This window comes from Dreissena polymorpha, chromosome 4 (genome assembly GCF_020536995.1).
Source record: "Dreissena polymorpha isolate Duluth1 chromosome 4, UMN_Dpol_1.0, whole genome shotgun sequence".
NCBI classification, from domain to species: Eukaryota; Metazoa; Mollusca; class Bivalvia; order Myida; family Dreissenidae; genus Dreissena; species Dreissena polymorpha.
Window position 1 is genome coordinate 86,988,062 of NC_068358.1, and position 108,808 is coordinate 87,096,869.

Here is a 108,808-nt window from a genome sequence, read left to right on the forward strand (position 1 = left end):
GGCCACAAGGTAAACTTTTAGAACTCATTGGTTGTTTATTTGATTTTAAAGTGACTTTGTTCATTTGCCTTGTCAGCGAGATTACTTTGAAGTTATTATCACTTTTTTTTAAATAATTACTAAAAAACATAATCTACGCTTCATTTTTGGAAACAGGGCTTAATGCACATGCATTAAGTCTCTTAAAAGACTGTAAGAGAGTCTCTTTATACGAAAAACACCATAACATCAGAAAGTGTCGTCCGTGATTAGCTTGTAAGCATTGCACAGGCTTATTAGTGTTCACAGGCTAATCTTATTTGACATGCATTAAGCCCCGTTTTCCCTGAAAGTAGCCAATATATATAGATTTCAATGATAAACTGGCCAATGTCGTCGCACAAGATGTTAAACACTAGACTGGCCAATGTATGTATTTCTTTTGACCTTGCAGTCATGGATAACCCATGAAAGTGCAAGCACTTATTTCCAATGGGGTCCTTTAGTTTTGATGAAGAGACAGCAAGCAGAAGAGACAGTATTGGGATACAAGGAATCCGGGTGCGATACCCTAGCTGTTTGCGAATAGATCCCTTGGTTCTTTTACGTGCTCGGTGTTTAGCACCGATACACGCGAGAATTACCTTGGTTTCATACCAGTACATCTCTAGTTTGGTGGGAAACACTTGAAGCATTTCTGAAATTTCCAGTGCCCCGGTCGGGAATTGAACCGGGACCTCTGGAATGGTAGACCAGAGTGTTACCACTTGACCACCGCACCACCCATAAACAGGCAGATGCGGTGGTTATCGTTCCTAGCGTAGTTAACAGCAGACGGACTTGCACATATCCATCTACATTAGTCGCCCGCTAGCGCGACCAACTAAAAACGACGAGAACATTAGCTCATGTAAAATTTATTAGATGAAAAAAACATCATTTTTAAATAGAATTATATGACCCGCGTCTGTCGAAAATGCGTTCATGACGTATGAGGCTAGCGTAGCTCCAGATCAGCCTGCGCAATAGCGCACTATGATTATATGCCACACTCTCGGCTGTAAAGTCACGCGAGGTCTCCTGACCAAACTTTGCGGCTGCAGGACTTCTCCAGCTGGTATGGATCTATCATTTCTGAAAATCACATAAGACCCATTTTTGCATTACATGGCTCGTTTGTGGGGTGGTAATAGAACGCTTCCATAATTTGATACACTTTGACAGAACTGAGATGTAGCAAGTTTCCTCCATGCATTATCTTTGTATTGACAAAATGTGCTTCGGTGTTTATCTTATATTAGTGAATATGTGTCCACGCCGAAAGTTTGGTTTGTATCATTCTGCATGCTTGTTGTTTACTGTTTAGTTGACATTTTTGCAGAAAATTCAAGAATGAGGGAATGCGTTTTGCAGAAATGAGCAACAAAAGTTTGTCCCCCCTCCAAAAAAAATTAAATTAATAAATAACAATAACAAAAAACACACACAGACAAAACACCATTAAAAAAAAACATTAATACCAAACAACATAACACACCAGCGCACAAAATAAACACGACCAAACAAACAAACATAACAAACAATCAATAAACAAAAACCTAAAATATTACTGCTCATTCAATTCTTGAGCGCTTTTTATGCAACAGTTGGCACGTTTTGTCCTTCTAATCAGTTTCACGAGTGGCACTAAACCAGATGTTATCTACGTCTCTGACTAAACATATCGAGCTTAGTGTTTATTTTTTTAATTTTCATAAAAAAAGTCTACAAGAATTTTACTACATGACTATCATTTTTAGTAGGGCTATTTTCGATAATATTAAGCTACTATTGATATAATTGTAATATTTCTCACGAATTTTAATAACATTAAAAGTATCGCATCATTTATAAGACTTAAAAATCTCCAGCTTAACCGTACCGATGAGCAAAAAGTACTGATTGTCGTTATCTGTCATAAAGACATGCAACACGTGCTGATTTTCGTGTCTATTTAATAGGTTTGAGATCTTTTATCACGACAGACACTCGTGGCCCTGTCTGTTAACGATAAGGGGTTGATGGGTCACGTCTCTGCTGGTGTGTTGAAGCCCTTCAAGATGGCTTCGAAAGGAGCATGGTTATTCATAATACTGTCTACAGTGGCCTGTACAGTTGCTGGAGCATTCGATAAAGCAAAAGTCGACAGTTTTATGAAAAGCGTATGTAAGCTTCTTTATTAACACCTATATTCGCATCTGTTCAATTCTTAATTGACAATAATTAGGTAATGATGCCTCCGAGAGGTGACAATATATGACATAGACAAAATTTATAGGTTAATCATTGCGCGAAAGGCACCGCAGTTGTTAAGTATTGTGTAAACTGGGGGCACTGTACAGCCCCACTATGGTGAAAACTTAACTCTGGTAAGCAAACCCCAAAAAGCGACCACAGTGCATAAATGCAGTAAATATATATATATATATATATATATATATATATATATATATATATATATATATATATACATATATATATATACACACGTATACAAAGTAGAAAATATAGCAGATCAACGCCAATTATATCAGTTATTCACGTTGTTTTAATTCACCGTTAAAGGACAGTAAAAAGCGAAAACACTTTTAAGTATTATTCTTTGCGTGTTTTATAGTTTCTAGGATGTCACACGAATAAGAACCCCGGTCTTGCGGCGTCGGCGGTTAAGGACGGTCATGTGGTGTTTGCCGACGGCTATGGGGTGTCGGACACGACGACCAGACGACCGGTGACCAATCAGACGCTGTTCGGAATAGCCTCCATGTCCAAGGCGTTCGCAGCCGCGCTCATGGTCAAGCAGCTGCATGAGCGAAAGTACGCATTATGGTTTGCTTTCCATGGCGCTCGTATAGGTTACATCTCCTCACAAAACGCTTAAGAAGTCAGGAAACTCCGTACGAATTATCCGTTTTGTGCCTTAAACATTGCTGAACGTTTACATGTTTGCCATGACATATTTTTTACTCGTCTTCTACTAAGAATTTTCCATATTTTGCTAATTATAATTATAATCATCGCAAGCTGACTAAATATTCTTCCTCATTGAAACTGCTTGGCCCACCTCGGGTTGCAAATTCCATTCGAGCTTCAACGTAAGACCTTGAGTCTTTGGAGAACGTCCCCAGTCCTGACTTAGGTTAAAACAAATGGCATTTTTTGTAAACATGTATAGTTTTTTTGTCTCTCTACTCCAGCAACTGGTTAATGAAAACTCAAAACTTCTTGCTACTACTTAGTTAAAACTATTGCAGTTGTTTTACATTTACAGATACTATTCTTTGTCTACGTAGCAACTCACCTTCATGCACCAGCAACTTACAATAATTATGTACGTAATCGATTCGTCGTGTTCATGAACATTACAGCATGTCCATATACACCAAGCCAGGTGACATTATAAAAAAAGGTTTTGCGTACAACACGAGTGAATTCACGCAATACGCAACTGTCCGTGACCTCATGACCCACTGTCTCGGCGTGCCGTCCAATCAGATGATGCGCCTGGATAAGAACATAACGCGAAAAGAGGCGGCGAGGTTTGCTATCTTTCATTTGTATTTAAAAGTTTTGGCACATGATATCGAATTGACCAGACAATGAATCTCAAAACTCACATGAACAATGGTTGTTGTAAATGCAATCCTGTCTAATACCTTTATCGAGTGCCCCGATAATATTCTTCACATATATCTTGCATATCTTTAAAGATGTATCGAATGGTGACGAGATTCATGGACCTTGCTTTTATAATCCCGTCAATATATTCGTCAACATTTTCAGACGCATCCGGTACTTTAAGCCGATCTACAAGTTCCGGACGCACTTCCTTTACAGCAACTTGCATTATGGGATTTTGTCTTACTTAAGCGAGATACTCGGCGGGAAACCCTGGGAGGATCTCATCCAAGAGAACTTCTACGACCCTCTTGGTAAAACAGCGACTGTATACTTAAAACTTTCGTGTTTCGGTCTCTGATAAATGCCATGGGAAGGTAAGATTTTAGCTTAGCAATGCAAGCCAGACTTTATAATAAAAAAAATGTTTTTCTCTCATATCGAGTTTCACCTAATGATGATAATTTAATGATTGTCTCTGAGAGTAAGTATACATGAGGTCGATTACAGTTTTGAACAACGTTGCCAATTGAAGTTTATCGTGGTTTTGGTGCTCGAAATCATCATCTTTAATCATCGTTTATGTGCTATTCAGGTATGAGCCATTCGGACTTCCTGGCGCGCGCCGACAGAAAGGCCAAGGACGTTGCCCAGGGTTACGCCGATGACGAAATTCACGGTGGACTGGTTCCTGTACCGGAAGAGGTTAACAAGTACGGTGCATTCTAGCGCCAGTAATCGGATTATTGTAAATAGTATATGATAAAACACATTAACGTCAATCACAATAACAAGTAAATATTTTTGGTTTACATAGCGGGAATATCAATACGCGACAGTATGTGTTTAATGAATCGTTACTAGTCGGCCTATTTCAAAATACCGAGTTATACTTTCCGGAAGAGGTCTATGTAATCCGATTTGTTTGAAACCAAATATTAGCGTTGGTTTTCTTACCCGAAGCTTGCAGCTCGTTTAGTATATTTTACCACAACTAAATATTTTAAAAGGAAGACATTTATGACCCACGCGCCCACCTGAGTAATAGCTATGCATGTTAACCCTTTGCATGCTGGGATAATTGTCGTCTGCTAAATTGGTGTCTGCTGATTTTCTAAAATCATCATTTTCTTCACCTTTTTTCAAAGACCACTATCAGAATAGCAAACAGTTTGGATCCTGATCAGACGCCACGTTTTGTGGCGTCTGATCAGGATCCAAACTGTTTGCAAAGGCCTTTAAAATTCGGTTCCAGCGCTAAAAGGGTTAAGTTCAAAGTGATATATCATATACGTTCAGACAATTTGCCATCTATGCCGGCTCTACCGGAGTAATGAGCTGTTCGGAAGACCTCACCAAGTGGATGCTCATGCAGCTAGGGGACGGGCGCAGTCAGAGCGGGGCGGAAGTGCTGCGCGCCAGCGACCTCCATCAGACGCACACCCCGCAGACGGTCATCGCGAGTTCCACTGTAGAAAAGAATTTCCACCAGCCGCTGGCTCCATTCACTGTCACAGAGACGGGATACGCGTTTGGGTGGAAAACTGGACATTACAAAGGTAAACGGAAACAACCTGATCTGTAAATTGTTTTGCTTTATCAATATATACCGCTGGTTACTCTGTTATCAGAATCATCTTAAAAATCACCTTCGTAGAAAAATTAAAAATTCAAATTCTCTCCTGCATTTCATTCAAAGCATACTTTGAATATTAATGCCACTCCAAATTGATTTGTTGGTCTAAGGATTTTTTTTTTTAAAGTCGAAGAGGCGAGCGAAAAATTTTTTTTTGGAAAACATGAAAATTCACGAGCGAGCGAAGAGCGAAGAATAAAAAAAATTCACATTTTGATAGAAAAATATTGCATTAACAAGAGATACAGGTTTAAACAGCTATAGTTTACATTCAAATCAATGTTTACACAAAGAAAAGAATCTATGTACAAACAAGCAATGCTATATATATGAGTTACATACTTTTCAAATAAAAATACACTAAAATTAGGTCTCAGCACTTAAACTTTTAAATGTAGAGCACGAGTCTAAAGCTAGTGTTTCATAACTGGAATAGCATTACTTGTAAGTTTTAATTAAACATCTTCTAATGCAATTAGTAAAATAATGTTTATATTTTTATATTGAATAACTCTTCTATGAAGATTCTGCGCTGTTATATGAATTTGCAGCCGTTAAAGCTTCCGATATGATTTAATCGGAACGATGCTAAAGCAAAATGACGTTAAACGATTTGAGGTCGATGTATATCGACCTCATATTTATAGGAGTAAGTTGCATTTGACCATTGGCCACGAAATATAACCATATCATTGATGTGAGGGACGCATGTCTACCTACTGCTGCTTATATTTGTTTGAAGTTTTAAATAGTGAAAGCTGTGAAAAGGTATACCATGTTGCAAGCTGTGAAAAGATATACCATGTTGCAATAGCACTTGAAGAGGGGCAATCATCAAAATGATAACGACAGACAGTCGGACAAAGGCCATGCATATAATCCATTGTCGCTACCATATTTTAAGGGGCATATCGATGGCTAGTACGGTATTGTATTTTTCTGAAATAAATGTATACATTACAAAGAACGTTTTTGATGTTTCTGGAATATAAGGACCTAGCTGTAAAGCATTTTCCGTCAACCATGAATTTTAATACTTATAAAACATTGTCGCTGTGACACTTTTAGAACCAGCCTTTAATGATTTTATGTTCACTTAAAATTGTGTTATAGGAAAAAAATTGCCTTCATATATAAAAATACCGTCCATATGCTCATTTAATGAAGAAAATGCATAAAAAATCTTATGTCATGTTTCCCGATGTTGTTTCAAATTGAAATGCTTCAACCGTATCTGCTGATAGTTGCAACGTGAACAAACACATTCAAATAGGTCACAGAACGAAGCAGATGTGTTTATATTTATAAGGGTTGGCTGCAGCAACGTTTCAACGCAATTTGTTAAAACGGTAACGACAGCGAAACATGTGCTGCTCACGCAGGGAGCCATTTTTTCTGGTCGTCTCGATCGAATTTTTGAGCGTCTGCAGTTAGCGATTAGAAAGATTATGAAACACTATATTTGGCATTTGTATTCAGCGTCAAAATCGTTTCTGCGAGATTGCTTTTTTTCACAAATTAAAAAAAAACACATGCGCTTTGGTTACAGGACACAAAAATCAGTGCGAGCGGTAACACTATTTTTTATTCCATTTTGAAAAAATAGGTGCGGCAAATCCGACGACCAACAAATCAATTTGGAGTGGCCATAAATATAAAAACTCAAAATTCGAAAACGTCGGCAGATTTAGTACAAATGTCCATACGATTGACTCAATGGGAAACCCTGTATACAGGATATAGCATGCTACGTCACACCGGGACAACGTTCGGTTATTCATCGCTTGTAACGTTGCTGCCTGACGTCAATATCGGCGTGTTCACCACCATGACGGGAGAGGACGAGAGCTACGTCGCGAGAACCTTGCTGCACAGGCAAATTTAGCTTATACATTGCTTCAATTTCTCGTCCGATGGTATTGTAGAAACAAATGTATTAATATTCTTCTGTTGAAAAATTCCTTCGCAATATATCGAAAGGTTTGGAAATGTCAGAGTGTTTACAACGTAGGTCTGCTAGTATTTATTTACGGTAAAAAAATCCATTATATTCATGCGTGGTTGGTCAAAATTACTGTATTAGAATGCAGCGCTATGAAGTGATCACACGTGTTTACAGTAACATAAATTTGGGAAGTATTGTAAAGAATTGTATTCTGATTATTTGTGTGCGTAAAATGTCGTCCCAGATTAGCCTGTGCAGTGCGCACATGCAGGGATGTCACTTTTCGCAAAGACTGGGTTTTCGTTTTAAAAGACCTCCTTCAAACGAAAAAACGAAAAATTATATAACAGCGGAAAGTGTCTTTGCTGATTAGCCTGTGCGGTCTTCAAATGCTAATCTGTGATGACATTTTACGCATATGCATTAAGTTCAGTATTCCCCTAATTTGGCTCATTTCATGATCGCCATGGTAAACGTTTCAATCCAGTTATCTCCTGGACACTCTGCTGGGTGAGGAGCCATCCATCAACGAGACGACCGTGTGCACGTATCCGGAGCCCTGGTACCCAGCCAAGAACTCAACGACCAGACCGATCGATAAGACGATAGCGCCGGGTCGGGCACTGTCCCAGTACACGGGCGTGTACCATCACGTGGCGTACGGAGATCTGGTGGTGTCTATTAATCAGACAGTCAACCAGCTGCAGGTACTGGGTATATTGCTTGTGTGTCATTTTGCTTTAAAAAATAAATAAATTTGATTGCGAAGATTATATTCCGATAATAATAATAATTATTATTATTATTAGTAGTAGTAGTAGTATTATTATAATTACTATTATCTGGTCGTCAGTAACAACGAAAATGTTATATCCATCCAATCATGTTTAAAATGAACAATATAATTGTGTTATGCTATCGTATATAATGAAAATAATATGAAAGAACGATGGCGACAGCCCGATAATAAGATGATGTAAACGCGAAATAAAAACGCGTTTTCAAATAGTGTTTTCGCAATTTGCTCGTCGTCTTTCACGATTTCGGCATCGAACGTTCTCAAATTAGTATTGTTGCGTTTCATAATTTTAGACAGTTCAAATATTTCAATGTCCCTATTTTAAGTTCGTACTCTATCTGACAGCTGGATTACGGTATAGGCCAGTGGATTCTCTACCCGACCCACGGACACGACACGTTCGTTGGAGAGGCATTCGGGCTCATGTACCGTCTCACCGATCTGCGGACGGAACTGCGCTTCCACATGCACACCCAGTCCCCGGTCACTCTTGTGATACCGGGCTTCGAGTCTGATGACCCGCCGGTTTTTGTGAAGACGTCTAGCCATGTGCCCGCCAACCCGGGCATCGTAGGATAGCCGACCCACCGCATTATCGGAACCTTTGTGTCATCGAATATATGATTCGTTTTACAAAAAATGTTGTTGTTTTTTACAATCATGTATTTGGTTCCGTATAATGAATTCATTATGCTTGCAAGACTTATCAATCAAATTGTTGTTTTTTGCTATGGTATAGCCGCACTTTAAACTCGACCAAACAGTTCTAAATTAACTATGCAAATACAATTGTCTCCGGACAAAGGTCATATACATACCTATTGTCTCCATCGTTTCTTTCCGATTTCTTATGTTTAATGATGATATTTAGTGTAACATAGGTCCCTTAAACACATATTTTAGTGTCATTTCATCTCAGCAATCGAAACATCACATATAAGATGAACCATATCCGCGACACATCTGCCGATCGTACTCTTTGTATCTAATGTGTTAACAAAACTACGTGTCTACTGACATTGAAGACAATTTTCCATAAATTGATGCCTCCGACAATTTTTTTAGAGAAGACAATTGCACACATTCTATGGCATGTATTGTCCATACAACATCTGTTTTGCAACTAAAACTAATACATGTAAAATAACTCCGACTTGTCAAACTGGACTTATTAGGCTACACGACAAGGATCACACGCATTACTTATTCGATAAGCACATTGTAGAAATAAGCAAGTTCGACCGTCGATTTCTGGAATAAATTAAAAAGATGTACTTATTAGCCTTTGAAAATATATAAACAAAGTATTCATGTTAATGATGTAAATGAAGATCAATTAATTATACAAACCATAAACGTTAAGATTTTATGACACTCAACAATTTAAATAACATTATAACTAATAGCCCCGTCACAACGGACTGGCGTCCTTACGGCGACCTAAGACTGTGTTTCTGGAAATTTCTGATTGGCGTAATAAGGACGCCAATTACTTTTTCGGTAAAAATGCTGTTTTTCGCCTTCCTGTCACACCAGCGTCCTGGTTTATGGCGTTCTGCGCGTCCTCACGGCGTCCTTAATACGTCCCTGGCGACCTTACCGCGTTCGGACTTCGTCCTTACGGCGACCAAAGCCGACCATACGGCGTCTGAGCGACATCCTTGGCGTTCTTACTGCGTTCTTATTGAGACCATAGTCGTTCTGAGGACGCAATAGACGTACAAAGGACGTGCTAATGTCGCAATAAGGTCGCCGTACGGTCGCCTTGCAGTCAATTATCATTTTCTGTGGGTTTGAGCGGCGACCACACGACGTCCATGGCGACCTTACAGCGACCCTACCACGTCCCTACTACGACTACTGCGTATCTACGTAACAGAACGCCCTAAACCGCCGGACTTCGGCGACTACTTTGAACATGTTCAAAGTGGTCGCCGTGGGCTCGCGTCCTGAGCAATTTTCGGCGTTCTCACTGCGTCCTCTTGCGTCCTTCCGGCGTCCTCACTGCGACCTGGGTCGCCGTAAGGACGCAGTAAGGACGCCAGTCCGGTGTGACGGGGGTATTAACAAACACGTGTTACAAATAACTCTAAGCATTCTAATATATAAACCCGTACTATCACCAAGTGTACATAGTAGATTTATTGATACCGATGTGTTTGAAACCGATAAAATAATGAATTTGCAAGGCAAAACCTTTTTTCAAATCGGAAGAGTCACGTTAGAGAAGGGTAGGAGACTATGCAAAGGTAGATTTGCTTGTCTACTTCTTGAAATTGACTAAAAATCTGTAATACAAGCAGTTGTCTATCTATGGAATGAATTTGATGCAAGCGGACGTAGCTATCTATGGAATTTATTTGATGCAATCACACGCAATCCCCATCACTTAAGTGACCTTTAACCTAACCTAAATTAAACATATTAGAAACAATTGATGCCGACACATTTTTACACCTAATCCGGTTGTACAGACTAGAATCGGGAACAAAAGTAGTGATCCAAAATATCCAAAATAATATCTTATTTAAATTACTTAATTGACTCACCTTAATGTAATTGTGGGTTCAATATTGACGATGCAGATCGTTATTTCTTTTGGTATCCCAACTATCACGATGAGCGATGACATATCTTTAGAAATACCCTTACGTCTACCCCCGCCCCCCAATCAATGATACATGAAACTCTTCTTCAAGTATACCAACACTTGATAAAAGGTGGGTTCCCATTGCCGATCCGATCAACTCGATCATCCCGATCACCGACATTTCCCGACCGAACCCGACCAAGCTCGACTAGAAAGGGTATACACGACTCCTTCTCGACCTCTTGTCGATAACGCACGACCCCCACACGACTCATTCACGACGTCCACTCAACCATCTTTCCGATTACCGCTCGATCATCTCGACCTATACGCGAGCCCTATACGATCTCAGCTCGACCAAGTGGACCTCAGCTCGATCGCCACCAGATCTTCACACGACCAGATCGTAATGGTCGTAATACAGTCGTACAAAGCGATCTAAAATAACTCGGGTAGAGGTCGAGCGGATCGGCTACAGAGATCGTGTATGTTCGAATAGCGATCGGGAAGTGATCGTGTACGGTCGATTAGCCGTCGGGTAGCAGTCTAGTAAATCTGTACATCAAATCGAATCGAGGTCGAGTGGATCGTGTTGCGATCTAAAATAACTCGGGTAGAGGTCGAGCGGATCGGGTACAGATCGTGTAAAAGATCGCCACACGATTGCTCCACGATCAACTCGATCTTCTACTCGACTAATACACGACCACTTCCCGAGTGCTTCTCGATCCATTTCCTACTCGACCGCTACTCGAAATTTTTTGACATGTCAAAAATATCGGGTAGGAAGCCCGACCAATGCCGACCTACCCGACCGCCCCCGACCACTCATGCCGACCGAACCAGACCAGTACCCGACCGCTTGATCGGGCTTGATCGAGTTGATCTGATCGGCAGTGGGAACCCAGCTTAATGAAAACAACGTTTAGCACTTGGTCGAACTCCAGCACCCGATTGTATAAACAGTTAAACAGTTAACATTTGTATAAAATTAGTTATACCGATCGGTTAAAACCCAGTTAAAACATACCCTGCTTCTCAAGGTGGGTAAGTACAAGTAACCGAGAGGTAACTTACACAAAATGGCCGAGTCGCGCGACATTATAAAAGCTAGCCATCGACGACCTTGACAATTTCGACGAGTAAACAGACAATTGCAGCGACTGACACTTTATTTGACTTAATATACAGGGCAATACGTTTTCCGACTTCGGACGACGAATTTAAGGACGCACAGAACGTGTTTTTTATATTATATTATGGGTATGCCGTGTGTGATTCGATGCATCAATGGCGCCCATGTTAAAATCATTTCTCCGAGAACAGGGAACGAAAAAAGTACAAACAAAAACCTAAAGGCCAACCACGTTCGAACTAGTATCTTACCTTGAATAATCCTTTAAAATCCATAAATAATCCATTTAACTCAATAATTGACGATTTTGCATCTATGGTCTTTAATAATTATTTTAGCATAGTTTAATAAAGACCCTTATGCCCACAGGTACTTGAAAAAAAAGTAGAACGATGAATTTCGAAGGAAAAGTTAGTAAACGAAAAACGTACGTGGAGTTTATCGCAAAGTTCTTGTTTAATTGTGAAAAATCGACCGAAAATCGCCTTCATTCATTACTGACAGCTGGACGTCCGGAATTACACACTTCAATTTTGGGGTTATATTTGTGAAACTTTTAGCTGTTTTGGACATACTTGGTGGATTTCAATCAAATAAAAGGTGTTTAAATATCATAGATGGACGCTTCCTGCTGGCAACCACAACGACATATGTGTGCATTGTTTGATCTTTCATGCTGTTGGATTGTGTTATTCAATACACCTGTGAAAATCATCGTTGGATACCTTTACTCTTATTATATATATATAAGGACCCAATTTTTTTCAAGTACCTGTGCGTATTCCATCCTATCACTATCACACTATTACATTTGCAGATGTCCATACTTTCGGGAGAATTCCGGAGTTCAAGGATTTCCGAAAAAGGAGTGTTATTATTTGAGAAATTTATGAACTTAATTCTTTTAGAACAAGATGTTTGATGTTGTCGGGAGCTGCTGCCTTGTCTAGTTTAAGATTGGATAGCAACTTCTGCACCCCATTGACACTGATTGTGATCTTTGGCATTGTTGGAAATTTTCTGAAAGATGAAGATGAAATTTCATTAAGATTTCTGAAAAAAAGAAAGACATGATTGAGAAAGAGTAAGGGGGGACATAGGTGTGAACACGGATTGGAACTGTTGGTTCAAAACATTGGCCTTTTCTTAATTCACAGAAGTTGATTTTCCTGAAACATTGTTTAAAAGAGTAGAAATACCTTGAGCGTCTTGTTTTAAGTGGCTATACAGTTTCTTCGGATTAAAGTTGGATCTGTTGAGCGTCAGGGTCTTCAATGCCAAAAATGGACTCGACATATATATTATAAGCAATTTTGGTATTTCGTTTGATAAGGTTTTTAATATTTAGAAACACTTTTTCTGGTCTTATGAGCTCCATTGTTTTTTAGTCTGAAATAAAGTATATATTTTTTTCTCATTAGTCGTTTTATCGGTTGGGTAGTCCATGGTCATGATCTTCTTGTACCTATAGTTTTTGAGGGAATAAATTGTTTAATACCAGTTGATATCTTATCTGAACAAATTGGCCAAAGTTCTTCTACCGAGGTACTTTCACCTTTTTCAAGAACCCTGTCACTCACTCCTTGCATGTGGGTTTTAAAGGAATCCCAGTTTGCCTTTCTATACAGCGGTACAAGATCTTTAGATCTGAAATAAAAAATACAATATCATGGTCTGAAATACCTGGAAGAGTCTTTACAAAGTTAACTAAAGTATGATTTGCGGTCAGGAAAAGGTCCAAGATGTTGTTTCTTCTTGTGTTTTCAGTCACCATTTGAGTAAAATTAAAATCTGCAAGAAGTTAATAAAGTCATCATAAAGTTTTACATTAATACACCCAGGTTTTATTGTGGGTCTGTGTTCTGTATCCCAGGAGAACTTGGGGTAATTAAAATCTCCGAGTATCCAAAAATTTCCTTTCAGGTTGGCGGTTAGCTCTAGGGATTTCCTAAATTCTTCCGAACTTTGCACATCAGCTTCCTTTGGTCGATAGTATGCCGCAATATATAAAGGTTTACAAGAGGTTAAATGAATTTTAATCCAGAGTATTTCACAGTTAGTTTTTAGCTGTTTCTGTTCAGTTGCCAATATTGTGTCTTTCACCAAAATAAAAACTCCTCCGCCTTTGCTGCTTCGGTCTTCTCTGAAGGGGGTGTAACCTAAAGACTTTGGGGAAATTTCACAATCTTTATGATCTTCGGTCAGCCAGGATTCCGTACCTACAACAATATCCGGTTTATGATTATCTAATAAGGCATAGAATTCAGCTTTTTTATTTGCTATGGACTGAAAATTTACACATGTAACTTTCAATTTAGGGTACTGTTTAAAGGGTGTTTTCAGAGACCCAGGCTTGGTGGCCGTCTGCGTTTTAGTCAATCTGGTCTGTGCAACATCATTTAGTGGTTCAAAGCTGTTATGGGAAGAAAGAGAGGACAACGAGTGCAAATATTAAATATTTTTAATGTGGTTTGATTGAGAATTTAATACAATGCTCGTTGATACCAAAACATTTATATTGTACATTTATTATCAAAATTATGTTGTGGTTCATTCTTTGTTAGACTCACTGACTTTTTTTAGCGCAAACTTAGATATACGTTGATTTTTTTCATCTTTGTAATCATAAATGGAGTTTGTGTGAATCATGTATAAAAATTATGAGAGATTGTTAATAAATGGCATTTTCCTCCTTGATGTTTTTTTCAAAATCTCACCACTGTAAACAATTGATGGTAAATTACATTGGTGCTTGCAGTTTTCGTGACCGGCCTTTGTTCAAAAGTCGACCTTAGTGTCATGTGGCTTAAGTAATATTAAATACGTTCAAAGAGCGAACAACTGAAGTACCTTCATCGCTTTTATTTCATTAACGTTTGTTTCCACAAAATCTAGTCAGGCCGATTAGATTGGTTCGTAAAGAGATTGACTACAATTCGGTTGATCATGGGCTCTATTCCCAGCCTTGCAAATAACTTCTCAGGAGATTGGTCATTAAATTGTTTCTATGTCATTCTCCCACTACCACTGATTCATTCAGTTGGTTATCCATTTATCCCATAAAAATTGGGTAAACTGACTGCTGTGATATGGATGAACTTCTGTTGAAAACAGAGAAAAATCCAATTCACAAACAAACACTAGTTTTACCATTAGTAAGAATATGCAATGACATTCTTCATATCTAAAAAAAAAATTTTAATAAATATATAAATTAAAAAAATTTTTTTTTAAATGATTTCATACTTGAAGAACTCAGGAAGCAACACAAGATTTTTTGCTGAAACAGGTTTCTGTAAACATTCTTAAATTCTAATCGCTTTAACGCCTATTACTCTTATCCGTAGCACAATCTGCCAAATAACAATTTAGTGCCTGATGTTCAGATGACTGGTGTTTTATCTTATTTGAATGTTTAACGGGTTATTACAGTTTGTTAAACGACTATTGATGTACCTATTTAATGTCATTTTTAAAGTCAATATCTAATGACATTTAGCTACGTAAGGCTTTAAGGCGCTTTCAGTGTTTGTTAAATATTAGAGATCCATAAACGCTCAAAATCAACGAATACTTCGTAAAATAAAGTTTTCACATTAAAACATCACTGTCCGTTATAGCGAAAGCCAAAATTTCAACGCCAGATGTAGTCTGTTCGTTTTTATTTTTTGTGGGACGATATAATCAAATATAATTTCCCGCGACGATATCCGAGCATTTAGGAGCGAACTCGAGATTGGCTTTGGGCAGCGTCTGAAGCACCACGTAGTTCTCATGAATAATCATTATGTTATTTATTAGCGGAGCTCAAGTGAGGAAGTCCTGCTCTTCGCGATTCGGTAAGAAAAAGGGCTCCGTCAGGCCAACATAACAGTTTTGGGAAGTTCAAAACTGATGTGTTGATCCGTGACGATCCGGGACGCTTGCAGCATCCGAGATGATCCGGGATGGTCCGTGTAGCTGCCGGAACGGGTCCGGTATATCGTGCAAAGCGTATGAATTTTATTTGGTGAGGCAAACTCGATAAACTTTCCCCATCCCAAACTCTAATCATCTATTTCTTCTTTTAATGACGTCATACACTAAACTTCTTTCTGTACATGAACGGTTTTTATCAGAGATAAAAATATACTTGTAATAGATAAGTTGAATTCGAACTGAAATGCAAATAGTGCTGAAGATGTATTTGAAAAAATAACCCCGTTAAATATCAAGTCAATCATTCGTATTCTATATACTTTTAATAACATGTTTTATATGCTCTCAAAGGCGTTTCTATTTACTGGAATGTCAGCTGCATAAAGACAGATCCTTTGAATATCACAGTTAAAAAATGTAAAGGGTGTGATGTATAATCCCAGACAATGCTATCGAACTTACCGAAGCTTTCACTTTTCTGTTAGGTTTTTTACCTTGACAAAATAAATCCATGTATACACCGACTGTACTTCCATCGGCAATGGTTTACGAATGACAAACTAGTCTATCGAATGAGTATTTTGCTATGCTTAACTTCAACATCTCCGAATTTACGACAATAGCCGCAAAGTAAACCCCTGCTGTTTTAGCTTTACTTTTTTGGAAGCCTTCAGGTTGAATACCATTATCTCCACCACAACCACCCCCACCATCGGTACATGTATTATCCGAACAATGTACATGTACGAGACAGCGCAAGTGGCAGCAGAGATGAGGGAGTTCAACCTCACCGTACGAGGAATCAGCGTACAAAGATGAACTAGTTCTGGACAGAAGCGACTCGGTAACTGCTGTTTTCTAGGCATGAGCAGGAGGATGCAGAACACACACAGGTTGTAGCCCGGGTGCTTTCCAGGTCGGCATATAGATCGCTCATTGTCTGGAAGCGCACGGACGACGGATCATGACATTCTTTTGTCAAACAAGAAAGAGGAGCAACATAAGTAATTGTTCTGCGCCAACGAACGACACTGAAGATGACGAGGAGGAAAACTCATTTATCGACATGTGCCCCAAAAGTAACATGTTCATCGAATGAAGTGTTTTCCACCACAGAAGGACACACAAGGCAACTTGGATGTCACCAGACCAGTCAACCACACAACCAGCTGTTAATCGTAATGAAGTTTCGTCGCACTCATCGGAATGTTAAGTTAGACAGGAGGTCCAGCGTTAGCATTACAACACCATTACGCTGAAAGACACATGAAAGCAAGAAGAGAAGCTGCTTAAAGTAGAGACGATGGAACAGAGGTTGCGGAAAGTAAAAGTTGAATTGACCCCAACATGCCAAGAAGTAATGCGCCCCAAGTCGTTCACCCACATGAAGTGGATATCAGCGGAGACGCTATAGAAAGTTGAGGAAATAAAAGAAAATAAAGGAAGTGTCAACAACAGCAGAACAAGATCAGAAAGAGCAAAAGAACAAAACGAGTTAACAGAAGCAAATAGGAAAGTCAATAGGAGTATAAGTGGAACTACATAGAGACGCTGGCAACAGAAGCAAAAGAGGCAGCAGACCAGAAAAGATCCAATGACCTGTACTCCATCACCAGGATATTAGCCGGAAAATATGCCAATTCAGAGAGGCCATTTTGGGACAAGAACGGAGGGATCATTGCAGAATGTAGTTTTATCCATTTAGTTGGAACCATATATAGGTGTATTATCTAAAACTTGATAAACTGACCTTATTTTTTTAAAGAAAACATTTACGGCAACATGAGTTGGTGGTACATAAAACAAAACTACTCATAAGGAGAATCCATCTTGCGTAAAATATTATATATCGCGCTGTTTCATTTTTGTAATCGACTTTTTTCAGCCATGGTGTGGTTATATTTACACTGATTATTATTTCTATGTTGTTTTCTTCGTAAAAATTCCTGTTTTGTGTATTGTTTTGTCATACTATATATTTTTTTTATTATATTTGTATCGATAATTGTGCAATGGATGTTGCACTGATGAAATACTGTTATGTTTGTGACGTTTAAACAATTTTTGATTAGGTTTCATACAACCTCATTTCAGTTCGCTTTTAGCCTGATCTACAGTTGCTCTGCCGGTGAAACCGACAATATTTTTTTTACAAAAATTCAATCTATTTTTGTAGATAAGTTAACGTTTGAAGTGAAGTGTAGGATACACTGACGAAGTTGTAAATGAGGCTTCACATAAGTCGTCATGTATTAAGTGAAAAGCGATACCTTAAAATATATATATCTGGTAAAAACTTATTTTTTGTAGGTATATTATCATTACAAACGTGATAGCGATAACAGATCGTTCTATTACTTTCCCCTCAATTATTCCGCATAAACTATCAAATTATTTCGGAAAATCTTCCCATCGAATAAAGAACTCAAGTTTACCCATAGCTTGCCTCTTTTGTTTTATTTATACCAAAAACTTTCTTCATCAGTGAAATCTGCTCCTTAACTTTTTTGTTTTGCTCGTTCTTCAAGTCCGTAATTTTATGCAATACTATATTGTGTTTGAACAGTACTTCTTTTTTTTTAAACTTCTATAGTATTCAATTGTTGATACACTCGTCTGAAGGGAATATTTATATAAGTCAATCGAACAACTGTATCAGATTTATATTTGAAGTTATGGGATACTTTTGCACAAGTGTACACTTCACTCAGTATTTGAGTTTGGCTAGATTGCACTTAACCGGTACCTTCTGAAAATAAATAAAGAGTTGTTTACCACTATCGAAAAACGGGGATTTGGGCACGGTAGACCCCGATACTAAGGAAATATATAGGATAAAAAGGATTATTAGGTGTTGCGTTAGGTGTTAGGTGTTGCGGGTTAGGGTAAGCGTTAGGGTACGTTTTTCCGTTCTTTTTTTACGTACCTGTAAAGTGCAATTGCCCCTTTGAGTTTGAAGCTCAAATGCCGATTTTATTACGAAAAATGCTATTTTATAAATATGTATATTCTTAAACGATTGGAATCATCAAGAGGAATGGCAAAACATATTATGATACTAAAAACGATGATCTTGTTTTCCGTAAACCGCTTGGGTATTTCCGCCACCTATCTTGGTGGTGAAGTCATTTTTACACAACGCGCATGATAGTGAAACTCGTCCAATATTATTACGGATTGGGGCTTGAATACTTCCCGCTTAACGTCAAAGTTGACATTCAATATCATGTTATTTTGTTAATTTTTCGTTGCGTTTTTTTCCTTGAAATTTTACTGGGTGGACCATGAAAACCACAATGAGGGCTATTATTGTAATTGTAAACGATAAAAGTACTAAATATATATGTATATTTTTCAACAATCTAACAACCATGCTTCGAATAGTGCGTTTGACTCGTTCTGCATAATAAGCTGTACAATTGCTTAGAGTATTAAATAAATATATCCCTTTTTCATGAATCTTTTCAAGTCATGATAAATGAAGTATGCACCCTAATGAAGTATGCACCCTTACCTGTTCGCTTTTATAAATTTGAGTAACACTAAGAACAACTAGAATTGCGTATTCTTCTGTTTGTGTTTTTTAATTTAAAAAGCAGCGGAACTAATGGAACTCGTGAAAATATGCCTTTTATAATTAATAAAATATTGTTTAAGCATTCATGGCATTAATTACTGATAAATAATGCGACAATTTATGTTTATGTAAGGTACCAACATTTACTTTTTGATTTCCTGTGTACCTTAATTTGCGGTAAATTGTAGCTACCAAAGAGGGTTCAATGTGAAGGTTACCAAGCGGCCAGACGGTGTATGTGTATGATTAAACTTTATGGTTTTAATGCGAAATTCACTATAATTAAGGTTTTCATGCCGCAATGTACTATTATGACAAAAGAGTTGAAAATAAGTTCTGAATGAAAGTTAATAATGAACATTACTTAATTTCGTAATATGCCTGTTGTCTTGAGGTACGACACAAGCATTGACCTATAGAGAGTACGTGACAGAATGTGGATTCCCCTATTAGCCTAATCACTTAGACATTAAATGTTAAAATGAATACTATTTAAAGAAATATTGCTGAACTGATAATGAATTTTGCCATCCGTAAGCCCCAAAACCTCACTGGATTATTTTGTAAATAAAATTGTATCTGAAATTTTAAGTACAACTTGAGTTTGATATCCCTTCGGAGCTTTGTTGAAAGCGGCAGCATGATATTCGGAATTTAAAAAAACACAGCAAACGCGTAGGATTTTCACGTTTTAATATAAGGAGCAACACTCTACTTTCTAAAGCACTATAGCAGTACCGAGATTGTACATGAGAACTCAATGGCATGAACACTAATCAGCAAGTACATGAACATACATAATATGTCATGAATGTAATAACGTCAACACTACACATTAATTGAATGAACTATCATTTGGTTCCGTATTATGACTGTTTCAATTCACATTCCGAAAGTTTTACGCGACTAATTTCTTATATTAACTGCTTATAAAAACCGACTTGTAATATTCAACGACTGTTGTCATGTCACAGCTGAAGTATATCTGGTTGATGCAAACACCGATTCTTTTTACAGAAACATGTTGATGCCTTAGCTGCACTGAAGAATAGTTGATACAAAATGTGCGGTTTATTTCACATCAACACAAAATATTGTTTATGCACTTTTTCGATGAGTTCAAATAATTTAATTTGAACTTGTATATATACTTAAATCAGATCAGATACGGACGTCATTAAGCAAATAACAATTGTTGGACAATTGGAATTAATCTGTTCGTCAACACGTCTTAACTCATGAAGTTTCCCACTACAAACGTCTAAAGCCATGAGTACTTCGACGAGGGATTCCATCAGTTTACAACACTACGTAACCATGGCTACTTGGAATAGAGCATTTCCTTCGGAAGTGGGCGGGGCTTCATAAGTTTGGTGAGGCGTGCGCGCTGGTCGGCCGACAGGGTTGGCAGCTTGGCCGACGACGCGGAAGACAGCGACGATCGTGAGTTGGGTCTCCTCTGCGGGAAATAAAAGCACAAAACATGTTGGATCATTATATAAAACAATAAAAAAAACATCAACAACAATAACTGTCTTTAAAAAATATATTCGGCGTATACTTTTACTTTGAAATAAATGTAGAAAATTTACGTTTCTAGGTTATTAACCTAAAAACAAAGGCTTAAGTATTATTGTGTCCTTTTGTCAGTTAATAGTAGCATAATCCAACAAATGTTTGTTATGAAGTGCAAGTATAGTAAACCACAGAATAGTGTTTGTAGATAAACATTTTACAACGTGAGATCACATCATTTGTGTCCCCACATGGCTTATTATGAATTTATGTCTTCGTCATAGAAAAAATGGTATGTTTATATTTGATTAAGACACAGTTTTGTGCACATATTCAAATAACACTATTACACCCGCGTCATGCGAACTTGGTTTTCTGGCAATTGCGGCCAGCGTAACTTAAGCACAGACCGCGCACGTGCGCAGTCTGGTCAGGGGCAGTGCTTTCCGCTATAAAAAAGCACACAAGGTTGCGTGGTATCTGCTGAGTATCCTCCTCAGTATGCATATCCTGACAAGACTGCGGATGCGCAGACGGGGGTGGAGCTACGATGGCAGCATATTGCATAAGACCCATTTTCACATGACGCGGGTCTTTAAAAATATCATCGCATCTTGTAAACGGAATATTTAACCACGATACTTTACGATAGAAAATTGAAGTCACACTGCGTTATTCATAGACAAATGGAAAACGTCTAGCCTATTCTGACTTGCAGGAAAGATTTTCAAAAATACTGACCGTGCACGTCACATATGTGTGTCTAGATATTTAAACGATTTTTCTTCTATTATGGACACCATACTATGTCGGTAGTTTTTTTCTCACAATACATGACAAATTACATTTACGGATAGGTTTTCATTTATATATTTCCTTTAAATTCATGTTGTTTGATACATTGAAAGCAACACTGTGATATCAACATACGGCGTTTATTGATAGTAAATTGCGTCTTCCCCAGACGATTTACTAAGCCTGAAAGACTTGGGCATGGAATTTACCGCTAATGCGTAATTGTAATTAATCCAAACTGTGTGTCTATGTATCGTTTGCACATGCAGAAAGTATTCCGCATTTCCCTTCACTGAACAGTGTTACATCCTATACTAAAAAGACGCCAATATCACGGGGAATAATGCTAAAATCAGCCCATGACATATTCGATTGTATTCATTCGGGTTTGCTGGCGTTATGTTAAGGTCATTTAAGGTGAAAAGCTGGATAAAACAGCTACGCCGAAAAAGCTAGTCTTATGAAGCAGCAACTCAATTTTGAAAACCGACCAGAAGTTTGTTAGTTATTCGTTTTGTGTTTTTGCCTTTGTCCAACAGTACTTGTTTTTCAGACAAATAACAGAAGTTGGTAAACCTACTCACACATTCAAAGGAAAGATTTTCGAATCTAAGCTGCCTTGAAACCAGCACAATGTGCTCATTCGGCATTCGGCAGACACTGGCAACTGTCCTACTTGAATCAGAGGTTAGGGAAAGGGATGGGCGTATAAATCATTCTTCACATTTCTTACGTTCTACCAAGTGAGCTAGATTGTCCGAAAATGCTTTTGCTGAATTCCTAATAAGCTGTTTTCCGATTTATGGTGTTAAGTTCGCTATTGTTATCTCTCCGACATCCGTAAACGAAATAATAGAGTCGCGTTCTGAGAAAACTGGGCTTAATGCATGTGCGTAAAGTGTTGTCCCAGATTAGCCTGTGCAGTTCGCACAGGCTAATCAGGGACGACACTTTCCGCTGTTATGGTATTTTTCGTTTAAATGAAGTCTCTTCTTAGCAAAAATCCAATTTAGGCGGAAAGTATCGTCCCTGATTAGCCTGTGCGGACTGCACAGGCTAATCTGGGACGACACTTTACGTACAGGTATTAAGCCCAGTTTTCTCAGAACGCGGCTCAATTAACCATTTGTTAACAACATCGGCAAAATAACCTCCACAGACTCGTTAGAGCTGACGTCATGAACTATGAGCTATGCTCGGAACTTTAGTAACATTACTGTGAGAGCGTCCATTACATGTAGCTTACCCGAAAATGCACTCGAATTTTGAAAGACTTTTATCCCCCTAGGAATCTGTTAAAACATTTTAAGCACCAATGGTAATTTCATTCAATTAATAACAGTTTGTTTTGTATATATTTTTCAAAGATTTTAAAAAGGTCAGCCTTGTTCCGCCGGAATAGTGAGTTTTCCAAATAAGTAAATTATTTCGGACTCACGGTTTCCTCGAATCCTTGGACGATGTCGTAGGAGAAGGACCTCTCGCGGCCCTGCACCGCCAGGGGGGACACCGTGGTGTGGCTCGTCGGCCGGCTACTCAAAACCTGCCAAACACGCATACAGGTGCTATAGATTTCTCCAATAACAGTTGGGTCTATTTTACTAAATTGTATTGTTCGCGTGGTTTGAACGTGATCAACAAAAATTCATGTAGTCATTAGGGTGACAGAGTGATACATAATTTATGCATGTTATTAGTGTTTACGTTATGCGATATGCAAAACCAATAATACAAACAATAATGCTATGTGCCTAGCCTCTTTTGTAAGAAAAAGTTAAACATAAATAATAAATTAGAGTTTCAAAATCAGAACCCCGAATAATAAAACAACAATACCAAAATGTACGCAAGCCCGGTCAGATGCAGGGTTGTGGTCATCGTATATATTCTTGTAACCCATGGTCAATCATTTGCAAGTACCGGTAGGTACATTTACATTTACTTGATTCATGTATTGAATTTGATTACAATATATGATTATCAAAATGCAAGTTATTTATTTACTTATTAACCGTGCAACCCTTGTCTCCAAATATGAATACATTGACCAAATTACAGAATGACTTAATTCCAACGGGGTTAAATATCGGACTTAATACAAATTCATATTAAATTCATTTCGTGAAGCCAATACGACACAGTCATCTACGTCCAAATGCGTGCATCGCATAACACAATATATTATAAACGTATGAGCCTTGTTCTGAGAAAACTTGGTTTTATGCATGTGCGTAAAGTGTCGTCCGCAGTCCGCACAGGCTAATCAGGGACGACATTTTCCGCATAAACTTGATTTTCGGTAAGAAGGGACTTTCTTGAAACTAAAAATACCATAACAGCGGAAAGTGTCGTCCATGATTAGCCTGAGCGGACTGCACAGGCTAATCTGGGACGACACTTTACGAACATTCATTATGCTCAGTTTTCTCAGAACGCGACTCATATCATAAACATATGAGATGCGCTCTATGAAAACATGGCTAAATGCATGTGCTTAAAAGTCGTTCCAGATTTGCCTATGCTAATCAGGGACTACACTTTCCTCCTTGCAGGGGTTTCCATTTAAGAGATACTTTCGTTTAAACGAAAAAGTCCATAAAAGAGGAAAGTGTCTGTCTTGATTAGCTTGTGCGAACTGCTTAGCCTAATCTTGTACGTAACTTTACGCACAGGCATTATCATCAACACGCACCTGACTAGAGTGCACGCCGATCAAGCCGGCCCGGGGGTCCACGATGAGAGGGTTCTGATCCGTGAACACTCGGTTGAAGTTGGCGTCCCGGTTCTGTAGCTCCAGTCGGTAACGCCGCACTTCCGCTCTGAGGCGCTCCAGCTCGTCGTTGTACGTCTGAAACGGAAACAGTGTTTTTAAAGCAACTAGTTCACATATTGTTGGGGGGGGGGGGGGGGTTATTTACATGATTTAAGAGTTCGCAAGAAATGTTTTATTAACTTATTCACAGAGTTTTTATAGAACAAAGACATGTTTGAAGTGACATATTCGTAGATTGGTGAATGGATATATGGATTATGTACTGAACATGGTAAATATATGAAAAACAATTGAACGTTTTCAAAGACAGATGGTGAAAATGTTTTTGCATGTTTTGGGAAAAAGTGAGGAATGTTTCTAACAACTTATATACAAAAAGTCACTTACTTTAATAGAAAAAAATCAGAAAAGGGGCTTCTCTAAAATTAGCAATCTGGTCTGGATCTGTTTTGAACGCATTCTTTACAAAGCCTAAGAAGACGCCACAAGATTATCACATGAAAGGTAGCGTCACATGATCACAGAGAGTAAAACGGGTAAATATATATCTGCTGGAAATCATAAGATGTAGTCGTACGATGCGTTAACAAAGTGTTCATAAAAAACATCAAAAATGTACTTCAATTTCTCTAACATGATATATTTTCCAACACGTATTCAAAATATACCATTCACGACAAAATTATACAGCCAATAAAATACAAATTAGTCGCATAAATTATCATTTAGATTGGATCATCTATGAGTAGATAAGTTTATTAATATCTACAAACAAAAATACATCCACGCAGTAATGATATAACCTACATTGTATGTTTGTTGAACCGGTGTGTTGCGAGGGACCTTCACAATGTTATTATGATGAACAACATCGGACACCTTTTTCTGAAAATCCTTTTTCAACGCTTTCAATTCACTGTCCAATTGTTTCACCCGCGCCAACAAGGCCTCTTTCTCTCTATAAGTCTCGTCTAACAACATTTGCATTTCAACACATTCCTGTTCCAGCTTTTCATTTCGCTTCTCTAACTGTTTAATTGCATCGTTTTCTTGCAAAGTTTTTTGTTTCAGCGTCCGTTCAAGGTCCGCGTTTTGTTTCCTGAGATTAGGCTAATTCTACTTCACGCCACTGAATTTCGTCAGCTTTAGAATGTAAATGTTCTTCGATTTTTTGTCTCAACTTCTCAATATCTTTTTGAGCATTTATCAACAAATCTCTCAAATGCTGCGTCTCAAGTTTCTCATCATTCAGAGCTTTCTCAGCTGCCACGAGTCGTCGTCTCCACTCGTCCTCCTTTTCCGAACTCTCTTGCGCAACAACTTCCTTAACAACCTCTTTCTGTTTGTTCTTCTCGCGTTCCAATTTTCTATCGAGCTCTGTAACCCTATCTTCGAGTTTTCGAATTCGCTCTCGCGCGTCATCTATTACTAGCGTTATTTCGTGTTCGTAGCAGTCTTTCAGTGCGTCTATTTCCACTTCTTTTTCGTGATTTCTCGTGAACAGCATGTGGACAACTTGCGTCAACTCTGCCACCTTCTTCGACATGCGAAACTCCAGCGTCCGCTTAACTTTGTCCGCCATATTATGTTCAGTTGATGAACAGGAGAATACGGATGTTTTTATTTGACAATTAATTACTGTGAAATGCTCGATGTCTTATAAACGGATCACATTTTAATGGTAAAAAGGTGCAGAGGTCATAGCCGCATTACTCCTATTCAATTGAGAATCTGAAAAATAAATCGTATTTTAAAGAGACCCGTACACAGTCTTGCAAAATTGTAATTTAACAATCCAATGCATGTATATTTACACAAGCTAAATAATGCTTCGTAACAAGAAAAATGTTTTAAATATCTATTCCTTGATCGAAAATTACGAATCGAAATCGGAAATCGATAAAGCGTGTGAATCGCTGTTCATCAAACACTATCACACAAATCACACAAATACATGCAAAAACATGTATCACCAATTTAGGGCTTAGAGAACCTCCATTTACTAAAGAGCTTGTGTGGTTTAGTGGTCGAGCGTTATATTTTTATTCGAGAGGCCCGGGGTTCGAGCCGCAGGGAAGGCACTTTATTTTATTTTATATTTTCTTCTTGTAACTATAATTATATCAATCTGTTCCAAACATTACATCGCTATTTTGTCAGCGTATTCTGACAATACAATTTCTCAAAAAATACGAAAACCTGTGAACAATTTAAGATTTCTTCAAATTCTAACAAAATTGCAAATAATATCACATTTTGATTAGGAAGGTGGATAGCCGCATACATGAACGCTCTTTTTAAAATTGACAGAAAATAAGCCTAACAATCGCAATAAATGCGTTTCGAAGTGTTCTCGGAATTTCTTCACTAACTTACTGTAATAGCCAACACCTTCATGTGTAAGGTCGTTAAATATTTTCTTTTTTTCCGCTAGCAACATTTTACATTAAAGCTGCCAAAAACACTTAAATGGAAGCCTTTTTGGTTCTGAAATAATAGATTTGCTATTTTTTTAACTCGTGAGCTTTAACATGGGAAGTTAAGCGAACAACTCATAGTTGAAAACCTGGTTGAATGACGCCAACTAAATCCATTTTTGCAATTATTTTACACGCAAGAGTATTACACAAGCGTTTGAGATATAATTGCTCTCGTATATAAACATAACCTGTATACATGGAGACATATTAAGAAGGAAACATAAATTGCCCCCTTTTAAACCATTTTCTTTTATTGTAGAACGTATTGATACCCTCTGGGTTTAGGATAAATACAAGTTTCGAAATGTATTTGGACATGCAATTATCAGTTTCTAATGCTTCGATTGATTTTGATAAATAAATTCCCTTATAATGGGAATCAATAAGATCGGTACTCCAAATTCAATAGATCTATCCCCAATTACCTTACCTATTTAAAGGCCTGCAATTATCCAGACAAGTTTATAAGCCGACTTAAGGCTTTTTGAAGACTATAGCTCTCGATGTTAAATGTAATATCAATAACTTATTCAATCACAAAAGAGATCGCACTTAACATGGTAAACACAATTTTGTTATTTTACTTTCACTGCGTGCTTGCGCAAGCTTCTGTTATAATGTTTGAACGCAATAATAATAAGGTATGGTACAGATATAATAAATACGAGAGCGTTTCAATACAAGCATGACAGGCATGTTGGGTTATTACACTTTTGCATGTCTTGCATTTGAAAAGCAAATTAAATGCACGACAATATGTATATGGCGCTATTGGGTTTAACTAGTTGGATGCACGTATCATATTGCAATCAGACGAAAAACACAACAGGTGTATGTTCCATTAACATTTCCATAAAACAAGAGTATGGTTATATTAGCGTTACTTGTTTTTCCGTTAACTTTCCGTTTTGTATTCCATAAACGAGTTAGTTTCCTCTTTAATAAGGATATATGATAATGAAATAACCTCTTCCAGATCTGTTATCAATATCTTTCTGTATATACATCAAACTTGATTTTGCGAATATAATCCAATGCATAAAAGCTAAAAGAAATTTCAACATGGAATACAACAAATTTAATGGTCTACCAAAAAAGGAGCCGTCGGAAACGTGGTTGCCCCCAGTATTAAATCTTAAAGGGGCCTTTTCACGTTTTGATAACTTCACAAAATAAAAAATACACGTTTCAGAATTCGCAAATTTTCGTTGTAGTTATGATATTTGTGAGAAAATAGTTATACTGAACATTTACCATGCTCTAAAATATTCATTATATGCATATTTTGACGATTTAAAAACCTGAAAATGATAAAGCGCAGCAACACGAAACGATTTAATAATTTGGAGAGTTCTGTTGTTGTCTTTATATTTTGTGATACTATGAGGATTGCTTAGATAAAGTATAAAAATACACCTCGCATTGTAAGAGCACGGCTGGCCAAGTGATCTAAGCGATAGACTTTTACTCCAGGGGTCAGTCTTTCGAGCCCAGTTGAGGGTTACTTTTTTCTTTTTTTAAATTTTATTCTACTTTTTTTACTGGAGCTTTTTATATTCAATGCTTACGTTTATCAATATAAAGCATTTAAAGACAAACTTCAATACATGACAAAATCTGTGAAAAGGTCCCTTTAACATAGTGTACAGGCTGAGATAAGCAAAGAATATGAACAATAATTACAACATTACCAGCCATATCGGTACATCATAATCCGATCAAAATCAAAATCAATGATATTAAATCCAAGTATTTAACGTATGGTGCATTTTCACAACCAAACATCGTCGTTATTTATTTAAACGAGTCGAAACGTCTGTCGTTGGGTTAAACTATAATGTATTTACACTTCGAACGTAACAATCCGAGTATGTCTCAACTATTTTCAAGTTATCTGTGTTAAATCGATACCTTATAACCCGGTGCTAGGCCGATATGTTTATATTTAAAATATCTTTCAACGCCATATACAACTATACTATGCACTGCAAAGTCAACCCGCGTTATGTTTCGACACTCTGACTGGAGTTAGTTTTAATGTCTGCGAGTACACTGAGGTATTGTTTCAGATTAAAATATAGATTTGTGATTAAAGGAAATGAACAATAAAACAAACAGATCTGTGATTAAAGAGAAGTGAACAATGCAAAACATGACACTGCTAGAAACTTGAATAATATCAAGTACACCCTTATGGTTTACAAATATTGAATCCATTTGTATCCTGGACAGACAGATAAACGTTGTTATCAAAAGAGCTGTTTACAGTAGTCATCAAATATATTTCAGTCCGATTTCAATTCTTATAGCGCCTTGCCAATGAGTAATTGACATCCTGATAATTATTTATTTGACATTTCCTCTTTGTTTGACACTTCTTCATTATTATAGCTTAAAGTATAGAAAGTAATGTTACTAGTTATTAAACTCTGAAACATTAGATACTGCACCCGCTCGTATACTTTTGCGCTCACTTTGAATGGAACTCACGATGTTGTATACATTTATTAAAGTTATAGTGGTTAATACTTCTTTATATATGTATCACCGACCTTCAATTTGGTCAGCGTTGGTATGGGGCAGCAAGTTGTCGTGTAATCAGAACTTTTCCGTTTATTACTGTAAACGTGTATCATTATTGATAATTACTATTACATGCTATTAAGTTAACGAAAAGTTTGAATAAATAGATCTAATAAAACATACTGTATATAAATGTATTTCACATGGAAAAAAAACCCAGTAATAATGTTTTGTTAGATCTTACTAGATGAACTCAACTTCAAACATTTAAACAACAGAACAAATATAGTATTGCAAAGGCAAAACGTACTTCTCATAGTTACCATTATAAAAGATACACAATCAATTCCGCTAGCTAAATTTCCATTACACTATATATCGGTGCTATCCGAAAATACTAATATAACTCTGCTCTTGCTTGTAAAACCGATTATTTATCGAAGCAATTACATGGCGAAAAGATATCTATTTCCTGTCAAGTCGCGTTTTTACAGATTAAAATCCCACCGTTGGTAGTGTTTGTGTTCAATTGATTTATCAATAAAAACTGGCGGGTGTTCGGTCAAGTCGGGATTAGTTAAGGCTGTCAACATTAATCAGTCTCAAACAGAACAAAAACTATCACTTTGATTAGTTAAGTGGGGCTGGTGCTTTTTCACTTTGAGCGTAATGACTATACGTCTACATGGGTATTTTCACAGATATTTAAAGGGGCCTTTTCACGTTTTGGTAAATTGACAAAATTTAACAAAGTTGTTTCAGATTCGCAAATTTTCGATTTAGTTATGATATTTGTGAGGAAACAGTAATACTGAACATTGACCATGCTCGAATATAGCCATTATATGCATCTTTTGACGATTTAAACGCCTGAAAATTATAAAGCGTTGCAACGCGAAACGATTGAATTATTTGGAGAGTTCTGTTGTTGTCGTTATATTTTGTGAAACTACGAGGATTGCTTATTTATAGTATAAAATACATCCTGAATTGCATGCGGAAGGATGGTCGAGGGTCTAAATAGTAGATTTTTTACTCCAGGGCTCCTGGGGTCAGTGGTTCGAGCCCTATTGAGGGTATTTTTTATTTATTTATTTATTTTTTTTTCTTGATTTTTTTACTAGAGCTTTTTAGAGCAAATGTTTACATTTATCAATGGAAAGCATTTATTGACAAACATGAAAACATGCCAAAATCTGTGAAAAGTCCTCTTTAATGAATACTTGGATAAATGCATTAGGGTAATATAATGAAAAACATATGTACTTGAAAAATAGACCAATATGCATATCTAATAGCATCGAGAAATGGTTTAATAAAATAATAACAACGATAACAATAAAACTTAGACATACTAACAAGAAACACTTTCTTAATATATTGACAAACATATGTATTTGTGATATGTTGTAAAAGGTGAATTATCACAAACACCGAAGAGAAAATGGACCATTTTTTCTAACAGCAGCCGAGTAATGTTCAAGCGTTGCAACATCTACAAATACAGTAGGTCACTGTATCGGTCCTTAAATAAGACCGTGTGAGTCCAAAGTCGAGAAGGTGGACAGAAACTAGTGCAATACACCTTAAACATGGGGCAAGACTAGAAAGAACTAACCTCTCCTAAACTTAAGTCGCTAATCCGCTAATCTGTCATTACATACTTTAATAAAAGATATTATATACAGTAATGAACACCATGGAATATGTTTGTTGCATGTGCAATATGTCATTTTTGTATAAAACAATGCTTACACAGTGATTATCGTCGTTGAAATAAATATTGAACGTGCCAATCATACCATGGACATTTTACACGATGGTCAACATGACCATGTTGTATCAATAGTGTCAATTGTATGGTGATCATATTGGACGAAGAACCACGTCATGCTTCAAACGGTGGAAACCGTGACAGTTAGAACGTCATCCTTTGATACGTTTTGCCTAATACGGTAATGCATGCAGGCGAAACTTAGAGAAAAAACAACAACAATAAAAACGAATAAGCAAAATGATGTCAATAACAAATGAACACATCTATAATGATATTCTATCTAATGTAAGGTTCAAACTTTGGAAGTGGGGGGAGGGGGGCCTTTCAGCATTTTATTTGTACAAATGAATAATCAGTGCTATGAATATATGAAAGTATACTTTATCTTATACGATGAAAAATATATTGTGCAAATTTTATCAAAATAATACATAGCTATCAAAAGATATTATAATAATTGAAAACGGTTAAAGTTATCACTTCGATATTTCATACTTCTTTGACGTTACAGGTCGTTCAAAACTGTATCCACACAAAAGCATTGTAATTTTTCACCCTTAACGCTCTGTCTGTTCCGGTAGTAGTCTAGCCCGTGTGCGGTTTGTGTTGCACGTGCAGATGGAATTACGCAAATAAAATCTTTAACTTTAACAAGCCCGTATTTTGGAACGAATGACCATTCCACAAATATTCACCAGGGACTATGTGCCTTCAATTATACACGATGCTAAATCAGAATGTGAAACCAAAGATCTATAGGTCTTTGGTGAAACATTCAATTTTGTGGTGAACACACATAAATATTCATTTTTATTTAACACTGCTATGCATGGATTAACATCGTGTCTTTACCTTACAGTGATGTTGCTTACTTGTTTTGATGTCTTCGTACAGAAGATAAATTGGAAAAAAATCTGGGAGATAACCAACAATTAATAATTTTTTTTAGATCGAAATTCCAAATTCAATTTGTCGAAATCGATTGAAACAAACGAATAAAAGATGTGTTGCGAGTTAAGTGTGTTAACGTGTATAACAATTACAATACAATGGGATATGAATCAAACGTTTTTTCACTTAAACGCATACTTAAGCCAATTTCAACGAATAGGAACGATCAAGACGAACAATGTGCTCACGTGCAATGAATACAGGAACGGTAACTCAGCGCACAATGTACGTTGAGTAAAGTCCGGGTTGTCCTACTAAACTATTGGGAAGAAAGTTGATGGAAATAAGGACAATATACCGGTGCGTTACGTATTATTTGCAAGACTACCAAAATGACTTCATTATACGATATCCCTCCACTACAACATAGAAAATTATACTGTGTCTGATAATTAAATCGCTTATGTTATGAAACCGGTGGAGCCGTTATCACCTGTAAAATCTACCGCGTTGAATCAAATACCATTCCCATAATGCATTGCGGACAGGTGAGAATTATCTACCTTTACGCAGCATGAAAACAAATAGAGAAAACATTGACAGATTATTTAGTATCGATATGCATTTTATTTACACACGTTAGGTGTTGTTAGATCAAAGAATGCCGCTTTGTTGCTGCTGGACAGGTGTTAATTGGCGGGAATATATGACTAAGAGGAGCAATCAGTGATCTATTATAAAACAATTTAAGCAATATATTGTGATGAAGTCAAAATTGAAGCCTTTGGCTTAGAGTTTACGTTATAAAAGTTCAGTGTATGTGAAGGAATAACAGAGTTCATGTGTTCTTTGGGTGACAAATGTTGTTTTGCCATTAAAAGCGCATAGTGTGTCAGATTTACTGGTGGTGTAATATAAACTGAACCTTATATGTTATTGTGCATAGCTGACATGTGTGTTCAGCTCTTTGTTTACAGATGTTCAGACGCTAAACAAAATGTCAAGACTTTCAAGATTTTTGCCAAAGTTCCTTCGAGGTGGAAACAAGGATATTAAACAGACTGGAGACAAGTCGCAGTGTAAAATAATATTTTTGGACGAGTCTGAATACTTCATTCCTTACAAGGTAATACATGTATTTCTATTTAAGTGCATGTAAAATGTAAAATATGTAAGCATACACAAAATGACACAGGAGGCTTGGGAATCATACGAATGTTTCAAGTTGAATTGAATTACATTACTTATTATTAGAATATCAGGGTTTTTTACCCTTTCTTTGTGAATTGGCCTCAATTTTTAGAAAAATTACTTGCAAACTTTTTTGAAAATTTAAGTTTCAAAGTTCTCAAAAGTGTGTAAAAAAATGAGTAACAGACTTTAAAAAATTGTGACCTATTTTGATTCGCAAACTTCGGAAAATTGTGAAAATAGCCATTTTTTAAGATGGACCCCCCCAATATATTACGGAGACTTCTTACCACTAATACTTGGTGCCAGAAGACCATTACCATTTTCCTGGAGACATTGTACCACATATGACTGCCCATAGCATGTACATTTGTATTTTGATGATGTTATTCTCCTTCATTTTAGGGATGGGGCATGGGCCCTTGCATTGATAAAACACGTGTCATTTTGACAATAACTGACAGTATAATTTTGTGTCATTTATTTTTGCCTTATATTTACAAAGGTCCAACTAATGGATCCAGTTGGCTAGGGAGATGAAGAGAATGTTGCAATTTGACCATAAATTGTGTAAATCACTAAATGGTTATAAACAATATTGTAAATTAGGTATGCCTCATTGCCTCCCACGTGACGATAATGTATGCATGCAAATTTGAATCTTTGTCAAAATTGCATGAATAAAATGTCATTTTGTTGAATTTCAGCAGATTTACATGATAACTGATTGACTGAAATCTCCATGTATATGACGCTATCAACAACATCCTTTGTTAACAAACAACAATGTTGTTAAGACCTCATTCATAATAAATAAGTGTGAACATGTGCAAATGCCTATATGCATTCAAATGTAGACATAGTCTCCAAAAATGGTCCGACTTTGTTCATGCCAAGTGGCAGTGGTCAGGCCTTTTGCTAGCGTATCTACAGACTCATTCCCAAAGTAATAAATTCCCAATTGGAAAAAAAAAAATTACTGAAACAACTAGTTTTTTGAGAAGTGTCTTGTGAATATAATATCTGAATTTTATTTCAATTACATCTTGCTCTTATTATTTAAATTATTATGAAGAATTAAAGAATTATTGTTTCCCAAATCAGTGGACTAATAATTTTTATGCAAACAATTTGCAGTTCACACAATTGCATTTTCCCAAAATGGCCAGGAAAAGGCCTGGTGGTACATATACGAAGTCTCCATTCATGACAATTCTTTATTCTATTAAGTAAAATAAAGTATTATTATAAATAAATATAATATTTTTTAACTTTTGTGGAATAATTTTTATCATCAGGTAAATGCTGCCACAAATATTTGCCTTTTTGTGCAGACAATATTTTAACCCATTCAAATACAAATAGCATATATTGTTGTTGCTCAGTCTCTGCCAACAAATCAGTACGTGTTTTTTTCACCATTTTGGGAATTGGGCCGGGGCCCTTTTGATTGGGGAAAAAACTTTTTTAGGTAGTGTAATTGATAACTACTAGTACTGCATTGCATTCAATATTAATGTATTATTTACATTTTATACATAATTTATAGTTCAACTGTAACTTGGAAACTATGACCAGCATTCTGTGCTTTGTGTATTCACTTACAGTCAATATTTGCTTTTGCACCAACTAGAAGAATTTTGCCACCAAAGCGACAAAGGTAATCATAAATTGAGTGAAATGATTTAATTTTTGAAAGTCAATATTTCATAGGTATTTATATAGAAGCACTTTTGGTATAAGTCCTTTGGAATGTCAATATTTGTAAACTATTTATTCTGAATTCCAACTTATTAAGATTAAAAACTGACCAACCAGTATGGTTGATTTCACTGGAATTAGAAATATTCCTTTATAACTATTACTTATTTTTCTGTGTATTTTAAAGTTCATTTATTCAGATAAAGGTATCAGCAACAAAATTACCAATTTACATGGTATATGGAAGATTTTTTTTCTAATTGGAAAAACTCTTATTTGTGATTTAAAACTCAAACACTTATGCTTTTGTTACTTCAATAGCCCTTTAAGATAACAAAAGGAGGAATGAGACTTAAACAGTATCAATTTCTAATAAGAAATCCTCATTCAGATATGCGATAGGTTTAAATTTGTAAGCATCAATAAATTTGAGAGTTTAATTGAAGGAGTTTATTTAGAGAGGTAATATAATCTGAAATGATTCAGAACGATTTAAACTAAGTTTTCCTTTATTTGCTCTGCAATAATTTGAAAAGTATCAAATGAGAGTAGCACTGAACTTTAACTGTTAACAATAAATTGATATGATGATTTCCATGTTGAAAGGCATATTGAATAGTATGTTTTTTTGCCCAACTGGGAAAAGTATCGATACCAGTCCATTGACCAATAGGGCAAAATGGGCACAAAAAACCCTGAAAAAGGGAAAATTCACGTCATGATGGCTTCGCATTGGGAAATTATATAGCGTATTTAAGTTTTTGCTCATAAATACTTTTAAATTGATAACTTGGTGTTGTCAAGTTGTCAATATTATATATATTTAGTTTTTGTATTTTTTTTCCTATTGGGAAAGTGCTGTTTTCTGGTACTTTAAAAAGAAGGAAAAAAGCACTGTTTTGGTGTTATAATCTAAAGAGTTCCCTTTTCGAACAATGTATGAAAGAAACATTCAAATGAATAAAAACTTGTTGGATATGTATTTTGATATTTTGAGTTTTACTTTGCAGATGTTATATCAGCATATGTATGCGTTAATTGTTAAATTCTTATAGTGTATTTTGTGTTTTTAATTGTATAAAAGTCATGTAAATTGTTTGTATACAGAAGTTGCTCATTCAGATTGTTTAAGATATGTTATTTAAATGTATAGTTAATTCAATATGCACTATAACAACTGAATCATTACACATAATGTTTAACATCAAATTTTACTAACACTAACAATGTCATTCTTTCACCAATACAATTTCATACACAACCATTGTAAAGGTTTACACAGATACATGTATATATATTGGTACAACTGTTCATCTGTCTATATTTAAATTTTTTAAATCTTTAGTTTATTTCTTATAATTTTTTTTTATGGAGTATCAACATTTGGCTTTTGTATATAGACAGTAGGGACATTTTGTGATTATTGGGGAGAATATAAACTTTTAATAAACAAGACTATTGCCAAGCAATATATGTCCCCTACCGGCTCCACCATTGTCAGAATTTTTTTATTAATTTAATTTTATTTGTTGCCATTGCCACCAGCATTCTTGACGTAGGAACAAAACGAAAAGACATGCATAAATCTCCATATTGCCATCTGACCATGTTTCAAGTTTCATGAAAAAATATGAAGAACTTTTAAAGTTATCGCAGGATCCAGAAAAGTGTGACAGACAGACCCACAGACAGACCCACAGAGCGCAAACAATAAGGTGGGGAATTAGGCCAAAGATCAAAGAGTATTTTGGCGAAAAAAAGGCTCTAACGTACCATTTAAAATTAAAGCTCAGTCAGTGTCCGACAAATTTCTTATTTCTCAGGTAGCCCACTGGGCTACAAATAAAAATATTTGGTAGCCCATACAATTTTCCTACAAAATGATAAGAGGCAGGTTTTCATCTTTATTTTATTTCTTCATTTACATATACATAATATGTATACATACATATACATTATACAGCAAGTAGTCTGATGTACACTGTCAATTCCGTAAATCAATGTTACAGTACAGGAACCTTGTTCTTAAATGTAAATGTACCAAAGAAAATCATATACTACATGTAGATATTACATGTATGTGCACATATATGTGTACTTAAAGTCGAAAACGTAAATAAAGCGTTTAGATGATCAATACGATTGACTCGTATGGTGTTAATCAATGAAATTGCCCTTTTTAACAACAAATACCGAGTTTCAAGAAATCAAGAGTATTAAATCATTTTTTTTACTTGTGTCCGACTTTAAGTACTGTCCGAATTTACGTATTGCATCCGTATGTTACGACACTTGTGTGCAGTCAGTATACAATACAATAATTGTTTCAATAATGAAGGAACTGATACAGCGTAACGGTAACGATACAGCGTGTTTACATTATATTTTATTAAGAGGAAATGTCAATGCCAAATAATTCGCGAGATAACCCGGTACTTTAGTTGAAATTCACAACGATACTTTTAATGGAAATTAAATGATCTCAATGTTGTACCAGCTACGAAATTTATATTTATAAATAAATACACTAACGCAAATTTTCACGTGCTTTTATCTGGACAAAGAAATTCATTTATTAAATGTAGAATTTTGTAACCTAAAATAGCTGTACACAACGCGTGCAATCCGTGGCTAGTGATTTACACATGTTGCAATACAACGGTCCTGATTGGGAGCTTATTTCATCATATCTTTAAATAGATCCATATGCTGAAATTCATTTGACACTTTAGAAAATTTCAAACGTTTTTGTTTATGACTCTTATCGTCTATATTACCCACCCATAATTTGGTTTTAAAAATATAAATCGGGCATATATGGGATTATTGATTAACAGTCGATTAATCCAATTATTAATTGACAATGCAAACTAATTAGCAGGTGTTAACCGCGTTCCCACCATTGTTAATAATATTCATTTTCGGTTTCGTTTAATACCGTTTTGAAGAATCCGCTATTGTTTTGATTTATTTAATGTTCGGCGTCCTTGGATATTTAACGACATCAAAAACTTTGTCGCTCTTACTCATTGTTGCGGTTAACAAAGAATTCCATACTGCGAACTGATGTTGCATCATATGCGCCAACTATCCAACCAGCTCTAATTATATTATTAGCAGACAACAAATGTTGATTCTGATCGGATGATTAAAATACACTGTTACTGTGCCGCAAGTGATTGGTGACTGATTAGAAAATTGATTGCACTTTGTTATCGGATTATAAGCAATACACAGTGTACAAACACATGGTCAGCGTGTTTATTCTACGTATGTCTGTCAATAAACCGGGCTACCGCTCTTATAGATTTATAGTAGCCCGGCGGGCGTCAGCTGGAAAATTTCAATAGCCCGATGAAAAATTTCGGTAGCCCACGGGCTCCGGGCAATGGATTTGTCGGACACTGGCTCAGTATTGTCTTCATTCATAGACTGTTTGACGTACTTACTTGTCTGTTATTGTTTTTATTATATTTTTCATGTTGTAACATGATTGAACAAAGAGAAGACATTATATACAGAAAGGTTGTTCCCAACCAATTGACCAGTCACCAGCTGTCAATCAAATAAAACTATCAGCCAATCAGATAGCGAGTTTTCACACACCCCTCAGCAACGCTTATCTAGCCGCCATTTTGTCCGACAAAGTTCAAACACAGCATGTCGTACATATGGAATGGACGTAATTTTTAAGAGTTTACACAGATTTGATATCAAATGCCTGATCATAACTGTTTGATCATTATTCAAAATTGTAGGTGCTATACCCGTACATACTTTATAAAAGGTATTTATTTTACCTTTATTTCTTGAACATCTGAACGAGTAATGAGAAAACAAACACAATAAATAGTTTGACCACAACAGTTGTGTTTTCTATCAAACGTGTTAAACCGTTTGATGCACAATATTATTAAGCAGTTTGGGCAACATAATAATTGCCACACATGCTTATTAATAATCTCAGCGTAATTGTCGATATCATAATTAATAAATGACAGTATGTTGCGCGGATCTCAGAATGAAGGAACATTAAGGCATTGTTAGGTACTGTACACAAGAAAAGAAAACTATTTAATTACTTGAATAATTTCCAAGTATACATTTATTTTCTGTGGATCATTAACAAGGAAATCATTATAAATTGTAAACTTATAAAGTGTTTTAACTAAAGTAAAAACAACAAAAAGGTGATTTCAACGCGGCTTAGCCAGCTTTAGCGACTTCAGGTATAAAATGTACGGCATATAATACAACAACGACAACATTTCTAATACAACATATATTGATACGGGGAAAAATGTGAACATTGCAATGAACATATAAGGTCTATCTTGTTATAAATTAACAAATGCATAATATGCTTAATATATTCCATTCTAATGTTCGTGAACAGCACCGTAATACCAACATTTCATTTTTCGATAGTGAAATGTACCGGTAACTGGTTCTCATTAAAAATACATGAAATAAAATGCATATCAGACTATCTGTTTATGAAACTACAAAAATAGGCCTTTATTAAATTATGATTACAATCAAAATTTAAATTATATCTAAATAAAAAGAATCAGTGTCTTTTTAAAAATAACACAATAAAACAAAGATCTAAACATTTTAAAGAAACACAAAAACCATAATGATATAGATGTGTCATTTGCATTTAATAAAAATATTTTCAAAAATGAATAGCCACCCAATTCACTGTAAGTCTGTTTAATACAAGTTCCAAATCAATATGAAATAAATGTTCATTTTTACAATTGATTTTTATTCAACTCCCTATAATATGTATATGAAACGTTTCTGATAGTTGGTCTGTCGTTTACTCATTTATTTTTATTAAGCCATTTCTCTCTAAAGAATTTATGATTGTATTAAAGTTTTACAAAGTTTAGTTTTGTGTGCGGCTTTAACAATTTATATTGTAGAAAATAGCATGATACATCGTTACAATTATAGTTTTTCACTTGCCTAATCCGCTATCATAAACGGTGTGCTTGTCGGAGTTTTCTGATCACTAGACCACGTGACTATGTGGGCGGAGCGATCAATAATTTGGCGACTGGTCAATTTCATCACCTCCAAGTAGAATGAAGTAATAAACCAACGATTTAACAATTTAATCCATAAAATGTACAATACTACAGCTACAAATGTATAGTGTTTGTCATATAATTATGTAGTGGTTATGTGCAGTATTTCTGTAGACCTCACATTATTATTGGAATGCACAATTTGTGTTATATATCGCTATGTGGAGGTAAAGGTTCGCCTGTATCGGCCCACCCACTGCCTTTGTATTGCATATATATATGTATACCATTAAAATATTCGGCGACAGTGAATATTCTTCCATATTATTATCTTGCCCTCCAGAGGTCATGCCTATCTTCAATGTAGACAAAATCTGATTTAAGGCACAAAAGAAGGATGAGTTACCAATGGATGGGTTGGTTAATTTTATACAAATTGATCCTAATAATACATTGAGGAATGTGTCGATAACTTGGGTGTGATCTTATCTATACACTGTATGTTGACAGCTCTCTTTGGCCATCTTTATTAATTTGCTTTGCAAACACAAAAGCCGCCTCTGATTTGTTAAAGTTTAAGGTAAACAAAGCATTGGAAGTTCAGTCATGTGGAGTGAAATAAGCTAATAATAATAATCTTTTATTATATAGAACAAAAAATGTGTTCAGTTTTTATAACCACTGGAGTTAATATATTCTATCAATCCCTTAATTCAATAATTTATGTTTTTCCAATTATTGGCTATAGATATTCGCAGACAGAATTTGGAAAAAATTCTCACACAAGTCACATGTAGCAAAACTAACTTTAACATTTTTATGCCCATGAAGGAGGGCATATAGTGATCGGACTGTCTGTCTGTCTGTCCTTCCGTCACACTTTGCGCTTAGGTTTCGCGTTTAGGTTTCGAAAAATGCTAATAAATTCTATGTCCCTTCACATAGCAACTTGATATTTGGCATGCATGTGTATCTCATAGAGTTGCACATTTTGAGTGGTGAAGGGTCAAGGTCATCCTTCAAGGTCAAAGGTCAAAGCGGGGCAGTAGGGGGCATTGTGTTTCTGACAAACACATTTCTTGTTATTTAAACATTTATTAGGATTTTGTTGTTTATTTAAGTTTTTAGTGAGAGCACTGTTTGCCTGCCTGTCTGTTCGTCTGTCTGTCCGTCACACTTTTTGATAATTTTTTCATAACTTCTATGTTGCTTCAGATGTAACCTTCATATTTGGTATGCATGTGTATATTGACAAGGCCTTTCCATACGCACACACATTTTTACTCCTTTGACCTTGAACTTGGGTTCCCCTTTAGGTTTCGAAATCTGCTTTTTTGTTTCGAAAAATGCTCATAACTTCTATGTCGCTTCAGATCTAACCTTCATATGTGGTATGCATGTGTATGTGGACAAGGCCTTTCCATACGCACACAAGTTTTGACCCCTTTGACCTTGAACTAAGGGTCCGCGTTAAGGTTTCGAAATCTGCTTTTAGGTTTCGAAAAATGCTCATAACTTCTATGTCGCTTCAGATCTAACCTTCATATTTGGTATGCATGTGTACGTGGACAAGGCCTGTCCATACGCACACAAATTTTGACCCCTTTGACCTTGACCATGAACTTAGGTTCTGCATTTAGATTTCGAAATCTGCGTTTAGGTTTCGATAATGTTCATAGCTTCTATGTCGCTTCAGATGTAACCTTCATATTTGGTATGCATGTTTATATGGACAAGGCCTTTCCATACGCACACAAATTTTGACCCATTTGACCTTGACCATGAACTTAGGGTCAGCGTTTAGGTTTTGAAATCTGCGTTTAGGTTTGGAAAAATGCTCATAACTTCTCTCAAAGCGTTTTTCGGGGGGCATATGTCATCCTATGAAGACAGCTCTTGTTACTACTCCTATAAATATGAGGTCGATATACATCGACGTAATTTTTAGATTTCTTCTAATTATTTGGACTAAGTTTTTACATGAAAGGGTTTTCAATTGATGCTGAATAGGTTTTTGATGCAAGCATTTTGCAAATTTCCTACTTATTGGTGAAGCAAATTAGCTGCAACATTTTGATGCAAATATAAACAATATACTAACTTTTGTACAGTTCAAAACATGTACTTAAAGGGACTAGTTTGCCGATTGTCAAAATGAAAATTTTCCAACTGTTTTGTCAAAGATTAACATTGAGATATTGACCAGATTTTTGGTGTGTGAGTCTTCTTACATTATTAACAGATGAAGTGTGAGTTTGGTTCTGGTCTATTGATTTTTGGCAAAGTTGTGGGCCTTGGACTTAGACATTTTCTCTATAATAACAGCTTTCCAGAGGTATTTTCTCTATAATAACAGCTTTCCAGAGGTATTTTCTCTATAATAACAGCTTTCCAGAGGTATTTTCTCTATAATAACATCTTTCCAGAGGTATTTTCTCTATAATAACATCTTTCCAGAGGTATTTTCTCTATAATAACAGCATTCCAGAGGTATTTTCTCTATAATAACAGCTTTCCAGAGGTATTTTCTCTATAATAACAGCTTTCCAGAGGTATTTTCTCTATAATAACAGCTTTCCAGAGGTATTTTCTCTATAATAACAGCTTTCCAGAGGTATTTTACGAAACACTTTCAGATATGTACCTGATTTTTAGAATGTGAGTCTACCTACATGACTTACAGATGAAGTGTGAGTTTTGTTTGGTTCCATTGATGTTTAACGAAGTTCTGGCCCTTGGACTTAACAAATTTCTGTAAAATAGCATCTGTGCAGCTTCAAAGCGTTGTAGGGGGCATTGTGTTTCACAAACACAGCTCTTGTTTTATTTAATGGTTTGAAAATTCTATTCTTGTCATTATACTACCTCTTTTTTATTCCGCTGTTTACACGTATCTGTATCAAATTAAAAGATTGTTGACGATTATAGAAGAACTTCATGAAGGCCAAACTTTGCGAACAAGATCCTTTAAACACATATTAAAAGAAAATGCAGGAACAAATAACTCAGGATTACACTATTTTGACCACTTATTAAAAAAAATTAATCCTGATAATTTAAAGCATATGCAACTTTCCACGCCTTTTTTTCAAAATATATAAATCCTTGATTTTGATTAAAAATAATAATTGACAAGTTTAAATAATTACATTTTCTTGTGTTTGCTTTTATTCATGAATAAGGGTGTTGCCTGCCGACGTGGGAACGTCTTAAATAATGAACAATCCTAATACTTTGACATTATTTGTGGACCTTTTTTGCCTCAGAAATGTTATTTGTTTTATTGTAACATTATTGCTATGAATGGAAGAAATGGCTGTATGTAAAGCCTTAATCAGCAGTCATTCTGATGTGTTTATTATGCAGTTGACCTGTAGAAATGTTGAAATGCCCAAAGGTTTTGCTCATTAGTTAGCATTCAGCAACTGTGACTCCCTACTAAACTGCTGACCATAATTCTAATGGCCAATTGTGCAGTTTTAATGGCCATAAAACCTACAAAGTATTCAGTTGTCAGTCAGTTAGGCGGACAGTGGGTGCTTGACAGTAACTGACTAAAGGCCATGAAATCCTGCGTTCACGTGAAGTTAGTGGTATGAGCCATGCTCTGGACAAACAAGACTTAACCCTTTGCATGCTGGGAAATTTGTCGTCTTCTAGAATGTCGTCTGCTGAATTTCTTAAACTGGCATTTTCTTCGATTTTTTTATCAAAGAATACTATCAGAATAGCAAACAGTTTGGATCCTGTTCTGTGGCGTCTCATCTGGATCGAAACTGTTTGCAAAGGCCTTTTAAATTTGGTTCCAGCACTGAAAGGGTTAATATGCATCAAGTGTCATCCCAGTTGAGCCTGTGGGGTCAACACAGGCTAATCAGGGACAACATTTTGTACTGTTATGGAATTTTTTGTTTAAAGAAAGTCTATTCCTAATGAAAAGCCAGTCTAGGCGGAAAGTGTCATCCTTTTTTAGCCTGCAGACTGCACAGGCTGATTTAGGACAACACTTTAGGCACATGCATTAAGCCCCATTTTCCCAAAGCAAGGCTCATATTTTTTAAGCATGCTTGAAGACTCTGAGCACAAAGTGGTTAAGTCATTGTGGTCACTCATGTCTTGTCATTTAGGTGATGTCTGTTGTCATAAAGTGTTTATTTAAACAACATCAATGAATTTAATCTAATTTGACAGGAATTTTCCTGGGACAGTCATTGAAAAAATATTTCTTAGCAATATTAATTTCTTGAAAACCTTGGTTTGCAAGGCAGCATTTGAATATCTTGACAACTTTTATTTCCATGGCAACCAAAATCCTTAAAGCAAAAAAAGGGAGCTAGACAGTGTTCCTTGTCTATCAATATTGAACTTATTCAGAATCTTGGTACCACTTTTTACTTATTAAGTATACTACAAATAGGGATATTTTTATGCCCCCGAAGGAGGGCATATAGTTTTTTAACTGTCCGTCAGTCTGTCTGTCCGTCAGTCCGTCCGTCCGTCCGTCCGTCCGTCCAAAAACTTTAACATTGCACATAACTTTTGCAATATTGAAGATACATGTAGCAACTTGGTAGTAGGCATGCATGTGCATCTTATGGAGCTGCACATTTTGAGTGTTGAAAGGTCAAGGTCATCCTTCAAGGTCAAATGTCAAATATATGGCTTCAAAGCGGCACAGTAGGGGGCATTGTGTTTCTGACAAACACATCTCTTGTTAAGTATATTTTCCTTACCTCGGTTACTTTGTAGTATACACATACTTATATACCCGGGCAATTTTATGTAGTAAGTGACCCAACAATAATTAATTGAGCGCCTTTTTGACTTTTGAGATGCCTGACAGGTAGACATATTAATTTATGTGATACATTTCTAGTTGTTTGTCCCTTTGATCTTTATGGATCATGGTAGCATGGTGTTATTTGTCTTTTAATGTGCTTTCTTTGCTTGATAGGCTAACTGCCATGTAATCTTTGCCCAGTATACAATGCCATGCTTTGCCATTGTTTTCTAAATGACTATCACAGCTTTGAATATGAAACCTATTTGTCAGTGTTTACCAGATTAAATTACTTGTCAATTTTTCACAAGTGATTAATTATGCTACAGTAATAATAAAAGTCTTAAACAGAAGGCTGTTACTGTTTTTTTTTTCAGTGTAGCTGTCTAACCCATGTTTTGACTTTATTTGACTTTTGTAAATATTCAATTTTAAGATGAGAATATTGTTTCCTCCGACAGTAGGCCTAAATGATTAATGATTTGTTTTGCATTCGTAAAAAATACATAACTGTTGCAAATAGAAAAAAAAAGATCTGTGTTCGTAATTTGAATAAAAATCGACAAACTTTTGTTTAGTTTGGCGTAATGGATGCTCAATGTTTGGAAATCCCCACATATTTAGGAAACATAAATTAAGTTTTTGATTATTGACGCATATAACAGTAAACATGTCAGTATTGGCGTTAAGCGTAGAATAACTAAGTTTTAATGTGTATCATAAATCCTGTTATTTTTTTTTACTTATAAAACTTAACTGTAGTATACAAAATTACAGCTCCTGCTTAGAAAAATTTCAGCATGGGTCAAGATATAAAGCGAATATTAATAAGAAAGAAACGCTAATAACTTTTTTACTGATGTTGCTGGAAAGTGTGTGGCATTAACAAATTAAACAAAAGTAATAAAATGTATAAATGGCGAAAAATACCTGTTTTAGCACAGACGTCGCCATCTTGATCGTCACATTATTACCCCCTCTGATATTGACCAGATTTTTTGGAGTGTGAATGTATCTTAATGACCTAATTGATCATATTCGTGTTTCAATCTGGTCCATTGATTTTTGACGAAGTTACAGGCCTTGGACATGACATAATAATTTTCTCTTAAAAAGTTGCTGTTCAGATTCAAACCGAGTAGGGGGCATTGTATTTCACAAACACAGCTCTTGTTTGTTCTTTTATATATATATATATACAAATAGCGAGGGTCTACATAAATTTAAATATGCAGATATAAGTGACATAATATGACATGGACTGATATTTTAAAGACTGCAAGTCTTAACTGAATTAATATGCATATTATCAATGAGTGAAATTGTGTTATTGCTGTTTGGCAGAAAATAGATAAACGAGTGGTACAAGTTAATCAGCTTTTAAATTAACTGATATGTAGAAATTTCTTTTGTCAACTCTTTAAAATAAGGATTAATTTTGTTAAAAAATCCATATGTAAATGCAAATAACATAATTGCTATTCTTAGAAAATAAAAGTCTCAGGAACACGTGTTTTTCAAGATATTTTTTGTTTTAATGATGAGAATTCATAGTTGAAAGTTTATTTACCCAATGGTACACAGTTGCATTTTCTTCAAGAGCGATTCAAGAAATTTTTGAACAGCAAAATGTATTCAAATATTAGTTTTTGCAAAATTTATTTAATTTCCATTCTATAAAAAGTAATAACCATAGTTGTGAAAATTGACATTTGGAATGTAAATTATGTCGGTGTTTGTTTGAATGGCAATAAACTATTTATTAACCCCTTGACAATGCTTTTTCAATGCACAAAAATTGATTTCTGCTATTGATCATTGAACATATTGAATAATTTGTTAGTTGTATTTGATTTCATTTGTCACTTTTCAAGACTTTTGATAATTGGACAGGAAAAGCATAGACACAGTGAATATTAAAAGTAAATAACACCTGTTCAAATAATAATACGATGAATTTGTCTTAAACTTTTCAAAATATGTGTGTACCTCTTAAATTTTAGTAATACATACTTCGTCTGATGTCATTTATAATCAAGCCTGTGAACTTTCAACTCATATCAGAGTAAAAGGGCATTAGAGATATACACATTACATCATGTTGAAAAAGAGAATTTTTATGTGTAGAGAATGATTTAGATCAAAGGGATCAAAATCAAGAAAATTATATAAAGGTCGAATTTGAAGTTCATGATGTTGAATACTTATAACACGGTTGAAATTTGTAATTTAAATAATTTTAAAGAAAAAGTTGATGTTCGATGCTTGGGTAATTTATTTCATGCAATTCTCCTCTTTTTCACTTGCCTTGGTCTATAATATCTATTGCCCGGATTCATTTGAGCCTTGCTCTGGGAAAATGGGGCTTAATGCATATGTGTGAAGTGGCGTATCATGGGAAAATGGGGCTAAATGCATATGTGTGAAGTGGCGTATCATGGGAAAATGGGGCCTAATGCATATGTGTGAAGTGGCGTATCATGGGAAAATGGGGCTTAATGCATATGTGTGAAGTGGCGTATCAAGCTTATCGGTACGTCCTATCCGGCTTTACTTGATTTTTATGTAAGAAGAGATTTCCTTTAAAAGAAAAACACCATAAAAGCTAACTGCACTGGCTGATTTGGGATGACACTTTAAGCACATGCATTAAGACCCGTATTCCCTGAGCAAGGCTCACTGATAATGTGCTTTCATTGTGTGCGTGATTTCAGGGTGCTTTCAAGGGCCAGTATGTGTTGGACAAGGCATTTGAGCAGCTCAACCTGTTTGAGAAGGATTTCTTTGGTCTCCGATTCATTGACAGCACTGGACAGACAGTGAGTACTTTTGCTGTTTGATAAGCTCCATATGTGCTAGGTTCCCAATGTTAGATAAACATAATGCTTGGTTCAAACATAAAACGTAAATGTTGAATATAGCAATAGCAGATGACATTTCTTCGCAATATGGCGTGGTGTGATATGGTGCATATGTCACAGCTGCATTTGTGCTAGGTTACAAACATAAGAAACATTGGTAAATTTATGATAGGTTACACACATGTTTGCTACGTTACATTTATCAAAGTTGCATTTTGCATCAAGATATTTTTTATGCTAGGTTAAAAACATTAGTAATAGATGTGTGCTTGATTACAAACAGTAGAGAAATATTTGTGCTACGTTTCAAACATAATAGATATTTGAGATAGTTGTGTGCTATGTTACAATCAGCAGATTACGGTGTGTTATGTAACAAACATGCAGTACATGTGTGCTTGCATGGTTACAAAATGAGAGCTACATGTCTTCTCTGTAAAAATCATCAGATGCAAATGTGTGCTAGGTTACTAATATAAGTGAAGCATGTGTGCTAGGTTACAAACATAAGCGATACAGGTGTGCTAGGTTACAAACATAAGCGATACATGTGTGCTAGGTTACAAACATAAGCGATACATGTGTGCTAGTTTACAAACATAAGAAATACATGTGTGCTAGGTTACAAACATAAGCGATACATGTGTGCTAGGTTACAAACATATGCAATATATGTGTGCTAGGTTACAAACATAAGTGGTACATGCGTGCTAGGTTACAAAGATTATAGATACATGTATGCTAGATTTCAAGATGTATATGTGCTATGTTACAATTGGCAGAAATTAATGAGTGCTACCTATGTTATGAACATTAAGAGATTATGTAATAGGTTACAAACGTCAAGAGATTCATGTGTGTAATTTCACACAAATCAATAGCTATATGTGTGTTATGTTTCAAAACTCAAGAAAAACGTGTTTGTTATGTTGCAAACATCAAGAGAAACAGCCATGTTATGTTACAAACATGAAGAGATACATGCGTTTTATTTTACAAACATCAAAAGAGGCATTATTTTTTTGTTACAAAGACATCAAGGGATACATGTATGACATGTATGTCATGTAATGGACATCAAAATATACATTTTTGCTATATTAGATACATAAATAGGTACATAAATATTTGTTAGTTAACAAACATGAGCAGTACACAGTCATATTTTAGGTTACAAATCTCAATGTACACGTGTTCCATGTTACAAACATCACGAGATACATGTGTTCCAGGGTAAATATTTCAAGAGGTATATCGAGGGGTGAAAGCGAAACAGCTCTAAGTGCATTTTTCAAAATATTGCAAGAGAAGGTTAAAACTGTATCAGATTAACACTTCAAACAGTGAAGGCTTTATAATTTCTAGTTTAAATTGATAGAGAATATTCTGTACATGTATGCTATGCAACTAACCTCAAGAGATACATATGTGTTATGTTACAAGCATCAAGAAATACATGTACATGCATTTTATTTTACAAACATCAAATGATGCATGCTTGTGATGTTACGAACATCAAGAGATATATGTGTCTAATATTACAAACATTGAATGATACAGGCTTGTTATGTTACAAACATCAAGAGATACACCTGTGATATGTTACATACATGTAACAATACATGTTTGTTATGTTACAAACATCAAGAGATACACGTGTGTTATGTTACAAACATGTAATAATACATGTTTGTTATGTTACAAACATCAAGAGATAGAAATGAATATGTGTGTTATGTCACAAACATCAGATTGAGATTTAAATGTGTCTAAGTTCAGTTTTGTTCCATAACTTGCACAAGAGACACAGGTTTGCATGTCTTACAATGTCAATGTTAATTCTTAGTAAATTTTTTAACCTATTTATTTTTGGGGGTATTATTAGTGTTATGATCTGTCATGACTGTTGACACTTTTGAAAGAACAGTACAATTCTAATAGCTTTGATACTATTGTGATTATATTTATAAAAATCTTAACATCTTAGTATTAGAAATATAAACACCATTCCTTATTGCATAATGGTTTTCATAAATGACTACATTTAAAATTAAGATTATTGAAAGAGCAATGACATTAATAATACTAGTAGTACTTGAGTTTTGTTACAGGTCCGACACCTTGTTAGAATTCAACCAATTTGATTTGCAATCAAGCTAGAGAGTTGTTGTTTCAAAATGTTCTATACAAATACTGGCATGAAATATGGACATTCATCATTAATTAATTGTTGATCTGATTGATTTGATTGTTGGTATTAGTTGTAATTTGTAATGGTATTACTCTGTTTACAGCACTGGTTGGAAACCACAAAAACATTGGCATCACAAGTGAAGGGTAAGTATTGGACTGTCACAATTGATCTTTAGATTTTTACATGTTTTTGTCACTCTTTTACTGCTCTCTTGTTCACTGATTGTCAGTCTAGATTGTAGGTTTCAAAGGGTATGTAAATATTATACTAGAAATGGCGCGGCAGAGGCGTATCCCCACACCGCATGTTTGACCCAGGGGCACCCCAGGGTTGGGTGGGTGTGGCCTATTATGGGTTGGTAATGGGGCCATGCATAGCTGAGATTGACCGTATTGTCATAAGAGAGGTTCAGTATCAATTTGAAGTGAATCGGTGTAGAAATGAAGAAATTATAGTAAAAGGCAATTTTGGGTGGGCGTGGCCTATGTGGCAGGGGCGCCCCAGGGTTGGTAATGGGGTCATGCATAGTTGAGATTGATCGTATTGTCATAAGAGAGGCTCAGTATCAATTTGAAGTAAATCAGTGCAGAAATGAAGAAGTTAATGTAAAATAGCATAAAAAAATGAGTGAAAATCTCTGACCCGGCCCTGCCCCAACCCCCATAACTTTTTACCCAGGGGTCAGATCAAAATTCTGTCACTGTTACACATATGCTCATAGCTACCATGTATGTAAGTTTCAAGGTTCTAGTGCTTATAATGTAGGAGGAGCAGGTGGCCAGGACGGACGAACAGACGCACATCACCACAATATCCCCACTTTTTCTTCGAAAAACGTGGGGATAATAACCTTCAAATAAGGACATTCATAATTTTAGATGGATGTCAACAGTAGGAGAAGGGACTAAAAATAAAATTAAAACTTGTTTACTCATCGAAAATCCAAAAATGTATATTACTATTTGATTTATTCAAAAGATATAGACTGTCAGGCTAGCGTAGTGGTTCACTTGCTTCTCACCTAGGCAACCCGGGTTCAATTTATCGTTCCTGGCAGCATGTGAGTTTGGTTGGTGTCCACCATGCCAGACAGGTGGGGTTTCCTCCAGGTACTCCCCCCACAACACAAAACCACATCAAAATTTACATATCTTTCAGTAACAACATAATAGCTGGAAATTGAAGCTATAATTTAAAATTTGTGAAAGTCTAGTAAGTTAATAAGGTAGGAGTGCTGGGGCATTCTCTGAGTACACACATAATGAAGTGTCTGGCTTGGAAAGGACCTCATATACTTCGAAATACACACACACTAAAAAAAAAATAGGGATAGTTGACTAAAAAAAAGAGAGTTTTCTCTTTAGTAAACAAGTGAATTAGGCTGTATCTTCTGCTTTACCACAAATATAATTCTTTCCAGTAAAATTGTAAAGAGAAAAACATTTAACCAAATAAAGATGGTGTTCTTATTTGTATTTTTTTTACAAAATCTCATATTTCCATTAGAGGGTTAGTAAACCGAAAAATATGAAAATGCTAAAGAATCTCGATTGTTTTATCTTTCTTTTCTTGATATGGTAAGGTAACTTTCAATGTCCATGTATATTAAGTTTTGACTTTTTGCTGTCCTTATCCAGATCTGATAAGAATGTCTTATTAATCTTCTTGACCACAACCCTGTTTGCCCAGGGCTCAATCATGCACCAATATTTTGTTTTCAAATCAGAGGCTTTCTTCACACCTTGCTCAGTACTGATATCTCTTGGCAGATTCATTAGTAGGTATAGAAGAAGTGTTTGGAATGGATTATGTTACAGTGTTTTTTCTTTCAAAATTGGGTCTGGTAAGGGGACTCATTTCCAATGGAAAAAAGTATTTTTCCTAAATGGGACCTAAAAATTCCCAATTGAAATTTTCCAATAAAAAAAAATAAGTCTAAACATGTAAATTACATGTATCTCCAAATCCAGCTCTATAAGTAGAACCTTAGAAAATATAATATTGAATTTACTTTTATTATCAAATCTTTAAGTATTTGTAAACATTAAAACAACAACATTAATTTCCCTATTTAAGTAAAACAGATGCATTATATCCCTATCCAAAGGACCCCGGCCCCATTCCCCAAATGGTGAAAAAAACACACTGTGTTAAAGACATGTTCACTTGTGTGTGAAACACTTTAGTGGGTTACTAAATTCTACGCTAGTGGGCTACTTAATTCTCCCCTTACCTTAAAATTTACTTAACCCTTTCCCACTTAGATATGTATTTTGATGCATTTGTAATCCTTTAGAAAGTTAAATTTTATTAAAGACCTTTCTCACTACATAAGAGCTTATAAGGCTTCATTTTCAACCCTTAGATACTGATGAGCAGCAAACAGCATAAAACCTGAACAGACTGCAAGTTACTTGCAGGCTGTTCTGGTTTTATGCTGGTTGCAAAAGCCATTTTCACTTCTCTTCTTATTGGGGAAATGGTTAAGCCCTTAGCTGACAAATGCCCTACTTAATCAAGTTTTGAATAATCATATATTATAGTAAAGTTTCCTTGGAAGTTGCCCATATCCACGGACCCTTTAGTGTCAAATTATTTAAACTACGGATAAGTACATTTGTATATTAAAGTTGGACCTGATTAGATTTTAATGTATACTTACATATTTTAAAGAGGCATTTCGGTAATATAGAGCGGCGTCAGGTTTTGTGTGTCGTCTTGTATTTTCAAACGATATTTTTACACTGTTTTTATTTTACTTCTCAGTTGATTAATAAGCTGTCCAAAATAATTTGATAATAAGTTATTAGACATTTTTATTTTCAATGTTTGTTATTGAAAGATAAGTTCCTCCGAAGGTTGTAGTCCTTATGTATTCACTATGGTTTGTTCTGTTGACAGGTTGCAATATTCCATACACATTTTACTTCGGTGTGAAGTTTTACCCTGCAGACCCATGCAAGTTAAGGGAAGAAATCACAAGGTAAGGATGATAGATATGTAGCAATTAATGCATATGGTGTTGGAGATGCCTAACATAGGTTTTCTAGTTGAACTTTGTGGAAGTTAAAATTCACCATGTAATATGTTATGCGGCTTTGAAACAGACATCTTAAATTGTTGAATTAGGTAATGTGTAATTTAGGTTTAAAGTTAATAGTTATATTTTTTTTATCGAACTTTAACACTTTTGACATTAAGTTTTTTTAGCTCGGCTGTTTTCTGAGAAAACCAGAGATATTGTCACAGTCAGCTAGTTGTGTCGTCCGCCATCCGCAAGAGTCGTGCTCAAACCTTTACATTGGCTCTTAAATCAAAGTGCTTCCACCTACAACTTTGAAACTTCATATGTAGATGCATGTTGATGAGTTCTACATGCCACACCCATTTTTGGGTCACTAGGTCAAAGGTCAAGGTCACTGTGACCTCTTAAATAAATAAAATAAAAATTCTGACAAGCTTTCATTTATTCAAAACTGCACCTGCAGCCGAGCTTTTGCACCCATTATTCAGTGCTCTTGTCAACTTTCCTTTAATTGTTGTTGTTGTTTTTTCAGATACCAATTCTTCCTCCAAGTGAAGAGGGACATCCTCCATGGCCGGCTCCCTGTGTCCTTTGAGGAGGCTACAGAACTGTTTGCTTATGCTGTGCAATGTAGGTTGAGCCCTGCTTTCTTAAAAAACATTTGTTTTCCAATTTTTAGATTTGCTTTAATTCTTAATAGCGTAGTAACTCTTGTATGAAAATATTGCAACTTGTTTGGCTGTCATTTCATGTTACAATTTCCATTGATTTGTTTAACTTTTTGGTACCCAAGGGGCTGTGACATTTGTATAATATTTGAACATCTTGTGAATTATTAAACTGAAAGGTGGTAGTTATGTTTCAATTCTTATCAGGGTGTGCATTTTAGAAAGTACAATCTCATTAAATGAATTTCAAATAAGATTGTAACTAAACTATAAACATATGTTTGTTTGTATCTTTGTGATATAAACGTAAATAAGTTATGTTATCTTGCTTGCATGTTTCCTATGACTCCAAAGAGTTGCCAACAGGTTTAGTGTCAAGAGGTCCAATTTGGGCCAATTAACTAACCCCATGTGTTCATGTTCAAAGCTGAACAAGATGACCTATGTATGAGTCTCTAGAGCTGCTGTGAGGTTACGTGTCAGTGTTCAAGTTTGTGCCACTAGACTTACCCCATGTGTTACTGGTCACAGCTGAGCTAGGTGACAATGTATGAGTCTCTAGAGCTGCCCCCAGGTTATATGTGTCAGTGTTCAAGTTTGTGCCACTAGACTTACCCCATGTGTTACTGGTCACAGCTGAGCTAGGTGACAATGTATGAGTCTCTAGAGCTGCCCCCAGGTTATATGTGTCAGTGTTCAAGTTTGTGCCACTAGACTTACCCCATGTGTTACTGGTCACAGCTGAGCTAGGTGACAATGTATGAGTCTCTAGAGCTGCCCCCAGGTTATATGTGTCAGTGGTCAAGTTTGTGCCACTAGACTTACCCCATGTGTTACTGGTCACAGCTGAGCTAGGTGACAATGTATGAGTCTCTAGAGCTGCCCCCAGGTTATATGTGTCAGTGGTCAAGTTTGTGCCACTAGACTTACCCCATGTGTTACTGGTCACAGCTGAGCTAGGTGACAATGTATGAGTCTCTAGAGCTGCCCCCAGGTTATATGTGTCAGTGTTCAAGTTTGTGCCACTAGACTTACCCCATGTGTTACTGGTCACAGCTGAGCTAGGTGACAATGTATGAGTCTCTAGAGCTGCCCCCAGGTTATATGTGTCAGTGGTCAAGTTTGTGCCACTAGACTTACCCCATGTGTTACTGGTCACAGCTGAGCTAGGTGACAATGTATGAGTCTCTAGAGCTGCCCCCAGGTTATATGTGTCAGTGGTCAAGTTTGTGCCACTAGACTTACCCCATGTGTTACTGGTCACAGCTGAGCTAGGTGACAATGTATGAGTCTCTAGAGCTGCCCCCAGGTTATATGTGTCAGTGGTCAAGTTTGTGCCACTAGACTTACCCCATGTGTTACTGGTCACAGCTGAGCTAGGTGACAATGTATGAGTCTCTAGAGCTGCCCCCAGGTTATATGTGTCAGTGGTCAAGTTTGTGCCACTAGACTTACCCCATGTGTTACTGGTCACAGCTGAGCTAGGTGACAATGTATGAGTCTCTAGAGCTGCCCCCAGGTTATATGTGTCAGTGTTCAAGTTTGTGCCACTAGACTTACCCCATGTGTTACTGGTCACAGCTGAGCTAGGTGACAATGTATGAGGTTCTAGAGCTGCCCCCAGGTTATATGTGTCAGTGTTCAAGTTTGTGCCACTAGACTTACCCCATGTGTTACTGGTCACAGCTGAGCTAGGTGACAATGTATGAGTCTCTAGAGCTGCCCCCAGGTTATATGTGTCAGTGTTCAAGTTTGTGCCACTAGACTTACCCCATGTGTTACTGGTCACAGCTGAGCTAGGTGACAATGTATGAGTCTCTAGAGCTGCCCCCAGGTTATATGTGTCAGTGGTCAAGTTTGTGCCACTAGACTTACCCCATGTGTTACTGGTCACAGCTGAGCTAGGTGACAATGTATGAGTCTCTAGAGCTGCCCCCAGGTTATATGTGTCAGTGTTCAAGTTTGTGCCACTAGACTTACCCCATGTGTTACTGGTCACAGCTGAGCTAGGTGACAATGTATGAGTCTCTAGAGCTGCCCCCAGGTTATATGTGTCAGTGGTCAAGTTTGTGCCACTAGACTTACCCCATGTGTTACTGGTCACAGCTGAGCTAGGTGACAATGTATGAGTCTCTAGAGCTGCCCCCAGGTTATATGTGTCAGTGGTCAAGTTTGTGCCACTAGACTTACCCCATGTGTTACTGGTCACAGCTGAGCTAGGTGACAATGTATGAGTCTCTAGAGCTGCCCCCAGGTTATATGTGTCAGTGGTCAAGTTTGTGCCACTAGACTTACCCCATGTGTTACTGGTCACAGCTGAGCTAGGTGACAATGTATGAGTCTCTAGAGCTGCCCCCAGGTTATATGTGTCAGTGGTCAAGTTTGTGCCACTAGACTTACCCCATGTGTTACTGGTCACAGCTGAGCTAGGTGACAATGTATGAGTCTCTAGAGCTGCCCCCAGGTTATATGTGTCAGTGGTCAAGTTTGTGCCACTAGACTTACCCCATGTGTTACTGGTCACAGCTGAGCTAGGTGACAATGTATGAGTCTCTAGAGCTGCCCCCAGGTTATATGTGTCAGTGTTCAAGTTTGTGCCACTAGACTTACCCCATGTGTTACTGGTCACAGCTGAGCTAGGTGACAATGTATGAGTCTCTAGAGCTGCCCCCAGGTTATATGTGTCAGTGTTCAAGTTTGTGCCACTAGACTTACCCCATGTGTTACTGGTCACAGCTGAGCTAGGTGACAATGTATGAGTCTCTAGAGCTGCCCCCAGGTTATATGTGTCAGTGGTCAAGTTTGTGCCACTAGACTTACCCCATGTGTTACTGGTCACAGCTGAGCTAGGTGACAATGTATGAGTCTCTAGAGCTGCCCCCAGGTTATATGTGTCAGTGGTCAAGTTTGTGCCACTAGACTTACCCCATGTGTTACTGGTCACAGCTGAGCTAGGTGACAATGTATGAGTCTCTAGAGCTGCCCCCAGGTTATATGTGTCAGTGGTCAAGTTTGTGCCACTAGACTTACCCCATGTGTTACTGGTCACAGCTGAGCTAGGTGACAATGTATGAGTCTCTAGAGCTGCCCCCAGGTTATATGTGTCAGTGGTCAAGTTTGTGCCACTAGACTTACCCCATGTGTTACTGGTCACAGCTGAGCTAGGTGACAATGTATGAGTCTCTAGAGCTGCCCCCAGGTTATATGTGTCAGTGTTCAAGTTTGTGCCACTAGACTTACCCCATGTGTTACTGGTCACAGCTGAGCTAGGTGACAATGTATGAGTCTCTAGAGCTGCCCCCAGGTTATATGTGTCAGTGTTCAAGTTTGTGCCACTAGACTTACCCCATGTGTTACTGGTCACAGCTGAGCTAGGTGACAATGTATGAGTCTCTAGAGCTGCCCCCAGGTTATATGTGTCAGTGTTCAAGTTTGTGCCACTAGACTTACCCCATGTGTTACTGGTCACAGCTGAGCTAGGTGACAATGTATGAGTCTCTAGAGCTGCCCCCAGGTTATATGTGTCAGTGTTCAAGTTTGTGCCACTAGACTTACCCCATGTGTTACTGGTCACAGCTGAGCTAGGTGACAATGTATGAGTCTCTAGAGCTGCCCCCAGGTTATATGTGTCAGTGTTCAAGTTTGTGCCACTAGACTTACCCCATGTGTTACTGGTCACAGCTGAGCTAGGTGACAATGTATGAGTCTCTAGAGCTGCCCCCAGGTTATATGTGTCAGTGTTCAAGTTTGTGCCACTAGACTTACCCCATGTGTTACTGGTCACAGCTGAGCTAGGTGACAATGTATGAGTCTCTAGAGCTGCCCCCAGGTTATATGTGTCAGTGTTCAAGTTTGTGCCACTAGACTTACCCCATGTGTTACTGGTCACAGCTGAGCTAGGTGACAATGTATGAGTCTCTAGAGCTGCCCCCAGGTTATATGTGTCAGTGTTCAAGTTTGTGCCACTAGACTTACCCCATGTGTTACTGTTCACAGCTGAGCTTGGTGACTATGAATCCCAGGAGCTGCCTCCAGGTTACGTGTCCGAGTTCCAGTTTGTGCCCAACCAGACAGAGGAGCTGGAGGAGAGCATTGCACATCTGCACAGGAGACTCGGGTAAATGGCACATAGTCAAGAATGATTTCTTTTTCAATTTTTGGCAAGCCCATATACTCTACAATTGACCATTGGGTATTAAGTATGAGTTTGCTCATATAAACTGTATTATGCTCCGGGACCTATTGATGCCCAGGGGTATATAGTGATTAGCCTGTTCATTATTTCATCCGCCTGTACACCAGTACAAGATTTACCTCCGATGTCATGTTAGTAAAACTTCAAAATGTTTTGCTAAAAACCTTCGATACTTGCATGTATATTATCTATGAACATTTTAACTGCACATCAGCTGACCTCATTTTGACCATGACCTTTGGCCTTTGACTAAATCAGAGGGTCCAAATTTTCGGTTTACCCAAAATTATACATTTCTTCTTACATTAATAATGCTTCTTTCAAATCTTTAATTCTTTCATGGATGAACAATCTCAAGTCACCCACATCACCAGTCCTGATCTCTTTTTGATCCTTGACATTGATTACTTCAATTTGGACTTATTCAGAAGGTCAACATTCTTGATGAACTCAGATCGATTGTTCAATTAAAATTTATAATGCAAACTAAAAATAATTGATACCTCCATCCAACAACACAGTCACATCATTTGACCTCATTTTTACCTTGCAATTGACCTACTTTTGGTCTAAGATTTATTCATTCGGGCCAATAAAAAATGACCAGGCTTTCACATCAGTGTTTGTTGAAAGCAGATCTTGTTTATAGGTTAGCTTGCATTCCTTTGGGCTTGATGTGGTTGTACAAGAATTTAGGCTTGTGTTTTACAATTTTGTGAAATCAATGGATGTATGGATGTATGACTTTGTCTGTCAACACAATTAGACTAGGAACTTATCCATGCAGGTTTTTAATGATTACAATAACAAGAAACTAATGAAGAATGAAAAACAAACAATTTTAGATAGAACATGTATTTATTTTCACTATTGTAACACAGACACGTATTGATAGCAAACAAAAGTTGGCGTGGCTACACTTTTGATTATTCTTTGTTTTGTTGTGTATTACACAAATTCATGATTGTTCAAATTTTGACCTAGAGGATATAGGTCTTGAATTCCATTGGTTAATTTTTAACAGTAAGCCTCTGAGACAATTTTATGTTGTCATTAACAATTAATACTTATTGTATATTACAGAGGTACAATACCAGCAACTGCAGAGCTGAAGTTCTTGGATAAAGTGAAATGGCAGGACATGTATGGAGTTGACCTTCACCCTGTTATGGTAGGTCATTTTAAGGTTTAAAACAAACAATAGCGGGTATAAAAATACAGGTAAGGGATGAAATTAAGCCAAGTGAGAAAATTCTAAATAAACACAAATATTTTACGTGAAATAAGAATAGTTACCAGATACGGAATTTCACATGACTGACTTAACAGAGAGTGTGACAAAAGAGTTTGAGATAACTTCAACAGAGTTTGAGATAACTTCAACAGAATGTGAGATAACTTCAACAGAGTTTGAGATAACTTCACCAGAGTTTGAGATCACTTCAACAGAAATAAGAAGAGTTACCATCAGAAGTTTGACATTACTTTGACTTTCTGTTAACTTAACTTAGTTGACTTAACAGAGTTTGAAATAACAGATTTTAAGATAACAAAGTTCAGTTATATCTAAGCTGAAGAATTTTATTTGATCATATGCTTAGTTTCCTATTTTTAAAAATGATGAAAGCAATTAAATAATACATATTTCTGTTATTGTAGGTGGATCATGCTTTTTCAATTTGGTCAGCAAGTATCACATTTGCTGAAGATGTATGAATCTCTTTGTAGGTAAATTGTTTGTATAGCTTATTAAGTTCTTCTTACTTGACCTTTGCTTGTAGGGTGAAGGCAACACAGAGTATTTCCTGGGTCTTACTCCCACTGGCATTGTGGTGTACAAAAACAAAACTAAGGTTGGAAACTACTTCTGGTAAGTTGTGTCTCTAAAAAACAAAATACTTCTGTGTGATAAAGAAAATGAAATTGCCAATGATTGATTGTTGTTGACATAACAAATTGTATTTATTGTTATAGATACAAAGTAAATCAATTGTTTTAGATGCCACTTACTATTTGCTTCTATATTGTATTGCTTTTTGTGTGTTAAGCTGTTATTCATTCCATTTTGTGATATTGATTTTTTTTGGTTAGTGCATAGCAAAGAACTGTTTAAACTATGTTTGTAAAAGTCAGATTATTTGCAACATTCCAGGCCAAGAATAACAAAGGTGAACTGCAAAGGCAAAGTTTTCACAATACGGGTAATAGGCAAAATTGTAAGTATACATCAAATAATGTTGAATGGTTTCAATGTATGTTATTATTATGATTTCTCGTTTTTGTCCCCTACCGGTTTCACCGGAGTGGACTTATGGTTTGCCCTCTATGTGTCTGTCAGTCTGTCTGTCAGTCCGTCAGTCTGTCACACTTTTCTGGATCCTGCGATAACTTAAAAAACTTAACTTAAAAGTTATAAAAGTTCTTAATATTTTTTCATGAAACTTGAAACATGGATTGATGGCAATATGAACATTATGCACGTCATTTCATTTTGTTCCTACGTCAACAATTCTGGTTGCTATGGCAACAAATAAAAAAAAAAAATTCTGACAATGGTGGAACCGGTAGTGGACATATATTGCTTGGCAATAGTCTTGTTGAAACTGTATGAATGTTCTGTGATGTCTTTTAGGGTCAAACTAAAAATACTGATTGAAATAGATCAACCTGCATTTTGGTTGGTATTGAAAGAAACGGGCATATATTGATTTAATAAATCATGCCGCCGCTTGCTGTATTTATTATTAAGTACCTTTACATATAAATTTCCTATGTAGATGAAGTCATTGCTTGCTTGACAAGCATCAATTGTTATATTGAGTTTTACTCTGTAGCTTTTAGTTTGGTTCTCCGAAGAACTTTAATTACGGAATATTTGCAAATAAAAACGTTTACTCTTCTGGCATCTAGTTTGCATGATTGTTATTGAGTGACATGTCTATGGTGGTTCGTGAACAATCTATACCACAAACATGCCTAAAACTAGCTTGACTTTAATATGGGTTGAGCTCTGAGCAAAGGGGGTTTAAAGTGTGCTTAAAGTGTTGTCCCAGATTAACCTGTGCAGTCTGCACAGGCTAATCAGGGACAACACTTTCCACCTAAACTGGATATTTGCTTAGAAGAGACTTTTCTAAACAAAAAATATCATTAATGCGTAAAGTATTGTCCCTGATAAGCCTGTGTGGACTGCACAGACTAATCTGGGATGACACTTTACGCACATGCATTAAACCCCCATTTTCACATAGCACGGTTGATATAGAATTGGCTTGCATTAAGTCATTAATAGATTAGATACCATTAATCGTAGTCAAATATTAAGAGTATGCACATGAAGATTTCAAATGTCCCTCTGACTCAAACCAGTATTTTAAGTGAAATAAAATAATCATATTTGATGTTAGTAAACAACCAGTAGCAATAGATGAAAACATGTCAATTGGAAATCTTAAACAAGGCTGTACACATAGGCACAATCCGTTATGACGGCTTGTGGTTTCTTTGCTGGTGACCTCCATTGGGTAATGAGAGTTGTCTGAAATGAAGTGCATGTTGTAGCACACTCTGGCATTTGAACGCAAAAACAGCCTACCAGTCTTCTGCACCAAATCTTATGATAAATTCAGACTTGCAAGGGAAAAGTATGTGCTTTTGCTGGACAATGTGCTGATTTATTTGTGTACCCCCCCATCCTCCCCAGTACGTTTTAAAGGGGGTATATAGGAATCCTATTTATTTTTGTCTGGCTGTCCATAGATTAAACACTGAAAAATTGTGTGGAGGCGTTCTCCTTCACTTTTCAGCATACATTATTAAAAATAAGTTATAATGTTACTCATGATATGAAATTATGCATGTGTAATTTTGATCTTCCTACACTGAACATTCCAAAAAATATGGGTTTTCTTCACATTCAACTTTCTCTATCTACATGCCCACTTATATTTTATTCTAATTGTGCAGAAGTGCAGTGAAGTGCAGTGAGCAAGAATTGTTTTATGTTGCTCCCATTATTTTTATGTATTGCCGTTAGTAATTTTTATGTTAATTTTGTCTAAAACTTAATAGGATGTTTTTCATGCTGAGGAGATGTGTAGTGTACAAGAATAATATATCTTTTTATCAGATTTGTAGAGTTATTGTTGTTTGTCAATTGTTGTACTGAAAATTTATCCAGAGCATATCTTGAAAATTAAAAGAATTATTAGTTTGAAACTTATAGGAATTGGATCTCATTTAGGTGATGTAAAGTTCAAGAGAGCCATATCTCTTGCCTCCATAGAGCTACTGCCCTTAATTATTATTCTTCCCGAAAGTATTTTTGGGGAGCATATAGTTGCCAGTTTGTCCTTCCTTACTTCCTTCCTTACTGCCTTCCTTCTGTCACACTCTTTGTTACAGTTTCTCATAGCGCCTTCAATATTTTACCGATCTCTTACATATTTGGCATGTGATACCTTGCATGGACCTCTACCTTTTGATGAGGTTTGAGGTCATCGGAGTCAAGGTCACCAAGGCTAAAAATAGATTTTCCGTCACACTTGTGTTACAGTTTCACATATCGCCTTCAATATTTTACCGATCTCTTACATATTTGGCATGTAGGTACCTTGCATGAACCTCTACCTTTTGATGAGGTTTGAGGTCACTGGGGTCAAGGTCAAGGTCACCTAGGCTAATAATAGATTTTCTCAAGGTCAAAGAAGGGAGCATCCATCGTTTTCAACGATACTTGTTTTTTTATGCCCCCAGAACATAGGTTCTGGGGGGCAAATTAAAATCGCAGTCAGTCAGTCAGTCAGTTAGTCCGTCCGGATTAGTTTCCGCTCAATAAGTCAAGCAATTGTCATCAGATCTTCATTAAACTTCATGAATATGTGTTAGGCTATAAGATCTAGGTCAATTTCGATAATCGGCTAAATTGACCCTGACACTCCTGAGTTACGGCCCTTGAATTTTCGTAAAGTTGGGTTTTTTCTCGTTTCCGCTCAATAACTCGAGCAAATGTCATAGGATCTTCACCAAACTTCATGAAAATGTGCAAAGTCATAAGATATAGGCCAAGTTCGATAATCAGCCAAATTGACCGTGACACTCCTGAATTACTGCCCTTGAATAATCGAAAAATTGAGTTTTTTCTTGTTTCCGCTCAATAACTCAAGCAATTTTCATCGGATCTTTACAAAACTTCATTAAAATGTGTAAGGCAATACAATCTAGGTGAAGTTTGATAATCAGCCAAATTTACCCAGGCACTTCTGAGTTATGGCTCTTGAATCATCAAACAATTGCGTTTCCGCTCGAAAAATGCTCATAACTTATATGTCGCTTCAGATGTTAATTTCATATTTGGTATGCATGTGTATATGGACAAAGCCTTTCATTACGCACACAAATTTTGACCCCTTTGACCTCGACCTTGAACTTAGGGTCCGCGTTTAGGTTTAAAAATCTGCATTTAGGTTTCGAAAAAGCGTTTTTTGGGGGCATATTTCTTCCGATGGAGACAGCTCTTGTTTATATTTCAATATTTTCTGCATATAAAATGTCTTATAAATGATAAGAAGTATCTGCTTCGAACTTCATATCTAGGTAGCTCTCAATAAGGGAAAGTGCTGTGCATAGGAACCATAACGCCTTCTTCCATGATTTCCCAAGTATTGCCCTATGTTTGTCCATGTTGAAAATTTGTTCAGGGCATATCTCAACTAAAATGTGAGGTATCAAAAAACTTGGGTTGTTGGGAATGCAGTTCTTTAAACTGAACTATAAATGATTTCTGACAAAATGGCATGAAGTGGTATGTCATGTATTACAGTGACAGTTCTAGTTGACCCCGTTTGCTGTTACTATTGTTTTGTTGCATGTTTATTTGTAGAATGATGAACACATTTACTCATTTGAGTTAGCGACCAAACAGGCATGCAAGCACTTGTGGAAATGCTGTGTGGAGCATCACGCCTTCTTCAGGTATCACAGATTCTGAAATGACTAATTTGATGGCCATTTTTTTGAAGGCGTTTGCAAACAGTTTGGATCCAGATGAGACGCCACAAAACCTGGCGTCTTATCAGGATCCAAACTGTTTGCTACTCTGATAGTATTCTTTAAAAAATCAAAGAAAATGCTAATTTAAGAAATACAGCAGACGACATTCTCGCGACGACAGATTTCCCAGCATGCAAAGGGTTAAGAATCATACTTAAATAAGCATGGTAAATGTTTAATTGAATTGGCAAACTAGGTATGAAGTTTGTTTTGTTAAAACATTGATAAAGATACTACTATGATGAACAAACAACGACAATTTTCCAAGTTAATGAAATAGACTAACAATAAGAAGAAAACCTGCTTATTATTTACGAAAATGCTGAAAAGTATACACCTTAAGAGTGATTTGGTTATTTTACAGAATTCAAATTAGTTTTACTGAACAACACATATATCTGTGTAAATTTTTCCACTGCTAATAACCATTATACTTAATAGTCTTCTGATACTGTTAGGAACTTATTTATTGTCCCCTACCGGTTTCTCCGGAGGGGACTTATGGTTTGCGCTCTGTGTGTCTGTTTGTCTGTCAGTCCGTCCCACTTTTCTGGATCTTGCGATAACTTTTAGAGTTCTTCATATCTTTTCATGAAACTTGAAACATGGATAGATGGCAATATGGACATTATGCACGTCATTTCATTGTGTTTCTACGTGAAAAATTATGGTTGCTATGGCAACAAATTAAAAAAAATAATCTGACAATGGTGGAGCAGGTAGGGGACATATATTGCTTGGCAATAGTCTTGTTAAGAATGAATCTGGCAGAAATCTGATTTGTTCTTATCGGTAGATTGTCACTCACAAACCATTAGGACTCCTCCAGAGCATGCTAGTGGTAGCAGCTGTGTTTGATAGCCATCATTAGTAGTGTGCTATCCTACATCTCATAGAAACAACATCTGAGCATCTTTACATCAATCTTAACAGCTGATTTTTGTTTCCAAATACCTCTTAATTAATATATTGTTCTAAAACTTTAACATTCAGTCTGAAGTTTCTATAGTTCCTGAATTAACCATCATCTTCACTATTTTTTTCTGTAACAGTATCATTTACTCAGTTTTTAGTTCACTTCATTAGGTCTAAGAGTTCTGTTTGCTGTAACCCTTTTAGAAAATCTCTTGTAATCTTTTATTGAATAGCTTTAATTTGTCACATAAAGAAAATAATGGTGCTATTAGATTTTATGTTATCTTTTTAATTTCAAACATTCCTAAATAAGTTATTAGTCCCCTACCGGTGTAACCAGGATGAATTTAAGTGTACCTCCTCCAGTTCGTCAGTTTTGTTAAAGTGTCAGTGTCTCTGTGTGTGTGTCTGTATCTGCGTCCTGTGATAACTCAAAACATATGAGCTGTGCTCTGTTAAAAGGGGGTTTTATGCATGTGCATAAAGTGTCGTCCCAGATTAGCCTGTGCAGTTTGCACAGGCTAATCAGGGTTGACACTTTCTGCCTAAACTGGATTTTGATAAGAAGAGACTTTCTGTAAACAAATCATTCCATAAATATCCGAAAATGTTGTCCCTAATTAGCCTGTGTGGACTTCACAGGCTAATCTTGGATGACACTACGCACCTGCATTAAGCCCCCTTTTCACAGAGCACAGCTCATATTTAAGCTATGTTGATGAAACTGAGTATGCAGATAAAGGGCCATATGAGGAATATGCTTGTTAAACACATATAGGCCTCCTGATTTTTTCTCCAACATTATTAACCCAGTAGAGGATTGCTTTTTTGTCTGTGACAAAGCTCTTGTTTTTTGTTAAATATCTGATTCTGCATTGAATTTAATATAGTTTTGTGAACTTTTAGCACATTTAAGCATTTAAAGAATTGATTCATAAGTTGCATGATGCTATATTATATTCTGGAGTCATATTTTTTGTAGAAAGCGTGTATCTAGTCTAGAAACGTACATGTAGTCAGAAATATTATACAGTATATTAAAAGACAACAAAATGTTTGATGCAATATTTATAATAATATTGTTCGCTTTTCTGTTTATAATTAAACTTTGAACTGGATATTTATACATCATAACGGTACATGCTTAACAATATTATATCAATCCTTTACATGTAACAGTTGTTCATTGTGTGTCAAAAATGTATCTCTACCCTTTTCACCTGTAATCACTCCCACCCCTGTTGCGCAATACTGCCGTCACATGCAGATTCACCGCAACTCCTTTTTATGTGTTACATCACTGTGAGAAAACTTTTTATGTTTTATTTAAATCTGTATTTAAAGTGTTTCATTCTTTAGACTCAACCAGGTCACTTCCTCATCTAGAACTAGTAAACCATTTAGGTCCACATCCAAGCACAGAAACAGGTAAGTGCGCATGCACCGAGAGGGGACCTCAACAGTTTTAACAGTTGGAGTTGTTTTGAACTCACAAATAACTTTGAACTCGCAAATTATTTGAAAGCTTTGCAGTCATTTTGTTTAATTGAATGTGTGGTTAGTTTTTGGTGGTTGAAAATTTTGATTTTTTTGCATTCGTTGAATGTGTATGTTGTGTTGTAAATTTGACTTAAGCTTATATGACTGAACAATTTAAATTTATAAAAAATTGTAAGCTTGAAAAACCAACATCTTGAACTTCTCAATGACAAAAACTTTAAAACCCAGAAATGTAATTAATTCTATTAAGAGTGCTCACAGGGAGCTTTTAGGATACCGTGATGTCCCTTGTCTGTAAGTCCGTCAGTGCGCTAACATTTTCTTTGAACGACTTCTCCAAAAATGGCCAGTGTTTGATAAAGGTATCTGTGTGTTGAAAAACATGATTGATAGTGATCAAGGCAGTTTTCCTTTTATGGCTAAAATTAGTATTGTGAACACTTTAGAAGTATACTTTTTTCATTATATACATGAAATAGGCTCGGAACTTAAAATTTTGTTCAAATAATATCCGTCAAGTATTGCAAATCATGTCATGGAAACAAAGCTTTTCAGAAAAGTTTACTTCCCCAAAGTCTCTGGTGAGCATCTTAGGGCCTTTGGCCTTTTTGTAAACTAATACACTGCCACTTCATGTTCTATTAAAAGCATTTTCTTTTGGGTTTGGAACATAGTATAACATCAGTCTCTTGTCATAAGCGTCATTTGTTTCATGTGCTTGATTACTGATAGTTCTGCTTTAACCTTGTTAAACAAAACACAAAACTGTGTCATCAAATGCAAAGAATGAAATTATTTTGTATATATACTTTACCTCTAAAGTATGTGATTACTTCATAAACATAATATTGTTGTTAAGTTTATTCAACGTGTTACATCAATAATTTCTGAAACATTAAAAGCAGCCATTTGAAGACACAGCAGTTGCTATGGTGATTGGGCTTACTAGACTAAGTTAGCCGCTTTAATCATTTCATTTGACAACCGTCATAAATAACTTATGTTCATTAATTGACTTATAAGGAATAACTTGTATTGCTCAGTTGAAGCAACTCACTGTAGTTGTCTACAAATTTCTATGGCTGTCATAATGTTAGAGTGTGTGTGAGTGTGTGCTCACAGTCTGAACTTGGCTGGACTGTAACATCATAATTCATTTGCAATTTTACAAAAGTTTGCAATGTGAAGACAGTTTGATGCATCTAAGACCTGTGTCATACTTTATTGTCAGTGTTTAAAAACTGGGAATTATAAAGCTTATGTAGACTTTAACTTAATCAATAAACAAATAAAATGCAAGATTTGGAATAATACTTTATGCACCTTTCACCTTGTTGATAGGTCATGTTGCTGGTGTTCAGGTCAAAGGTCAATGTCCTCAAAATTGAAAATAAATACAACATGAATATCAATTTTCACAATGGGCTTCACACCAGGCAATGTAAATCTATTTTTAAGGCCATTGTTTCAAGAGAAAAAATTCACAATAGATCAGGATAATTCATTAATATTTGTGATGTTTTTACAGCGGTCGTCAAGACAGACAAAACAATGCGGATGCGCAGGCAAGGGAGCAGCCTCGAGTGATGCGTGTCCAGAGCAGACGTCAGGCACGCAGGGCCATGTCAGACCCTCGTCTTAATCAAGGTCAGCCCAGGATTTTTACGCCCCCGGATGGAAAGATCGGGGGCATATTGTTTTTGGCTTGTCTGTCTGTCTGTCTGTCATTTATTCATTCATTCATTGTGTGTGTTCCAAAACTTTAACCTTGGTTAAAGTTTTGTTATAACTTTTGCATTATTGAAGATAGCAACATGATATTTGGCGTGCATATGTATATCATGGAGCTGCACATTTTGAGTGGTGAAAGGTCAAGGTCATCCTTTAAGGTCAAAGGTCAAATATATGGCTTCAAAGCGGCGCAATAGGGGGCATTGTGTTTCTGACAAACACATCTCTTGTTGTTTCCAAGATATCAAGGGTTGAGCACAATTTTTGTTATCATTTACAGAAATGTTGAATGAAATAGTTTTTCGCTTAAACTTCTTTAGCTTGAATCTCTGTTTTGCCAATATTAAAACATGAAAAGACATTTTCTAGTCTATTTTTCAGGCTGTGGCTTAGATTTTATTGTTTAAATTTTACTTGTTTTTGTTTTTGTAATTTCATTTATTCTCTTTTTTTATTTCGTGGTTTGTTTTACTTGTTATTTTTTTAAGTACTTAATTGTTAGAAAATGGTATTTTAAACATTACAGTCTAACCTGTCTATAAAGACCACACAAGGGATTTGGTCGTTGTGGTCTTTGTTCACAGGTGGTCTTTATTCCCAGGGTCGATTGAAACTTTGCAAAATATGCTAGTAGTATTTTAACAGGTACCTTATCTATGTATGTGCTCTTTTGTTTAGATGTTTGAATACTTATGCATGTATAATAAATAAAGGATTGAAAACACAGTTTTGTTTTTATTATTTCCATTCCCTTATGTTTTTATTATTTATTTCATTAATCATATACATTTATAAATAATTATTGACATACATGTATATGTACATGTAATTCAGAATGTTCTGGATTTGAGTTTTGCCTACACCAAGATCACTAGCCACTCGTCTACAACTGTGTCCTTTAACTAACTAACTAATGACCGCAGCGTGCTCTTCCAACGTCAAGAACTTACGCTTGGAAGCCATGATGGTTAAATTGAACTGATTGTCTATAATCTATGCACGTCTTATCAAGGAGAAATGTAAGAAGGGAATGGCTATCAAAATGTTTGTAATTCAGGCATCGTTATTGATATAAAACCGTTAATTTTTTAATGAGTTGATGAAAGCCCCAAACTTGTCCTTGATATTTTCAGCAATTTGTACATTAATTGCGAGTCACTTTAATACAAAGGCAATATTTTTACACTTTTGACAAACTGTCAAATGCATAAAAGAAGCAGGCGACTACCAATTAGCAATGCGTGTTAAATAAACAAACAACTGATATCGAGTGCAATAAACCGTCACTTGCCGATATTTCCATAGCGACCGACGAGTCCACTGGTAAGATGTGAATCCGTGACCACACAGCGTCATGGCGACCATTTTGTTTTTTGAAAGTTGCAAAATCGTTGATTTTTATTATTGCAGTGGTCTTTGTAAGCTATCAAAATGGACTTTTGGGAATGTAAAAGGGCGGTCTTTGGTCTTTGTTCGCAGGTGGGCTTTATTCGCAGGTTCAATATATAGCGAAATCGTTCGGGAGGAAATCGATGTGGTCGTTATTGACTATTGGTCGCTATTAACAGGCGGTCGCTTGGGCAGGTTGGACTGTATACAGTAAAATGCAACTTGTTTATGATATTTGATTAACTTAAAAATAATATTATTACTATTCTGCAAAGTTTCCTTTTTTAGATGGAGGTGGAGTTCAGTTTACAGAGGGCCATGTCACAATGGTGGTCAAACCAGAACATGTCAAAGGGTAGGTATACACTAAGGGGACAGGATGATGATAGTGATGGTGTTGGTGGTAGTAGTTATGGTGATGATGCTGATGATGGTGATGGCAATGATGATGACATTGATACGGTTAGTGTCAGTTGTGGTGATTATGATTATGGGAATAACATTATGTTGATTATTACTTATAGTGATTTAACTTAAAAAAATATTATGTAAAATTGCAGTATAATGCAAACCATATTCGAAAACACTATAAATGCACTGTAAAGTGTTGTGTTGTTGATGTTCTTCCACAATTATTGGTTATCTTTTTTATGCCCCCGGTAGGGTCGCATATACCTGTTGAACTGTCCGTCCGTCTGTCCGTCCGAAAACTTTAACATTGGCCATAACTTTGCAATATGGAAGATAGCAACTTGATATTTGGCATGCATGTGTATCTCGTGAAGCTGCACATTTTGAGTGGTGAAAGGTCAAGGTCAAGGTCATCCTTCAAGGTCAAAAGTAAAAAAATACAATCCAAGGGAAGTAATAAGCTTAAATAGGGAGATAATTTGTAAACCTGCCAAATGATATATTGACATTTTATTTCAAAGCGGCGCAATGGGGGCATTGTGTTTATAGGTCGGACCTCAAAGACCTCGTGAAGAAGCCGGTAGGACCTGTAAATAAAATCTGATATATAAATGGCATTGTGTTTCTGACAAACACATCTCTTGTTTTGACCTCACCTACATAACGTAAGGCATATAGCGGCCCATGTTTGCTGTGTTTCAGTCCTCGACACAGGAGCCTGCCTGAGCTGAAGGGTCGTGAGTCACCCACCAGCACTCGGTCTGCACCCTGGGAAACCAACATGGATGCGTATGTGTTCAGCCAATTATATGAGTCGCTCTTTGAAATGAATGTTCAATGCATGGGGGTAAAGTGTCGTCCCTGAACAGGCTAATCAGGGACAACACGTTCCACCTGGATTGGATTTTTGTTTAAAAAAGTTTTCCTTTTATTGAAAAATTCCAAAAAAGCGGAAAGTGTAGTCCCTGATAAGCCTGTGCAGATGGCACAAGCTAATCTGGGACAACACTTGATAAGCCTGTGCAGATGGCACAAGCTAATCTGGGACAACACTTGATAAGCCTGTGCAGATGGCACAAGCTAATCTGGGACAACACTTGATAAGCCTGTGCAGATGGCACAAGCTAATCTGGGACAACACTTGATAAGCCTGTGCAGATGGCACAAGCTAATCTGGGACAACACTTGATAAGCCTGTGCAGATGGCACAAGCTAATCTGGGACAACACTTGATAAGCCTGTGCAGATGGCACAAGCTAATCTGGGACAACACTTGATAAGCCTGTGCAGATGGCACAAGCTAATCTGGGACAACACTTGATAAGCCTGTGCAGATGGCACAAGCTAATCTGGGATGACACATTACTCACATTAATTAAACCATCTTTTCACATAGCAAAGCTCATATGGAATTACAGCAAGTAGATAGTTAACAACAGCCTTTACCATGCAAGCAATATTTCTCTGCAAATTTTAACACATTGAAATTAGCAAATGGTCTTGCATTCAATTAATTTGACCTGTTTTTGAAGTAAAATGTGCCAGATGTTTTAGACCTGCAATATTTTTTTTGCCTCTGGGACTTATAGCAAAACATATAGGAATGATACAAGGTATTAAAAAAATAAAAATAAATAAATATATATTCACCTTTCATTTTCTGAATTCAGTGGTTTGTACACGTCTGGTCGTGAGTCTCCTGTGTCGGTAACCCAGAGTGAGAACGTGAATCAGCTGAGACGTCACCATAGAGACAGTGACAGTGAGGCGGGACACCGCAGAAAGTAGGTCAACACGCTATAGTGTACTCTGAATTTCACAGTCTTCTTATCCTTACTTATGTTAAAATATGTTAAAAAAGCAATGGGTTTGCTAATGAATTAAAATTCTGAATTTTGGATGGTCAATTTGAAATGTTATACACATAATCCATGGCATTTAATATGAAATGATATTAAGCTGTTGTTTACATTTTATTGATTTAAGTATTAAGAAGTAATTCTAGGAATACATTTTTAAGTAACTTTTGGAAAATTATATTGTATGAATGTCATCATTTTTTCAATATCAGATCTAAAGAAATGTGGTTTAAACTGACCTCTGGTTTTATTTTAATGGTCTGTGAAATGGAAGATATGCAAGTTATCTACTATTTGTTATAATGTGAGTTGTTGTGGTTTCAAATTGTTAAACTCTTATTCCGACTTTCAAAAAAATAATGTCATGTGAAATAATACTTTATGGTATAATATATCCATTTAACCTAGAAATAATTATTTTACAGCAGTTATAACGGTAACAGTAAATTTATTTAAATTTAATTCAAAATTAAATAATACATTGATTTTGTAAGTAATTTCTTGGTGAATGTGTTAAGATAATTAACATTTTTATTATTCTATTTTCTATATTGCGTTTGTTGTATTTTCCTTGTAAGATTTCAAAGACAGGGTTATGATAGTGATGGTGGCAGTTCTCGGCATAAGTAAGTGTGTCAGTGTTGCATGCAGTGGCAAAATGCTTGAAACCCCTTGTTTCTGTGAAGTAATTGGGCCTTCTTTTATTAAGTGAACTTAAGAGAACTTACCCCATGTTTTACTTTAATTTTGGTTTGTTGAAATGTAGAAGTAGTTTTTTTTTACATGTAGTATTGGATCATGGGTCCATTGGTTTGGAAGAGTGTGCTTAGTAGCTGTAATATTTACATGATTTTTTTTAGTAGATTTATTGAGCATGAGGTTTTAGGTTGTCGTTCCAAGTTTTACTTTTATTTTGTGAATTTTATGCTAAGTTCATGTGTTGTGTTTCCCTTCGAAGAAGAGGGGGTATATTGCTTTGCTCATGTCGGTCGGTCGGTCGGTCGGTAGGTCGGTCGGTCCGTCCACCAGGTGGTTGTCGTATGATAACTCGAGAACGCATACGCCTAGGATCATGAAACTTCATAGGTAGATTGATCATGACTCGCAGATGACCCCTATTGATTTTGAGGTCACTAGGTCAAAGGTCAAGGTCACGGTGACCCGAAATAGTAAAATGGTTTTCGGATGATAACTCAAGAACGCATACGCTTAGGATCATGAAACTTCATGGGTAGATTGATCATGACTCGCAGATGACCCCTATTGATTTTGAGGTCACTAGGTCAAAGGTCAAGGTCACGGTGACCCGAAATAGTAAAATGGTTTCCGGATGATAACTCAAGAACCCATACGCCTAGGATCATGAACCTTCATGGGTAGATTGATCATGACTCGCAGATGACCCCTATCAATTTTGAGGTCACTAGGTCAAAGGTCAAGGTCACGGTGACCCGAAATAGTAAAATGGTTTCCGGATGATAACTCAAGAACGCATACGCCTAGGATCATGAAACTTCATGGGTAGATTGATCATGACTCGCAGATGACCCCTATCAATTTTGAGGTCACTAGGTCAAAGGTCAAGGTCACGGTGACCTGAAATAGTAAAATGGTTTCCGGATGATAACTCAAGAACGCATACGCCTAGAATCATGAAACTTCATAGGTAGATTGATCATGACTTGCAGATGACCCCTATTGTTTTTTGAGGTCACTAGGTCAAAGGTCAAGGTCACGGTGACCTGAAATAGTAAAATGGTTTTCGGATGATAACTCAAGAACGCTTTTGCCTAGGATCATGAAACTTCATAGGTAGATTGATCATGACTCGCAGATGACCCCTATTGATTTTGAGGTCACAAGGTCAAAGGTCAAGGTCACGGTGACCCGAAATAGTAAAATGATTTTCGGATGATAACTCAAGAACGCTTTTGCCTAGGATCATGACACTTAATAGGTACATTGATCGTGACTCGCAGATGACCCCTATTGATTTTCAGGTCACTAGGTCAAAGGTCAAGGTCACAGTGACAAAAATCGTGCTCACACAATGGCTGCCACTACAATGGACAGCCCATATGGGGGGCATGCATGTTTTACAAACAGCCCTTGTTTATGAAATATATATAGTGGAGCTATCCTACTCACCCCGGCGTCGGCGTTTCCGTTAGCGTTAGCGTGAAAATTTTTAAGTTTTCGTACTACCCCAATTATTTTCATTGTCCCTTGACATATTGCTTTCATATTTTGCATACTTGTTAACCAACATGACCCCAACCTATAAACAAGAGCAGACAACTGTATCAAGCATTTTGACAGAATTATGGCCCCTTTTATTCTTAGAATATGCATATTATTGATAAATCTATGTGAAAGTTTGCATACTACCCCAAATATTTACTGTGTCCCTTGACATATTGCTTTCATATTTTGCATACTTGTTAACCATCATGACCCCAACCTAAAAACAAGAGCAGACAACTGTATCAAGCATTTTGACAAAATTATTGCCCCTTTATGCATATTATTGGTAAATCTATGTTAAAGTGTGCGTACTACCCCAAATATTTCCTGTGTCCCTTGACATATTGCTTTCATATTTTGCATACTTGCTTACCAACATGACCCCAACCTATAAACAAGAGCAGACAACTGTATCAAGCATTTTGACAGAATTATGGCCCCTTGTATACTTAGATAATTGAACATTTTGCTTAAATTGCCATAACTTCTTTATTTATGATCAGATTTTATAAATACTTTGACAAAACAACACTTACCTGAATACCACAATGGATTCCACCCAAACAAAACTCCAAGCCCCAACCCAGAATCCCTGCCCCCCCACTCCCCCCCCCCCAAAAAAAACAAACAATTTTTTCCCTTTTTTTATTGTTGAAAGATCATCTTGTAAATGACCACACCCCACATTATACCCCCCTCTCAACCCCACCTACCCCCCCCCCCCAAAAAAAAAATATTATTTTTCCTTTTTTTTTTAAAGATCGTCTAATAAATGACCACACCCCACATTATACCCCCCTCTCAACCCCCCCCCCCCCCCCAAAAAAAAAGAAAAAACATATATTTTTTTTCCTTTTTTTATTTTTGAAAGATCGTCTAATAAATGATTGAATATGAACAATTTCCCCATGATGGCTTACGTTATATTGTCAAGCACTCGAATAGTGGAGCGCGCTGTCCTCTGACATCTCTTGTTGTTATAAGCATTACATAATTTTAGCTAAACTTTTTAAAAGACATTTAAGCATTTATACTTATCCCAGCATTGGCATCCAGGCTAGGTCAACGTTTTTTAGTAAGCTGATTTCTCAGGAATATTTTAAGGGATTTCATTCAAATTACATATGTTTATTTTCTGATTCAAAAGGAACCCAAAAGCTAAGTTTAGTAACTCTACGCTTAAATTTCCAAAAATTATGCACTTTTTACACTCAGATGTACTATATAGGAAAGTTTTTTGGTAAGCTAGTTTCTCGAGAATTGCTGAATGTCTTTCATTCAAATTCAAAAACATTTGTTACCCATACTAAACATTAATTCTACTTATCAAAGCATTAATTCTCGATGTCGATCAAGAGCACTGTTCTCAACAGTTATTGTCGAGTCACTTACTAGTTTTCAGTTAAAATGATTGACATTTAATTGGATACACATGTTCCTGTGAGGAAAATATGTTTTTATGATCTAAACTGTATAGTTTAAATATTCAGTAGTAGTGGTCACTCATTTTAATGTTGATGTGTACAATTAGTAAAAGTGATTTGTGAATAATATTACACAGTTGTGTGGTTGATACTTACTTTCACTTGCAGTGCTAGAACATTTAACAGTGTTCTTGTTGTTTATATATTAAAGCATGTATGTGTCATTCAAATAAAAAATACAATCCCTTCCAAGGATATCCCTGCCCTTCGCTGGATGTCTTTGTTTATGTTGACAAATATTTATATGATATTATCAGTACTCAATAATTAAAGGTCATCTTTCATATATGCCAGTTGGTTGGTAATTTTCCAATTGATAATAGAGCCACATCATACAAGAAAGGGTCCTATGCTACATGCGGTCAGGGTAGCTGGGTCCTATGCTACATGCGGTCAGGGTAGCTGGGTCCTATGCTACATGCGGTCAGGGTAGCTGGGTCCTATGCTACATGCGGTCAGGGTAGCTGGGTCCTATGCTACATGCGGTCAGGGTAGCTGGGTCCTATGCTACATGCGGTCAGGGTAGCTGGGTCCTATGCTACATGCGGTCAGGGTAGCTGGGTCCTATGCTACATGCGGTCAGGGTAGCTGGGTCCTATGCTACATGCGGTCAGGGTAGCTGGGTCCTATGCTACGTGCGGTCAGGGTAGCTGGGTCCTATGCTACGTGCGGTCAGGGTAGCTGGGTCCTATGCTACATGCGGTCAGGGTAGCTGGGTCCTATGCTACATGCGGTCAGGGTAGCTGGGTCCTATGCTACGTGCGGTCAGGGTAGCTGGGTCCTATGCTACGTGCGGTCATGGTAGCTGGGTCCTATGCTACATGCGGTCAGGGTAGCTGGGTCCTATGCTACGTGCGGTCAGGGTAGCTGGGTCCTATGCTACATGCGGTCAGGGTAGCTGGGTCTTATGCTACGTGCGGTCAGGGTTGCTCCAGATGAGCCTGCGCAGTCTTGTCAGGGGCTAAGCTGTCGGCTATCATGTCAAGCTAATCAGACCATGAAACCTTGAGAGACTTTATAGCATATAGCTTAACTCCCGACCAGACTGCGCGAATGTGCTGGCTAGTAGGGAGGTATGCTTGAGGCATATGGCATAAAACCCATTTTTGCAAGACCCTGCTCTATTAGTTTACATTTACATATTCAGGTATTTCCCTAGCAGCAGGAAAGGCTCAGACAATGAGAGTGATGTTTCGTCCATACGAAGACGAAGGTACTTAATATTTCCTCATTTAACTTACGTATTATACAAGAATTTATAAGTTTTATCAGAAATTATGGATAAGATTAATCATTAAACATGCGCCTTATCTTGTTTCAGTTTGCTTCCCCCTAAGATGCTGTTTGTCCCAGTCAATAAAAACCCCAATCGTGTTTATCCCTTAGTTTATTCTTGTGCCAACTTCTTCAAAATGCATGGCACATACATTTGATTGTGATTTTTATTACAATAAAAAAAACATAGATATTTAGACATTCAAAAAATTGAACTTTTGAATCCAGTGGCTCATAAATTTATATATAGTGATCGGACTGTCCATCCGTCTGTCCGTCTGTCTGTCTGTCTGTCTGTCTGTCTGTCTGTCTGTCTGTCTGTCTGTCTGTCTGTCTGTCTGTCCGACTGTTTGTCCGTCTGTCTTTCTGTCACACTTTGCATTTAGGTTTTGAAAAATGCTCATAACTTCTATGTCCCTTGAGATATAACCTTCATATTTGGTATACATGTGTATATGGACGACGCCTTTCAATACGCACAAAAATTTTCACCCCTGTGACCTAAACCTTGAACTTAGGGTCCGCGTTTAGGTTTGGAAATCTGCTTTTAAGTTTCGAAAAATGCTCATAACTTCTATGTCCCTTGAGATATAACCTTCATATTTGTTATGCATGTGTATATGGAAAAGGCCTGTCCATGCGCACAAAAATGTTCACCCCTGTGACCTTGACCTTGAACGTAGGGTCCTCGTTTAGGTTTCAAAATCTGCGTTTAAGTTTCCAAAAATGCTCATTACTTCTATGTCCCTTGAGTTATAACCCTCATGTTTGGTATGCATGTGTATATGGACAAGGACTTTCCATACACACACAAAATTTTACCCCTGTGACCTTGACCTTGAACTTAGGGTCCGCGTTTAGGTTTCGAAATCTGCATTTAGGTTTCGAAGAAATGCTCATAACTTCTATGTCCCTTGAGATATACCCTTCATATTTGGTATGCATGTGTATATCGACGAGGCCTTTCCATACATACAAAAAATTTTACCCCTGTGACCTTGACCTTGAACTTAAAGTCCTCGTTTAGGTTTCAAAATCTGCGTTTAGGTTTCGAAAAAATGCTCATAACTTCTATGTCCCTTGAGATATAACCTTCATATTTGGTATGCATGTGTATATGGATGAGGACTTTCCATACGCATAAAAGATTTTACCCCTATGACCTTGACCTTGAACTTAGGGTACGCGTTTAGGTTTCCAAATCTGCGTTTAGGTTTCGAAAAAAGCACATAACTTCTATCAAGCGTTTATAGGGGGGCATAAGTCATCCTATAGTGATAGCTCTTGTTGAATATATTAAAATATAAAGGACAATTATATTGGAATACCATGTCACTGTGATATAGTTGATAGGGTGTCTGCTTAGCAATCCGGAGGTCACAGGATTCACCCCTGTTGTGTGAGCATTCTTTAGATTTCCCCCAAAGACAGTAAGTACTGGTTCTATCCAGGAAACTGATTCTAAACTGGTTCTATCCAGGAAACTGATTCTAAACTGGTTCTATCCAGGAAACTGAATCTTAACTGGTTCTACCCAGGAAACTGATTCTAAACTGGTTCTATCCAGGAAACTGATTCTAAACTGGTTCTATCCAGGAAACTGATTCTAAACGGGTTCTATCCAGGAAACTGATTCTAAACTGGTTCTATCCAAGAAACTGATTCTAAACTGGTTCTATCCAGGAAACTGATTCTAAACTGGTTCTATCCAAGAAACTGATTCTAAAGTGTTTGAATAAGCCTTAGGCTTTGGATGCAATCAAGCAAAAATTAAACACATTCAAATAATATACATTTTATATGATGTCAGGATTTTTTCCTTATACCAATAGGCCCATGAATAGACCCATCTACATATATTTGGTTTCATTAACTACATCAGTTTTTTTAGCACTGGGCTACAAATCCCTGGGTAGCAGGTTCGATCCCTGGACTGGATTAGTCATTAAATACTTTCTACAGCCATTCTCTGCTACCATGGATCAAAGTAGGCCAGTTATCAGTTACTGAATATATGACCTGTGCTATGTGATATAGGGGTTTAATGCATGTGCTTAAAGTGTAGTCCCAGATTAGCCTGTGCAGTCAGGGACCACACTTTCCGCATAAACTTAATTTTGTTAGGAAGAGACTTTTTTTAAACGAAAAATATCATAAAAGCGGAAAGTGTCATCCTTTATTAGCCTGTGCAGACTTCACAGCCTAATCTGGGACGACACTTTACGCACATGCATTAAACCTCTTATTAACAGAGCTGGGCTCATATGCATGCACAGCTAGTATTCATTGGTACAAAGGCCAACTAAGGAACCTGTCAAATGGAAAACTGGAAGCCTTCATACCACTGAAGTACTGTTGAAAACAGTATAACATCCAATAAACAAACAAACTAGCAAACATGTAGCGCTTATATGGTTTCATTTCCATGCTCGTGTTCAACTGTTATTCCCAATATTTCCAGAAGAGAGCATGATTCAGGCAGTGAGTCAGACGTGTCACCAAGCGCTATGGACCGATACAGGAAGGCAAAGAGTGTGGGCAGTGAAAGGTTTGAGACGGAATGGAACACTGCTCTGCAGAAGTAAGTGATCACCTAGAGGGGTTGCTTTAGTGATTTACTATTAGTGTATAACATTGTTGTTTTGTTGTAGGTGAAAGTATGTTTTGTGATGGACCTTTATATATTCCTTGTCATTCTAGCATATATTAAAGAAAACAAGAAATAATTGTTGTTGTTTGCTATATTGTGGTATTGTGCAACACATTTCATTTGAAACAAAATGAAAACAAGTGGTAATTTTGATAAATTAAACCACTAGAAAGCCAAACATTTTACTTGTAATTTATAACAGAGTTACTTATCTTCCAGATTAGAAAGGAGATATGTAAGTGGGTTTTTTTAAATTAAAAAGTGAACTTTTATTGACCATAAATGTTCAAATTCAGTCGAAAAAGATACTGTTAACAAATCAAAGTGTCTATTTTTACTGTCATTCAAAAGCAATAAGGAATAATGCTGTAAACAAATCTCTCATTAATTTCCGCAGCAATGCAACATGTGTTGTCAGTACTTCTGTCTGTGTTTCAGTACCAATCCAGCCTTGCACTCGGCCCCAACAGGCGAGTTGAGACAAAAGAAGATGCGCCGTCGTCGTAGCAAGTCTCCAGGCAACAGCAAGCGGCCCCCGGAGGAGCTGAGACAACACATCGAGTTTGACATCATAGAACCACCGGAGGATATGGACGAGGAACTACTCAAGGAGATACCTTATGTGAATGTGGAGTATGTCATGCACATAGTATATTTATGTATTATATACCGGCTTTATGTTCCCAAAAAATGCAAGCTGTATCAATCGGTAAAATACAACTGCACAGTAATAAGTTCCGTATTATGCTACTCGCTAGTTTACCTATTCTGTATTACCATACTAGCCATTACTTTTAATGACGTCAATTTGAATGCAGAAAATTATTAGAGCATTCTTGATTAATTATGAATGCTTAAACTCATTTTTTTAACTTACATGATTCAAAGTTGTTAAAAGGAAAATTACGCAAGTCAATTGTTATAAGTGTTTGTATCAGTCTCGTGGCTTGCGCTATTTCGTATCACACTTGAGGCTCCACCTCTTGTGAGATATGTTATCACACTAGCCACTCGACTGATACAAACACATGGAACAATTGACTAGCATTATATTCCGTATGTATTCATTCATTCATTCACTAATTAATTCATACATTCATTCATTCATACATTCTTTCATTCTCAAGTCATGAAAAATGCATCTTAGGCCATACACAGCCGGTCTAGCTCCAGACCAGCCTGCATTTAAGTGCAACAAGGTTAAGTGCTACCCTGTCCGCCATTAAGTCACACAAAGTTTTGTGGTCTCAATAGCAGACAGGGAAGCTCCTGGTCACTCTGCACAGACGTGCAGGTTGGTCTGGAGCTACTCTGGCCACATATGGCATAAGACCAGTTTTTAACCAGGTTTTCCGAAGGAAAAAACTGGTTATTAGATTGGCGAATGCGGGCGGGCTGGCTGGCTGGCTGGCGGGCTGGCGGGCGGGCGGAACAAGCTTGTCCGGGCCATAACTATGTCGTTCATTGTCAGATTTTAAAATCATTTGGCACATTTGTTCACCATCATTGGACGGTGTGTCGCGCGAAATAATTACGTCGATATCTCCAAGGTCAAGGTCACACTTTGAGTTCAAAGGTCAAAAATGGCCATAAATGAGCTTGTCCTGGCCATAACTATGTCATTCATTGTGAGATTTTAAAATCATTTGGCACATTTGTTCACCATCATGGGACGGTGTGTCGCACGAAAGAATCACGTCAATATCTCCAATGTCAAGGTCGCCACGACTAAAAATAGATTTTTTTTGAAAACAAACTTACAAAGGGGGTTAATTTTGTTGGTTCATTTCAAAAGTTCAGTTTGAGTTTTCTCCCTTTATCAGATTTTTTTTTCACAATGAAAACCTGGTTTTGCGACAATTTTGTCCCTTGTTGTATTATGCAGCTCAAATTTTGTTTTCAATTTTTGGCAATGATAATTTGGATGCATGTCTGATCAGATTTTGCCTTCACAACATCGTAATAAAATATATGCACTATTTCAAAACCTAAAACTGAATTTATGTAAATATTGGTGTTCAAATACTAAAATAACACAATTATAGCTAATGTCTTTGCTGTTTTAGTTTACAAGTCTATTTGAATATGCCTATTGAACATAAATGTTTAGACAATAACAACAAAGGTTTTAACAGAGCCGAAGGATTTGTATGACATTGTGCATTTGGGAAATGAGACAAGTTAACACATGTTTGATTTTTTATCATGTCTGTAAGGCAAACAAGAAAACTAGAAGCAGATTTTTATGATCTTGTTGAAAGCACAAGAGAACATATCTCTAATAATCTTCAAATTCCAATATCGCAACATTAATTCAGTCTGTTAAAATGAAATTTAAAGATAGGCTCCCTTGTTTTCAGGACCAAAGCTGATATATTTAAAGTGAGATATTCCCCAAGCAACAGGCGACGTTATCGTTCACCGAAGAGAAAGTCAGCTGGGTATGTCTACTAACTTTGTGTGGCAAGCATTGTTTACCCTTTGCATGCTGGGAAATTTGTAGTCCGCTAAAATGTCGTCTGCTGAATTTCTAAAATTAGCATTTTCTTAGAATTTTTTCAAAGAATGCTATCAGAATAGCAAACAGTTTGGATCCTGATGAGATGCCATATCATCTGGATCCAAACTGTTTGCAAAGGCCTTTAAATTCAGTTCCAGCGCTGAAAGGGTTAATACACATTGACAACTATTTGTATAATTGAAATAATTGTGTTGTTCATATTTTGATTTTCATGGGGTGTCTGTATTCGGCAATTATACCAATCTATTGTGTTTGCATGAATATATTTGTAGATTCCTATGGGTGTTGAATTTGGCTATAGGAACATTTCATGAAGAATCTATGTTTATATTTAGAGATGTTGTCGTTTGGTGTCTCTATAAGTACATTATTCCAAGTACAATTATGTGTATATTGAGAGAAGTTGATCGTAGTGTGAAGCTGACCAATATGTACATGTGAAAATTTAGAGATTTTGAGGGCGGAGTGAAGGTGACCAATGAGCCAGATGATGGCCCCGCCCCCCAGGCAAGGACCCCAGAGGCCACCCACAGGCAGTCTGCACCCATGCCTGGCTACTACTCAGACATTGGCAGGTATGGTTGACAGTGCACTCAAATCATGATCACCCATGCCCGGCTACTACTCAGACACTGGCAGGTATGGTTGATAGTGCACTCAAATCATGATCACCCATGCCTGGCTACTACTCAGATATTGGCAGGTATGGTTGATAGTGCACTCAAATCATGATCACCCATGCCCGGCTACTACTCAGACACTGGCAGGTATGGTTGATAGTGCACTCAAATCATGATCACCCATGCCTGGCTACAACTCAGGCATTGGCAGGTATGGTTGATAGTGCACTCAAATCATGATCACCCATGCCCAGCTTCTACTCAGACACTGGCAGGTATGGTTGACAGTGCACTCAAATCATGATCACCCATGCCTGGCTACTACTCAGACACTGGCAGGTATGGTTGACAGTGCACTCAAATCATGATCACCCATGCCTGGCTACTACTCAGACACTGGCAGGTATGGTTGACAGTGCACTCAAATCATGATCACCCATGCCATGCTGCTACTCAGACACTGGCAGGTATGGTTGATAGTGCACTCAAATCTTGATCACCCATGCCTGGCTACTTCTCAGACACTGGCAGGTATGGTTGACAGTGCACTCAAATCATGATCACTCATGCGTGGCTACTACTCAGACACTGGCAGGTATGGTTGATAGTGCACTCAAATCATGATCACTCATGCCTGGCTACTACTCAGACACTGGCAGGTATGGTTGATAGTGCACTCAAATCATGATCACCCATGCCTGGCTACTACTCAGACATTGGCAGGTATTGTTGATAGTCACTCAAATCATGATCACCCATGCCTGGCTACTACACAGACACTGGCAGGTATTGTTGATAGTTCACTCAAATCATGATCACTCATGCCTGGCTACTACTCAGACATTGGCAGGTATTGTTGATAGTCACTCAAATCATGATCACTCATGCCTGGCTACTACTCAGACATTGGCAGGTATTGTTGATAGTCACTCAAATCATGATCACTCATGCCTGGCTACTACTCAGACATTGGCAGGTATTGTTGATAGTCACTCAAATCATGATCACTCATGCCTGGCTACTACTCAGACATTGGCAGGTATTGTTGATAGTCACTCAAATCATGATCACTCATGCCTGGCTACTACTCAGACATTGGCAGGTATTGTTGATAGTCACTCAAATCATGATAACTCATGCCTGGCTACTACTCTGACATTGGCAGGTATTGTTGATAGTCACTCAAATCATGATCACCCATGCCTGGCTACTACTCAGACATTGGCAGGTATTGTTGATAGTCACTCAAATCATGATCACTCATGCCTGGCTACTACTCAGACACTGGCAGGTATGGTTGATATTGCACTCAAATCATGATCACCCATGCCTGGCTGCTACTCAGACACTGGCAGGTATGGTTGATAGTGCACTCAAATCATGATCACCCATGCCCAGCTACTACTCAGACATTGGCAGGTATGGTTGACAGTGCACTCAAATCATGATCATGTGAACCTCGTTCTGGGAAAACTGGGCTAAATGCATGTGCGTATAGTGTCGTACCTGATTAGCCTGTGTATACTGCACAAGCTTATCTTGGACGACACTTTACGCACCTGTATTAAGCCAAATTGTCCACGAAAGAGACTCAAAACATGATGATATGAGTTAATGGTTCTTTGCTGTTATTTGCATAAGCCTATATTTTACACACACATTGCATTGGTATCAAACCATGAAAGTACAAGTCAAATCAATGGACTGCCACGTTTTTAAGAACTGTTATTGAAGTGAGTATTGTGTTGTTTGTAGCCTACCAAGGAGGTCACACACCATTTCTTCTCATGTCCAGCCCCCAGTTGCAGGAAACCTGACTTCACATTCCAAGGTAGGGCATAATGGCTATGTATCATTTGCTGTTTATTATTTTCATTGCTGAGTGCTAGAGAATTGCATACTTTGTGCAGAGCAAGTTTGTAGAATGTAGGTGCATGATACTGTATATTAGCTTAAATATTTTACTTTATCAAATAATATTGAAGACATTAAACCTAAATGAGGTCAAACAAATGTGAATTCATGATGTCATGTAACACATGTCTTGTATTTTATGGTGCAAATTTAGAGCTGTTTAGGCACATTTCCACATTTTAACATGTTTGACCTTCTCATAGAAGATAGTTATATGCCATTTTTATATGTCCATTTTAAAAAAAAGGGACGTATTAATGTTTCACCTTGGCGGCGGGCGGTTGGGCGGGCGGTCGGCGCACAGCAGTTTCTGCTCTCTTATTCAAATAGTTTTCATCCGATCTTCACCAAACTTGGTCAGAAATTTTATCTAGACAATATCAAGGTCCAGTTCGAATATGGGTTATGCCGGGTCAAAAACTAGGTCACAGGGTCACTTAGTGCATTTCAAGCATTTAGCATGGTTTCCGCTCTCTAATTGAAGTAGTTTTTATCCGATCTTCACCAAACTTGGTCAGAAGTTGTATCTGGACAATATCTAGGTCAAGTTTGAATATGGGACATGCCAGGTCAAAAACTAGGTCACAGGGTCACTTAGTGCATTTCAAGCATTTAGCATGGTGTCCGCTCTGTAATAGAAGTAGTTTTCATCCGATAATCACCATACTTGGTCAGAAGTTGTATCTAGATAATATCTAGGTCAAGTTCGAGTATGGGTCATGCAGGGTCAAAAACTAGGTCACAGGGTCACTTAGTGCATTTCAAGCTTTTAGCATGGTGTCCGTTCTCTAATTGAAGTAGTTGTCATCTATTCTTCACCAAATTTGGTCAGAAGTTGTGTCTAGACAATATCTAGGTCAAGTTCAAATATGTGTCATGCTGGGTCAAAAACTAGATCACGAGGTCACTTAGTGCATTTCAAGCATTAAGCATGGTGTCCGCTCTTTAATTGAAGTAGTTTTTATGTGATCTTCACCAAATTTGGTCAGAAGTTGTGTCTAGATGATATGTAGGTCAAGTTCAAATATGGGTCATGGTAAAGTTATCAAGTTGTCCAAAACCTTCAAACGGGCGTATCTTGTGACAGTTTGGCACTCTTGTTATATCTTACAATGGAAACTTATGGACAGGTATCCGTACTCTGCTATCACTTAGCCATTGTAAAAGCATGATTCCAGATTCCTGTATTAATCTGCATACAGCTATTAATTGCCTCTACAATACATATAGGATGTATGATTGTTCTCATGACCAGTGTCTTCTTTTGGACATATATATTTACAGAAGAAATGGTGCCCTGAAATGTTAGCAGACAATTTTTCGCGTGCACTTCAATTGTTTTCCAAACTTGTCAATTTATATACAGAATATTTTTCCTCTTTGCAGCATTTTCGATCCGATAATAGTCATCATCCTCAGTTTCAAGAAAACTTCCTATTTTATGACCCGAACCCCTCGAATCGTTACAATACATTCAAACACACCAGTGTCCATAGCTACTACCCCCCACCCACTGCAGTATTCAAGGTAGAACCAGCGCACTCGTATACCTGTGGTTTTTATTGGTTTATTGGTTGCTGTGAAGTAGATTCTAATGAGTACCTTTGAACTAATTTAATTTTGTATATAGACATTTCATGTTTTATACGGCAACATTAGATTATTTTTTATGTCCCCCACCCACTATAGTGGGGGACATATTGTTTTTGCCCTGTCTGTTGGTCTGTACGTTGGTCTGTTTGCTCCAACTTTAACATTTGCAATAACTTTTTCAATATTCAAGATAGCAACCTGATATTTGGCATGCATGTGTATCTCATGGAGCTGCACATTTTGAGTGGTGAAAAGTCAAGGTCAAGGTCATCCTTCAAGGTCAGAGGTCAAATATATGTGGCAAAAATCGCTCATTTTATGATACTCTTGCAATATTGAAGATAGCAACTTGATATTTGGCATGCATGTGTATCTCATGGAGCCGCACATTTTGAGTGGTGAAAGGTCAAGGTCATCCTCCAAGGTCAGAGGTCAAATATATGTGGCCAAAATCGCTCATTTTATGAATACTTTGGCAATATTGAAGATACCAACTTGATATTTGGCATGCATATGTATCTCATGGAGCCGCACATTTTGAGTGGTGAAAGGTCAAGGTCATCTTTCAAGGTCAGAGGTCAAGTATATGTGGCCAAAATCGCTCATTTTATGAATACTTTGGCAATATTGAAGATACCAACTTGATATTTGGCATGCATGTGTATCTCATGGAGCCGCACATTGTGAGTGGTGAAAGGTCAAGGTCATCCTTCAAGGTCAAAGGTCAAAAAAATAATTAAAAAATCAAAGCGGCGCAGAAGGGGACATAGTGTTTCTGACAAACACATTTTTCTTGTTTATTATCAATTATCATTCAGCTGACTATATTGAATGTATTTTCAGCTCAATGTGCTCATGTTGAGATTTTATGATAGCCTTTTGTCCTTCGACCGTTGTGCGCTGTGCGGCGCCAACATTTGCCTTGTTAACACTCTAGATGTCACATTTACATTTTCATAAAACTTGGTCAGAAAATTAATCCAAATGATATCTTGGATGAGTTCAAAAATGGTTCTGGTTGGTTGAAAAACATGGCCACCAGGGGGCGAGGCATTTTTCCTACAATGGCTATGGTGAAACCTTGTTAACACTCTAGAGGCCACATTAATTATCCAATCTTCATGATACTTTGTAAGAAGATTTGTTAACCCGAAGGAAAATACTGGTAATTAGATTGGCGAATGTCGGCAGGCGGGCGGGCTGGCGGGCAGAACAAGCTTGTCCGGGCCATAACTATGTTGTTCATTGTGAGATTTGAAAATCATTTGGCACATTTGTTCACCATCATTGGACGGTGTGTGGCGCGAAAAAATTACATCTATATCTCCAATGTCAAGGTCACACTTCGAGTTCAAAGGTCAAAAATGGCCATAAATGAGCTTGTCTGGGCCATAAATATGTCGTTCATTGTGAGATTTTAAAATCATTTGGCACATTCGTTCACCATCATTGGACAGTGTGTTGTGCAAAAGAATTACGTCAATATCTCCAAGGTCAAGGTCACACTTTGAGTTCAAAGGTCAAAAATGGCCATAAATGAGCTTGTCCAGGCCATAACTATGTCAATCATTGTGAGATTTTATAACCATTTGGCACGTTTGTTCACCATCATTGGACGGTGTGTCGTGCGAAAGAATTACGTCAATATCTCCAAGGTCAAGGTCACAATTTGAGTGGAAAACCTGGTTTTGTGACAATTTTGTCTCTTGTTTTTATGATATCTTGGATGAGTTTGGAAATGGTTCCGGTTGGTTGAAAAACATGGCCACCAGGGGGCGTGGCATTTTCACTTATATGGCTATACTGAACCTTATATAACCCTCTAGAGGCCACATTTATTGTCCGATCTTCATGAAACTTAGTCAGAAGATTTGTCACAGTTATATTTTGGAATAGTTAAAAAATGGCATCAGTTTGGTGAAAACATGGCAGCCAGGGGGAGGGTAAATTTTCCTAATATGGCTGTACTAAAACCTAGTTAACCCTCTATCGGCCACATTTATTGTCTGATCTTTATGAAACTAGGTAAGAACATTTGTCCCAATATTATTTTGGACCAGTTTAAAAATGGTTCCTGTTGGTTGAAAAACATAGCTGCCAGGGGGCAGGTCATTTTTCCTGAAAGGCTATAATAAAACCTTGTAATTACTCTAGAAATAACATTTGTTCTAATTATATCTTAGATGAGTTTTAAAATGGTTCCAGTTTGTTGTAGATATGGCCGCTAGGGGGTGGGGCTTTTTTCCTTATATGGCTAAAGTAAAACCTTGTTAACACTCTTCATGTCACATTTATAGTCCAGTTTTTATTGAACTTGGTCAGAGCATTTTTATGCCCCCTTTCGAAGAAAAGGGGGTATGTAGTTTTCACACTGTCCGTCTGTCAGTCTGTCTGTCACACTTTTCGTGTCCGCTCTCTAATTCAAATAGTTTTCATCCGATCTTTACGAAACTTAGTCAGAAGTTGTATCTAGACAATATGTAGGTCAAGTTCGAATATGGGTCATGCCGGGTCAAAAACTAGGTCACGGGTTGAAAAAACAAATCCAAGGGAAGTAATAAGCTTTAAATGGACATAATTATCTGACCTGTCAAATTATATATTTTTGTTAAATAAATCAAAGCGGCGCAGTAGGAGGCATTGAGTTTCTGACAAACACATCGTGGTAAAAGGTCAAGGTCAAGGTCATCCTTCAAGGTTTAAGGTCAAAAATACAAATCCAAGGGAAGTAATAAGCTTGAAAGGGAGATAATTATTCAAAATTGAACATAGCAACTTGATATTTTGCATGCATGTGTATCTCATGGAGCTGCACATTTTGAGTGGTGAATCTACAGTCACGGTAGTGGCTTTTAATTATTTGCTACTAAAAATAGTGATTTGTTAGAGACAATTTTTTTCAAGGGAAGTAATTTATATAATTATAAATCTCAGATTATATATTTCCTTACCAAGAATTTTAGTTCTTTTTACAGTTACTGTACAGATTTTTTATTTTGATTATTTATAACTCAAATGATTGATTTGTTTTTTTTTAATGATATAATTATCATTTCTTTCCTGTACTAATTTGTTAATGGTAGGGTTCATTACATACCTGTGGACTTAAGTCCATAGATACATGATGAACTCTGGCTATGATCTTTTTGTTAAACCACAGGCCTTGGTTGTCAGTGATTTCTGACTTGGTCATTTTTTACTGTCCAAGGGAAGTAATAAGCATTAAAGGGAGATGATTTCTATACCTTCCAAATGATAAATAATTTTTTATTTCAAAGCGGCGCAGTAGGGGCATTGTGTTTCTGATGAACACATATCTTGTTTGTAATGATTTCTTGGTGTGGTTTGAATATGTTACCAGTTTGTTGAAAAGCATGGCAGTTTTCCTTATATGGCTATAGTAAAACCTTGTTAATACTCTGAGAGTCACATTTGTTGTTAAATCTTCATAAAACTTGGTCAGAACATTTGTTCTTATGATATCTTGGGCTGCACAGAACAGGTCAGTTCCTTTGTATCCTAGGTGAGCGACTTTTGGCCTTTCAGGCTCTCTTGTTTAAATGATTTTACAACTAGCTCTGGTATTTGTATAAATGTCAAAAGCTGCTAATCAGCACTGTGGCTTTCCTTATCATGTTTAACACACACTTCAATTTGACCTCCAAGAAGTCTCAGTAAAACACTTTTTAGTAGTCAAAATGTATAAATCTGTATGATATGCACTTTCTTATTTGAATGAGCTATCACGAAATATATAATCAATTCATGCAGTTGTATCATTTAATAATTGTCATGAAATGTGTAACTTGTGTCAGAAAAAAAGATGCTGGCTGTCTAATTAGAAAGTATTTCTTAATCATTACTAAATACTAAATTTCCGTTTTAACATGGTTGTTTAGCTTTATTCACTTTTATCATGACTGTTTGTGTGGAATTATTTAAAAAATGTTTGTGGATTTAATTTTGTTGTATTGTCATAACATTGTGATGTGATTGAAACCAAGTTTACACTCCATGAGTAAACATGATAATTTACACTTGTTAATATCTTTATACATACATAATTAGTAAAGTTAAGTAATCATGCAAGAAACTATTAGTATAATCTGAGTTATCTTAAGTGTTGTAATATGTTGTTGACATTTTTTTTAAATAAACCATTATCCTTTTAGATTCGAAATACATGTTCAAGGGTTTAATCGGTGGCCATGTATAACAACTTTTGGAGAGTGAGCAGGCAGGGTAGTGTCCTGACTGGTTAATCTCTCAGTCTGCAATCATGTAATACTCCTTGTTTAACCCTTTGCATGCTGGGAAATTTGTCGTCTGCTAAAATGTCGTCTGCTGATTTCTAAAATCAGCATTCTCTTAGATTTTTATCAAAGAATACAGTAGACTCTGCCAATACTGGACTCTCTGAATACCGGAACTCTCCTTCAAAATTTGGTTCCAGCACTGAAAGAGTTAATCTATTGTACAAGATAATTGACTTGTTATTCACAGTTCAGTGTCGTGCAATTAAGACACCAGAGGCGGCCCAGCCCAGCTTGCGCAACCTTTAGATGACCAATCATTTCAATTGCAATATCCATGATTAAGCAGAATTAAGTGACTCAAATATTACACAACTACATCGGTTTGCAATTGGTATCAGTTTATTTAGTCTTGATAGGGTTGATTTCAAACAAGCTGTATACTCTAGATACATAAAAAACTAGATTCTAATTACTATTAAGTTAAAGCATTTTACAATGCCACCGTCTCGTGTTTGGATTTGTTCATGCGCTCAAATGAACAAGACACCATGCAATTTAGTATTGCATTGAAATAAATGATGATTACAGGCATATATGTTTTGTCTAATATAGGATTTATCGTTGTATTTTTAGCAATCAGGAAAAGTACTTTTTTATGCCCCCTTTCAAAGAAAAGGGGGTATATAGTTTTCGCACTGTCTGTCTGTAAGTTTGTCTGTCAGTCTGTCAGTCTGTCTGTCACACTTTTCGTGTCCGCTCTCTATTTCAAATACTTTTTATCCGATCTTTACCAAACTTGGTCAGAAGTTGTATCTAGACAATATCTAGGTCAAGTTCGAATATGGGTCATGCCGGGTCAAAAACTAGGTTACAGGGTCACTTAGTGCTTTTCAAGGATTTAGCATGGTAAAATGCTCATAACTTCTATCAAAGCGTTTATAGGGGGCATTTGTCATCCTATGGTGACAGCTCTTTTGTTTCAGATGTTCATAAGTTTGGACATTTGAATGTAAGCTTTAAAAAGCGACTATTCTAAAATACATGTATATGGAAAATGAAAAACCAATATTTGACCATTATTTGAGTATTGCTTTTTATGTCCCCCACTATAGTAGTGGGGGACATATTGTTTTTGCCCTGTCTGTCTGTTGGTCTGTTGGTCTGTTTGCGCCAACTTTAACATTTTGCAATAACTTTTGCTATATTAAAGATAGCAACTTGATATTTGGCATGCATGTGTATCTCATGGAGCTGCACATTTTGAGTGGTGAAAGGTCAAGGTCAAGGTCATCCTTCAAGGTCAGAGGTCAAATATATGTGGCCCAAATCGCTTATTTTATAAATACTTTTGCAATATTGAAGATAGCAACTTGATATTTGGCATGCATGTGTATCTCATGAAGCTGCACATTTTGAGTGATGAAAGGTCAAGGTCATCCTTCACAAGGTCAAGGTCATCCTTCAAGGTCAAACGTCATATAGGGGGACATTGTGTTTCACAAACACATCTTGTTATCCCTAATGTATACTTAAGTAAATATTCCCATAAAATATGGATGAACTGTATAACGACACATCAGAATAACTTAGTTGTTGAAAATCCAATTAACAGTGATAATTTTCAAAATATTTCAATTCTAACATGTCATGACATTTATTTTTATTGCCCCGGATCGAAAGATCAGGGGTATATTGTTTTTGGCCTGTCTTTCATTGTATGTGTGTGTGTGTCCCAAAACTTTAACATTGGTCAAAACTTTTGCAATATTCAAGATAGCAACTTGATATTTGGCATGCATGTGTATCTCATGGAGCTGCACATTTTGAGTGGTGAAAGGTCAAGGTCAAGGTCATTCTTCAAGGTCAAAGGTCAAAAAAACAAATTCAAAAACTTTAACCAAAACTTAAACCTTCTTCATAACTTTTGCAATATTGACGATACTAACTTGATATTTGGCATGCATGTGTATCTCATGGAGCTGCAAATTTTGAGTGGTTCAAGGTCAAGGTCATCCTTCAAGGTCAAAGGTCAAATTTATGGCTTCAAAGCCGCGCAATAGGGGGCATTGTGTTTCTGACAAACACATCTCTTGTTGCATTTGTAATTAAAACTACCCCAAATATATTTATGCAATGCTGTCCCCGGTTTTGGAACTTCTGTTTTTTTCATTGTTTCTTGAGTAGTGAACAACAATAATTGTGTTCCCATTGTCAATATAAAGATTAAGCAGTATCATATGATAATAATTCATTTCATAATTTTATATACAATGCCTATTGTGCCCCCAGAATCGGGAGAGCTTGGAGATTTTATTTTAATCTAAGTATTTACCTATGGTGCTGTATTTTCAATTTCAGCCTATTGACAGTACACAGGATAAGGTCTCAGCCAACATCAGTCAAAGTTATTTAAATAGGTATGTATTGATAAAGGGTTTTGTAAGGTGAATGACTATAATAGAAATATTTTTTAATCAAGCATTAGGTATTATCATTGTGATATTTTATCATCTATTTTTTTAAAGTTTTAATCATGATCACACTACTCCTAAAACTACGTTATGAAATAAAATCTTTGGAACCCTTAATTGTAATCACTGTAGAGGCCGCAGTTGTGAATCAATCTTTATGACATAAATTTTGTCAGAATGTGTATCTTTACAATATCTTAAGCTGAGTTTGATTCAAAGTCACATGCATCCAACAACTAGGTCAAGTAAGAACAACCTTATTGCAACACAATGAAACTTGGTAAGACTGTTAATTTTTTACAATATCTAGATTGACTTTAAATCTGGGTCAGGTGCATTTTAAAAATAGGTCAACTGATGAAATTGTATAAACACCCTGAGTCTTTATCTATGACTCGATTAAACTTGGTCAGAATATTTAATGCTTAAGCCAATTTATGTTTGTTCTAAAACTAAGTAACAAAGTTTACCTTGAACTCATGTGAGCGTTTCTGGGCTTTCATGGCTCTCTTGTTTGTGAAATTAAAGATAGTCCCTTTTATCTTTTTTCCTTAGTTTACTGTTGATATTTTTGTTAATGTGGGGTTAAAGTTATTTTAAGAGAACCTGTAAACATTAAAATTTATCATACGTTACAAAAAAGAATTTTGTTGTGGTCTAAATAAAAATAAATAATTGTCCTCCAATTGTTGTTTTTATGTATGAATAATGATTAAGATAAGAACAGTACATAAGATTATTTGGTTTATATCTACATTTATGTCTATAAGAGAGATATTTATTTAAAATCAAAACAATTTTAAATATGTTGGTTTCTTCATTGGAAAATAGCTGGTACTCCAATTGTTTGTGTCTTTTCAAGTATGTTCATGCCTGTATTTGTTTGCTAGTGTTCGGAGATGTAAGAGCCTATGTTTACGGGTTAATAATGTAGACTGGACAGTCACAGTGAGACAGCAGTGTCTCACGTTCTCAAGGTACATTACCATGGTAACAGCTGACTTGCCATGGTAACAGACATTAACAATGTGCCGTTGCTTAGTAACCAGTTTTTATCCCCACGCTTTTTGAAAAAAAGGTGGGGATATTGTGGTTATCTCCGCCGTCCGTCCGTCTGTCTGTCCGTCCGTCCTGGCCACTATCTCCTCCTACACTAAAAGCACTAGAACCTTGAAACTTACACATGTGGTAGCTATGAGCATATGTGCGACCCTGCACTATTTGGAATTTTGATCTGACCCCTGGGTCAAAAGTTATAGCGGTTGGGGTGGGGCCGCGTCAGAAATTATCACTCATTTTTTTAGGTTATTTTACATTTACTTCTTTATTTCTACACCGATTCACTTCAAATTGATACTGGACCTCTCTTATGACAATGCGGTCAATCTCAACCATGCATGGCCCCATTCCCAACCCTGGGGCGCCCCGCCCACATAGGCCACACCCACCAAAAATTTCCATTTACTATAATTTTTTCATTTCTACACGGATTCACTTCAAATTGATACTGAACTTTTGTTATGACATTAGGGTCAATCTCAACAATGCATGGCCCCAATCCCAACCCTGGGGCGCCCGCCCACATAGGCCACACCCACCAAAAAATTCCATTTACTATAATTTTTTCATTTCTACACGGATTCACTTCAAATTGATACTGAACTTCTCTTATGACATTAGGGTCAATCTCAACTATGCATGGCCCCATAACCAACCCTGGGGCCCCGCCCACATAGACCACACCCACCCAAAATTGCCTTTACTATAATTTCTTCATTTCTACACCGATTCACTTCAAATTGATATTGAACTTCTCTTATGACAATACAGTCAATCTCAACTATGCATGGCCCCATTACCAACCCTGGGGCGCCCCGCCCACATAGACCACACCCACCCAAAATTGCCTTTTACTATGATTTCTTCATTTCTACACCGATTCACTTCAAATTGATACTGAACCCCTCTTATGACAATACGGTCAATCTCAACTATGCATGGCCCCATTACCAACCCTGGGGCTCCGCCCACATAGACCACACCCGCCCAAAATTGCCTTTTACTATAATTTCTTCATTTCTACACCGATTCACTTCAAATTGATACTGAACTTCTCTTATGACAATACGGTCAATCTCAACTATGCATGGCACAATTACCAACCCTGGGGCGCCCTGCCCACATATGTCACACCCACCCAAAATTGCCTTTTACTATAACTTCTTCATTTCTACACCAATTCACTTCTAATTGATGATGAACTTCTCTTATGACAATACGGTCAATCTCAGCTATGCATGGCCCCATTACCAACCCTGGGGCACACCTAGGTCAAACATTCGGCGTGGGGATACGCGTCGGCCTCTGCCGCGCCATTTCTAGTTAAGCATGATATTGTCACTGGGCTTGAATTACTAAACAGGTGTGTTTGTTTATGAGTGAAAGTCTCTGTTAAAAGATGATTATGAATGGTGGCTTTGTGTTTAAAAATATTTGATTTCGTTAATGCAAAAAGTTAATAAGTCTATGGAAACTAGATAAAGCTTTTTATATGAACTGAATGATATGGAATAGGCTGGGTGTAAATAATAACATATTTAAGTTAAATTACTATTATAGTATAATCTATCACCACCATGTGCATGCACTCAAAATCTTGCTTATATGTCTGGGGAAATTTTTAATTAAAAATTGTAATATTTTGCTCAGATTAATAATAATGTTACCATGGCAACAGACTAATACTTGACCTGGGGCGTCAGTCCTTATTAACAAGGAGTGGAGGCATGTCAGTGATTGTCAAACTACCTCTATTTGATACCTTGTATTTAATCAACTAAAATGTTCAGGAGGGTAACTATTTGGGGGATTAATTAGTATGTGTACACATGTAATTCACTTTGTGCAATGGTTGAAGGTTTTATGTATTAAGGTAAAAGGTTTCAGCTTTTTTTTACACCATTTGAACTGTATGTCACTTAGCTTGGGTTCTGGTTGATTTGTATTACTGGGAAATTTAAGCTGTACTCATGGCAAAAACTAATTTATGTTATCATTATAAGTATAAAATGATTCATGCATTATTATGTGTTTTTATTCTGAGAGGCATATTGTGATAGGCCTGTCCATATGTCCATTAGTCCGTCCGTCTGTCCAACATTATCCCTGAATGACTTGTTTCATCTACTATCTATGATGCCTCCTATAAAGCTTTGATAGAATGCATTGATGCCATCTATGAACTCTCTGAACATTTCCACATGACCTTCCCTCATTCGCCCTTGAGATTGACCTAATTTTGGATTTTGACTGAATTAGAAGGTAACCAAATTCTTTGTTAACCCTAAATGATCCAACATTAATATGGTATGCCACATTGCTTTGATACTTGTATGTATGTTATTGTTGAACACTATCAACACATAGATCACCCTTTACTCATTTTCACCTTGACATTGATCTACTTTTGAACTGAGACAAAATCAGAAGTGGTACATTTGAACACAATCCACACATACAGTACTCTAATACCTCATATTTGTTTGACATTGACCTTCCTCTGAAATAAGATCTAATTTTTTGTTTAACCAAAATAATGCATTTGTCAATCATCAACTAGGCGTCCTACAATGCTGTAATACTTGAACGAATGATTTCTTTGAACACTATCAACACACCAACATCCCCTGAACGCATTTTGACCTAAAAATTGACCTTCTTTTGGACTTATCGAGAGGGTCAACAATCTTGGTTTACTTAAAATGATCCTTTTTGTCAAGCATCAAGAATGTTTCCTACAAAAGATTTGATACTTATATGGATTTTATCTATGCATTTATGTAATGTATGAACACATATAAGCACTTTTTTGCTGTGACCTTGACCTAATTTGGGCTGAGACTTGACCTTATTTGGGCTGAGACTTGACCTTATTTGGGCTGAGACTTGACCTTATTTGGGCTGAGACTTGACCTTATTTGGGCTGAGACTTGACCTTATTTGGGCTGAGACTTGACCTTATTTGGGCTGAGACTTGACCTTATTTGGGCTGAGACTTGACCTAATTTGGGCTGAGACTTGACCTTATTTGGGCTGAGACTTGACCTAATTTGGGCTGAGACTTATTACAATAGACCAATGAATCAATAACAACATTCCACCTGGGGCATCAGCATATAGTGAACTTTTCATCTTCTTGTAGCTTAGGCTATGATTTTTTTTTTCAAGTTATGTTGACTTAAAAATAATAATAAAAATAAGCCTTTCATGATGTGGTGGTTGCATGGCTTTATGTTAAATAAAACAGTTTTAATGTTAACAATCGGTGTGGCATTAAAAGCAACTAAGAACTGATGAATAGGTGAACTTATGCTTTAAAATTGTAACGTTTTCTATGGTATGATTGTCAAACAATGGAAAGTGTGTTTTAACAAGTATATGGCAACTTCTTAAAATTGGGTCCTTAAAATGTCAACTTTTTAAAACTCTGTCTTAAAAAGAACATTGTAACATGTCTGTTAACATTCTCAGTTTCGGATGTTTAAAATGTTTACGGCTGTATTACTTTTGGACCATAATGTTCTTCAACAAATTTAATGCTGATATTGAGATATTTGAAACCCTAAGGATACTTACAGCTATTAAATGTGATATGAAGATGATTGTTCATGCACATAAATATCTATTCACTTGCATAATGGACCTAGATAGTGATAGAAATAAAAATATCTTAGTGTTCACTCATTTAACCTAACTTGTGAAATTGACTATATATTAGCATTATAAATGTATTTTGAATTTTAAATTGTTTATTATTGTTCACTCATAGTATTTGTGTATTTCATTTTTACATTGAAGTATTAAGTGTTACTTTCCTATGAGTTGAAATGCTGAGAAAATAATTTTGTGTTCAGAATCATTAAAACGCAATTAAACATTATTAACAACGTCACTGAAATAACCAGCTTTTTCTTTGGATTGATGGTCCTGTGGTTATATTTCATAAGTGCATTTTAACCCATTTATGCCTAGCGTCTAGAAAAAAGGCGTTGGCAAACAGTGTAGACCCAGATGAGACGCTGCATGATGTGGCTTCTCATCAGGGTCTGCGCTGTTTGCTTAAAGGAATTTCTGTACAAAATATTCTAAATATAGAAATACACATGTAAATATACTAGACATCCCTAATTTTAGAAATAAATTGATCCAATTTAGGAGGATGGGAGAGTCTACTAGGCATAAATGGGTTAATGTAACTTACTCTCCATGTGATTCTTACTTCAAGATATGAACAGTTACAGGTAAGAGACTTGAGTTCAGTTAGATTGAGATTGATATATTTTTTTTATTTGTTTATTGTTGTTTTTTCCTTTATAAGATTTATACGAACGTTGCTGTAATCATTATCACTGGTGAATCAACAAACATTTTCTTTTGTTATTCATTTTTAATCATGCATATTGAAAGTTGTTTTGTTTTAATAAGCACTGTTACTGTATTAGAAATTAGAAACATAGCATAACTAAATGGTCCTTGGATAGCCACAGTTTGAAACATAGAAGATACAACATATTTTCTGTACATCATAGCACGCACAGCACGGAAAACAGGCCTGTCACAGGTCAAGGTCAACATATGGATGACCTTTCTCATGGTCAAGGTCATTCTGACATTGGTGAAGGTCATGACCCTGAGAATGATGAAGAGGACAGGTACATCGCTTGAACCATCCACATCCTTCTTTGTCACCCATCAAATCATTGAAATTCATTGGGTTGAGGTTCTAACATTCATGTTCATCAGTAAATTGTTTCATCAGGATTCTAACAACACAGTTGTATTACATTAACATCAAGAATGTTGATCATAATTTCAACTCTGCTCCCTTTTGATGACACCATTAATTTCCAGTACCCTGAAGGCAATCAGTTGAAGTGATTCAATTATAATACCTTACTTTAGTACTAAGTACACGTACTGTGAAATAGTTTTTACTTAAACCTTTGTATGTTGATTGAAACATATTATTGTTCATGTTTTGTTATCCTTATTCAGTCACGCTTCTATTGTATTGCTTTGTTATATCTCTTTATCAGAAATCTTGACTAACTTCATCTACAAAACATGCACCACAATTGACATTGCATATTTTTCATACGCTTTGGATTATTAGATATTGCTCGTATTTCATTGGTTGTTTTGCTCTGAATGTAATTTCTTATAACCCTAACAAACTAAAGTTTAAAGGGTTTATTAATTCTGCAGTTGCCATATTGGTTGGTATGTTGTTCATGGGTTTGTCAGAGTTTAAGCATTTCTTGTTTTGAACTTCTTTTTTATGTTAAATGGCTGTCTTGTAGCCATCTTGGATTCAGTCTATTTGATAGATTTCTTAAAACTAGATTTACTTGATTAACATTTTTCAAATCATGTATGACATAACATGGTCTGGAACGAAATTCAAAATTGCAGACTCTTTAGAATTCTACTGGCTGACTTACAGCCATTATTTCATTTTGCCATACTTTTCTAGATTTTTATCAAACTTGCAGTTGATTCCCAAATTGCAGACTTAGTCATTTTAGATAAAAGTCAGTAATTCCAAATACATTTTCATTTAGGCATTCACTGAAGGTTTAAGGAAAAACAAATTTCCCTATACGAGATTATGTTTTGAAATAAGATTAGTATTGACATCCAATGTCGAAATACAACTTTTACAATACCATACTTCTTGTTGCACGCCAGTGTCAAAGCGGTATGTAGGGGTATTCATGACTTTCAGTAATAGTGCTCTAGATGCAGTGGTCTTATTACAGCTTACTTCAGATGAGAGCTTGCTATTTGTAGAATATACCGTCTTGGTCAGTATGTGTGAACAGTTAATGAATGTTCAGGCATAACACTGTACTGTTAACAGTTTCCTATTGAAAAGCGTTTCAATATTTTTTTAAACACAAGGCTTCTTTGTATTCAAGCAATAACCAGCATTTACTTTTAACTTACACATCCACATTTACCACATTTACTTGATATTAGATTGTAGCTGTATTTGATATTCTGTCTGAATATTGCTTGTGCTGAGAAATTATAATTTCTGTATTAAGACATAATTAACAATTGGTTTTGAATTATGTGTAGAATGATGGATTTCCAGATATAGAAAATATATGTAACATGGTACATGTTCCATAAACTGACACTAAATGCACTGTAGATTGTCTTTTGATTTCTTTGTATTGGTTTGAAATAAGCCATATTTTTAGCATCATGTTCAAGTCTATTAATATTCCAAATCATCTTATTATTTCAGAAACCACGACTCAGGTTTGAACAGCTCTCACAGTAGTAGCAATCCAGGGGTTTCTGCCCCTAGTTTAGTGAGAGGCCCCATTGGGAGGATGTTTGGTACCCAGGATGCAATAGCCAGACTGTACAGCAGCCCTGCAGGGACCAGGCGGCCAAATTTGAACCAGTCTGATGTTTCGACCAATCAAAATTCACCTTACAAAGGGCATGGCTATGCAGCAACCAATCAGAGTGGCAGTCCGTACAAAGGAATGGGATTTGTGTCCACCAATCAGCAATCTTCTTACAATTCAAACGCAACTGCACCCTCCAGAGGGCAAATGAATGGAGTTCAACCTGTGATAAATTACAATAGTACCAGCATTAACGGTATTCTTCCTCAATATGGATCTCATAGTGGCAATTCCTCTGACCATCAGAGCAATCTTGACTATGTCTCTGCCCCAGAAAAAACAAACAATTCCTCAAGAGTCAATATGCAAAATGGCTACCTGAATCAGTCTCATATTCAGAATCCAAGCAATCAGTCCGCTTTTGATATGCATTCCAACAGAATGTTCTACACCCAGGGTGATTCATTGCAAAGGAACCAGCCTGTCAATCCGAGCCTGCAATATCCATCACAACATTCCAATCTTTCTAATATGAAGAATTCCAGCCATGATTTCCGACCAAAGAACTACAACCAAGACAGTGTTGCCCCACAACGCCAAAATCAGATGCCAGTTCGCTCAACCACATCAAATGGGATAATGGAACATTCCATGGTGGGGAATGCAGGTTCCCACACTCTGAACGCAGACAATAGACTGGGCCTGCAGCCCAAGTGGCAATATGTGGGTAATGGGCAGGCGGGTGGGGTACGATCAGAGCAGCCCCACTCGGAGTCGGTCCATCATGGACAACAGGTACTCTTTCCTTTTGTTATTACTCATCTTGATTTTTAGTTGTAAACCTGGAGTCACTTGGATTTGATTGGTTTGCTGGTTGGTCATTCCTTTGCAATCTCTGATTAAATAGTATTTTGACAGAACCACTACAACAATTGTCAAGCTAATAAAAAAATTGAAACTTAAAATATGTTAACCCATGGAGTTTATGCTGTAAGTTTTCTCACACTCAAAGTTCTCTCACATCCCCATTTTGAGCCAAAATAATAATTTGCCTCGACTCTATTTTTTCATACATACAGGTTTTTTCAATTTATTACTGTAAAATTTAAGGACAGTACATTTTACAGCGCTATTTTATATCAGATGTGTTCCCTGTTTTCGCTTATCTGGTGTCACTTTCAATGTGCATTTTTATGATCGGATATGGCCATAAAACCTTGCAGATGAATGCAGTAGAACTTGTCATGCCAAATGATAATATTTTGGTGACTTTTTGCGATCGAACACATGTCACCAAGTGGTGCAGATATTAGTTATGTTTGTGACGATCTCTTGTAAGATAATATAATTCTTGAAATTTATAGTGTACTTTAGATTTTCTAAATTAAAAACCAGTTAGATATGCTTGTATATTCAATTATTAGTAATATTCAAATTATTGCACTGTTTATAAGATACGTTATGGTCTTTAATAGTGCATTTTGTAGATCTAATGAAAAGACTTGAAAATACTTCACTTTTTTGCTCCTGTTTCCATTTTGAGTTGTGGTTATTATTGAATAAAATATGTCTACGTACGTATGTTAACCAGGACTAGTATTAAGAAGGTCCTTAGACCTGAAGGATTATTTATCTTGCATTACACACTTGCTGAGCCACAACATATGAAAATGCGTGTATCTATAGGTGGCCAGTGAAAGGTGCAACAGACCTACCTGTGCATTCATGCAGTCTGGTCAGGAGCTCTCCTGTCCTTTTATGCTACCACAAGACCTTTTGTGACAATAATTTACAGCGTAGTTCTTGACCTGACTGTGATTGCGGGGGCTGGTCTGGCGCCATGATGGAAGCATATGCCATGAGAACCATTTTGCATTAACATCTCAAATCTGAACAGTTTATCTTGTCATTCTTTATGTCAAGAGACATATTATTATATACATGTATTTGTATCACCCAATTTGGTATTAAAAATGTCCATACTGTTTTTACCACGTTAACATAATTTATTTGAAAAAAGGAGCATTTATTGCTAAATTAAGTATGACTTTTTGAATCAGCATTCACTGGGAAGGTGGGTGGGGGAGACTAAACTTGGCCAACAATTAATACACAAGAGATTAAAAAAAACAGCCTATGCCATGCCTTATGCAGCTGCCTATATTCTTGTTCTTTAGAACTCAGAGCTAGTGATTTTGCATGTTATGCACTTTTAGGCGCGGAGATTCACATCTGACTATGGACCAAATCCCATCTTAATATAAACAGGTTTGAATGAGCAGTCCTCCCTCTGTCTGTTCCTTTGCTGTGCTGTGCTTTCATGTTTACATGTACAATCCCCATCTCTCACACAGCATTCTGAAGTCTGTTCTCACAAATATTAATAACTTTCAGTCTTCATCGTTTGTAGTACATTTTTTAATTTGTGCATTTGTTGTGTGACTTTAAATTGAATAATTTGTAAATATTATTTTTAAAACATGAAATCAATTATTGAATAGTTAATTTTTAGCTCAAGGGAGCAGGATGTGCTCATGCTGAGATTTTGTGATTGCCTTTTGTCAATTGTTGGGCGTTATTATTTACATTGTGAAAATTATAAAGGCACTATCCTGAAAACTTAATTAACAAGATACAATGTTGAATAAGACTACTAAATTAAATTATAGAAAAAAGCTTGTGAACAAACTAGAGGCCACATTTATTGCCAAATCGTTTCGAAATTATGTCAGAACATTTTGTTCCAATATTATCTCGGCTGAGTTCGAGACTGGATCATGTTTGGTAAAAAAACTAGGTCAATAGAGGCCATATTTATTTTCTAATCTTCATTAAACTTGGTGAGAACATTTTCCCAATAATATCTTAGCCGAGTTTAGGACTGGGTCACATGGGGTCAAGAAAAAGGTCACTTGGTAAAACTTGGTACACGCTCTTGATGCAAAATTTAAATCCCAATCTCATGATACTTGGTTTGAACGTTTTTCCCAATGGTGATTGAAAATGATTGTGGTTCGTTTAAAGGCATGGCTGCAATGTGTTCTGGGAGTTTTCCTGATAAGTCTATTGCTAAACCTTCTGAATGCTACCTGCTCAGAACGGTTCACTAAGTCTATTGCTAAACCTTCTGAATGCTACCTGCTCAGAACGGTTCACTAAGTCTATTGCTAAACCTTCTGAATGCTACCTGCTCAGAACGGTTCACTAAGTCTATTGCTAAACCTTCTGAATGCTGCCTGCTCAGAACGGTTCACTAAGTCTATTGCTAAACCTTCTGAATGCTACCTGCTCAGAACGGTTCACTTCTTTGATGTCTCGGGTGAGCGCCTTATGGCCTAACGCTGTTCTTGGATAACTGTACCAAAAACAATAATTGCAAAAACTGCAGCTAGTTTGTCATTAAATTATTTGCTAAATTTTGTGAACAAAATACCTAGATATAACTTAAAGAATCATTTTCCCTTTATAAATCTGTCAACCCTTTCCCCCATAAGAAGCAAAGTGAAAATGGCTTTTGCAACCAGCATTAAACCAGAACAGCCTGCAAGTAACTCGCAGTCAGTCTGTTCAGGTTTTATGATGTTTTCTGCTCATCAGTATCTAAAGGTTGGAAATGAAACCTTTAAAACTTGAATCTAGTAAGAAAGGTCTTTTATCAAATATAACTTTCTAAGGGACTACAAACATGTCAAAATACTTATCTAAGCGGCAAAGGGTTAACTTAAATCTAATTTAAGCCCATTTAAACAAAATTGTTATAAATCTGTTTCAATCCTTTAAAAATTTCACTAAGCTTCAATGTAATTGTAAGGTTGATGTTTTTATTGTTGTTTATAGTCACTGTTTTGGGATAAGTTTAAAATAATGTAAAAGAAATAAAGACTAATATTTTTTCGTCTTTACATTAACAATTATTTATTATGTAATTCTCCTTACATAGTGTAGACCATACAAGAGTAAACATTTATGTAGAGGACTCTCTATTAGTGATCCTTATCATCTCTCTTTTCAGATGCTGATTATAACATCTCTATGTGAAAAACATATCCGATAGACACAAATAATTTAATATTATCTCCCCTTGTTTTACATGTGATTCACCAAAATTTATTCTCCATACCTTATGGAATATTTGCTAGTAACCTGGGTATTTTTGTGTATATGTTTTTCCTTTAGCCATGTGATTGCTTAGATTTAAAAAGGAATTTTAATAGTTGTGCATGTTAATTGTTAAATTTTTAGCTCACATGATTACTCAGGTGAGCTTTTGTGACCTGTCTTTGTCCGTCGTCCGTCCGTTAACATTTGTTCGTAAACACTCTAGTGGCCACATTTATTTCCAATCTTCATGAAACTTAGTCAGAATCTTCGTTCCAATGAAATCTCGGTCGAGTTCGAAACTGGATCGTGCCGTGTCAAAAACTAGGTCACTAGGTAAAAAAAAACAAAAAACTTGTAAACACTGTAGAAGTCACATTTCATGCCCAATCTTCATGTAACTTTGTCAAAATGTTTGTCTTAATGATATGTTGTTTGAGTTCAAAAGTGGTTCTGGTCCATTGAAAAACATGGCCGCCAGTGGACGGGGCAGTTTTCCTTATTTGGCTATAGAGAAACCTTGTAAACACTCTGGAAGTCACAATTTTAGTCCAATCATCATGAAAGTTGGTCAAAACATCGGTTTTATTAATATGTCGGACGAGTTCGAAAATGGTCCAGATCGGTGAAAAAACATGGCCGCCAGTGGCCTGGGCATTGTTCTTTATATGTATATAGTGAAAACATGTCAACACTCTAGAAGTCACATTTTTTGCCCAATTTTCATGAAATTTTGTCAGAATTTTTTTCCTAGATACGTGAGTTAAGTTTGAAAATGTTTCCGGTCTGTTGAAAAACATGGTTGCAAGGTGGATGTGGCAGTTTTCCTTATATTTATATAGTAAAAAGGCTTGCAAACAATCATGAATTAAGGTCATGTAACATGTGAGACAACTCTTCTAAATATTGCATTTAAGAATACAGTAGTTACTCCTCTTTGATTATTAATGTTTTCATAATAATACAGTGTAGTTGTGTTTCATTTATGTGTTAATTGTTATTCGAGGTTGGATGTTTTTATGCCCCCTTTCGAAGAAAAGGGGGCATATAGTGATTGGACTGTCTGTCTGTCTGTCTGTCTGTCCGTCTTTCTGTCAAACTTTGCATTTAGGTTTCCAAAAATGCTCATATCTTCTATGTCCCTTGAGATATAACCTTCATATTTGGTATGCATGTGTATATGGACAAGGCCTTTCCCTACGCACACAATTGTTAACCCCTGTGACCTTTACCTTGAAGTTAGGGTCCATGTTTAGGTTTCGAAAACTGCGTTTAGGTTTCGAAAAATGGTCATAACTTCTATTTCCCTTGAGATATAACCTTCATATTTGGTATGCATGTTTATATGGATATGGCCTTTCATACGCACACAAATTTTGACCCCTGTGACCTTGACCTTGAACTTAGGGTCCGCTTTTAGGTTTCAAAATCTGCATTTAGGTTTCGAAAAATGCTATAACTTCTATTAAAAAGTTTATAGGGGGCATATGTCATCCTATGGTGACAGCTCTTGTTTTAACTCACCTGATTGCTCAGGTGAGCTTTTGTGACTGGTCTTTGTCCGTTGTCCGTCCGTCCACATTTGTTCGTAAACACTCTAGAGGCCACATTTATTTTCCGATCTTCATGAAACTTGGTCAGAAGATTTGTCCCAATGAAATCTTGATCGAGTTTGAAACTGGGTCATGTTGGGTCAAAAACTAGGTCACTAGGTAAAAAAAAGAGAAAAAGCTTGTAAACACTGTAGAAGTCACATTTAATGCCCAATCTTCATGTTACTTTGTCTATATGTCTGTGTTAATGATATGTTAGTTGAGTTCAAAAGTGGTTCCGGTCCATTGAAAAACATGGCCGCCAGTGGGCAGGGCAGTTTTCCTTATATGGCTATAGAGAAACCTTCTAAACACTCTAGAAATCACAATTTTTGCCCAATCATCATGAAAGTTAATTAAAACATTGGTTTTATTGATATGTCAGACAAGTTCGAAAATGGTCCAGATCGGTGAAAAAACATGGCCGCGAGTAGGCGTGGGCATTTTTCTCTATATGTATTTAGTGAAAACATGTGAACACTCTAGTAGTCACATTTTTTGCCCAATTTTCATGAAATTTGGTCAGAACATTTGTTTCCTTGATACGAGAGTTGAGTAGGAAAATGGTTCCGGTCAGTTTAACAACATGGCTGCTGGGGGGGGGGGGCAGTTTTCTTATATTTATATAGTAACAAAAAAGCATGTGAACACTCTAGAAGTCACATTTTTTGCCCTATCATCATGAAAGTTGGTGAATAGATTTGTTTATATATATGTCAGATGAGTTTGCAAATGGTCCCGATACGTCAATAAACATGGCTGCCAGACGGGTGGGGCAGTTTTCCTTATGTGACTATATAGAGAGAAAACTTGTGATCGAACACTATAGAAGTCACATTTTTTGCCTAATCATCGTGAAACTTAGTCAATACATTGGTTTTATTGATTTCTTAGACAAGTTGGAAAATGGCTCAGATCTGTGAAACACACTTTTTAGCTCACCCGTGAGGTTTTAGGATTGGTCTTTGTCCGCTCTCCGTCCGTCCACATTTGCTTTGTAAACACTATAGCATTCACATTTCTCAAGCATTCTTTATCAAAGTTGCTGAAAGATCTCAGTCAAGTTTGATGATGAGCAAAATCACATAATTAATGCCATAATTATTGCCCTTAGATTGTCCAAAGTCATTATATCATACAAAATCCTTGTAAGCAAAGTTTGATGTTTGGGTGGTCAACTCAAAATATAGGTCACCATTTCAAATCTTACAAAAACAAAAACACTCCCTTCGCCAGAGTTTTGGTTCAATAATGATGAAACTTGACCAGGATGTTTGTCTGGTCAATATCTAGGTCATGTTTGACATTAGGTAAAGATTGAATTAACTGACTCCTCTCAGGTGAGCGAACTAGGGCCATCTTGGCCCTCTTGAAAGAGATTATGATCTGCCATTTGATTGCCGGGTTATAATACATTCTATTCAACTAGAGCAGTGATCAAGTGATATTTTGATTGCTTATGAAACCAAATACTGGTTCAGGAAAATTGTTTATATACATTTACCATATTTAATAAAGCACAGCTTTTTGTACGTTCTGTTGTGTTTTTGTGCAAGTAAAAGTTCCTATTATAATATTTTATGTAGAATAATTTGAGTTGTATAGGTATTACGTAATGTAATGTGCTGAATGTGTATAGTTATGTAAACAAAATTATGTTTTGCAAAGCATGCTAAAATTCTATAATTGTTATTTTGAATGCATTAGTCGTTCAAAAGAAACTTTTAAATCTGGAATGATAAGATGCACACTCATAAGTAATGTAACCAACATTTATGTTTTATAAATTACTTATTGCAAATGGAATTTTGTTGAACATATTTGCTGTAAGAAAACCAATAATTCTGCATGATGTACTATAGTTGTAGAGAGCATAGAATAACACAAAGATGGTTTAACAGATTGTTGCTGCCAGATCTTTTCTGCAAGTATATAACACTACTTCAATGTCTATTCCAGAGAGAAGTTTCTATCTCTTCAAACACTCGGTCCCCTGTTTCATCCCCTGTGAAAAATACTCAGCCCCAGTCACAGTCATCCAAACAGGGAACCAGATCACCAGCAACCAATGGGAATATTCCCAGTTATCACATGACATCCCCCAATAAACAATCAGTCTCAAGAAGCATGGCAGGGAATCCAAGAGATCTTAATATCGAGACGCCAGTTTCCCCAACCACTTTCCGCTCCCCAGACAGTGCCATCAGTTCTCTGCACAGTCTGAGTCTCTCCAATCCAAACTCAAACCGCAGCTCTCCAAGAAAACCAGTCAAGTATGATGATAACCATATAAACAATAATGATGTTTCTAGAGTCAACAACAATGCAGCATCAACATTTAGTAAAACACGTGCACCAGCATTTGGGAATTCAGAAAGGTGGACAGAACTGTAAACTATTTTTTTTTATTTGCAAAATATATTTATGTTTTTAATTGTGATGACCAGTACTGTTGCATTGAATGCCATGCATAACAAAGTTATGATCTTGTTTTCTTATTTTTATTACTATAACATAAATACAAAATACACTGATCTTGATATTGTTATGTACTATTTATAAATAATTTGAAGCTTCAACTGTGATCTTCCTTCACTGTATAGCTTGTGTGCCAAACAAGCTGCTTTTGCAAATGTTTAATAGCTCACCTGAGCTCAAAGTGAAGCTGGCAATATTTTTTGTAAAATATGTATATTGCACCTTTATTATTATCAAAGGCCTTGTTTTACTATTTTTGTCTCATTGTTTTCTAACAAGTTTTGTAATAAAATGTACATATAATTATTAACCTTCATGTTTAGTTGTTGCTGTCTTTAAACTTGATAGCTATATAAAAAAATTATTTTTTTAAAAATGATATCCCCCGCTAAAAATAAATTATGCGACAGACGTACAACGCCAATTCAGTATCCTTACCTTTCGTGAAGGGATAATAAGGTAAAGTCTTTGTTAGGAATCAATAGATTTAGTTGGTGAAAGAGACCAATAAAAAGAGCATAATATATTGTTATACTGGGCTGTTGAAAGAAAAAAGGTGTATACTGGAATAACCATGGATGCCTTTACATCAGTGTGTCTGTATACCCAAAGTTGTCAGCATATATTCTCATGCACCTTATCCAGAGGGGGAAATCACGTGCTAGTCAAGGTGGCGACGTTCATACCGAGTTAT

At 36.5% G+C, this 108,808-nt stretch overlaps 3 protein-coding genes and 3 long non-coding RNA genes across 18 annotated transcripts; 4 read left to right on the plus strand and 2 right to left on the minus strand.

Moving 5' to 3' along the window:
- Positions 1–880: 880 nt before the first annotated feature.
- Positions 881–3,471, minus strand: LOC127877992 (uncharacterized). Its single transcript, XR_008048695.1, has 2 exons — positions 3,320–3,471; positions 881–1,113 (listed from the first exon to the last, which is right to left on the minus strand). It is a non-coding gene; the product is annotated as an uncharacterized LOC127877992 (long non-coding RNA).
- On the plus strand, positions 1,998–8,722 carry LOC127877991 (beta-lactamase-like). Its single transcript, XM_052424342.1, has 9 exons — positions 1,998–2,180; positions 2,636–2,835; positions 3,387–3,557; positions 3,802–3,950; positions 4,232–4,349; positions 4,936–5,195; positions 7,009–7,147; positions 7,705–7,924; positions 8,362–8,722. The coding sequence occupies exons 1-9, from the start codon at positions 2,040–2,042 to the stop codon at positions 8,593–8,595; spliced, it is 1,632 nt and encodes a 543-aa protein (XP_052280302.1). The 5' UTR covers positions 1,998–2,039; the 3' UTR covers positions 8,596–8,722.
- An 11,190-nt stretch (positions 8,723–19,912) lies between these two features.
- Positions 19,913–28,837, minus strand: LOC127879659 (protein FAM184A-like). Its single transcript, XM_052426632.1, is given in 6 exon segments — positions 19,913–20,695; positions 22,985–23,089; positions 24,239–24,394; positions 25,127–25,429; positions 25,431–26,050; positions 28,491–28,837. Coding segments are annotated over 5 exon segments (1,173 nt in total). The 5' UTR covers positions 25,902–26,050; positions 28,491–28,837; the 3' UTR covers positions 19,913–20,557.
- A 3,674-nt stretch (positions 28,838–32,511) lies between these two features.
- Positions 32,512–108,420, plus strand: LOC127877308 (band 4.1-like protein 4A). Of its 7 annotated transcripts, XM_052423028.1 has the most exons (28): positions 32,512–33,116; positions 47,413–47,517; positions 49,854–49,896; positions 52,655–52,736; positions 53,311–53,408; positions 57,443–57,563; positions 58,725–58,812; positions 59,423–59,511; positions 59,794–59,857; positions 63,523–63,614; positions 65,967–66,035; positions 67,636–67,754; positions 69,516–69,582; positions 70,341–70,427; positions 71,309–71,422; positions 72,076–72,123; positions 76,373–76,438; positions 78,962–79,081; positions 79,589–79,783; positions 81,511–81,591; positions 82,121–82,246; positions 84,047–84,122; positions 85,592–85,732; positions 92,413–92,471; positions 98,114–98,236; positions 99,838–100,741; positions 102,163–102,214; positions 107,596–107,744. In XM_052423028.1, the coding sequence occupies exons 1-27, from the start codon at positions 32,988–32,990 to the stop codon at positions 102,208–102,210; spliced, it is 3,354 nt and encodes a 1,117-aa protein (XP_052278988.1). In that variant the 5' UTR covers positions 32,512–32,987; the 3' UTR covers positions 102,211–102,214; positions 107,596–107,744. The 7 variants fall into 7 exon arrangements, with proteins under 7 accessions (XP_052278988.1, XP_052278982.1, XP_052278985.1 ...); XM_052423022.1 differs by lacking the exon at positions 102,163–102,214 and having other exon boundaries at positions 32,513–33,116; positions 107,596–108,420; XM_052423025.1 differs by lacking the exons at positions 98,114–98,236; positions 102,163–102,214 and having other exon boundaries at positions 32,513–33,116; positions 107,596–108,420.
- Positions 53,930–57,405, plus strand: LOC127877311 (uncharacterized). Of its 6 annotated transcripts, none has more exons than XR_008048356.1 (3): positions 53,930–55,036; positions 55,352–56,191; positions 56,612–57,405. It is a non-coding gene; the product is annotated as an uncharacterized LOC127877311 (long non-coding RNA). The 6 variants fall into 6 exon arrangements; XR_008048360.1 differs by having other exon boundaries at positions 55,352–55,981; positions 56,192–57,405; XR_008048357.1 differs by having other exon boundaries at positions 55,352–55,456; positions 55,982–57,405.
- LOC127877310 (uncharacterized) lies at positions 72,249–74,340 on the plus strand. 2 transcript variants are annotated; one of them, XR_008048353.1, is made up of 3 exons: positions 72,249–72,771; positions 72,917–73,061; positions 73,208–74,340. It is a non-coding gene; the product is annotated as an uncharacterized LOC127877310 (long non-coding RNA). The 2 variants fall into 2 exon arrangements; XR_008048354.1 differs by having other exon boundaries at positions 72,249–72,626.
- Positions 108,421–108,808: the final 388 nt, after the last annotated feature.

Coding starts and splice junctions, on each gene's coding strand:
- LOC127877308 (XM_052423022.1), top strand. CDS start 32,988: ATGTCAAGACTTTCAAGATTTTTGCCAAAGTTCCTTCGAGGTGGAAAC. Junction 85,733..92,412: donor CACCCACTGCAGTATTCAAG/GTAGAACCAGCG, acceptor TTTCAATTTCAG/CCTATTGACAGTACACAGGA. Junction 100,742..107,595: donor CGGTCCATCATGGACAACAG/GTACTCTTTCCT, acceptor TGTCTATTCCAG/AGAGAAGTTTCTATCTCTTC.
- LOC127877991 (XM_052424342.1), top strand. CDS start 2,040: ATGGGTCACGTCTCTGCTGGTGTGTTGAAGCCCTTCAAGATGGCTTCG. Junction 3,558..3,801: donor ACGCGAAAAGAGGCGGCGAG/GTTTGCTATCTT, acceptor CAACATTTTCAG/ACGCATCCGGTACTTTAAGC. Junction 7,925..8,361: donor AGACAGTCAACCAGCTGCAG/GTACTGGGTATA, acceptor TCTATCTGACAG/CTGGATTACGGTATAGGCCA.